The 143,697-nt window shown below is 39.2% G+C and overlaps 3 protein-coding genes and 1 non-coding gene across 9 annotated transcripts; 3 read left to right on the top strand and 1 right to left on the bottom strand.

The window, feature by feature from the left end:
* The first annotated feature begins 206 nt into the window (after positions 1-206).
* SMG1 (SMG1 nonsense mediated mRNA decay associated PI3K related kinase) lies at positions 207-99,391 on the top strand. Of its 4 annotated transcripts, XM_044935754.1 has the most exons (64): positions 271-591; positions 23,830-23,888; positions 27,233-27,396; positions 27,904-28,059; positions 30,302-30,438; positions 31,531-31,589; positions 32,800-33,013; positions 35,211-35,336; positions 35,733-35,805; positions 36,870-36,967; positions 38,222-38,395; positions 40,150-40,374; positions 43,665-43,766; positions 44,372-44,641; positions 46,464-46,594; positions 46,776-46,937; positions 47,363-47,481; positions 47,961-48,048; positions 48,143-48,244; positions 48,706-48,846; positions 49,406-49,605; positions 51,212-51,408; positions 51,579-51,740; positions 52,758-52,912; positions 54,327-54,469; positions 54,624-54,825; positions 57,278-57,387; positions 58,117-58,264; positions 58,644-58,803; positions 59,533-59,653; positions 62,475-62,723; positions 63,011-63,295; positions 64,621-64,765; positions 64,884-65,022; positions 65,903-66,133; positions 66,243-66,420; positions 67,083-67,244; positions 67,823-68,040; positions 68,343-68,497; positions 69,987-70,209; positions 73,437-73,683; positions 74,079-74,308; positions 75,165-75,413; positions 75,898-76,036; positions 76,119-76,228; positions 76,352-76,570; positions 77,275-77,465; positions 78,160-78,332; positions 78,468-78,747; positions 79,480-79,752; positions 79,985-80,219; positions 80,382-80,608; positions 83,052-83,202; positions 83,306-83,495; positions 83,675-84,144; positions 86,512-86,649; positions 87,925-88,077; positions 88,799-88,978; positions 89,755-89,982; positions 90,755-90,966; positions 91,126-91,232; positions 92,388-92,567; positions 92,655-92,761; positions 94,800-99,391. In XM_044935754.1, exons 2-64 carry the CDS (start codon positions 23,839-23,841, stop codon positions 94,875-94,877), a joined length of 10,941 nt encoding a protein of 3,646 aa, XP_044791689.1. In that variant the 5' UTR covers positions 271-591; positions 23,830-23,838; the 3' UTR covers positions 94,878-99,391. The 4 variants fall into 4 exon arrangements, with proteins under 4 accessions (XP_006047067.1, XP_044791689.1, XP_044791690.1 ...); XM_006047005.3 differs by lacking the exon at positions 23,830-23,888 and having other exon boundaries at positions 207-591; XM_044935755.1 differs by lacking the exons at positions 271-591; positions 23,830-23,888; positions 27,233-27,396; ... (5 more) ...; positions 35,733-35,805; positions 36,870-36,967 and having other exon boundaries at positions 38,265-38,395; positions 40,254-40,374.
* Positions 34,748-34,858, bottom strand: LOC112581918. The gene has a single exon (XR_003106591.1). It is a non-coding gene; the product is annotated as a U6 spliceosomal RNA (small nuclear RNA).
* Positions 99,392-101,722: 2,331 nt separating the features above from the next.
* ARL6IP1 (ADP ribosylation factor like GTPase 6 interacting protein 1) lies at positions 101,723-110,354 on the top strand. Of its 2 annotated transcripts, XM_006047003.3 has the most exons (6): positions 101,723-101,879; positions 104,694-104,827; positions 105,283-105,402; positions 107,645-107,762; positions 108,339-108,423; positions 108,846-110,354. In XM_006047003.3, exons 1-6 carry the CDS (start codon positions 101,844-101,846, stop codon positions 108,962-108,964), a joined length of 612 nt encoding a protein of 203 aa, XP_006047065.2. In that variant the 5' UTR covers positions 101,723-101,843; the 3' UTR covers positions 108,965-110,354. The 2 variants fall into 2 exon arrangements, with proteins under 2 accessions (XP_006047065.2, XP_006047066.1); XM_006047004.3 differs by lacking the exon at positions 105,283-105,402.
* A 4,808-nt stretch (positions 110,355-115,162) lies between these two features.
* Positions 115,163-120,841, top strand: RPS15A (ribosomal protein S15a). Of its 2 annotated transcripts, XM_006047001.4 has the most exons (5): positions 115,216-115,369; positions 116,378-116,515; positions 116,980-117,059; positions 119,493-119,578; positions 120,696-120,841. In XM_006047001.4, the coding sequence occupies exons 2-5, from the start codon at positions 116,383-116,385 to the stop codon at positions 120,787-120,789; spliced, it is 393 nt and encodes a 130-aa protein (XP_006047063.1). In that variant the 5' UTR covers positions 115,216-115,369; positions 116,378-116,382; the 3' UTR covers positions 120,790-120,841. The 2 variants fall into 2 exon arrangements, with proteins under 2 accessions (XP_045020176.1, XP_006047063.1); XM_045164241.1 differs by lacking the exons at positions 116,378-116,515; positions 116,980-117,059 and having other exon boundaries at positions 115,163-115,369.
* Positions 120,842-143,697: the final 22,856 nt, after the last annotated feature.

Raw genomic sequence — 143,697 nt, forward strand, 5'->3', positions numbered from 1 at the left:
CCCGCCGGCCCCGCCGGCCCCGCCCCAGGCCCCGCCCTTCTGATCTGACCCCGCCCCTCTGCCCTGGCCCGGCGGGCGCCGGCACCGCCCCTCTCTCCCAGCATGCCGTGCGGCAGCGGCGGCGCGGCGGGCGGAGCCGGGAGGCGGGGAAGCAGTGGCTGGGTGAACGTGGGGCGCCGTCGCCACCGCCTCCTCTTCGCTGTCCTCCTCCTCCTCCTGGGCCCGGGCGTCGCGGGCCGCAGACGGCCCTGGAAGAGAAGTCGCCTCCCCTTCCTCCGCCTCCCTCGCGCCGCGGCACTCCCGCCTCCTCGTCCTGCGCTGCGGGCTCAGGCGGAACCCGGAACGGCCGTCCGCCTCCCCCGCCCTCCGCCGCCTCCTCCTCCTGCTGGTGCTCGGCTTCCTCCTCAGCCCCGGGCCGGAGCGGAGTGTCGGCGGCGGCCGGTTCGGGCGGCGACTCGCGCTTCTTCGGGCGGCGGCGCTTGGCCATGTCGTGTCGGGGAAGGTAATGAGCCGCAGAGCCCCGGGGTCTCGGCTGAGCAGCGGCGGCGGCGGCACCAAGTACCCGCGGAGCTGGAATGACTGGCAACCCAGGTAGGTGAGCCGGAGCCCAGCCCGCCGCCGCGACCCCGGGCCCCGCCTCGGGCGGGCCGAGGCCTAGGACCGCCGGGGTGGGAGGCGCGGCCTAGGCTCTCCACACCCCCCCCGCCCCCCCACTGAAAACCGGGCGCGGCTTCCTGGGTCCCCTCCCGCCCCGGCCGGGGGAGGAAGGCCGCTGGGAGGCGAGGCCTAAATGCCTCCCCTTTCCCTGCGCTTGAGTTCGGGGGCAGGAGTCGAGAACCCGGTGCTCTGGGAGAAGGCACTGGCCTAGGAATTGGGTTCAGGAGGGTGAAGGAAGGGGGACCAGGTTGTGGGGGTGGGTTGACTTACCACCTTCCCCTCAAGATGGGCGTTGAGTTTGAGGGATCTTGAGAGCATTGGACCCTGTTTATCCATTAACTTCCCTGATCCCTCACCCTCTCAGCCCCCACGTGAAAGATTTTTCCTTAACAGCGATCTCTATTGTGACCCCCCCACGTGTTAATCTTAAAAAAAAAAACAAAAACAGAAACAAAAAAAACACCCACCACTCCCGAGTCTTTACTCTGACAGCAGGGTTAGTTGTGGGGCGTGAGACGAGATTGTGACTGTGTTAATGGGGACCGACCGACCCTGGTGCTGAAGAGTGAAGTGCAGGGGCAGTTACTTGGGCGGAGAGCAGTTCCTACCTGGACACTTGAGCGGACACTCGTTTAGAGGAGTAGAGAATTTGTTTTGATTTTAGAAAGGTTTGGGGCCTAGTTGGAAGTGGGTATTTGGAAAACCGACTGTTTTTTTGTTTTTTTTCCCTGTTTCTTTTTGGCCTCCCCACGCTGGTTGCAGGATCTCAGCTGCCCTACTAGGCATCGAACCTGGGCCTGGGTAGTGAAAGCCGGGAATCCTCACCACTAGGCCACCAGGGAACTCCTTAAGGAACATTGACTTTAAAAAAAATTAATTTTCAAGTCTTTCTGATTAATCATGGGGCAGTTGTACCTTATTTAGGACTGATTTATTCTTACCTCTCTTACCGAATAAGTGCCTGTAATAGACTTTTGGAACTTTGCCCAGTGCCTAGAAGAACTCCCTAAACGTATGTAATATTTTAGGGTTAGTTGATTCATTGTGCTCTCATACTTTGACGCACACATGTATTATGATTACCTAGGAACTCGGCAGATAAATGTTAGACACACGCGTTGTTGGGATGACTTTTGCTTCTTAATGGTATGTGTAATTCCAGCAGTGTTTGGAAATTAGTGAGATGTTAGAATGTAACACTTAAGACTTGATAGAAAAATAAAAATAATCTTTTGGCTAATGAGTGGTACACATCTTATTCTGTTTAATATGCCTTTCCAAATACAGTGTCTGTTGAGAACAGGTGACTTTAAAAGTTAATACTTGAGCCTAGAATTGAGATGTTAAGTAGTTTAAGTTTGGAAAGCATAGTTTTACTCTTCCTTTGCCACTTAGGGTTTGTGCATGCTTCACATAAAATCAGTTAACTAGTTTGGTATTTAAAAAAAAAATCTGTAATTGACATTCTTAGTTGTTTTATATGCTTGTTGTAATGTGTAAATTTAATTTTTTTTTCACCTATTGACTACATGATAAATGAGTATGATTTGACATTTGAGAGGTCTTTGACAGATCTTCCATTATTTTTCAGTACTGTGGTCAGCATATGTAAAAGAATGTACATGGTATCCCTTTAGAGAGGACTAAAGTGCCCTTCACAAATAGTCCTAGAGTTTCTGGAAAAGAATAAATTGTAGATTGTGGCTCTGAATAAATGCAGTAGCATAGTTGCAGCTATGGGTTGAGATCACCTGGCTTCATTCGACTGATACGAAGCAGAGTGGCTTATATAGTTATGAAATATATACATGAGTTATTAATTTTATTCCTATTTTCTTCTTTTAAATACTTTATTTCTTGGCTGTATGTCAGGTAGGCTGTGTATTCTTTGAAGCTGTGCTCTGTTACAAAGTCTCAGAACTTACTTCCTAGGTTACAGTTGATTCTTCTTTAGTCCCCACTCTTTTGCGACCCCAGGGACTGTGTCCATGCCAGGCTATTCTGTCTGTTGGATTTCCCAGGCAAGAATACTAGGGTGGGTTGCCATTTCCTTCTCCAAGGGATCTTCCTGACCCAGGGAACAAACCCCTGTCTCCTGTTTTGGTGGGTGGATTTTTTTTTTTTTTTTTACCACTGAGACACCTTGACAGCCCATGAGTTGATTAGGATGTTGGAAATACTTTTTCAGAGGAGAGAACAGAAAAGTACTGACAATATACCTTAGCAAAACTTGATTTCTTTGCATGGTTGCCTAGTTGTTTTGTTAAATAGCCAATAAAAAAAACTCAGGTGTTTGCCAAGTCATAAATTTTCATGAGTTAAATTTGAGGTTGCTGTTATTCTGTTCCCTCTTCACTTTAGAAAGGTGACAGACTCCAGTTAACTGAGAGAATGGAGGTCAATTTTCCCCCTTGTTTAAATGGGGGTTCATTTCTCTCAGCACCTTCAAATGCAAGCAGATTCCTTATGGTTCATCAGAATCATTTTGGTTTTAAAAAATGATTTGCCTTTCTGTGCCAGTCCTCTTATTATTTTGGTTCTCTTTCCCTTAATTTAGACTTTTTAAAAAGCAGGATTTTAAAAAGGTGACTTTTGGTTGGTTTCTTTTCAGTGTTTGTCAGTCTGGAAATTGTTCAGTTAGTGATGGCCACACATGATACTTCATACATGTTGACAGGAAGTGTTCCAGGTGGCTGAGTAGACTTGTGTCATGTGGCAACAGAGCAAGCCCACCTTTGCTAAAAGCATATATCTTAGCAGAAAGCATTTTTATAGCTGTGTCTTATAGGGTTCATTTACTGTACTGTTCTTTAACAGTTAAGAATGATTAGGCAAATGGGTGGTCTTATTGCCACTGACCAGTCTCTCCTTTTCTTGACTTTATTTTGGAAAGTAATCTTCTAAGTACACCAGTCAAGATAGAGATCAGAATGATTTGTTTAAAAATTAAGTGTATATAGGACTTTTCTTGCGGTTCAGTGGTTAAGACTCTGGGCTTCCACTGCAGGGAGCATGGGTTCCATCTCTGGTCAGGGAACTAAGATCCTGCATATCTTGCGGTACAGCCAAGAAAAAAAAATTCAATGTATAATTACATTGTTCATTTTAATACTCCAGATGAAAAGATTAATTTGACATTGGAGTGAAATACAGAGTAGTTCAACAAACAAGAGGAAGCGTTCAGGTTAACCCAAAACACATAATTTTACTTCCACACTCAGGAGTCTTAAGACTTTATTTAACAGATATATATTGGTCTCTTACTGTGCTCAAACTTAAGATCTTTCTACAGTTCTAAAAAGATGAAGCTGTATATTAAAAACAGCTTCCACTTTTGGTAAAATGTAGACAGATTGAAGTTCTCACAGTACAAATACCTTCATTCTCTATTGTCACAGACCAGAAGATAGGGAAGAGGCCTGTGAAAATGGAAAAGCCAGAAACTAGTATGTCTGGCATTGTGAGAAGCTGGATTTTTGAAACTAGAGTTGTCTGTTTCAGCCTTTTATGAACCTGTACTGTCGGATATCCATAGATGCATGATAGACTGAAGTACATTTTACAACTATAAATAGAGCTTTAGTTGGACAGAATTTAAAGATTGCCAGTTCAGTACCACATTTTTTTCAAGGACATTAAGGAGCTTCAGAGATTATGTATGGGTGTTTAATTTAGGGGAAAAGTTTATTTTTTAATTATAGAATAAAATAATATTCCTTATGAAATAATTGTGTCTTTAAACTGAACCCTTCTCCCTCTTCTTTTTTGGTCCTTTTTTAAGATTGGAGTATAATTGAAGGGTTTTTTTTAAATATTAAGAGACAGAGACTGAAATATTCTAATTCAATGAAAATATTCTGCTTCAGAAAATAGAGATGCTGTAGGGATTTTTATAACTAATAGAGCCACTGTCGTTAAGGAGGTTGTTGGTTGGTATGGGAGATAAGAAAGGGCTTTGTAAAAGGTAGAGCATTATATGGATATTAATTGTGATACAATTCTTGATATAATTCTTTTTACATGTGATTTACAGTTTAAAACCTGGAGAGTCAGAGGAGGGAAAGCTATACATACAGTTGAGTGGGGGATGGCGGGGCCATGAAATTCATCTGTTCTATTTTGACAGTAAATTTGGAGGGGATCTCAAAAATAGAAGGAGGTAGATAATGGCAAAATACAGGCTGTCTTTGGTAGGAAAAAAAAAAAAAAAGATTCCCATATTGGTTAGAAGGATGGGGTATTTTTGAAATGTGATACAAATAAGAAGTGAAGCTTAAGAGCTGGAGTGGGGCTGTATTGTGGCTCTTGAATCATATTGGAAATGTGTTTGGAAAGACTTTAGGGAGCCATTGAAGTTTTACCAGCATGGAAGTGGCATAATTGAGGATTGTTGGGGGGGAGGGGGTGTGTGTATGTAAGTGTAACCCCAGTAGGAGGCAGTTGAACACTAGACAGAGACTGTTAAGGACCTGAATACTGTTTATAATTCATGGTTTAAATTCAGACAAAGGTATTCAGCTCAATATATGGAAATTTCAAAAGCAAAAGCCCCTCATTTGTTATTTGGTGTTGATTGAGGGTGATCACTAGAGTGATCCTTAAACCTGCTCACAATTCAGTTCAGGTTAGGGCAGTTACATTATATGGAATGATCATATACATAAAATGGAGTGTTGTTGATGTTTTTTGTCAACATTGAGTTCTCACAACTTTTAGGCTTTCCCACCTTCATTGCTTGGTACTCACTTATTTGCATTTCTTTGCCAATCCTAATAATGAAACCTAAAATAAATCCCTGAGACAGTTTTCAGTGGACCTCTCTTTATGGATTCACACAAGCTGTCATTTGTTTGGTGTCTTTTCATATTGTTTTTTTGGTTACCTGTCTTTGGTTGTCTTAAAGTTTTCTTAAAATCCATTTTATGTTGGGGACTACAAAGTAAAACATATTCTCTCTTGTATAGAGGTCTAACAGTGAAGATTGCAGACATTTTGTGATTTAACTCCTGTATGAAATACTCCAGCTTGTTAATTTTTTTAATGTCGAGTATAACCTCTTAAATTTTTATGGAGATATTTGTGTTTTTCTTGGTTTTTAAAAAATTGAGGTATGATTGACGTACAGCATATTAGTTTCAGGTGTGTGTACGTTTAAAAAATATATTTATTTATTTGGCTGCCTTGGGTCTTAGTTGTGGCATGCAGGATCTTCCTTGCATCATGTGTAATCTTTCATCGTGGCATGTGGATTGTCTACTTGTAGCTCATGGGCTCAGTATTTGCAGGGTATGGGGTCTCTAGTTGTGGCGTGTTGGCTTGGTTACTCTGTGGCACCTGGGGTCTTAGTCACCTGTATTGTAAGGCAGAGTCTTAACCACTGGACCATGTATGTTTTTATTATGGGAAGTCCCATGTATGTTTTTATTATGTTATTTCTGCTCCATCTTGTATTAGTTGATTGTACTTTTCCTCTCTTAGTTGAATTTTTTTTTGAGCTTCTTACTCTTTTGAGAAAAAATCCGTGTGTAGATTCGGTGAATTTCACAAATGCATGCACCTGTGTAACCATGACCCTGATCAAGATACAGATACACAATGACTTTGCAGCTGGATAACTTCCCTTCCCACTGCACCTTGTCCCACCCTCACCACCAGACCAAACCAAAACAGAACCGTGGCAGACTGTACACGTGGATCTTGCCTTAAAGTTATTATAGAAAGGAAATCTTTGAATATTATCTTGTAATTTATTACCAACTTATGGTTTCTTCAGATTTATAACCTTATCATCTTCAATATATTTCTGTTATTCCTCTTTTGCTATAAACAAACTTGGGATCTCTGAAGAGCTTTGTGAAAGTAGTTTCAGATGGATCTACTGTTAACCTTTTCAGGCATTTGAGTCCTGGACACATAGGAGCTCTTCTGAGTTTGTTGGCTAAACTTAATTCCTGTGAGGTACAGGTTCACAGACCTCTCTGTGGCCTCTTGCACCTACTGTTTCTCGTGCTGTCTCTAATGTAAGCATTGTGCGTTCATTAAGATCCTTACCCTGCCTCTGCCCTCTGTACTCCTTCTTTCCAAATCTTGCTACAGATCTACAGTGAAAGCTGACTGTGCTAGGCACTTCAGTCTTTTTTTTTTTTTTTGTTCCCCCAACTAGTTAAATCCCCGAGGGCTGAGTGTGAGTTATTTTCTCTGCTGCTTCTGTGTACTTGCCCCAAAGCACTCCCCAGACTAATTTCTGCCTTATTTAGGGCCTTTGAATATCCTGTTCTTGCGTGTAGCTACCGCATAGATTGCTGTTCTCAGAGTGCCTGACCTGGGTGTTTTCATGCTGTTACAGCCTAATTGCCACCCCCTAAGTGAGAAGCAGCAGCCTTCTCTAATAACTTCTCTAATAATACTCACTGTGTGAGTTTTTTGTGTATCTTCTCCATTATGGTTTTCCCTCTGTATCCCTCCTTCCCTACTAATGCATCAATAAATAGTAAACGCTCTAAATCTGAGTGTTCTTTCTCATCTAAATATGTGAAAATGGAATTCTGCAAGTTTATTTTTGTGTTCAGAGTTTTACTTCAGGGCTTAGAACACTGTTACTGTAGGAGACATTTTGAGGGAAACTGTTCCTTATACAGTGGCGTGGTTAGCCTGAGGCAGCAACTTCATTAAGTTGATTGAACAAGTTCAAAGGGACAGTGTTTTAGTGGGCTCAGGTGGCCAGATCAGACTAGGGCCATGGAGTTCTATCCATCTTGAAGAAATAATTTGCTCACATATTTATTTATTAAAAAAATATGTTTATTCAGTCGGTTGTCCTGGATCTTAGTTGTTGCATGTGGAATCTAGTACCCCAATCGGGTTGAACACGGGGCTTCTGCATTGGGAGTGTATAGCCATAGCCACTGGACCGCCAGGGAAGTCTCTGCTCACGTATTTCAAGTTAGTTTACACACTGACAGTTAGTTTACACAGTGACAGGTTATCCCATATCTGTTTATACATTATTTTAAGTAGTCGAATCACGAAAAAGTTAAGCACTGGATTGAGCCTCTTTTGGCCTTCCATTAGAATGCCTGAGAAAACAAACCTCTTGCCAGTTGTATGCCTACTGATTGGGGAATGACTGAAACCCCAAATTCCAAGATCAACAAGTTTCTTTCATAGTAATCTTCACACCTTTTGAAAAAAGGAGATTGTATCCCTATTAGAAATCATTCCTTTGGAAGTTAATGTTGCTATTCATAGTATGTCTGGAATCTCCTGTTTATTATGTAAAAACCTTTTACAGACTTTCTGTGTTTATTAAAATCTTTTTCAAAAGAGGAGTTTCCAGGAAATTTCCTGGCGGTTCAGCAGTTAGGGCTCAGCTCTTTCACAGTTGGGGCTTGGGTTTGATCACTGGTAGGGGAACTAAGATCCCACAAGCCTGGAGGGCCCCCCCCCCCCCCCCCCAAAAAAGGAGTTAATGACTTTTGGTATGGAGTTTCCTAAATTATGCTGTATCTTTTTTTTTTTTAATTAGGAAAGGCATTATTTTTTTTTCCTTTACCTTTTTTAATCAATAAAGAACCTTGACAGTGCTCTTATAGGTCCACGAGAAAGTTATTGTAGGCTCTGCAGTGGCTGAATTATAGGTATATTTATAAAGATTAAAAAAAATGTTAAGCTTAGTATTTAGTATATATTTATTTTGGGTAGTATCTATATTAATACCTTCCTGCAGATTAGTCAAGAGGCTTCAATAGTAAGCATGTCTTGGTCTATATCGTGATATATTTTAGTTTTTCCTCCATATTTGACAGCAGTGACAACAATTTTATTTTTTTACTGCTGAAGTTCTTTGAATTAAAAAACTTCCCTCTTATTTAAATTTAATTGAAAATTTTTCTTTTTAGTATTTTAATCTGATTTTAAAAGATGTGTGTATATGGTGTGTGTGTGATTGGAATTTTAATTTTCAACTTGTAATATTTAGTTCTTTGGAACAGCTCATGAGTCTTGCTATTTCTGTTTCTTGAAGGTCTTCGTAGTTTATATTCCTGATAACATTAGACCTGGAATCCTTGTCTGAATTATATCACTTTATTTCTAGTCTCTTTGCTTTGATTCTAATGCTGAAAATTCAGACTCATTGCTCTAATGACAGAGTGTATGTTGACTTCTTGGGATTTGTCAGAAATTAAGCAGAAAAATCTATTAATTTGAGGAAAGATGTCAGACTTTTTTCTGTCCTCTGTATAATGGGACTCTCTTCTGATTAGATGACTAAAAAGATTCAAAGATGATTACCAGTATCACACAGTATAGTAAAGATGAATTAATACATATTTAATCGGAAAGAAAACACATCCTGGATTTTCTAAAAAGATTGATTTTCTTGCTGTCCTTCTATTCTTTTGGTAAATGTAAAGAAAAATGAAAATGATTTCCCAAAAGTAAGGTAATGAAACTTGGGATTTAGTGTCTGGTTTATAGAGAAATCTACCTTGAGGCACCGTTTGTATTGTTTTTGTAGGACTTGAGTTAGACTTTTGACTGTTAGAAATGATTAATTGTCCTTATTTGAAATACTGAGATCATTTTAATATATGGTATCTTGTTTTTTGAAAATACTGGAATTAAAGATAAATTTGTGCTTAATAAAGATTGTGTCCTTTTATTTAAAGTGGCCTATCTTGCATAGCTTCTATAATGCTAGTGTTCCCTGTGTTTTTATTGTAATCTTATTGAAGATATAAAACTTATACTACAGTGCTCTTCTCCCCCCTCTTTTAGTCTATTTAAAAATCCACTTGTTGTCTTAGTACAGTTACACTGGAGGAGTTAAAAATAGAACGAGAGTGTTTTAGATTCTTCTCTAAGATATATTTGCTTTTAAGAATGTGTGCATTTTTAGTTTTTTTTCTTTACAAATATTTGTCTTGAGAGGCTGGTGTCATGAAAACAGCAGTGTACTAAGCGTGAGAAGATAGAGGTCTTTTGTACTGACGTTACCATCTGTCCCTCAGGAGGTAATTCTTGCTTTTCCTAAGATAATGGGGTTGTGTGGGTTAAAGATAAAGTTTGGGAAATTACTTACAAAACTATCAAGTGCTGTACAAATGATACTTATGTTGCCACATCTGAATCAAATTAGGAATTTTAAAGAAAGTCCCTCTTTTATCTCTTCCTCAAAGAGTTTTAGAATTGACTACGCACATATACCTAGACTCAAGTTCAAATTTAATTTTTCTCTTCTAAGACTCTAAGTACCACAATGTGTATATATGTGTGTAGTTACTTATAAAAATTTCATAAAGGACATTTATGTCAAGTCTCACAGAGGATATATGACTGGAAGCTCATATAATTGTTAAATTTGTTGTTTTTCTCTATATCTTATAAGTCACACTCTTAGAATTTGATACCAGTTGAAATTGTGGGCCAGCAAAAATAATCTAATCTTGATGACCGCATTTATTGTAGAGAAGGTGCAGTGGAATTAAATACAGATGGGGTGGGTTAGAAGGTAGTTTGTACCTTGCTTAACTTTCATTATACAGTTGGAATTTAAGAACTAATTCTTACAGGAACATCAGTTGAATGCTGCATTGTGTTTCTCCCCTATTCTAGTATGCATGTATCTTTGATTTAAAGGGATTGGGGGATCAGGATGGGGAACACATGTATACCTGTGGCGGATTCATTTTGATATTTGGCAAAACTAATACAGTTATGTAAAGTTTAAAAAAAAAAAAATCTAAAAAAAAAAAGGGATTGGGGGAATCCTGAAAAGGGCCAGTGTAATAGTTTGAAGTATGTAAAAAAAAAAAAAGGACCATATATATCATCTAAACAGATATGAATTAATGAAATTGTATATCATTATATAATGTATATACTGTATTAAGCTATCATGAAATTTTGGTACTGTTTTAAATTATGGCACTATGAATTTCTCAGAATGGGTCAATGCTCTCTCCTAAGGAACTTCATATCTAAAAACTGATTTTTTTCTATCATTGTAAGGTTTTTATTTTATACCACTTAAATCAATCTGATACCTGTGTGTTTAGTGTAAAATGTACTAGAAGAAAAAGATAGGGTTTGTATAGGCTTTTTGAGTTTGTATAGGCCTTTTGAGTTTAAAGTGGCTTAAGTGATGATTTTGAACTATTTCATAGCTTTCTCAAACTTATGGCTACTTTAAATACCTCAGTGTATTTCTGGCTCCTGCTGAGCACAGTGGGAGCAGTGTTTCCTGGCTCTTGATTGCTGCTTACTAGTATGTTTCAGTAACTACCCCAAACTGACTTCATTTAATAAATATTTCTACAGTTGAAAGAATAATGTGGTTTTTGTGAAAAGTATCTTCATTTTCCAGTTATTTGATTTAGGAGTCCATGTTTTTTGAGATATATCTATGAGACCTTATTTGTTTATGTTTAAGTAGAGGAGGATACTTAAACATAAACTTAACATTCCAGCATTCAAAAAACTATGTAGGGAGGATACTTAAACATAAACTTAAAACTCAGCATTCAAAACACTTAAGATTATGGCATCCAGTCCCATCACTTCATGGCAAATAGATGGGGAAACAGTGGAAACAGTGGCAGACTTAATTTTCTTGGGCTCCAGAATCACTGCAGATGGTGATTGCAGCCATGAAATTAAAAGACACTAGCTCTTTGGACGGAGAAGGCAATGGCAACCAACTCCAGTGTTCTTGCCTGGAGCATCCCAGGGATGGGGGAGCCTGGTGGGCTGCCGTCTATGGGGTCGCACAGAGTCGGACATGACTGAAGCGACTTAGCAGCAGCAGTAGCAGCTCCTTGGAAGAAAAGCTAGACAGCTTGGAAGACAAACCTAGATAGCATATTACAAAGCAGAGACTTTACTGGACAAAGGTCCGTCTAGTCAGAGCTGTGGTTTTTCCATTAGTCACGTGTGGGTGTGAGAGTTGGACCATAAAGAGGGCTGAGCGCTGAAGAATTGATGCTTTAAAACTGTGGTGTTGGAGAAGACTCTTGAGAGTCCCCTGGACTGCAAGGAGATCAAACCAATCAATCCTAAAGGAAATCAGTCCTGAATATTCATTGGAAGGACTGATACTGAAGCTCTAATACTTTGGCCACCTGATTGGAAGAGCTGACTCATTGGAAAAGACCCTGATGTTGGAAAGACTGAAGGCAGGAGAAAGGGATGACAGAGGACGAGATGGTTGGATGGCATCACTGACTCAATGGACATGAGTTTGAGTAAGCTCTGGGGGATGGTTGAAGGACGGGGAAGCCTGGCATGCTGCAGTCCATGGGGTCACAAAGAGTCAGACACGACTGAGCGACTGAACAACAAATGAGAGGATGTGGCTGTTTCAGGAACACTCTGAAAAAGAAGTTCCAGTGTTTAGGTAGGAGGGTTTACTATACATATTTTATCACTGATTACAGGTAGTATGTTTCTTCACCAATTTGGTGTTAATAGTGTATTTCCTACCCCAGGATACCTAAGACGATAGGTCCTAGAGGAGTTACTGGAGATGTTGAAAGGAATCAGGGTCCATTTAAAAATCCAGTTGCTGTCTTAGTATAGTTGTGTTGGTAAAGTTAAAAGTAAAACCAAGAAGTTTAGGTTTCTCTTAGGTGTATTTATTTTTTAAGAGGGTTGGAGTGGGGGGTCACGTGTTTAATTTGAGAATGCGCTAAAGATATTTCTGGTAATATCTCTGTTGAAAACCATGTGTGGAATATGAAATTCAGTGTCTTTTCCATGCTTGCCACTATATTTGAGATATGTGATGCATGTTAAGAGGTGCATGTTAGAATATTGCTCTCTTGTTGCCCAAATCCTTGACTATGTCCGGGACTTGTAGGGTATACCATACCATTATGGCAATAGAGCCTAACTCGATAATTGTTTTCTTTAAAAATATCTTTGTCGAATTGCATAATATTTATGTTTTCTTAAAAGCAGAGACATTACTTTGCCAGCAAAAGTCCGTCTAGTCAAGGCTATGGTTTTTCCAGTAGTCGTATATGGATGTGAGAGTTGGACTGTGAAGAAAGCTGAGCACCAAAGAATTGATGCTTTTGAACTGTGGTGTTGGAGAAGACTCTTGAGAGTCCCTTGGACTGCCAGGAGATCCAACCAGTCCATCCTAAAGGAGATCAGTCCTGAATATTCATTGGAAGGACTGATGTTGAAGCTGAAACTCCAATACTTTGGCCACCTCATGCGAAGTACTGACTCATTAGAAAAGACCCTGGTGCTGGGAAAGATTGAAGGCAGGAGGAGAAGGGGACAACAGAGGATGAGGTGGTTGGATGGCATCACTGACTCAATGGACAGGAGTTTGAGTAAACTCTGGGAGTTGGTGATGGGCAGGGAAGCCTGGTGTGCTGCAGTCCATGGGGTTGCAAAGAGTTGGATACAACTGAGCAACTGAACTATGTTTTCTTAATGTGTTATGAGTGATTTTTGGCAACCACATCATTTTTCTTGACCTATTAAAAAAAAAAAAAGTGATGATTTGTTTATGCTTTGCTCACCCCTCCCCCAGTGTCAGTTTTCAGGACTTTTTAAAGATGGTTTCACACATTTCTTATAAAACACTCTGCCTTTTCATGGATTAGAGTCCCAATCTGGTTTCAAGACTTTTCCTTTTAGGATTCCTTTAGTGTTTATCTCTTGGTGGTGGTGGTGTCGCTTAGTCATGTCCAACTCTTGCAACCCCATGGACTGTGCCAGGCTCCTCTGTCCATAGGAATTCTCCAGGCAAGAATACTGGAGTGGGCTGCCATTTCCTTCTCCTTAATCTTCTCTATCCTCAGGGGTAGAGGATGAGATGGCTGGATGGCATCACTGACTCGATGGACATGAGTCTGAGTGAACTCCGGAAGTTGGTGATGGACAGGGAGGCCTGGCATGCTGCGATTCATGGGGTCGCAAAGAGTCGGACACGACTGAGCGACTGATCTCTGATCTCTATGTTTGGCATTTAGTTGAAGATTTTGGGTGGATATGAGGGGTGGGACATGCTTCTTTGTAGACTTTCAGTCTTTTTGTCCTATTCTACTAGGGAGGTCATAGAGTAAGAGATTTCCTTTCAATCTTGGCAATTTCCCAGGCTGAATGGGATGTTTCTAAAGTACTTCCAGGACTTGCTGACAAAAGAGGAAGATAAGCAATGCAAAAATGGTAGCTGAGGCAGGGTTTTATTTAAGGCTGTAAACCAACTTGTGTTAAATATAAACTTGAGAGTAAGTCAAATTAATGTGGTGCTTTAGATTCGGGAGCCTTCAGATGAACAATTATTTAGCATTAACAAAATTTTTTTGTTAAATACTGAGAATTGAATTCATATTTGTATCAAAGATTAAAAGCATACCAGATTTTATAGCTATCAGTATTCTTAATGCTTAGTAAGATATGAATTTATGCCAGATGAAGTACATAATATTTAACGTATATAAAATGGATCAGAAGTGGATTGCCTGCCTCTCTGTCAGGCAGTGCTTTTTCTGATTTTGCTTGCCATAGTGCTTTGACGCTTGTGTCAAAAATCGATGCTTTTGAACTGTGGTATTGAGAAGACTCTTGAGTCTCTTGGACTGCAAGGAGATCAAACCAGTCAATCCTAAAGGAAATCAGTCCTGAGTATTCATTGGAAGGACTGATGGTGAAGCTGAAACTCCAGTACTTTGGCCACCTGATGAGAACTGACTCATTGGAAAAGACCCTGGTGCTGGGAAAGATTGAAGGCAGGAGGCGAAGGGAACGTCAGAGGATGAGATGGTTGGATGGCATCTTCGACTTGATGGAGATAAATTTGAGCAAGCTCTGGGAGTTGGTGATGGACAGGGAAGCCTGGCATGCTGCAGGCATGCTGCAGTCCCTGGGGTCACGAAGAGTTGGACTTGACTGAGCGACTGAACTGAGTGCTTTGACTCTTTAAAATTTTTTGAAAATGAGTAGACAATATGAGTAGGTTTCTTTCTGTACTCTGCCTAGGTTAATCCTTCCCAAGCTTAAAGTTTAGACACTAAGAGAAGTTTAGTTAGTGCTAAGTACTATCTGCATTCCTCAAAACTCAAAAGAACTCTAGGGCATGTAAATTATATCTCAGTAAGTCAAACATAAAGGAAATAGTGTATTTCTTTACAGTAAAGGTATAAAAATAAGTAAAAGACCATCGGGCTTCCCAGGTGACACAGTGGTAAAGAATCTGGTAAATTCTTTACTGTTTGGTAAATTTAGACACTAACAGTCTTTGATTTCACTGGAGAGTATTCAGTGTTACATTTTTGCTTTTCCATAGAAAATGAGTGCTAAATTTGGTAGGCAATGTAAAACATGAAATATCAAATTATTAAAAATCAATGGCCTTTTGTGTGCTCAGTTGCGTCTGACTTTGTGTGACCCCATGGACTGGAGCCTACCAGGCTCCTCTGTCCATGGAATTTTCCAGTCAAGGATACTAGAGTGGGTTACCGTTTCCTCCTCCAGGGGATCTTCCTAACCCAGGGATGAAACCCACGTCTCTTTTCATCTCCTGCATTGGCATGTGGATTCTTTACCACTGTGCCACCTGGGAAGCCTGATGGTCTTTTACTTATTTTTATATCTTTACTGTAAAGAAATAATGTAAAGAAAATACTGTAAAGAAAAAAAAAATGACCACCACAATCAAGCTATCAATAGTTCCATCATCCCCTTCACTGCACACCCCCAAGTTTCCTTGTTCCCTTTTGTAGTCAACTTCTCCTAGTCCTTGATAACGACTGGTCTCCCCCCCCCCCCATAATTTTGTCTTTTCAAGAATGTTATAAATAAGTTTTGAAAAAATTATGGTAAAATACACATAAAATTTGCCATTTTACAATTCATTGGTATTAAATACATTCACAGTGTGTGCAGCCGTGACCAACATCTAGTTCCAGAGCCTCTTGTCATCCCAGATTGAAACCCAGTACCAATTAAGCAATCACTCCCAATTTTCCTCTCTTCCCAGCCCCTTGCAACCACAGATCTACTTTATTTTTGGATTTGTCTATTCTGGATATGTCATATAAATGGAATCATGTAATATGTAGCCTTTTATGTCAGACCTCTTTGACTTATATAACATTTTCAAGGGTCATCCATGTTGTAGTAGGTATGGCTGAGTAATCTTCCATTGTATAGATTTACACATTTTGTTTATCCATTCATTGTTTGATATGCATTTGAGTTTCTGCCTTTTTCTACTGTAAATAGTGTTGTGGTGGACATTGATGTGTAAGTTTTTGTTTGAACATTTTTCAGTTCTTTGGGGCATATACTTGGGAGTCAATTGGAGTCGATTTGCTGAATCATGTGGTATTTCTCCGTTTAACTTTTTGAGGAAATGCCAAACTGTTTCTGAAGTGGTTTCTAGCATTTTACATTCTCATAAGTAATGTATGAGGGCTCCAAATTTTCCACCTTTCACAACATTAGTTATTTACCATTAACAAATTTTTTGACTCTTCTGATGGGTGCTTTCTCTCTGTGGTTTTGATTTTCATTTTCCTCCAGGTGGCGCTAGTGTTAAAAGAACCCACTTGTTAATGCAGGAGACATAAGAGGCTTGGTTTCAGCCCTGAATCAGGAAGATCCCCTGGAGAAGGAAATGGCAACCCACTCCAGTGTTCTTGCCTGGGAAATCTCAAGGACAGAGAAACCTGGTGGTCTACCGTCCGTAGGGTCGCAGAGTCGGACACAATTGAAGTGATTTAGCACGCATTTGCCAGTGAAGTTGAGCAACTTTTCATGTGTTAATTGGCCGTATGTATATCTTTGGAGACATGTATCTATTCAGGTCTTTTGCCCATTTTTAAATTTGATTGTTTTCTTGCTTAGTTATAGGAGTTCTTTATATACTAGATTCTTAAGACATACATGATTTGCAAGTATTTTCTCTGGTTTTGTGAGTGGTCTTTTCACTTGATAGTATGCTTTGCACAAAAATGAGACTTGTAATATGCATTTAAGTAGATTTTAAAAATTCAGAATTCATTTAAATGTACTACTGAATCCATCCCTTTCTATTACTGAATTCTTTTTTGTATTACAAGACACAAAGTTTTTACTTAAATAATCATAATGGATTTTGATCCAAGGTCATCATCTAGTTTCCCTCCACTCTCCTTGCAGCATCATGCTGTTCTCCTTTCCCTATGAAAGGTGTGTGGTGTTAGATAATATAGTACATCTGCCTTCAATGTTGACATCTCAAACTAGCGAACAAATTGAAGCTAGTATAGAACTACTAAAGTGCAAACTAGTGTGGTACTCTGAGTGCTGTAAGAGTTTAAAGAAGGTATTGAATCATAGGATTTTTTTTTCCTCAAATCACAGTATATTTTATATTCCTAATTGGAATTGATAACTAACAGTTCTTTTCTTTCTAGATTGTAAATTAGTTCATCTTTTGGAGTTATTACTCTTAATTAGTGCTCTTGTAGAAAATAACCAAGAAAACATTGTTGATTTTTAATAGAACATATGGGAGAGGGAGTATGGGTTCTGGGTTGAATCTGGAAGAAAAATTAGTGTTGGGTTAAGTTAGGGGACTGCACTCTAAAGAGAAAGACCTTGATTGTGAGAAGAGGCAGTCATAGGAAATAATTTTTTGCTCTCTAGGCAATGGGAATACAGTGATAAGCAACACTGACAGGCTCCTGCCCTTCTGGACTTTATAGTCTCCTGGCAGAACACAGTTAAATAAGCTTCTCCAATGGGGTAAGAGTTAAGGAACTGTTAGGTTTCGGGTAGTACTTACGTAACAGGGATTCCTAGTCAGTCTCAGGGGAATCAGAAACTTTGCAAAGGAAAGCTAAAGCTTAAAGGACATTGAGAGATTAATGAGGGCCAAGGAGAAGGCTGTTCCATGCAGACAGGCTTTAGCAAGGTGACTGGGGCACTGAAAGAATGGAATGAATGGGGCACAGAATGTAAAAGGATTACAAGAGTGTGGAGAGTTAGCTGAAAAGGGAAGTAAGGTCCATAAGATGAAAATGGCAGTGGGAGGACAAAACATTTGTGTTTTATTAGAATTGTTTTTGTTGTAGTATGGGGAGAAATGGAATAGAGGTGAGAACTAGAGGTGGAAAACATACTATTAGGTAGGTGTAAATGTAATTACAGTTACAGACTGTGAATTTTAAGTCATTATAACTAGGCTCAAACACATCTTTACTTACCAAAATAGGAACCATTGCAATCAACACATTTTTGCCAATGAGACATAAATTTGTTTATTCCTGTGGTGTAAAAATTTGGGATTTGATGAACTCTTGGAAAGCATTTTCTGCTTCCTGCTGGTTGTGGAAACATTTTCCCTGCAAAAAGTTGTTGAGATGCTTGAAGAAAGTGGTAGTTGGTTGGTGAGAGGCTAGGTGAAGATGGCGGATGAGGCAAAACTTCGTAGCTTAATTCATTCAACTTTTGAAGCATTGGTTGTGCAACATGCGGTCAGATGTTGTGGAGAAGAAGTGGATCCTTTCTCTTGACCGATGCTGGCTGCAGGCATCGCAGTATTTGGTGCATCTCATCAATTTGCTGAGCATACTCTCAGATATAATCATTTTGCTGGGATTCAGAAAACTGTAGTGGATCATCCTGGCAGCAGACCACCAGGCAGTGACCATGACATTTTTTGGTGCATGTTTGGCTTTGGAAAGTGCTTTGGAGCTGTCTCTAGGTTCAGCCACTAAGCTGGTCATTGCTGGTTGTCATATAAAATTCACTTTGCATCACACGTCACAGTCCGATTGAGAAATGGTTCATTGTTGCATAGAATAAAAGATGACACTTCAAAATGACAGTTTTTTTAAATTTTTGGTCAGCTCATGCGACACCCACTTATTGAGCTTTTTCACCTTTCCAATTTGCTTCAAATGCTAAATGACCGTAGAATGGTTGATGTTGAGTTCTTTGGCAACTTCTTGTGTAGTTCTAAGAGGATCAGCTTTGATGATCTTCTCAGTGGGTCTTTGTCAACTTCTGGTGGCACTCCTCATCTTCAAGGCTCTGGTCTCCTTTGCAAAACTTTCTGAACCACTGCTGCACTGCATGTTCATTAGCAGTTCCTGAGCCAGATGTGTTGTTGATGTTGGGATGCCTCCGCTGCTCTATGGCACATTTTGAACTCGAATAAGAAAGTCACTTGGATTTGCTTTTTGTCTAACATAATTTCGCTAGTCTAAAATAAATATAAACAGCTAGTTTGTGTCTACTTTGGCCACCTGATGAAAGTATAAACTTTGGCCACCTGATGCGAAGTACTGACTCATTGGAAAAGACCCTGATGCTGGGAAAGATTGAAGGCAGGAGGAGAAGGGGACGACAGAGGATGAGATGATTGGATGGCATCACGGACTAGATGGACATGAGTTTGAGCAAGCTCCGGGAGTTGTTGATGGATTGGGAAGCCGGGTGTGCTGCAGTCCATGGGGTAGCAAAGACTCAGAAACGACTGAACAACTAAACTGAGCTGAAACAGCTAATAATAAGTAATTAGAAAAAAATCATAAAGCGGGAAATGTGCTTTAAAATGATGTATAACATAATCACATTTAAAAATGTGTTCCAATATCAAATGGCCAATTTCAACAGTGTGAAACTGCAGTTTCTTTTGTACCAACGTAATATGTCTGTCTGACCAAATAGTGCCATTTGTTGGAAAATGCCCACGTTTATTAAAGTGGGAGTTCTGGAAAGAAACGAGCCAGTTGTTGTGTTTGAGGCATTAGAACATTAAAAGTGCTTTTTTGTTTTGTTTTGTTAAACACTTGGGTATATAGATCTGGATCTCAGAGTGCACGTCTTTGATGGAGGCCTAGATTTGGGAATCGATGTCATGCAGGTGATAAGTATTGCCATCAGCATAGTTTCCAGAAGAGATGAATAGAAGGCCTGTGGTCAAGCTTTAAGAAACTCCAAGGCTTAGTGGTTTAGTAGTAGAGGCTGAGTAAGCCTTCAGAGGTGCCTGAAAAAGCAGAAGTGGAGAGATAGGAAGAACTACAGAGTATAACATTCTATAAGCCAAAGGAAGGAAAGAATCTAGTTACTTTGAATTATCAGGATCTGAGCCCGGGTTATTGTTAAGGATTTTAAAAAGAAGTTTTCATTCAGCCCACTTCATTCCTCTGTAAGGCACCTTTGTGCAGGCCATAGCCCGATCAGCCCTGTTCAGCAGCCTTGTGAAAGCCTGCTTTGAGAGGATGAGTAAAGAGCAACCTGAAATATATCTTGCTTTTAGCAACCTGGAGGTCTTAGTTGGTTTTGCCAAAAGTGATAGAACAGAAGTTGGATTGGTGTAGACAGAGGAGCTAATAGAGGTCAAGAAACAATATGGGGAGGAGAGACAATTCTGTTCGACTGCAAAGAGCAAAGGTAGATTGGTTGGTTGGAGGGATGTGGGATTGATGGAGTTTTTGTGTGTGTGTGTGTGTGTGTGTTTAATTTGTTTTTATATTTTTAAGTGGGAAATATTGGAAAATTTTACATGTTTAAGAAGATTCAGTTTGGTGGAAAAGGTAGAGTCCACAGGAGAAAGATTATTTGAAAAGTTACGAGAAGGTAGAAATAGATGGGATCCCATAAAGTTCTAGAGTTGGGTGCGTGTGTGTTATCGTATCTTTATTTTTCCTCTTGGTCAAATAAAGAGAATGTTAGAGAAGGAAGGAGAGAAGGGAGTAGGGAATTCGGGAGAGTGTTTGGAATCTGAAGAGAATGGGGAACAGGTAGTGCGTGTGGAAGATGAACTTTGAAAGAACCTGGCAATGTGGTACTTACTGATGGATGATGGGTAATTGATAATTGGATTTATGCAGGATTAGGATTTTGCCAGGTTGCTGCTAAGTCACTTCAGTCATGTCCGACTCTGTGTGACCCCACAGACGGCAGCCCACTAGGCACCGCCGGCGCCCCCCCCCTCCCCGCACCCCGGTCCCCGGGATTCTCCAGGCAAGAACACTGGAGTGGGTTGCCATTCCCTTCTCCAATGCATGAAAGTGAAAAGTGAAAGTGAAGTCGCTCAGTCGTGTCTGACCCTCAGCAACCCCATGGACTGCAGCCTTCCATGTGCCTCCGTCCATGGGATTTTCGAGGCAAGAGTACTGGGGTGGGGTGCCATTGCCTTCTCCTTTGCCAGGTTGGTGTGAGGAAAATATTAAGGGAAGTTAAAGGAAGAGTTACTGAAATGAAAGACCATGAAATCTAAACTGATTAAAGAAGGAAGTTCAAAAGAAGGTACTTGGATTGGGAAAAGTAGAGAAAGTCACAGGAATTAAAGTTATTAAAAACTTTTATAGTGGTACAGAGAAAATGTGAATAGAAAGTTGTCAAAAGCAGTGCAAGTCATTGGGGGTATTGAGCAAGATGAACTGAAAAACTTATGGGATTTGAAAGACAAGTAACCACCAGTGGCAGTTGCTACTTTGGCAGGAACCATTTCTGTGGAGCCCTTTGGAGCATTCAGGGTGTGACTCTGGGTTTCAGCAAGTTGAAAAGTAAGTGAAGGCAAGGATGATGATTTTTTACCCAGAGGTTTGGCTGTGAAAAGTCTTATCTATACAATTAGCTTTAGAAGGAGAAAGAGAGCTGAGGGTGGGTTTTTTTTTTTTTTTTTTTTTTTTTTTTGTTGATGATGTGATGAGCAGTAGGAAAGTTGGAGATGCAAGGCATAGCTCAGAAGATAGGGGAATGTATGGATCCAGAGGGTTCTGTAGATAGGAGGTTTACTTGTTCCATTGTGTGAGTGTGATGGGAAGAAAGGCTCTGTGTGAGACCCAGGTAAACTTGTGGATTGTTGGAAGGAGGTTGGCAGGCAGTGGTGGAGTGTTGAAGAACTTGGACTGAGTTTGCATTCTTACTCTGCCTTTAATTAGCTAATTAGCTGTGCTGCTTTAGGTCACTCATGGAATCTTTATCAGTGGTAGTACTGGGGGAAAGAGAAAGGTGCAGAAAGTTTGACAGCTATTTTGGAAAAGCAGAACCCCAGCCAGGGAGTCATGGGCCGCATTGAAGACTCAGTTGCAGGCAGAGGGCTACATAGGAGTGGCGTATTCAGCAACGTTTACGCTGAAGACAGTATAGATGCACATGAAGCAAAGGCTGAACTCTGATGGAGTACCTACGTGGTTACTTACTTTGTCCTTTTTGGTTAATATGGTTTAGAGGTCTGTCACATAGATGGAGTTTCAGATTCCTTGGAAGGGATATAAACTATATTGAAGTTGAAAACTATGTTTTGCTAAAGATATTACATAAAAACAAAATTTACAACCTTTTAAATTTTGTATTAGAGTATATTCAGTGATTTTAAGTATATATGCAGAGTTAGAAGGAACATGTCCATAAGACCACCCTTACTTCTGATAGCAGTTGCAAGTTTGGGGGTCCTCTAGACCACTTTTGGGTTGGATGGTTCACTAGAAGGGCTTAAAGTCTCATTGAAAGCTGTTGTACTCAAGGTTGCAGTTTATTGCGGCTAAAGGATACAGGTTAAAATCAACAAGGGTAAAGGTACATAGGCCAGAGTCTCAGTTACTTCCAAACTCACAGCTTCTCCCTGTTTCCTAGTATTGATTTGTGATAATACGTATGGAATGCTACCAAACATGGAAGCCCAGCCCAACCTTGGTGTCCAGAGTTCTCATTGGGGTCCATGATCAGTTGCTCACATGCATGAACTTAGGTTTTCAGCCCTACTAAAGGTTGAGTTGATCCATGTGATTCAAAGGCCTCACCATAAATCCCATAGTTTTACTTCCTGGTGTGACCCAGTTTCCAGGTGGACAGGGACACTCTTATTAGGCATTATATTCCAAGTGTTTAGACTTCTTCCAGCAGTTGAGGGGTAAGCTCAGGCCTGTCTTTGGGCAAGGTGAAATTCTTTACACTTTTACGGCAGTAAATATATTTTTGTATTTTGAGACTGCAAAAACTAATTAAGGTTTGATTGATATTAAAAGTTGATTACTAAAGAACCCATAAATAGGTAATTAAAATTTGGTATTTAATACTTAATTCTTATTAAGTACCTAAGGAAGTTTCATCAAGAAATATTAACTGTTAATATTTCATTATAGTAAAACTGAGGTAAACTCATTTATAATTTTTAATTTTGGCATGGTGGTTCAATTCTGTTTTATTAAATTTGAACTTAATATTTTCTCCTGTGGCATTTCATATAATGAAGTCCCTGAGCCTGCGAACTTAATTTTTTAGCCACAGATTCATATTTCAGAGCATTGTCTCTCATGTGAAAGTGTGATGTACTCAAGTCTCAGAGTTATGCATAGTTTCATATTTTCTCTTAAAAGTATGTCTGAATCCAGGTGAGTAAGAGACATCACAGGGATAACCTTGAATTTATTTTTAAAAGGTAAATTTTTAGTGGTATGAACTGTTAGTATGAAAAACAGCATATTCTGCAACTTCTTTGTGATAGTGATGCTCTCTGTCTTTGAGTGCCACTGTTTCAGAGAATTAACGCATTCCCACCTCATTGGCTTTAGTGCAGATCTCATTTCCTACTTAATCCTCACTACAATCCCTTAATAAGCCTGGTTAAAAACGACCTGAAGCAGATCATGCTCTTCCTGGAGGCACCACTAGGTGTGGTGTTTGCATCAAGTCATTTTGGGGTGCTTTATGGAGACATTTCTGATAGAGAATTCCTTGACTTCACCTTTCCAGGCTGATGCCCCCCCACCTTAGTTGCTTTTCATAATGCTTACAAGAACTGGACTATAAAACCACATTTAGGGGTGACACTATCCCTAACACTCGGTAGGTTGTTGATGTGAGATCTCAGGGCTGGGGTCAGTGAAAATGAATAATCTCTCTGATTTATTACATTTTCTGTATATTGATAATAGGTAACTAAAATGAGTGGTAACTGTATTTGCATGTGATTTGTATGTTATAGTTAACATTTAAATTCTCTTTGGTTCTAAAAATTTTTTTGCTGTCACCTCAAGCCTCTGTCCTCTAAGGCAGAGAGTGGCATTCCATCTCAGTTTTTGCTTCAGCATATGAACCCTAGAAGGCCGCAGTGCAACTAAAAGCACCTAACCCATGAATGATCTTTGCTTCATGTTTGGAAAACAAATGTTTTAACCCAGTGTCCTCACTAATATTGTAACTACTGTCTTACAGATTGACTTGATGCAAAAACATCACAAAGGCTCCATATTATACAGTATGCGATTTTTGAGGTATGAGCTTTAGAAACTTACCTCTCATGTGGCATGTACATCAGGCTTTAACTTCAGTTTAATCATTTTGGGGAATCTATGCATTTCTTTTTTTTTCCCTCTCTCTCCATAATATTTTTAGAGTATTAAAGGGGCTGTGGAGGTATTTTTGGGTCCTAGCTAGGATACTTAGTCTTAAAAATACATTTTCTTTTATCACTAAATTGAGATACTAATTCTGGCAGATGATAGTTTTTTCAGCCCTTACAACTAGCTTAACATTTATGCCTGCCTCTTTGAGATCAATCTGCATTTTCTTTTTAGCTCCCTTTGATTGCCTCATTTTAAGTGCTTATTTCCATTCTTAACAGTTTTCTATTTATTGGACTGGGATGATCCTGTTGATGCTAACTGCCTGATATTGACTTTTTGAGAACTAAGCTGTCTAGATCTTACAAAAAGAAAGATTTCATATAAATGCTGAACCATTTTGTGTCTTTGGGTTCAGAATATCTATAACTTGCATTCTGGTTAGAAGTAGTTTGATCGGTTTATATTTAAAGAACCTGGAAACCAGGGAGTTTTTAGACATTTCTGAGACAGTAGTTCTACTCTAGTGAATTTTTCATTATATTTCTGAAAACTCAAATTCTGGGGAGAAAAGTCTCTGTGTTTATTTATGTATATACTCTGTGTATATACTAATGAGATTTTATTTCTAACAAATTGGGAGATCTGTTCTGTTTTTTTGTTTGTTTAGTTTTGTATGATTCCTAAATAGAAATGGATTTCTTTTCTTGGTAGCAGTAGATTGCTTAATTTTTTCAATGAAGAAGTTAAAATCAGTTTATTGTATACTGAGTATAAAAACTTGTTTTGATTGTATTCATATGTTTATTAATGATTTATATTTATCTGTTAGACTGGAAACCTTGAGTATATTTAGTATTATGGACCTACTGCCTTTGAGTGTACCTTGTAAGCTAAGTATTTAAGAACTTGTTATCTTTCATAAGCCTTATAAAAACATCACATAATCTATAGGTATTATCCCCATTTTATGCAGCAGACATCAGAGGCTTGGAAGTTAACTTCCTTGTGCAAAGTCACATGTACCTTTCCAGTGCTGGAGCTGAGATTTGAGCCTCGATCTTTTTTTAACCCATATTCTCTATTGCTTTGTGTTTACTGCTGTGTCACCAGAAAGAGATACAAATATTTAACTCTTCATAGTAAGAGTAGTATATGTAATCTATATTAAGCATAATGGACACTAGAAATCCAGAGTATTTTAATATTTATTTAAATATTGATAAGACTTTAATTATCTTGATGTTTCAGAATTGTTTTATTCATTTGCAAGTTTCCTTTTCCAGGTTGTGTTAGGTGCCATACATACAGACAAGTTTAAAGTCTGCCCAAATCATTAAAGCTTATAGATTCTCTTATTTTTCAATTCCCTTTTAGAAATGGTATGTTATAGTTTATTATAGGTGCTCATTCAGTATGCTACTTTTAGATACATGGGGCAGGTCATTATGTAAGTTTTAAGGAGTTCTTATGCTTCATTTAGTGGTAAAGGCATTTAAATGCTTGTAGACTTACTATACTTAGAAAATATTCTCATACATTTTTTAAAAATTCCATAGATTTGATTTTTTCATATGTTGGAAGTTCTAAGCTTTGTTGAGTGAACTCTGAATGTTTGAAGAATATACTGCATTATGGAACCTTAGTTATATGTTTAGTTAGTATGCTAGTGTTATGAATTTTTATCAAGTTTCAGATTCAGAGCCTCCAGTGTTCTTGCCTGGAGAATCCCAGGGACGGAAGAGCCTGGCGGGCTGCTGTCTATGGGGTCGCACAGAGTCGGACACGACTGATGCGACTTAGCAGCAGCAGCAGGAATAATTTAGACTTGTGTGCCATGGAGGTGTCCAATCTTAATTGAACCTATTTGTCTGCAGTCTATAGTGACAATGGTTGCAGTAGGTTCAGATCAGGATGTATGAGCCTATGCAACTTTTTCATATTTAGCATTCTTGTGGGTGGGGACAAGGAAAGGATGATAAACTCTAGATAAAATACACAGACACTGGGTCCTTTTTTATACATGGGGAGGGGAATGGGGTTGAGAAACAGCTAAGTTTCTGCTCTTGCCAGTGCCCTTAATGTCCTCAGATAATGTCACCAAAAAATTATAGTGCAGAAGGTGTTTTAGTAAGTACCATAAGAATAATTTATTTTTTCCCCAAGAAGGTTGTTCCTCTCCAAAGAAATATCAGTATTAGAGGAGCATTTTTCTTCATGTTTTTCATGTGTTGCCATGATACCTTATTTCTTGATAGTTGATTGAAGAAAGAATAAGGTTCATGAGAAATTACAGAGTTTAGCTTCCTATTTTACTGATAGGGCCATTGTGGCATAGAGATGATCCTTAGATAAGCATACTGATTTTACCTTGGGACTGTGCCACTTGTTTATTAATATCCAGATACCTGGGATTATTCTAGGTAGCATTTGAATTTTAAATAGATTATGGACTGCAACCTTCAACTTTATTGGATTCCTTGGATACCTTGCTTTTATTTTCCTCACTTTTTATAATTTTAATAGATATTTTTTTAATTGACTCAGTCTTTATTATTAATAGATATTGCTTATATAAAGAATATCTATTAATAATGAAGTCCTCAGTATTACCATACATTAAAATAATCTTATTTTTCAGCTGTGTTCTTTCCTAATACCCTACTGAGCATGCTTTCAGATTTCGTGCTGTAATCTATTTTGCCGCCAAATAATCAAGTTACTAATTTAGGTGAGAGAGACAGAGTGCCGCATTGCCATTAGGCAGTGGTTTAAAAATAATTTGGTAACACTTTGCTCCTGCCTGATATGTTGCCAGTGTTTTTTATTTTTATGACTGAGAAGACTAACTTTCCACTGGTTAACCTTCTTATGAGAGAAGGCGATTTAGAAACAACTATTCCTTTTATCAAGTTATGTGAAAAGAACGCTGGACCACCATGGTGACCAGCTACCTCAGTTTTCCTGAGACTAAGGGGGTTCACAGGACATGGAACTCTCAGTGCTAAAACCAGTTTAGGTGTTGAGTTGGCCACCCTATTCCTGCAAGTTATTCGTATTTCTGAATGAATCTTTAGATAGTAGAAGGGACTGAAAAGCTGGTGTTTCACCCATTTTTCCATCTCTTCCTGGTTGAAAGACTTCTTATTAGATGTTGGAGTGCTTTTGTATAGTAGCAATGAGAAGATAGAGGCTTGTATAGAAGAAAGATTTACGATTTGCGTTATCAAAATGTTTTTTTAAAGTTGTAACTTTATACCCTTCTCTCTTTGCAGAACTGATAGTGCATCAGCCGACCCAGATAATTTAAAATACTCTTCATCCAGAGATAGGGGTGGGTCTTCCTCTTATGGACTGCAGCCTTCAAATTCAGCTGTGGTGTCTCGGCAAAGGCATGATGATACCAGAATCCATGCTGACATACAGAATGACGAAAAGGGTATATATTATGTATTTCCTTATTGCCAGAGGCATGCTTTTGTGTGTGTGTGTTTTAACGTACCTACTTCTCCTTTTCTTCCTCCTTCCCTTTCTTTCCCTCTCTCCCCTTCTTTTCTTCTAATATGTTTATAATTACTAAATACAGTGCTGTTCTTGAAACATTTTTTTTGAAAGTTTACCCCTTAATTATAAATTTAAATATACTTTTTACACATGCAGTAAAATACATAAGTGCAATTTTCTTGCCCCCAAAATACAGTATTATCACTGAGGCTAAAGTCTTTCCTGACTACTGTCTCTCCTCTGGACTTCTAAAAAGTTTTCAAGTGCAAAATCTGATCTTCCACTGAAGATAACAAAATGAAATCAAGGCATGCATCACAGAGAAAGAGTAGAAGCAAAGGCTGGTTGAGCTGCAGATTGAGTCAGAAGGACCTGAACTATCAGGAATTGATGGAGTGAAACAAAGAGCCCATTGAAATAATGTAAATGTTGCTATTTTTAGGTGGCTACAGTGTCAATGGAGGATCTGGGGAAAATACTTATGGTCGGAAGTCGTTGGGGCAAGAGCTGAGGGTTAACAATGTGACCAGCCCTGAGTTTACCAGTATTCAGCATGGCAGTCGTGCGTTAGCCATCAAAGACATGAGGAAATCACAGGGTAAGACTGGGTGACCTGGGACCATCGCACATGCCTCCACTGAGACATCTCCTAAATGCCTCGTTTCCTGCCAGTGCCTTGCGCATCTGTGACTTGGTCAGCTTACTGAGTTGAGAAACATGTGTTGGTGATAATTGTTTGCATTCTTTTTCCTCTCAACTGTTCCCTAACATAAATTCCTACCAGAAAGGTTTTTAATACTTTTAAAAATAATTATCTTAAAATTAGGAGACTGGATAAGATTTTTAAGAAAGGATTTTCCTGGTTACAGTAGATATTGGACATATAGTGTATAATAGACTCTTCTGCTGCAAGTCCTTCAACTCTAGGGTGAGGGTAGGCCCCTAGAGTTCTATTTGACTCTAATAAAGGGACTGGGCCCTTTTCTAAAGTTAAACACACAGTTACTGCTTCTTGCTTTACAACACAAGCCTCATTGAATGGGTAAAGTGTCTTGAACGTTCATAGGATTAGAGGTAATGGTCTTTTTTCTGAAAGAGAAATTTATTTTATTGGTAAAGCTGATTAAGAAGTCAAGATTTCTGATTTATACTCTTTGTTGGATATAATTACTGTTTGGACCATTTTTTCCCAGTGAGGGGGGTGTGTGTGTGTGTTGTGTATCTTGGTGAACATTTTTGTATAGAGCTTTTTTTATTTTGCATGCCGCTTTAAAAAAAAGTGATTTCTTTTAGATAAAATTTTCTAAAGTGGAATGACTAAGTCATAGGCTGAAATTATCTCTTAAAAGTATTTGAAGTCTTTTTTTTCCATTGTTCAAATTTTTAAAAATTTAAATTTATTTTAATTGGAGGCTAATTACAATTCATTGTTCAAATATTTTTAAAATTTAAATTTATTTATTTTAATTGAAGGCTAATTACTTTACAGTGGTATTTGAAGTCTTAAGAGTTAGGTAAGGTAGAGTTAAGAAGTGACTCTAAAGTTAATTTAGTCTAGCTCCCCCTCGCAGGCTCAGAGTTGTACAGTTTGCTAGTGGCAGCATTGTAAATACAGCCTAGATTTCTTGACTAGTAACCTAAAGACATTTTAGCAGTCATCCTTGCTGACTCTATAGGCTAAGGCTTTTTAAAAAATCTTCCTTCTCTCAGATGTTACAATTTCTTTATTATCACTTTTCCTTTCATTCCTTAGAAATGGAACTGTCAGACCGTTTAATGTGGTTTGTGTTAATGTACATTCATTAATTATGATGAATTGCACAGTTGAAAATTTAAAAAGAAAAATTTAACACTTTATTTAAAGCCATCTTGGTTAGTAGTATTCAACATTGTTTGAGCATTCCTGCTTGTTCTTGTCATTAAAAAAGGGAAGAGAAGTTTTGATTTGCCACTTTCCTTGTGGCGGCATGCCTTGCACATGATAGGTAGTAATTTTTGTTGAACTGAATGTGTGATTGAAGTTCACCAAACCTTTGTCCTAGGAAACTGATGATGTAACAAGAGGCTCCCTTCCAATGGGAGACCTAGGTGAGAAAGAGAAGCATGTAATCTCTTTCTGGCTGATAGTGACTTTATCTCTAAACCTGTTGAAGTTTCTTACCTGTGCTCTTTACCTGGATGTTGAAAACGGTTTGGAACAGATCTGAAGAGAATAATTTCTAAGCCTTTCTTTTTTCTCTGTCAGTTAGTTCTCTGGAATGAGGTGTCTGTGTAGGTTTATCTTTTTGGGGGGTCTGCTGTGTGCCTGGCAGTCTACTGGGGCTGGGTTTACAGTGATGAACAGAAATGTTACGGCTGGGCTTCCCTGGTGGCTCAGTGGTAAAGAATCCACCTGCCAGTGCAGGAGACATGGATTTGATCCTTGGTCTGGGAAGATTGCACGTGCTGTGGAGCAACTAAGCCCTTGTGCCACAACTGCTGAGCCTGTGCTCTAGAGCCTGGGAGCCGCAAGTACTGAGCCCATGTGGAGCCCACATGCCACAGTGACTGAAACTTGTGCCCCTAGAGCCCAAGCTCTACACCGAGAGGCCACTGTAACGAGAAGCCCACACACCACAGCTCGAGAGTCGCCTCTGCTCTCCGAAACCAGAGAAAAAGCCCCTGTGGCAGCAAAGACCCAGCACAGCCAAAAATAAATAGTTATAAAAAAAATGTTATAGGACTTAACATTCCTTGAGCTTTGTTTTAATTGTCTGGTTTACTGTGATTATTAATATACTTTAAAATATTTGGGATACTAAGTTTCTGTGCTGATTCATCCTCAATGTTGATGTTCACAGAGCGATCGATGTCTTATTCTGATGAGTCTCGACTGTCGAATCTTCTTCGGAGGATCACCCGGGAAGATGACAGAGACCGAAGACTGGCTACTGTTAAGCAGTTGAAAGAATTTATTCAGCAACCAGAAAATAAGCTGGTCAGTATAGTATGTTTGGAAATATTGATCAGTTTTACATATCCTTAGTACACTAGATAACGTTATCTGAAGTAGTTTAAGAAGGGAAAAGGTTTGCTTCTAAGGAAAAATAATAGGGAATTCCAGATTATTTGGCCTATATTATGATCATCTTGAACTTAATACCCTTAATGTGTAACTTAGCCACAAATGTTGGATCCGTGTTGGTTCCTTCTGTGATAAAGTATTTTTGACCTTTTACATATTTATTCTGTTGTCCTTGGAACTTTTTTATCCTGTGTTCTGGGACAGAATATCTCTCTGTTTTCATAAGTGAAACTGGAGTAGGAGGTACATAATTTGCTCATGGGTAAGTTTGGCCAGGGCTAAATAAATGGAAAAACTCTTTAAAGTACAGGAGGGAGTTCCCTGGTGGCTTAATGGTTAGGATTCTGGGCTTTCATTGCCTTGACCTGAGTTTAGTCCCTGGTTAGGGAACTGAGATTCTGCAAGCTACTTGGCCTGGCCAGAAAAAAAGAATAAAGTACAGGAGCAGTTACAAATTTCTTTGCCCTACAACTAAGTCTACTACTGTTAAAAACATGATACAGAACAGGAGGCAGTTTAATGAAAATGGTGTAGTGAGTCAAATGACATTTGGTTCAAAGCAGGTTTCCTCCAGGCCCCCCTGCCTGATTTTATTATGAAAAATTTCAAATACACAGTAAATTGAAAGAATTTTACAGTGAATATCATAGCATCTAAATTCTGTCATTAACACTTTAACACTTTATGACTTTATCATGTATGTCTCTACCTCTTCTTCTATCCATCAGTTCACCTTTTGTTCTAAAAATGCATTTCAGAGTAAATAAAAGAGTTGTTGGTTTTTTCCCCCATTGATGATCATGGCTGTATATTTCCTATGGGCAAATTTCTTTCAGAATCTGAAAGGAAACTTATGACCCTCCTGATATAATTGGGACCTGGGAATAATAAGAAAAGTAAGGTGTGGTCCAGTTACAATTTGGAGGGAACCAGAAGTAAGAAAAAGTACATAACGTTATTCTTAAAAGTATAGAAATCTGAAGTTTTTATTAAATTTTTTTTAAGGTGCTAGTTAAGCAGTTGGATAATATCTTGGCTGCTGTACATGATGTGCTTAATGAAAGGTAAGTAAGAGAAATTTAAAAAGTATACAGGAAGATAAACTTATTGACTTCATTTATAACATATTGAATGTTTCACTGGGTTCTCTTGGCATCTTTTTTTGTGTTAAAGTATTTAAACCTTAATTACCACTGAAATAGAATCCAGGTAGGTTACAGTCTGTGGGGGTGCAGAGAGTCAGACAGGACTTAGCAAATGAGCACACACACACACAAATGGAACCCACTTGAAAGGGAGAGCCATTCTTTTTTTTTAATTTGTCAACATGACTAAATAATTGAGCACTGACTTGTAGAATGACATAAACTCTGAATGCAAGCGTGAATGCATCCAATTAACTTCTGTAAACTAGAGCATTTTGAAACTGCTTAGAGAGTAGAGGTGAAAGGGTGTGTCCTTTGGGCAACAGTGGATTAAAGCCATCTAGTCTCCAGGGCTGCTGGGGTTCCCCAGAGGTGTGCAGTCATTTCTTCATATGGTGATTCCCAAAGACTTGCAGTGTTAGAAAGCATCCAAAACTCATCTCAGTACGTCATGAATCTTATTGCTTTTGGATGGTTTTATTTTGTATAGTTACTCATTAATATAATACTTAAATCAGTGTTAATCTTCTAAGTTTATTATATTTAACTATTACTGTTCCCTATTTTATAGTCCTCAGATACTGAATATTAGGGCTTCCCTGGTGGCTCAGAGGTTAAAGCCTCTGCCTGCAATGCAGTAGACCTGGGTTCGATCCCTGGATTGGGAAGATCCCCCGGAGTAGGAAATGGCAACCCACTCCAGTATTCTTGCCTGGAAAATCCCATGGACGGAGGAGCCTGGTAGGCTACCGTCCATGGGGTCGCAAAGAGTTGGACACTACTGAGCGACTTCATTTTGATCATTTGTTGCTGCCTTTTTCTATGAATCAGTTAGTATAGTTTGAGATGGAATTCAAAGTGTGAATTTTAGTTTATTTAAACCTTTCTTTACTATTTGTAAATAATCGATTCTAAAATAAAAGAAAATTTAAAGTTTTAACAAAGTTACCATAGGAGAGAGAAGATAAAATACTTAGAATGGATAAAACTTAAACCTTTTGTGTAGTCTGAATAAAAATTAAATCATTTAACGCATTCTGTTGTAAGATAGGTTATTCTTGTCATCTTTGAAAGCTTAAGCCTCTTGTGTATTTTGTTTGTTTTGTTTTGTTTGCATTAAAATAAACAGTAGCAAATTGCTTCAGGAGTTGAGACAGGAGGGAGCTTGTTGTCTTGGCCTTCTTTGTGCATCTCTGAGCTATGAGGCTGAGAAGATCTTCAAATGGATTTTTAGCAAATTTAGCTCATCTGCAAAAGATGAAGTTAAACTCCTCTACTTATGTGCCACCTACAAAGCACTAGAGACTGTAGGAGAAAAGAAAGCCTTTTCATCTGTAATGCAGGTAAGAATATGGAAGATGGGGAGTGATGATGTGCTTGGGAAGAACGGTGTCTTTAACACATCTTTTGGTGGAGTGCTTGAAGAAAGGAATCTTAGGGTAGGGGTTATCTACTGATAGTACATGTAATGTAAATAAAATGCCTCTTTCTGAATGTGAGTAAAGAATATAAAGAATACACTTTATAGGTAGATTTAAAATAAGTTACTTAAAATTTTATGTCTTTACTTTTTAGAAGCTTTCTTTTGAATTTGCCTAGTACTAGAATCATTTACAGATTTAGACATTGGAGCTGCATGAGGAAAGCCAGGTCAAAGGGGGCTTCACATTTTTTGAGGGAGATAAAAATTAAACATCACAACTTACTTTGGGTTTTTTTTAGGTTTGATAATATGTTAAAAATTATTATTCCAAGTTATATAAAATAATAGTGTATCTGAATTATTAAAAGATAATTCCCAATTTAATTTAGAGCCAAGTTATAAATAATTCAGTTTTTGTTGTTTAAAAATTTAGAATTTGATGGTTTTGGAATATTTGATATCTTTATTTTTACTTTTCCTAAAAAGTTGATTTTGTGTTTTATTTTGGCCAATTAGTTAAAAAAAAAAATGAGAAATCTATTCTGTCTTAAAATTTTTATTTTCCCTTAATTGTAGAGGTTATGAAAAGAATTTGGGAAAAGATTTAGAAAATTATTTGTAACTAACCAGCATAACACCTAATTTGACTTATTCTGCATACAGTTTATATAGTGGATGCTTCCCTGGTTATTTATTTTGAAAAATTTTCAATCCACAGGTAAACAGATTGGCTAGTACAGTAAACACCCATATATCTTTTACCTAGATTTGTCACTTATTAATATTTTGCTCCAGTTTTTACACACATGCACACACAGACATGATTTTATATTAAAGCATTTGAAAATAAATTACATCATGATGGTTTACCCTGTGATACTTGAGCATACATATACATCTCCAGAGATTAAGGCTAATCTTCTACATAACAACAATATTATAATCATAGCTAAGAAAATTAGTTCTGTTGCATAATAAAATCCATGTTCAAATCGTGCTGTTGCCACTGAGATGTCTTTTGTCTTACTCAGGATTCGATCAAGATTCATGTTTTTGATGAATCTTTAATCTCTTGAAGATGGTGGTGTGCCTCTTTAATCTTTCTTAAGCGTAACAATTTGCTGCACTTTTTTTGTCCCCCTTTTGTAGAATGTTCTACATCTTGGGCTTGTCTGATTATTCCTTGCTGGTTAGATTCAGTTCAAACAGTTTAGTCATGAATACTTCATGGGTTCATACTTAGCTTTGTGTCACGCTAGCAGGTACATAACTTGAGATTCACATACCTCATAGATGAAGAGTTTCATTGCTTAGTTAAGGTGAAGACCAACCAGATTTTTCCTTTGTGAAGGTTTGTTTTTCTCCCTTTGTAAGTAGTCAGTAATCTGTACATAATACCATGAGACCTTCTGAATATCCTGTTTTTCATAATATTTTACTTGATTTTAGCATTCATTCATATGCTGTGCATTGTATAGATTATAGTACTAGCTATTGCAAAATGGTGGTTTTCTCATTCTAGCATTTTTTCTATATTTATAACTTAATTCTTTTATAGAGAAGAGCCTTCGTTTGGAGGAAAGAATGGGTTTTAACAAAAAATTCAGCTGCAAAATACTCTATAAGTAGTATGCCATATGTTTATTTAATATATATATGCACATGTATAGTGGTAACATAATATGTCATTCTTGTGTTGGAGCCATGCTAATCTTCTCTAAATCATTCCAGTTTGAAGCAAGTGTTTATATCTTAAAGTATAAACTGTACAACATTTGCTCTATCTTTTGAATTTTAAAATCATATATCTTAGTTTTTGTTCTTGAAATTTTAATCACACCCATAATATTGAAGAAAGCACTTAGGAACAGAGTAAACATGTTACTTAGAAATATGTTAACAGACGTTAAAGACGGGAAAAACAGTATTTGTTTTCAGCCTTTAATATCTTAGTAGATTGAAATGCTTTCAAATTTTTTGGAAACTAAAACTACAGAGTTTATTTTCTCTGGTGTCATAGTCAGTTTTGGCTATGTCACTATTAAATAATGAAGCTAATTTGCTTGTTTTATACCTATTTTATTAAATGTTCATGGTTTGTAATTTTTATTTTTCAGCTTGTAATGACCAGCCTGCAGTCCATTCTTGAAAATGTGGATACACCAGAATTACTTTGCAAGTGTGTTAAGTGCATTCTTTTGGTAGCTCGATGTTACCCTCATATTTTCAGCACAAATTTTAGGGTGAGTTCCCCGACTCCCTCTTTTCATATGATGGGGTGAGGGATTGGCTGCGTATATGAGGAATTGAGAAATTAGATAGAAAACAAAGTTTCTGCTCCTTTGAGTATAGTCAGTTTTAAGGGCCAGGATTGAATGATACAGTAATGCAGTTTTATAAAAAATACCATCTGTACTTGCCAACACTAGTGCCTTAAGATACTTAAATATTTCATCAATGTCACTAACAAAGGTCCATTATTCTCCTGCCCTGTCCCTCTCACCCCCCTCTTAAGTTAGTATGATCTCAAGTAGGTAGGACATAAGATGTTCTAGAATCGCTTACTCTTATATGGTCCACAGGTGGAATAGCAATAAGACCTTAAAATGATTAGTCCCCTTTTCTTTGTCTCCATCCAGGATACAGTTGATATATTAGTTGGATGGCATATAGATCATACTCAGAAACCTTCACTTACACAACAGGTGTCTGGTGAGTCACTCAGGATATACCAGTTATTTAAATATTGTGGGAAGGAGTGTTGGTTCCTCAAAGACCAGCTGTTAATACTAGTTCTTTTGATAATAGAAGAAAAATAATTACTTCAGAGAATATTTTGATGAAGATTACTTGTTAGCTACCTTTATCTTTTCAAAGGAAAAGTGTGTACTTTTGTAGTAAGTAGGGAGAGTAAATGCAGATTGTAGTGTTGCACCTATGACTTGTCTCAAGTCATTTGTTGCATGTGTTGGTTGGAAGAGAACCATAGTGGCAGTACTCTGAAGGGTAGAATGGAAGGAACATCCTGGATATTTATGATTTTTTTTGTTTTTCTAGTGATTAAACAGTCAAACAAATGGATTAATTTGGATGATTGTCATAAATTGTGGGAAAAAGCCACCTTTTTTTTCAAGTTAAATGAATGACTAGTAGGACTCACTTGAACTTGTTCCAGGTGCTGTAGTTTTTCATAGCTTGTTTGGTACAATAAAGTTCTGAAGTTAAGATACACAGGTAAGAATAGTTCTCTCAGTTCCACTGGCGAGTGGTCCCATTTCTCCCCCGGAGATGAAGGTATACTTTCAGTGGCCAGGTGTGGCCCTGGAGGAGAAAACCAGTGTGGTCTTAGATTGGGGCAGTATAGTCTCAGCCATGTGTGTAGTGACAGTATGGATATTAAATCTACTTAAAAAAAAAAAAAAAGGACAGATTTTAATTTCTGTAGCATTTTTATTTCTGCAGCATTAAAAGAGGTAGCTGTTAATCATTAGTATATTTAATAGTTCATGGGGATTTCCCTGGTGTCCAGTGGTTAGAACTCTGCACTTCCACAGGGCAAAGAGGAATGGGAGAGTGGTTTGATCCTTGGTGTGGGAACTAAGATCCCATAAGCCATGCGGCACAGCAAAAAAACAAACAAAAAACAGCTTATAGTACTAATTTTATGATATAGGGCTTGTTTCAAGAGTGAGCAACTTGAAAGTCTTTTAAAAGTCTCTTTTATTTGGACCTAGATATTTTTCCTACTCTTTCAAAATTTTTTATGTGCTTCCTAGGGTGGTTGCAGAGTTTGGAGCCATTCTGGGTAGCTGACCTTGCATTTTCTACCACTCTTCTTGGTCAGTTTTTAGAGGACATGGAGGCATATGCTGAGGTGAGTATATAAAAAACTAAGTTATTTCCTAAAATTTCAGTTAAGAAAAAAAAACAAAAACAAAAATCTAAAGCAATGCTAGATTTTATTTTAAAATAATTCTGATCACCTGACATTTAAGCAAAAATTATGAGACCATTGCTTCAGATACTTTTAGGTTGCCAGCAGAATTACTGGAAAGATTGCAGGCCTAATTTCCCAAAGCTTGAAATAATTTTGGTGGCTGGTAATTTTCCAAAACCATTTTCTTCAGTTGTAGTTTACTCTTATTTTTTGTTATGAAAAAGCTGAATTGATATTGTGAATTGATGATGAAAAAGGCTTTCCTCTTACTTGTATTGGCAATCTTGGCTTGTGCTTCAGAGGACAAGGCTTGGTTTCAGTCACCTTTTGAGTATGACACTTTTAAGTCAAGTGTCCATTACTGGTTCTCGGATTTCCTGGCCACTGTCATGATTTAAACCTGCCGTCTTTGAATTTGTTTCTTATTGTTTCTTTCCTGCTTAGTTGGTAATTACCATGATTCTTATTTGGTGGTCAAGGCTTCCATAAAGATTTAATTTCATTTTTTCTTTGTACCTTTGCTCTTTCTGGCAAACGGTTAATTCACTACTTGTAACTGTACCAATATGTTTTCTCCCTTTCAGAGAAAAATGAGAGAATATTTTGCTTCCGTATGTTTCTTTACCCCCACAGCTAGGATGTCTTGCTTCCTAGCACAGCTTTAAAGCTGATCTGCTTCTCATAAGCCACCCATTCTTTTTTGTAGAGACTTGCCTTTTGCTATCCCTAGAGATCTAGTTTTCTTCAGTTATTTTGGTGCTTAATTATATGTGGGTATAATGGTTTTCATATTCCATTTTTTGCTAATCTTTTCCTTTGAGTATATCTTATTTCCTCAACTGACTTTAAATCTGTAGATTAGGTATTACAAGTTCTTATAATTTTTTGAACCAGCCTCCTCTAAACTCCCCCATCCCCCTTCCTCTTCATGTGCATGATATTGGCTCATCTTACTGTTGGAGTTGCTCAAAGAATCTATTGAGGTTAATATTTGCTTTTTAAATAATTGGAGAAGTAAAGTCTACTTTTATATTTAAGATTCGTGTTTCCTTTTCTGTCATAGGCCAAAATTCCTCTTCATTTGTACAGATCTGTTATAAAGTTAACTGATTTAAAAATTGGGAGTTGCTTTTTGTTTGTTTTTAAAAACAATGTCCTTCTTAAATAAGAATGCTGTGAATTCACATCCAGGACCTCAGCCATGTAGCCTCTGGGGAGTCAGTGGATGAAGACGTTCCTCCTCCATCAGTGTCCTTACCAAAGCTGGCAGCACTTCTCCGGGTATTCAGTACTGTGGTGAGAAGCATTGGGGAACGTTTCAGCCCAATTCGGGGTCCTCCAATTACTGAGGCATATGTAACAGATGTAAGTTTTAGTAGTCTTAGGTATCATTCAATAATAATTGCTTTTTATTTTAAATGGTTCTCGTTACCTAGTGAAATATGTTATTAATCTCTCATTTGTTTAGCATGTATCTATGTGTCTGACTACTTGCTTAAACAGCCAGAAAGGTAGGGAATTCTATATTCCATTCCCCCTCACCCCATTCTACTGTGTATTTTTAAATGCTGTGAACTTTTAGGAGATTCTCTGTAGGTCCATTTATTCTTGTTTTTCATATGTAACTTTAAAAACATTCTGTAGTTTTTTAATAATTTAAAGTTTTGATTTAAAATTATTGTGTCTCCTTTTAGTTTTTCAACATACTAAGAAGTTTTTCAGCGTACTTCTCACTTATAAATAAGGCTTTGAAAAATAATTTTTGCTAAGCATGACGGGATGAAACAATTTGATAGCTTGACATCAAAGGATATAAAGACATAGAATCTAAAATATGTAATAGCCTGAGACCAATTAAAAAAGGTAGCTAGATTGCTACATTTTAGCCCCAGACATCAGCTGCGTTGTGTTACAGTCCAGTGAGTGGTTCAGTGTAATGGATGTGAGAAGTGAATCCCTATCATTATACTCTGCTTGAACAAGAAGGGAGAAACTTGTGTGATAAAGTCTTAAAAGACCTAACCTAAATGATTAAACTTTACTGTTAGTATGAATTTCTGGCTTTCATTAGCATTTACTTTTGTTGAACACATTGCTAGATAAAATAGGACATTAATTACATATTTAATTCTTAGTAAGTTAATTGTGTATTTGAGCAGACATGTCAGCTCCTGAAGATAATTACAACCAGTATGTTAATATTTTAAAACTGAGCAAAGTAGTTTAATTTTTTTTAATTGTCTAAAAGGGTGGTTGATGACTTTGTGAGTGTTGAAATAAAAGCAGTTAACTCAGATATAAAACAAAGGACAAGCACATATCATTTTCCAGGATAGTTCTATATTAATGTAGTCTTTAATGAGAGTCTTTTAGGTCTTTGCCAAAAATGGTATTTTAGGCCTTTTAAATCTATTGTTGGTTTAAAAAAAAAACCCTGTATGTAGTAGTTGTTGAATATTACATAAAAATTTGAGAAGTATTATTCTGTATCAATTTTCTCTGTATCTGTTTTTTCCTAAGTTATTTTTATTAAAAATTTAGTACATTAATATTGACTACTATAGTTTAGTGGAGTTTTTTGTTTGGAAATGATATGATTTTCATAATACTTAAAATAGGTATTATATGTTATGAATGAGAATATCTTTACAAAGAGGCCGCCAATACATGAACTTTCATAAGCTAAACTATCTTGGATATTTAGTTCTATAAAAAAGTCCAAGTGCTAGATTATGGAAAGTTATTCTCATGGTAGGTTATTTCCATGTTGTTAATACTGTTATTAAGTTCTGATGTGTTTTATGATTATTAAAAAGATTTTGAACTTTAGCTATTTAGTGACTTTGGTTGGGGAGTAGGAATTGGGTATAAGGGAAATAGAGGATGACAAATTCATTTCCTGTCACAGTAGTACTTTAGATACTTAGGCAAGATCCTTTCTGTGTATTGTACCAGAGATACTCTTATTATTATTCAGCCATTGAGAACTGGAATATTGAGACTATTGACAAGGCAGGCAGTTAATTTTCCATTGAAACTGCATTAGAAAGAAAATATTTTCTTGTTCTGTGGAAGAATATGAATTTTTTTAAAAAGCTGCTTGTTTTCCCCATTTGCAGGTTCTGTACAGAGTAATGAGATGTGTGACGGCTGCAAACCAAGTGTTTTTTTCTGAGGCTGTGTTGACAGCTGCTAATGAGTGTGTTGGTGTTTTGCTCGGCAGCTTGGATCCTAGCATGACTATACATTGTGACATGATTATTACATATGGATTAGATCAACTGGAGAACTGCCAGACTTGTGGTACAGATTATATCATCTCAGTCTTGAATTTACTCACATTGGTATGTGAATTCTTTTTTGTTGCCTTTTAATATGTTTATTCAGGTTGTTAAGTGTAAATTGATGTGGAAGAAATTAAGCCTTTGTTTGCCTGTGGGGCTTTTAAAAATTTTTTTGTATTAGTCTTTTAAAATCTAGTTTGCTTTTGCTCTTGTATCTGTTTACTTTTAGTGTTTGAGATCTTATCTTAGTGTAGCTTCACTCTTTTTTCTTGTTTTTGATGAAATAGCATGCTTCATATGAGACTTATCTAGCACTCCTGATAAATTTTGTGTAGAGGAGGTACTTGATACTTATTTTGAAAGACCCTGTTATGTTTTGCTTCTGAAACATGTGAAAGCTTCTTTGATAGTTTTTCTTTTCTTAATCATAAATATTCCCTCTTTCTTCACCTTTTATTATGGAATTTTGAAGCATATTTTTTAAAAAGTAGAATAGTATAATGAATCTCTGCATACTTAATACTTGGTTTCTGTAATTAGAAACACATGGCCCATCTGGTTTCATCTAGGCCTCCTACTCTCTGCCTCCTCCTTGCCATCCCTCCATCCCCAACTGGATTATTTCAGAACAAATTCTAGATGATATTCTGCTGAACATTGCTGCCATAGTTGTACTTCCCTTTGCCAATGTAAAAATTTACCCTTAAGTGTAAATACATGTATCCTATTTAGATAGCTAAACATTTAATGTCACAATGTTAAGGCCTAAAAATATAGCTTAGATATATTACCTTTTTCTTTCATAGGTTACTTTTCAGAGCAGTTTTTAGGTTAACAGAAAAGCAGAATGTACAGAGTTCTCCTACAGCCTCTTTCCCCAGTAGTTCCCTCTTGTTATTATTAATACCTTCTTTTAGTGTGCTACTTTTATTACAACTGATGAGCCAGACCGACACATTATGATTAACTAAAATCCATAGAGTTCAGTCTCTGTATTGTCCATTCTGTGGTTTTTGACAAATGTGTAATGCCATGTGTTCACCATTGTAGTATCATACGGGAGAGTTTTACTGCCCTGAAAATCCCTCCTGTTCCACCTATTTTCTCCCCTCTACTACCTGGCAACCACTGATCCTTTTTCTGTCTCCATCAGATCACATCAGTCGCTCAGTCATGTCCGACTCTTTGCGACCCCATGAATTGCAGCACGCCAGGCCTCCCTGTCCATCACCAACTCCCGGAGTTCACTGAGACTCAACGTCCATTGAGTCAGTGATGCCATCCAGCCATCTCATCCTCTGTCGTCCCCTTCTCCTCTTGCCCCCAATCCCTCCCAACATCAGAGTCTTTTCCAGTGAGTCAACTCTTCGCATGAGGTGGCCAAAGTACTGGAGTTTCAGCTTTAGCATCAGTCCTTCCAAAGAAATCCCAGGGCTGATCTCCTTTAGAATGGACTGGTTGGATCTCCTTGCAGTCCAAGGGACTCTCAAGAGTCTTCTCCAACACCACAGTTCAAAAGCATCAATTCTTCGGCGCTCAGCCTTCTTCACAGTCCAACTCTCACATCCATACATGACCACAGGAAAAACCATAGCCTTGACTAGACGAACCTTTGTTGGCAAAGTAATGTCTCTGCTTTTGAATATGCTATCTAGGTTGGTCATAACCTTCCTTCCAAGGAGTAAGCATCTTTTAATTTCATGGCTGCAGTCACCATCTGTAGTGATTTCGGAGCCCAGAAAAATAAAGTCTGACACTGTTTCCACTGTTTCCCCATCTATTTCCCATGAAGTGATGGGACCGGATGCCATGATCTTCGTTTTCTGAAGGTTGAGCTTTAAGCCAACTTTTTCACTCTCCACTTTCACTTTCATCAAGAGGCTTTTGAGTTCCTCTTCACTTTCTGCCATAAGGGTGGTGTCATCTGCATATCTGAGGTTATTGATATTTCTCCCAGCAATCTTGATTCCAGTTTGTGTTTCTTCCAGTCCAGCGTTTCTCATGATGTATTCTGCATATAAGTTAAATAAACAGGGTGACAATATACAGCCTTGACGAACTCCTTTTCCTATTTGGAACCAGTCTGTTGTTCCATGTCCAGCTCTAACTGTTGCTTCCTGACCTGCATACAGATTTCTCAAGAGGCAGATCAGGTGGTCTGGTATTCCCATCTCTTTCAGAATTTTCCACAGTTGATTGTGATCCACACAGTCAAAGGCTTTGGCATAGTCAATAAAGCAGAAATAGATGCTTTTCTGGAACTCTCTTGCTTTTTCCATGATCCAGCGGATGTTGGCAATTTGATCTCTGGTTCCTCTGCCTTTTCTAAAATCAGCTTGAACATCAGGAAGTTCACGGTTCACATATTGCTGAAGCCTGGCTTGGAGAATTTTGAGCATTAATTTACTAGCGTGTGAGATGAGTGCAATTGTGCGGTAGTTTGACCATTCTTTGGCATTGCCTTTGTTTGGAATTGGAATGAAAACTGACCTTTTCCAGTCCTGTGGCCACTGCTGAGTTTTCCAAATTTGCTGGCATATTGAGTGCAGCACTTTCACAGCATCATCTTGCAGGATTTGAAATAGCTCCACTGGAATTCCATCATCTCCACTAGCTTTGTTCGTAGTGATGCTTTCTAAGACCCACTTGACTTCACGTTCCAGGATGTCTGGCTCTAGGTCAGTGATCACACCATCGTGATTATCTGGGTCGTGAAGATCTTTTTTGTACAGTTCTTCTGTGTATTCTTGCCACCTCTTCTTAATATCTTCTGCTTCTGTTAGGTCCATACCATTTCTGTCCTTTATCGAGCCCATCTTTGCATGAAGTGTTCCTTTGGTATCTCTGATTTTCTTGAAGAGATCCCTAGTCTTTCCCACTCTGTTGTTTTCCTCTATTTCTTTGCATTGATTGCTGAAGAAGGCTTTCTTATCTCTCCTTGCTATTCTTTGGAACTCTGCAATCAGATGTTTATATCTTTCCTTTTCTCCTTTGCTTTTCGCTTCTCTCCTTTTCACAGCTATTTGTAAGGCCTCCCCAGACAGCAATTTTGCTTTTTTGCATTTCTTTTCCATGGGGATGGTCTTGATCCCTGTCTCCTGTACAATGTCACGAACCTCAGTCCATAGTTCATCAGGCACTCGATCAGATCTAGGCCCTTAAATCTATTTCTCACTTCCACTGTATAATCATAAGGGATTTGATTTAGGTAGTTTTGCCTTTTCCAGAGTGTCAGAATTATATAATATATAGCCTTTTCATATTGGTTTTTCTCCCTTAGGACTATGTATTTAAGGTTCCTCTATGTTCTTTTGTGAATTGATAACTCATTTCTTACTTTATTCTTTTAGATTGTTGAACAGATAAATACAAAACTGCCATCATCATTTGTAGAAAAACTGTTTATACCATCATCTAAACTACTATTTTTGCGTTATCATAAAGAAAAAGAGGTAAGTGATTGACTGATCAGGCTTTTGCTAACTTAGGTCATTAAAAAGTTTGACTCACGTTCATTACTTAGTAGGTACATAAATGAAATATTAAAATGATAAATATTTGATTTAGAATATTAGAAATTATAATTCACTTAATATTTGTTGAGTTTCATACTGTATACCTTGATGAATGATAGTTTTCTCAGGTTTCCATTAAATTTGTTTTATTAAAATTTCATATATATGTCAAATAAAAGTTTGTTAGCTTCCTAACTGACTCCCAAGTCAAAGCCAATATAGACTTTCTAAGTAGATGTAGGAAAACCTGTCTCTATAAATTGCTGCTTGTATTTGTTCTGATACTGGCTTAAAAAACAGAAGGCCTTTTAAGAAATTCCACATTGTCATTTTTAGAGAATACTTTTTTGATAATAAAGCTTTATAGATTTTTAAATAGCTTACTGATACTGTGTAGGTTTCCTATATTTTTTTTTGAAAAATTAAAGTCTTTGGTGTTCTAGACAGTGAATTTATCAATCTTAAACTGATTTGTATCATCATTTTGCAGATAGTAATATGCTTTCCATTTAATTATTACTTTCCTGAATTCTCTTTTTAAGGTTGTTGCTGTAGCCCATGCTGTTTATCAAGCAGTGCTCAGTCTGAAGAATATTCCTGTTTTAGAGACTGCCTATAAATTAATTTTGGGAGAAATGACTTGTGCCCTAAACAATCTGCTACATAGTCTACAACTTCCTGATGCCTGTTCTGAAATAAAACATGAGGCTTTTAAGAATCATGTTTTCAATGTAGACAATGCAAAATTTGTAGTTATATTTGACCTTAGTGCTCTGACTACAATTGGAAATGCTAAAAACTCATTAATTGGGGTGAGTATTTGCTTGTAATGGCTTTGTTTTATCCACATTTGAGCCTCTCCTCATTGCATGTTAACATGTTTCATTAACTATCAAGGTGGTGTGTCTGCAGCATCACACAGAACAAACGGCCATATTTTGGACATGCTTGGATAATTAAAATTGACAGGAATATTTTCATGCTATTATGTTTAGCTCTTGCCTTCCTTAATAAGTTTTTTATATCCTTTTTATTTTTTGAACTTGTATTTTAATGCTCTCTCCCATTTACTCTAGCATGCTTTTAGTAAACTTGTCAACATTTTCCACAGGACAAGTTTGTGTAGTTCTAAAATGCAACCCTTTGTGATTCCCCTGGTACTCTTTTCCTTTTCCCACTAGAGTTAGTACTTCCATATGTCCCTTAGTTTTTGACTACCCACTTTACTTTGGGAACATTCACATATTATTTTGGAAGAAGAAGAAAGATTTCATTCCTTTTAAGAAGTCTGAAGTGACTGCTTTTGATTTATAATAATTGCTGTGCGTGAGTGAAGTGAAAGTCACTCAGTGGTGTCTGACTCTTTGCAAGCCCATGGACTATACAGTCCATAGAGTTCTTCAGGCCAGAATACTGGGGTGGGTAGCCTTTCCCTTCTCCAGGATATCTTCCCAACCCAGGGATCGAATCCAGGTCTCCCGCATTGCAGGCGGATTCTTTACCAGCTGAGCCACAAGGGAAGACCAAGAATACTGGAGTGGGTAGCCTATCCCTTCTCCAGCGGCTATTCCCGACCCAGGAATCGAACCAGGGTCTCCTGCATTGCAGGTGGATTCTTTACCAACTGAGCTATCAGGGTATATTTCTCCCTCCTGTGGTACTTAGCAAAATTGAAAAGCATTGTTTACAATGAAAAGTAATGGAATATAATTAAGGGGTTAGTGTTTCTAAGAGAGAAGGGAGGGAAAACTCAAGATTTGATACTTGTATTTGCATGCTGTCCATATTAGATCAGGTGCCCTGTGTCCGCCGCAGTGACTGTTCTTTCCCTCACTGCTGGGCTGCAGCTGACTCCTCTTTCGCATTCTAAAATTTGATTGTTGAGAAATTCACATTGTGTTCAGATTTGAGGTTTATATTCTACACTCTGAAAGTGAGAGGAAGTGGGGACAGAGTGGTCAGGTGAAAGGAGTATCTTAGCAATGGAAAGAAAGGGAAGAATGGTAAAGGCTTAGAGTGGCAGGATTTGCCCTTTTTTCATACTGGAGAGGGCAACTTGCCATTTATGGTATATGGAAAACTGAGGTAATCTACACTGAAGAGTGCAGGGGCTTTTGTTTAGACCAGGGATCAGCAAATTACAGTTCATGGACCAAATCTAGCTGCCCACTGCTTTTTTTTTTCTTTCTTTTTTTTATTTTAATTATTGAGATATATAATTCACATAGTGTACAGTACCCATTTAAAGTGTACAATTCAGTGATTTTTAATATGTTCACAGAATTGTGCAACCATCACCAAACATCACCTCTTTTTGTAAAGACTTTTTATTGGAACATAGCCACTTTGATTCCTATTTTTTGTCTGTAACTTTTCTCACTGCAGTGGCAAAGTTGAGGAGTTGGACATTGTAACAGAGGTGTCACATAACCTGCAGAGGCTGAGGTATTTACTCTCTTATCTTCTCAAGAAGTATTTGCTGATCCCAGGTTTAGTGTACTAGCTTATTTCCAAATTTAAATCTGTCATTTTAATTTTTAAAAATGTGCAGACATATTCTGAAAGATAAACATTTTGTATGGTCATGTATGTCCTGGAAGAGCCAAACATTTACTTTCTTTGGTCCATCATCAGATGTGGGCCCTGTCTCCAACTGTGTTTGCACTTCTGAGTAAGAATCTGATGATTGTGCATGGCGACCTGGCTGTTCATTTCCCTGCCATTCAGTATGCAGTGCTCTACACATTGTATTCTCATTGTACCAGGTAATGTATTTACATATACTTCTTAAGAATTGTCTTTTAAAAAAAAAAGAAAGTTTGTTTTTTAAAGGGAAGATTGACCCTTTATACAGTGTAAAAAAAAATGTGTTGATTTGACTTTGGAGTTGCTTTTTTTTTTTTTTTTAATGAGATATGACAAGATGATCCAAATTTTGTCTTCCAGGCATGACCACTTTATATCTAGTAGTCTTAGTTCATCATCCCCGTCCTTGTTTGATGGTGCCGTTATTAGTACTGTAACTACAGCTACAAAGAAACATTTCTCAATTATCTTAAATCTCCTGGGAATATTGCTTAAGAAAGATAATCTTAACCAGGACACAAGGTAACTAATATTTTATAATGTTTCTAACTTTTGGTTAATTTGAGAAAAAGAAATGAAGACTATCATTAGGGATAGAGCAGCTTCTTCATTATGAAACACTTTAAATTTTGTTTCATTATTTAGTCTAGCATTTCTTGTTTCCTGAAAGAATTACGTGAAACCTTTCCTTCCTGCAATATTTTATAGATTAATGTATTTGTAGAGATTTTAGAATTTTTTTTGCTACAATTTATGCTACTTTGGGGAGATTTTCTTAAAAGACAGTTTTGTCAGAGGAATTTCTATAGTTTTAATATATGTTTCTTATTTCTTGCAGTATTAAAAAAACCAAAAGAAAATTAATGTTAAAAGAATAGATTTTTCAAGTTGCTTTTCTATTTTTAGTTTTTATTAATGTGAAATCAACTGTGTATTTTATGTTTCAGGAAACTGTTAATGACCTGGGCTTTGGAAGTGGCTGTTTTAATGAAGAAGTCTGAAACATATGCACCTTTATTCTCTCTTCCATCTTTCCATAAATTTTGCAAAGGCCTTTTAGCCAACAGTAAGATTCTGTGATTATTTAATTTTTGTTAATCAGTGCTTAAAAGAGATCTTTGATAATGAGAGAAAGATAGTCACTTGAGTGCCTTTCATGAGTGGAAATGTCTCATCCCCATTTTAATGACAAAGGTATAATCTGTCTTAATTTTTTTGCCAGTCTTAATATGTGAAAAAAAGTTGTTTTAAAGTGATTGTTAACACTTTTAAGCTTATATGATTGTTTATACATTCCATGTACTTTTAAAATTTCCTTCAGAGAAAAGGTTTGGGTGAAGACTAGTCACCTTAAGTAGATTTTTGTTGAGTGTTAGCATTTTCCCAAATGTTACTACTGCCAGTGAGAGAGGGTTCTAGGCAGGAACAACCCCTCATCCATAGTAGTCACTCACTGTTTATTGAAGTGAATGTGTTCAGAAATTTATGATGTACTGGCATAGAATTTCTTCTGGCAAGCTGAAAGTGTCTTTAAATTTTTAACAGCTCTTGTCGAAGATGTGAATATCTGTTTGCAAGCATGCAGCAGTCTACATGCACTGTCCTCTTCCTTACCAGATGATCTTTTACAGAGGTATGGATTAAATTAGATCCACTCTTTTGACCCTGGCCCTAATAACTTAGAAATATTGCCACACTTGTATTATCTATTTCATTTTTTTTTGTAGGTGTGTTGATGTTTGCCGTGTTCAGCTAGTGCATAGTGGAACTCGTATTCGACAAGCATTTGGAAAGCTATTGAAGTCAATCCCTTTAGATGTTGTCTTGAGGTATAACAATTGTATCAATACAAAGACATCCCGCAATGTTTAGTTTAGGAAAAGACAAATTGTCTCTTAGTGAATTAATATCACATCTTTTGTGGTACTTCTTAACAAAGAGATGGCAAAGGATCAAATCATGCAGGTCTAGAAGAAAATAACAAAAATTTGTAATTTTTATAAAGCTTATGATGATTGCTACAGAATAATACTTAAAGTGCCAAAATGTGTTTCTCAGTAGTTATTATTTGTAAAACTAAATTGCATTCTTTTATAGTTTTTAATTGGGTTAATTTTGGTGATTTAAGAACTTTAAATTTCAAAGTTGTAGTAACGTTTATTTTTAATGTCTTAATTTTATCTGTTTTTACTGTCAGATTTAGTTAACAAGGAAGTATTTCATTTACAGCAGGAGGTAACCTTTTAACTAAAGGATTTTGTATAACAGTGACTTTATTTTCTGTCTACAGCAATAACAATCACACAGAAATTCAAGAAATTTCTTTAGCATTAAGAAGTCACATGAGTAAAGCACCAAGTAACACATTCCACCCACAAGATTTCTCTGATGTTATTAGTTTTATTTTGTATGGAAACTCTCATAGAATAGGGTAAGACCTTTCTTTGACTCTTTCATCTGGGAAAAGTACTTTAAATATATTTGAATATCTTAACTCTGTGCCCAGTTTAGAGGAGAAAATACATCAGGGGTGGCAGAATAGAAAGTTGTTTTAAGTTTTCAATAGTAGGAGGAATTGCTTTGAAGATGGCACCTGAAGAGATAAAAATGAGCTTTACACTTGATAGTAAAGGTGAAGTGTGGTTGACATGTAACTGATGTGTCCTAGTCATCAGTGCTTTCTCGGGGGGCCTGAGGGTGTAGACATTCTGGAGACTTTTACTTGCACTGAATATTTTATCCTGATGGCCAAACTGTCATGAGCCTTTTACCCTAATAACCTGTCCACACTGTACCCTACTCTATTTCAGCCGTAAAAGACCTTAAAATGAGAGGTGGGGATATAATTAATGCTTCCCAGTTTTATAGGTTTGCCTTTTTGAAGTAGGGGAAAAGTCCCATATTCCCATTTCCCTTGCAATTTGCTTTTTGTTAATGTCTGTTTTTTCTTCAAATGAAGTTGTCATTAAATATGAAACTTCTTTTTCCAGGAAGGACAATTGGTTAGAAAGATTGTTCTATAGCTGCCAGAGACTGGATAAACGTGACCAATCAACGATTCCCCGCAATCTTCTAAAGACAGATGCTGTCCTCTGGCAGTGGGCTATTTGGGAAGCAGCACAGTTCACTGTCCTTTCTAAGCTGAGGACCCCACTCGGCAGAGCTCAGGATACCTTCCAAACAATTGAAGGTAATTGACTCTGCACTGTTTCAGACTTTGCAATGTAAATACTTTCAAGCTTGCTTTAAGAAATAATGGATTTTTTATCTTCATTAAAACAGAACTTTGAGAGTACACAATTTTTTCCTTTAATACTTTATCAGTTAATCTAGATATGTTCGTTAGAATAAGCTTTTATTAAATAATTGTGTCATGTGTGTTTATTCACAAAGTTGCTAGCAAATTTGGAAAACTCAGCAGTGGCCACAGGACTGGAAAAGGTCAGTTTTTATTCCCATTCCAAAGAAAGGCAATACCAGAGAATGCTCAGACTACCGCACACTTGCACTTGTGTCACATGCTAGCAAAGTGATGCTCAAAATTCGGCAAGCCAGGCTTCACCAGTACATGAACTGTGAACTTCCAGATGTCCAAACTGGATTTAGAAAAGGCAGAGGAACCAGAGATCAAATTGCCAATGTCCGTTGGATCATTGAAAAAGCAAGAGAGTTTCAGAAAAACATATACTTTTGCTTCATTGACTATGCCAAAGCCTTTGACTGTGTGGATCACAACAAACTGTGGAAAATTCTTAGAGAGATGGAAATACCAGACCTGCCCTGCCTCCTGAGAAATCTGTATGCAGGTCAAGAAGCAACAGTTAGAACTGGACATGGAACAACAGACTGGTTCCAAATCGGGAAAGGAGTACGTCAAGGCTGTATATTGTCACCCTGCTTATTTAACTTATATGCAGAGTACATCCTGAGAAATGCTGGACTCGATGAAGCACAAGCTGGAATCAAGATTGCCACGAAAAATATCAGTAACCTCAGATGTGCAGATGACACCACTGTAATGGCAGAAAGTGAAGAACTAAAGAGCCTCTTGATGAAAGTGAAAGAGGAGAGTGAAAAAGTTGGCTTAAAGCTCAACATTCAGAAAACGAAGATCATGGCATCTGGTCCCATCACTTCGTGGCAGATAGATCGGGAAACAGTGGAAGCAGTGACAGACTTTATTTTGGGGGCTCCAGAATCACTGCAGATGGTGACTGCAGCCATGAAATTAAAAGACGCTTGCTCTTGGACAGCAAGGAGGTCCAACCAGTCTATCCTAAAGGAAATCAGTCCTGAGTATTCATTGGAGACTGATGTTGAAGCTGAAACTCTAATATGTTGGTTAACTGATGCAAAGAAACGACTTATTTGAAAAGACCCTGATGCTGGGAAAATTGAAGGTGGGAGAAGGGGGTGACAGAGGATGAGATGGTTGGATGGTATCACTGCCTCAATGGATATGAGTTTGATTAAACTCCTAGAGTTGGTATGGACAGGGAGGCCTGGTGTGCTGCAGTCCATGGGTTCACAAAGAGTCGGACACAACCGAGCGACTGAACTGAACTGAAATAATTGTGTCGTATGTGTTTGTTCACAAACTTAGGGGATTTGTGTGGAGAAGACATTTTTTCCTTCTAAAAATGAAAAGATCTTCTAAATATGAAAAGATCACTTTGTTTTTAAGTGACGGATATGCAGAGGATACTTGCTAAATGTGAATTTGTGAAATTATCTCCAAGAACTTCTAGAATCTTTGAAGACTCCTTTTAAATGTGGAATGTTGTCTTTGGTTGTAGGTATCATTAGAAGTCTTGCAGCTCACACATTAAACCCCGATCAAGATGTTAGTCAGTGGACAACTGCAGACAATGACGAAGGCCACAGTAGCAACCAGCTTAGACTTGTTCTTCTTCTGCAGTATCTGGAAAACCTGGAGAAGTTAATGTATAATGCATATGAAGGATGTGCCAATGCATTAACATCGCCTCCCAAGGTTGGTTTCAGTGGGTTGGATGTTGATTTACAGCAGTTTCGTGGTCAAACCTGGCAGCGTGAGCAGAGCTGAAATCACAGTAGACTTGTATATATGCTTTATGTGTATTTCAGACGTTTCTGCCTGTAATTTGTCAGAACCAGTCCTGAGCTCTTCTTTCTCTTCTAAAGGTCATTAGGACTTTTTTCTATACCAATCGCCAAACTTGTCAAGACTGGCTGACTCGGATCCGACTCTCCATCATGAGGGTTGGATTGTTGGCAGGCCAGCCTGCTGTGACAGTGAGACACGGCTTCGATTTGCTTACAGAAATGAAGACAAATCCATCTCAGGTAAAGTGGTGTATGTGGAGTTAGTTAAATCTGTTAATTAGAAAAACTTGGGGGTAATTCCTTTGCTATGATCTAATCTATGGATAGGGGCTTCCCAGGTGGTACTGGTGGTAAAGAATCTGCCTGCCAGTGCAGGAGATGCAAAAGACTGGGGTTCGATCCCTGGGTTGGGAAGATCCCCTGGAGTAGGAAATGGCAACCCACTCCAGTATTCTTGCGTGGGAAATCCCATGGACAGAGGATTCTGGGGCTCCAGTCCATGGGGCTGCAAAGAGTCAGATGCAACTGAGCACACAGTCTGTGGATAAAATAAAGGTTCTATTGATATTCAAAGCTTTTCATCCAATATTTTTATACAAGCAGTAACTTCCTAAGTTGCCTATTTATATTTTTCACTTAGAGTATGTGAAAATATTCATTACTTATGCTTAAAGATTGGAACTTCTAAGAAATTCATGTATATAAGAAAACTTTTATAATCACTTGTAATGATTATATAGTATATAGGAAAGTATAATTTATAATATATGTAAAAAATATAATATTGATAACATTATAATATGTGGGGAAAGTGCTGACTTGTAGGTGGGGTTACTAAATAAATAGAATCCAAAAATTGCAAATGTCTACTAGTTAATATCAATAGGCAATATGCAAAAACATAAAATTAGGCATTCTTTGATTCATGGTTATTTAAATTTTTGCTTTGTATTTACTTCATGTATTACTCCTAAAGATGCCACAGCTGAAATGGTAAAGTTTTTTTTTATTTTGTAAAGATTAACACCCAAGTGCTGTTTATTACAGTCCATCAGCACCCCCTCCCCCTCATATCTACAGTATACATAACGTTTTAGGAAATTCTAATAATGTAATTTCATCATTGTAAAAGCAATTGTTAAATAAATTTGACTTTAAATAGGCTTTAGATTGTGATCAGTAGTTGTAAATTTAGTAGAGATTTGAATTTTGAGGGTACTGACGTCTTTGATTTTTTTTTTGAATGGCCTCTTTCAGGGAAATGAATTGGAAGTAACTATCATGATGGTGGTAGAAGCATTGTGTGAACTTCATTGTCCTGAAGCTATACAGGGAATTGCTGTCTGGTCATCTTCGGTTGTTGGAAAAAATCTTCTCTGGATTAATTCAGTGGCCCAACAGGCTGAAGGGAGGTTAGTTAGAAGGAAGGAAATGGGTGACAGGAGTTCTTTATGTTAAGTTTTTTTTGTGTTACTGACTGACTCTGTAATTAAATGTTAATTACATTTAATGTTGATTCTTAATTGATAACTTTTCATGTCAGAATCTGATACAAATTCCCCTTGATGGCCAGAGTTCTCACTTATTAGCTCTAAACTTACTCGATTCCTGTAGGCAAACTCTTTGCATACCTTGGATTCCTCTGTGTATGTTCAAGTGAGTTTTATCAAATATGGAAAATGTAGGGAAAATAAAAGAAGGATCATAATTCCATCTCTTAGTGGTAACTTGTTTTGTGGTACATGCCTTTCTATTTCTTTTTCTTTTATATCCAGTTTTCTATCCTCTTTTCACAGAAATAGCAGTGTTTCTGCTGGTCACATGATTTTGCTTTTTCTACTCAGCAGTATTTAAAAAAAATATTTTGCCCTGTTAAATTTTCTACAGTGTGATTTTTAACAATACCTATTTTTTTTTGAGTGCACCATAATTTAACATTCCTTATTGTTGGACAGCAAAATTATTTGGGATTTTCTTTTTACTAATCTTAATGCACCACGGCATTTAATTCTTTGCTCATGTTTATGATTGTTTTCTTTGAATGCATTCCTGAAGGTTGATTTACTGTTAATAGAAGAAAGGCTACAGACCATTAGGCTTATGATACATACTATTGCTAATTTACCCTACATAAAAGATGGTTCCAACTTGTATCCCTAACAATGAAAATAACCTTTTCCCTTCTCCTTTGTGTATATAGAGGGCCACTGAGAAACAAGAACTCTGCCATCATATTAATGAAAATGCTTGTTTTAATATAAATTTCTTTATTACTAATTAATAGTAGAGGTTTCCCCATATGTTACTGACCATTTGTGATTATTGAAAACACAGATGATGTCTTTATGGCCTCTTGGTTTTTTGGTTACTGATCTGTGAGATTTTATTGTACACCAGGATTATTGATGCTGTCTATCTTCTTGATCGGTAATTTGTTTTTAATATTCATTTTGGGGTTTTTTTGTTCTTGTTTTTTTTTTTTTTTTTGATGCCCAAAGTTTCAAATTATGGTGTCATTAGATCTGTTAACTTTCGTGTGTTTTAGTGTTTATTTTTCTATTGAGTCTCTGCATACATTGAGATCAGATACTTACTGATATTTTCTGTTAGTTTATACCTTCTCTTTTCTTAAACATTTAATGATCTTTGGATTTATTTTCCTTTTTTTGTGAGTAAGAAGTCTAATTTTGTGCCTGCTCAGGCCCACACAAAATAATCAACTTATTGTCTCCACTGAATTTATTGAATAACTCATTCTTTGCAGTGTTTTTAGAAATGAAATATGTGGATAATTAAAAAATAAGACTGTTTGAACTTGTGTTGAAGGTTTGAAAAGGCCTCTGTGGAGTACCAGGAGCACCTGTGTGCCATGACAGGTGTCGATTGCTGCATCTCCAGCTTCGACAAATCCGTTCTCACATTGGCTAATACTGGGCGCAATAGTGCCAGCCCCAAGCATTCTTTGAATGGTGAGCATTCCAAGTTTAAACAAACAGTTGTAGTCAAATAATTTGTACTCGTGATCTTACTATACATTTTTAGATATCTCTGCTCTTTGAAATATTTATAACTGCTTTGGATCTCTCTTGCTGTCTCTTTATTTTATGAAATGTTTTCATTTAGGTGAATCCAGAAAAACTGTGCTGTCCAAACCAACTGATTCTTCTCCTGAGGTTATAAATTATTTGGGAAATAAAGCATGTGAGTGCTACATTTCAATAGCTGATTGGACTGCTGTACAGGAGTGGCAGAATGCTATCCATGACTTGAAAAAGAGTACCAGTAGTACTTCTCTCAACCTAAAGGCTGATTTCAACTACATAAAGTAAGGATTTCTTTTCAGTTATGAATTATACTTAACCCCATTAAAAATTTTTTCAGTAACTTTATTTAAAGTCTTATTTTATGGCAGAAGAATATTAAAATCATTTATTATGATAAGATGCTTGTAGTTCTAATAATACTGCCATTCTTAAAATGACTACAATGAGAAACCAACATTAGAGGTGAGGAGGATATTCACGCAGTGGGAAAACATATTTGTATGTTGAAACAGTCATTTGGGATTGAATCTCAGAACCTGTTCTAAAATCTTAATGAAATAAAGAAATTGGTCACTGCTTTAGAAAGGATAATACTTGATGGCATTATTTCTAAATTAAAAGTGAAAGTGAAGTCACTCAGTCGTGTCTGACTCTTTGCGGCCCCATGGACTGTAGCCTGTCAGGCTCCTCCATCGATGGGATTTTCCAGGCAAGAGTGCTGGAGTGGATTGCCATTTCCTTCTCCAGGGGATCTTCCCGACCCAGGAATCGAACCTGGGTCTCCCGCATTGCAGGCAGATGCTTTAGCGTCTGAGCCACCAGGGAAGCCCCATTTCTAAATTAGGTGTGACTATATCAAAAACATTTTTTTAAAGAGGACAGAGTTTATGACATTTGTAAATTAAACTCCCTTTCTTATTTTCTCTTCTTCCTTTTATTCCTTTGAGCATTTATTAATATCTTAATTTGAAATTTGAGTACAAGCTATGTCCCAGACCCTTGGCTGGGATGATAAGGGTCGTTAGTCTTGCCATCAGGGAGCTCTCTAGTGAGTAAATGAGTTAGTGGGTAATTTCTCCATTGAACATGTACTGAGTGCCGGCCAGTGGGGTGCAACACTGTGTACAACAGACACACATTCTCACCCTTGAGGAGCTGACCTTCTAGTGAGGAGAAGACACAGGCAGACTAGCTTGGGAAAAACCATCAGCATGTCATTTGAGCACAGGCTTGAGGAAGCAGATCTCTTGCAAAGATGATAGACTTGGAGTGTTCTGGAAATGCCTGGGAGGCCACTCTGGTCGGTGCTGAGTGAATAATAGGCCATAAGGGTAGAGAAGTAAGATTTTGACTCCCAGTAAGATAGAAAATCTTATGTGGGATTTGAAGAAGTATCTGACCTACTGGCTTTCTCTGCTAGGTTGTCAGCAGGCTGGAGGTGAGGGGCTAGGGTGGGAACATTTGGCCATTGAACTGTGGGGTGAAGGTACGGAGAGAAAAAAGATGCTATTAATTGAAATAAGAACACACGGAAGACAATGAAATTTTTTCTGAGGTGTCAGTTATTAGCTGAAAGTACAAGGCATAGTGGGGACGCAGCAAACCTGCCTTTGGAGAGGACTTAGACTCTGTGGTGGCAGAAATAATAAGTGTGTTGGTCAGCACATCAAGACAGTTCATTAATGCCAGGTGATCGCAGCTCACCTGAGAAGCTGGGATTTGTTAAGGTAGAAGCAGGCACAGTCATTTCTAGTGCTGTATTCCGGCTGGGTTGTGACGGAAGTGACATGGTGAGAGGGATAGGAAAAGAAGAGAGAGAAGAGGAGAAGAGGGAATTGAGAAACTGTAACCCTGAAGCTGGGAGGGATTTGGGGGCAGGAGGAGAAGGGGACAGCAGAGGATGAGATGGCTGGATGGCATCAGCGACTCGATGGACGTGAGTCTGAGTGAACTCGGGGAGTTGGTGATGGACAGGGAGGCCTGGCGTGCTGCGATTCACGGGGTCGCAAAGAGTCGGAGATGACTGAGCGACTGATCTGAACTGAACTGAAGTCCTCTAGTTGGTTAGATAGCAGCTGTAATAGGAATGGGAATGGAGTGAAAATAGATCTGAAAGTGGCAGTGGATTGCTAGGATGATAAGGCCCTCATCCTGGCCTTGAAGCTGCAGATAGACTATTGGAAAGAGTTCAGGGGTATACCATGTTCAGGTCAGGTGAGGAGAAGGGAAGGAAAAATTCTTCGAAAGAAGAGGAACAGGTTCTGTAAAACAGTGGAAAAGTGAGCAAAGGAGGGAGGCCAGCAAAGAAGGTAGAACTAGGATATCAGATTGAGGCAGTAGGACAGGAGGCCTACTGGGGCTTATGCTTTAGATGAGCAGTGAGCTGAGGCAGGGGATTTAGTGGTAGCTTGGGAAGAACTGGACGTTGAAGTTGCCCCTGCAAAGCTCTGCTGTTAGTGTTTTGGTCGGGCCCTCAAAGATAACATGCTGCAAAAAGAGGAAGGAAATGTGGAGTGTTGGGTATGCTAAACTGAGTATCTGTAGCTGTGAGTTTGTGGTTTGCACTCTAATTAAGATGGTAGTTGCATCTTCAATGGTGGCCTATGTGGAAGGAACTTCATCACAGGAATTCTGTGTAACTGCTCCCTTTTCCTATAATTTGTTCTATTTTTTTGAATGGCTCCACAGCCTGGAGAGAGTATAATACAAGCTAACCCAGTATTTTAATTACAGATCACTAAGCAGTTTTGAATCTGGAGAATTTATTGAATGCACTGAACAATTAGAATTGTTACCAGGAGAAAATATCAGTCTACTTGCTGGAGGATCAAAAGAAAAAATAGGTATTAGATAATTTTAAAATTAAGGATTTTAATGAACAAATTGTTTAAAATGTCTGGCTTAGTATACTTTAGTGGAAAATCTGAAAGTTTTTGTACATTTATTGGGGCAGAGTGTGAAGCAATCAATTAGGTCTGTTCTCTTTACGTCTGGCAAATATAAAACAGTTTAATTCAAATTAAGCAAACTAAAAAAGACTATTGTAATACTTAGAGATCTATCTAGCCATTTTCTTTGAAAAAGTGCAAGTAGTGTTTAAATATTTTTCTTGCTTCACATCTTAATATGGTCGATTAATTAAATTCTTTATTATAACTAGAACATTTTAAAAACTGTAGTACTGAAGTTAAATATTGTGAATATTTTATGTGTTAACATTGATCTGCTGCATTCATTGTTTGCCCCATTAAATAGTAGGTTGACTTACTGATTTTTGAGTCTTTGAAAATGAACTCATTTTGGGAGGTCTGAGGTATTATTTCATGTGAAGTATTTTTATACTTTTTAAAATACTTTTTTTTATGCTGTTTTTATGCTTCACATAAAGTAATACCTCAGACCTCCCAAAATGCTATCAGAAATGCTTGATCATAGTGTCTGAACTTAAATATGAACTTAAACATGAAAGGAGGTATTCATTGGTGATTGTTTTTTTAATACTATCAAGATATCTTGTCATTCTTACACATTAAAAATGAATTAACTGAGTGGAACCTGTTTGATTTCTGTAGATATGAAAAAACTGCTTCCTAACATGTTAAGTCCAGATCCAAGAGAACTTCAGAAATCCATTGAAGTTCAGTTGTTAAGAAGTTCTGTTTGTTTGGCAACTGCTTTAAACCACATAGAACAAGATCAGAAGTGGCAGTCTATCACTGAGTAAGTTTAATCCTAAGGAGGTAAATATGTATTACGTGTACCGTATGGTAAATGTGTGTAGTTTGGTGGGGGTGAGGCAGTCACTGGATCACTGCAGTGGTAATCATCATAGCTTCATTTTAGTTGTAGGAGTTGTAGGTTGTGTAAATGCCGCTTGCAAATATACAGAGGTTGAAACTAAAGAACGTCAAAAATTTCATATCCCCAAACACAAATACCTTGACTTGCTTATGTCGTTTTACTTAAAAGCAAGCAGTTCCTTTTTCTTTCCCTACTTTGGATGCCAGTGTGGTAGCATCTTATCACACTGCTTTATCCCTTTCGCGGTTACAACTTGGAAAATCTTTTTTGTTAATCAGCAGCAAATATTTTGTTTCAGAAATGTGGTGAAGTACCTGAAGCAAACCTCCCGCATAGCTGTTGGACCCCTGAGACTTTCTACTCTAACGGTTTCCCAGTCTCTGCCAGTCCTAAGTACTTTACAGCTGTATTGCTCTTCTGCTTTGGAGAACACAGTTTCCAACAGACTTTCCACAGAGGTGTGTATGTATACATTTTTAACCAGGATATTCTTTTGACCATTAATAAGGCATTAGTGTGGACAAGAGCTGTTTTTCAAGTTTTTTAAAAAAGTTTTTAAAATAACATTTGTAGCATTTTTGGACAAGCTATTAATATTAAATCCAGAAATCTAAAATGCCATTTTCAGGCAGATTTTCACTGGAGAACTATGTGAGGAAGATGGAACATAAGAATGGCTAGTTGCTTAATTTTTTTTCTTCCTTCCTTTCCTCCTTCCCTCCTTCCTTTTTTTGCACGAGGAGTTGATTATGAAAATATATACCAGATTGTATAAATTTCAGATTTGACTGAAAAGAAGACCCAGTGCCTCCTCCTTCAAACACGATAAAGTTTAACCAAAAGTGAACCCTTCCCAAGGGAAATAATCCTTGAGAATCTTTTTATGAAGCGGTTGTTTTATGTTTTTCTGTAACTTAGCTTTTGCTTTATAGAAAATAACCCTTTTTTTTATTAAAATATGACCACTTTATTGTAAATGCATTGATAAATTGGACTTAATATTTTGAAAAAAATACTTTCGCTTTTGGAAAAACAAAGGTTTTTGTCTTTTTCCCTTGTGATTAGAAGATACAGTGAAGGTAGAGGAAAGTTTAATAGATAAATATAGAATAGATCTGAAGTAGCTGACCTGTGGGGTCATATAAGGATTCTTTTTACATTAAGTGGTTTTGATTTTTCTCTGGCAGGACTGTCTTATTCCACTCTTTAGTGAAGCTTTGCGTTCATGTAAACAGCATGATGTCAGGCCATGGATGCAGGCATTAAGATACACGATGTACCAGAGTCAGTTGTTGGAGAAAATAAAAGGTAACTAGTTGTTGTTTTCTTTTAATAGCTTTTTGAGCTGTAGTCACACATTTTGAATGTATAGTTCATCAGTTTTGACATTGCTTCACGTGTGTAGCCACCAGTACAATCAAGATGCAGAACATTTATGTCACCTGCAAAGGTTTCCTTATGTTTCTTCCCAGGTATTTCTCCTGTCTGTCCCGTCTTGGGCAACTGCTTATTTGTTTCCCATCACTGTAGATTAGACTTGTCTTTACTAAATTTTTTTATAAATTGTACAGTGTGTTCTGTGTCTGGCTTCTCTTGCTCAGCATTTTATTTTTTAAGGTTCCCTGTGTTGTATGTGTCAGTATTGCCATCCTTCCAACAGTTGAGTATATCCATTGTATGAATTCACCATAGTTTATCTGTTGATCCTTTAACAGATACTTGAGTTGTTTTCAAATTCAGGCTATTATGTATAAAGTTGCTATGCTATTCACGTACAGGTCTTTGGTTGGGTATACATTTGCCTTTCTCTTAAATAAATACCTAGGATTGGAGTTGTTGGGTCATATGGTTTAACTTTTGAAATAGTTCACCAGTTTCTTATAAAGTGGTTGTATATTTTAGATTACTTCTGACATCTATGCACTTGCAATAGTGGGTCTTTAGTTTTAGTCACTGGAGTGAATCTACAATAGTATCTCATTGTGGTTTTATTTGCATTTTCCAGATGATTAATGATATTGAGCATCTTTTCATTTGTATAGTGGCCATGAATAAGTATTCAACTCTTGCCTATTTTTAATGAAGACTTATATGTTCTGGATATTCAAATTCTTTGTCTGCTGTACTATACTGTGAATGCTTTAAATAATTCAAATGAATACAGAATTAGCATTTGTATAAATATTTATTTCTCATTTTTAAGAAAGAAACGTCATGTTGAATGAATATTAGAAATTTCCTTTTGCTGTAAAACAGAGAAGTTGCCAGAATTCTGTACAATTTGTCAAAAATGTAGTCATCAGAGTTACTGAGTAAATTTGCTATTAAATTTTAAGTCAGCTAATGCTGGGATATGGACTTGTACTGCAAGGTGATTACTGGCAACTCAGATTCACCAGGACCCTCAGTGCCAGATAGACCTAGTTTTGGATCATTTGCCCAAACACTTGCGAATCGAGGAACCTCATGGCAAGTCATAAACTTCTGAATCACTTTGCTTATCAGTTATGGGGATTGCCCTGCTCAGATTCTTGAAAGGATTGACAAGGTATATAAAAGCCTTAGCACAGAGAGTGACATATAGTAGGACTATAAGTATCATCTCCTTTCTCATCCTTCCTATACTGAATAAGTTTTAAAATTGAGAAGGAAATGTCAGTAGCCTAACACAGAACTTCACTCTTCCTCACATTTTTTTTTTTTTATTTAGCAAACCCTTATCAAAATAATGTGCTTTGTGCCAGGTACTATGCTGTAAGTTGGGATGTATGTAATGGTGAACAAGAGAAGCCTGTTTTCTGCATTCCTAGGACCAAAGGGATTCTGAAGTCTAGCAGGGAAAATTGTCATCAAGCTAGGAACAGCAACATGCTGTGTGGACTGGAGGTGCACGTACATGGTGCTTAAAATAACGCAACAGGGCCACTGATTTAATCCTAGGAATCAGAAAAGGACTTGGGGAGGAAGTAACATTTAAGCTGAGAAAGAAGGCAGACTGATTTAGAGAAAACACCATGTGTGAAGGCCACCAGCAGTAATAAAAGATTCTTAGAGGACTCAGTTCTCATCTAAGGGAGAATGGGAAGAGATGAAGCTGGATGAGACTGAGATTAGAGTGGAATGCAAGCATCAGTGCCTTACAAGCCAAATTTAGGAGTTAGGGAAGGGATGAAAGGGAAATTAAGTATTCAGATTTACCTTTGTATAAGATCAGTTCAGTTGCAGGTTGAAAAATAAATTAGAGCCTAAGGCAGAGCAGCAGAAGTCCCTGTGAAAGGTAACCAAAATAGTGACAGTAGGGATAGAAAAAAGCTGATGTGACGTGAGGGTTGACAGTAAAGTCTTAAGATTTAAGATGACTGCCAGATTCCTTCTCAGGTAGCCAGGTTGATCATGTGCCTTTACCCAAGAACGAAAACAGAGAAGAAAGTAAGAGATTTGTTGGAGGGTGGTGGGAAATGAATTCCATGTGACACAGGTTAAAGTGCCTTTGAAATACCCGAGTGTAGGTGACTAGACTGGTAGGCAGGTGGGACTCAGATGTCAGGTCTGCTCTAGAGATAAGATGCAAGCATCATCAGCATTTGTATGGTAATTGAAGCCCCAGGAGCAGATGATATTGTCCAGGGAGAGTATGCAGAGTGAGAAGAGTAGAGAGCCTAGGCTTGACCCCAGGAGCCCCAGTTATAGTGGATGGGTAGTGGACGAGAAGGAGACTGAGAAGCTGATTCTTCAGAAAGGTAGGAGTAAACCAGAAGGAAATGGCATGGTAGAAGGGCAGAGGGTACTTACTCAAGAAGTGGGGATGGTCTAGCCTTATCCTCATCCCCTGCCCATTGACCTAGGCTCTTCACTAGGTGCAGAAACTTAAAAAGTTAATTTCTTAGACTGGACGATTTTTACTTTCATCTACTCCATTGTATACATTCATTTTAACAAACATTTATTGTTCATTGTGTGCCAGGAACTATGCTAACTCCTAGGGATTTGAAGATGATGAAAAATGAATTATCTTTATTTAGGGAGGCAGTGGTAAAGAGAATAATTGGGGAAGGAATTTTTGGCCATGTTTTTGTGCCCTCTGGGATTAGACCAATCTGGGACTAATAAAACATTTTCTTCTCTGCAGAACAAACAGTTCCAATTAGAAGCCATCTCATGGAATTAGGTCTAACAGCAGCAAAATTTGCTAGAAAACGGGGGAATGTGTCACTTGCAACGAGATTGCTGGCACAGTGTAGCGAGGTTCAGCTGGGAAAGACTACCACTGCACAGGATTTAGTCCAGCACTTTAAAAAACTATCAACTCAAGGTCAAGTGGATGAAAAATGGGGGCCTGAACTTGACATTGAAAAAACGAAACTGCTATATACAGCAGGTTAGTAAAATAATACGTGACTATATACTAAAAATCATGTGTATGAATGTTACTGTGTATGGTAATAGAAAAGTTGATTTTTTTTCAACTTTTGCAGAACATTTGCATCCTGAATAAGTTTTGTGTAATTGAGTTATCTGTATAGCTTGGTGCTTTTGATTTTGTTATTATTATAGTAAGAAATGTTTCCAGAAATCATTGATTATCACTGAATTTACAATATTACTTTACCCTGAAAGAATATCATTTGTTTACTGTTAAGAGCTGGTGTTTTGATCTTTTTATAGGCCAGTCAACACATGCAATGGAGATGTTGAGTTCCTGCGCCATCTCTTTCTGCAAGTCTGCCAAAGCTGAGCATGCTGTTGCCAAGTCAATTTTGACATTGGCTAAATGGATCCAGGCAGAATGGAAAGAAATCTCAGGGCAGCTGAAACAGGTTTACAGAGCTCAGCAGCAGCAGAACTTCACGGGTCTTTCTACTTTGTCTAAAAACATACTCACTCTAATTGAACTACCATCTGTTAATACGATGGAGGAAGAGTATCCTCGGATAGAGAGTGAATCTACAGGTAGAATTTGTTTTAATAGCTTTAAAATGTTAATTTTAGAGGTTATTTTCCCTGTTTTAAAGTTTACAATGTTGTGTGCGTGCTCAGTTGCGTCTTGACCCTTTGTGACCCCATGAACTGTAACCCCCCTGGCGTCTCTGTCCATGGGATTTCTCACGCACGAATTCTGGAGTGGGTTGCCATTTCTTACTCCAGGGGATCTTCCCAAACTAGGGATTGAACCTGCGTCTCTTGTATGTCCTGCATTGGCAAATGGGTTATAGGCTGACTGTAATTTGCCACAAAAACGGTCTCTGTGGAAATTTAGTATATTATATTGCCCAGGAGTGACTCAAGCACATTTCTTTAGTATCTGACACCAACCACGTGGAAGTCACTGAACTCAAGCCTCCCAGGCCATACTTCCCAACTCCCCAGTTCATGGTGCTTTTATGGACTTAGATGTTTTTGCTGGCAGAAAGGTCCTACCTGTGATATTTAAAATTCTTCCTCATACTGGGAAGAACTTAACATAGATATAGAATAGTGGCCTCTGATCCTATTGACTGGTGAAGCACAAAAACTACAGAAAGGTTCAAGTTTCACGTCCTGGTACTAATGTATGTTCCTTACAGAAAGGTACTTGACAGATAGACTAGTTAATTCATTCAGTGTTTGGGTGCCTGTTGTGGTAGGCACCATTGTCCAGGTTTTACAGATTGAGAGATAACTAAACGTTTTGCTAAAACATTAGAATTTTGTTCATGTTGTTCATTTTGATGTTGTGAATCCTAGAACTGTAGTTACTTAGATTAGTCTAAGTAATTCTAATCTATGTACTATAGGTGTCTTTATTTGTAAGGCATATGGCTTGTTATCATTATAAATCTTCATATTGGCAAGTGGCACTATAGGAGGAGATTTCTTCATTTCTAAATTGGAGATAAAGATATTACTTCATGAATCTCTCATTGAATTGAAATTGTCTACTTAACACATATTATTTTTGCCAGAATTTTTAAGCTGAATCTAATTGTGAGGAAATAGCCAATCATATCCAAAATACAAGACACTCTACTACACGTCTGACACCTGAACTGTTTGTAAAGTTCAGTATCATGAAAAACATTGATGTGTTTTACAGGCTTACTTGAGAAGCTGAGTGATTGATTTTAACATATTAGCCTTTCAGAAAAGCATAATACAAATGTGTGCTTTATCAAATTATGTACCATTATAATGTTATAGGACTTACTGGCCGATAGCAAATTCCTAAAATGTAAATGAAAATGCTGTTAGAAATTTATGAATGTGACATTGTTATTTTTTTTTTTCCATCATGGCAGTACATATTGGAGTTGGGGAACCTGACTTCATCTTGGGACAGCTGTATCATCTATCTTCAGTACAGGCACCTGAAGTAGCCAAATCTTGGGCCGCATTGGCTAGTTGGGCTTACAGGTGGGGCAGAAAGGTGGTTGACAATGCCAGGTATGTATGTTAAAATGTGTTATTTATTTAATGCATTGTAAAATAGAGATCTAAAATGTCTACTGACATGGCAAAGCTTTGGTAGCTGAAATACTGATGATTTGTTTTATTTTTATAGTCAGGGAGAAGGTGTTCGTCTGTTGCCTAGAGAAAAATCTGAAGTTCAAAATCTGCTCCCAGACACCATAACCGAAGAAGAAAAAGAGAGAATATATGGTATTCTTGGTCAGGCTGTGTGTCGCCCAGCGGGGATTCAGGCAAGAAAAACCTGATACAGTATTTTGGGGGAAATAGTGTTCTAAATAGCATATACCTGATTAAATATTTCAGATGAAACTTTGATAAGATGAAAGTGAGTTAAAATGTTTTTCTAAGAAGAATGTGATTTGAGAAATCAAGTCATTTCCTTAGGGTTCTGTTAAAAAAGGTGAAGTTCTTTTTATGTAAAATAGATTTCTCTTTTCACTGCTCTTATTAGATATTAGCTTCTTATCACTAGCTTAGAAGCTTTTTAAAATATGCTCATGTCTAAGCACTACCCCACATATTCTGAATGGAATGTTTGTGTATGTGTTGGGCATAGGAGGGTTTATGTAAGTTTACTAGGTGATATTTATACAGCCTTAGCTGAAAACCAGCCGACTAGATAGTCTGTATGATTTATTCCCTTCTGTCTCAAAATTCTATTAGTTCTAGAATGTTATAAGCCTAATTTAGTTGTAGACTTTAGACATGTGAATTTATTTGCTGAGCTAAAACTGTTGACTTCTTGTTCTAGACTTTGGCATATATCAGTGTCTGCCAAAGCTGGTCTTAGGTACGTGTGCAGTACTGTAGAGAGGGTCAGGTAATTCTCTGCAGGAAGAATATTATATTGTAACTGAAGCATTTAAATTCCCCAAATCAAAATCTTTAATCTTTGCTAAATGCCTATATCCTTCTTCATTAGCTACATTGGTAAATATATCTTAAAGAGAAGCATGGTAGCATTTATTTAGCATGTATAGCACTAAATGTGGAATATTTTGATCTTTCATAAATGAGAAAATGCTTGCATATATTAGGAAAATCATGTACCTTTCTCCTTTTTAAAATTTGTGTCCCCAAATAGCATTTTTTTGCCCTGTTTTTCTTTAGGATGAAGATATAACGCTTCAGATCACAGAAAGTGAAGAGAATGAGGAAGATGACATGGTTGATGTTATCTGGCGTCAGTTAATATCAAGTTGCCCATGGCTTTCAGAACTTGATGAAAGTGCAACAGAAGGAGTCATTAAAGTGTGGAGGAAAGTTGTGGACAGAATCTTCAGCCTGTATAAACTGTCCTGCAGCGCATATTTTACTTTCCTTAAACTCAATGCTGGGCAGGTAGGTAGCACAGTATTCTTTTATGAAAGTTTATTTGAAATTTCTTTTCTAGTAGATGAAAACAGTATTTGGAATTGTTTAATTTTATCCTCTTGTCTCTCATCCTTAGATTCCTTTAGATGAAGATGACCCTCGGCTCCATTTAAGCCACAGAGTGGAGCAGAGCACGGATGACATGATTGTGATGGCCACGCTGCGCTTGCTCAGGTTGCTCGTGAAGCACGCTGGGGAGCTTCGGCAGTATCTGGAACATGGCTTGGAAACAACACCTACTGCGCCTTGGAGAGGTGATGGTCTAAATAAAATGTTTCAGGGAAAAGTACTTCTGGGTAGAAGATAGTAAGACAGTTGAAACATAATAGTTCCTTGGATTTCCCTGGCAGTCCAGTGGTTGAGACTATACTTTCTCTGCAGGGGGTGTGGGTTCGATTCCTGGTTGGGGAACTGAGATCCTCCGTGCTTCATGGTGTGGCCAAAAAAAAAGTTCCTGTATGTTTACTGTTTGAATGTGTTATGAAGTAGCTAAATTAGTTCAGACGATACTGTGGACTGCTTGTTATACCACTTCACTCCCACCTTTCAGAGAAGTGGAAGGCTGAGAGGCAAAAAGCTTTTAATATAGAAAAAGAATTTTGGAGAGAGTGATAAGAATGTTTCAAAAAATCTCATATCCCTTTGAAAAAATTGTCTATATCTGCCTTCTTTTACAGGCATTCACAGACAATATATTTCTGTATAACGTTTGAATCAGGATTTTGATTACAGCTCTGTACCCTTACTAAACCTGCAAATCAAGAGCTATTGTGTATATAGTTCTTTGTTATCCCAGGGAGAAATTTGAGGCTCCTAGAACTAATGGCTGACATATATCAGGTTTTATCCTTTTGCCTCCACCATGTTGACTGTTTTTCTTTAATAACTTTAAAGTATTTTTCTTCTTATCCTAAAGGAATTATTCCGCAGCTTTTCTCACGCTTAAACCACCCTGAAGTGTATGTGCGCCAGAGTATTTGTAACCTCCTCTGCCGCGTGGCTCAGGATTCCCCGCATCTCATACTATATCCTGCAATAGTGGGCACCATATCGCTTAGTAGTGAGTCACAGGCTTCAGGTAAGGAACGTTAAAATACTGCTACTTTAAATTAGTTTGCAAACACTGTTTATTAGGTAAAATTTTTTGAGCTTTATGTTCCATAGTTGATAAGAGTTTGTGACTTTTTTTTCCCCAACAATAATAATAATAGTAGTACCAATAGTAATACCACTTACTGAGTGAGTAGCTGCCATGTCTGGCAGTAGGATGTGTGCTTTACACTGTATCTTCAGTCTCAAAATAACTCGCCAGGGCTTGGAGAAACTGAGTCACCCTCAGTTCACTGAGCTGAATTATCTGGCAGATAAGGATTGAAACCAAGTTCTGAACTCTGGCTAGGCAAACACTTTATTTGTTGAGACTCATCTACTATCATTTCCCCCACTTATCTTTTATTAGCTTACAATATTAATAAGTATGGAAGCTCAACTTGTAAAAAGGCATAATATCCATGTTCCTTGGTCAACTTAGTGCACATGTGCAAGATGAGTTAAATGAGTGCTCTGGATTCAAATACATTATAGATGTTTTCCCTAACTCAATGTATGCACATGAGAGAAACAGCCAATGTATACTTTTCTCCCATTTCATTATAGGAAATAAATTTTCCTCTGCAATTCCAACTTTACTTGGCAATATTCAAGGAGAAGAACTGCTGGTTTCTGAATGTGAGGGAGGAAGTCCTCCTGCTTCTCAAGATAGCAATAAGGATGAACCTAAAAGTGGACTGAATGAAGACCAAGCCATGATGCAGGACTGCTACAGCAAAATTGTAGATAAACTGTCCTCGGCAAACCCAACTATGGTGTTACAGGTATAGAACAGTTCACATGTTTTAAAATAAATTTTTATTACAACCACTCCCCTCTCCTCCCAAAAAAAGCCACCTAAAAACAAAACCCCTAAAGTTGTTATGGAAATTATAGTTAAGGAGCACAGCCTTTAAAATAATCAAAATTGGTTTTATAAATCTGTTCTGATAGAAGCACTAATTGAGGTTCTGTAATTGGATAATGAACAAAAGATGTGCCCATTTCACTTGAAGTTTGCAGTGTTGGCAGAACTGTGCTGTGTGTAGACTTAGAGATGAGCATGTTGGATGTGCCCTGTGTGCAGGTTCAGATGCTTGTGGCTGAGCTGCGCAGGGTCACTGTTCTCTGGGATGAGCTCTGGTTGGGAGTTCTGTTACAGCAGCACATGTATGTCCTGAGACGAATTCAACAGTTGGAAGACGAGGTGAAGAGAGTCCAGAACAACAACACCTTACGCAAGTATGTTTTTATCAACTTAAACGTCAAAAACATAGCTGCCCCTTTTTATTAATGTAAAATACATATAAAGTTTGCCATTTTAACCAGTTTTAAGTGTACAATTCAGTTGCAGCAAGTACATTTACAGTGTTGTGTCCAGCTCCAGAACTTATCCATCCTCCTGAACAGCAGCTCTGTACCCATTTAATAGTACTTCCCCATCCTCCACCTCAGCCCCTGCTCACCACTTGTCTACTTTCTGCCTGTATGAATTTGACTATTCTGAGTACCTTGTGTGACTAGAAACATACAGTATTTGTCATTTTGTATCTGGTTTGTTTGACTTACCATGTTTTGAAGGTTCATTCCATGTTGTAGCATGTGTCAGAATTTCCTTCCTTTTTATTGCTGAATCACATTTCATTGTATGGATGTGGGTGTGTGTGCGCGTGCGCTAAGTCGTTTCAGTCCTGATCAACTCTTTGCTACCCTGTGGACTGTAGCCCATCAGGCTCTTCTGTCCATGGGATTCTTCAGGCAAAAATACTGGAATGGGTTGCCATGCTCTCTTCCAGGGGATCTTAATGACCCAAGGATCAAACCTGCGTCTCTTATGTCTTCTGCGTTGGCGGGGGGCTTCTTTATCACATTTTATTCATGCACTCTTCTGTCAGTGGACACTTGAGTTGCTCCTGTCTTTTAGCTCTTGTAACCAGTGCTTCTATCAGCATTGGTTTACAAGTATCTGAGTCCCTGCTTTTAATTATTTTGTGTGTGAGCCAGTGAATTTGCTGTGTCTTATGGTAATTCTGTGTTTAACTTGTAGAGAGGAACTGGTAAACAGTGCCCCAGGATTTCAGTTTCTCCATATCCTCACCAACATTTATTGTTTTCTGTCTTACTGATAGTGACATCCTAATGGGTGTGGAATGGTATCTTTTCATGTGCTTATTGACCATTTGTATATCTCCGTTGTCTGTTTGAATCTTTTGCCCATTTTTGAATTGGGTTGTTTTATTGTTGGAAATTTAGGAGCTCTCTAAATATTCTGGATTTTAATCCCTTTATCAGATACATTGATTTGCAAATATTTTTTCCTATTTTGTGTATTTTTCAGTCTTGAATGAAGATCTCTTTTGATGCACAAAAGTTTTTAGTTTTATGTAGCCCAGTTTATCTGTTTTTTCTTTTGTTTTCTTCTAAGAGGTTTAAATGAAGTCTTGGCTTTTATGTTTAGGTCTTTGATCCATTTAACTTTTTTTTTGCATGTTAGTATCAGGTAACACTCCAGCTTCATTCTTTTGTAAGCAGGTATCCAGCTTTCCTAGCACCATTTGTTAAAAGGAGAAGCTGCGTCTTTTATATGCTGGATTTTTTACAGTGCTGTTGTGGTCAGTTACTTTGCAAACATTTTAGTAATTTATTTTGATTATTCTTTTATGCTGTTTACTTACACTTGACAATTTAAATTCTTCCTTGTTTGTATTGAACTCTATGTCTTTCTGGTCAGAGAAGAGAAAATCGCAATCATGCGGGAGAAGCACACAGCTTTGATGAAGCCCATCGTGTTTGCTTTGGAGCACGTTAGGAGCATCACAGCGGCCCCTGCAGAAACACCTCATGAAAAGTGGTTTCAGGATAACTATGGTGATGCAATTGAAAATGCTCTAGAAAAGCTGAAAACACCGTCAAACCCTGCAAAGCCTGGAAGCAGTTGGATTCCATTTAAAGAGGTACAGAAAAATCTCAAGAATGCTACTGAAATGGGAAATTCCGTGAGATAAACTTAAGTAAGGGGTCTCTTTTTACTTAGAACACAGAGAGAAGACTTTCTAAACCCAAGGAATACAGCCAGTGTTCAGTTGCTATAAAGAATATAGAGAAAGGTGTTTTCTTCATTTTTGAGAATTTGAGGTTAAGTGGTCCTAGGGTGGCAAACTGCATCTACTGAGGGTTCCCACCAAGGAAGAATATTCTGTAAGGTGTTAGACAGGGAAGGGGCTTGACTGCCTGCTGTATTCTTCTCATAAAAGATGAACAAATTTAATCTTGTACCTATGTAGTTTTTCTTAGTGGAGGGGTATTCAGTATTTCTAACAAACAAAATATTCACATATAACAGCATCAATTTTTATAAGTAATTTTTTTGACAGCAGTTCTATAGGCTGTTTGAAGAATGATTAGTATGTTTAAATATTTTAGAATCCTTATCTTTCATGATTTGATCCACTTAATTCTGTATTTGGTTTGCATCTGTTTTAGCAATAGCACCATTAGTTGGGGGATCCTATTTATTACTTTGTATCTTTTTCTTATCCCTTCTTTCTCTGTCCCATTCCTATAATTGATCTTAACTGATTTCCTTACTTCAGTAATGAAAAAACTGTTAAAAGCTAGACAGTGTAGAGACAAAGTACACCTGACTTTAAGGAGAAAATGTGAACAAGAGGAAATGCTACATTCAGAGGAAATGCCTTAGGAGCTCAAGACAGGAGCACTAACATGAAGGATGAAGTTTATTTGTGTGACCTAGCCAAAACTTATTTTCCTCATGCTCCAGCAGTAATTTCTTGCTTTGCGTTCTTCTCAGTAAATCAACCAGGAAACCCAGAGGAGATAGGAAGGATACTTTTTTTTATTTGGCCACAGTGCTTGGCTTATGGGATCTCAGTTCCCCAATCAGGGGTCCTGCGTGTGCCCCCTGCAGTGGAGTCTTAACCTTTGGACCTCCCAGGAAGTCCCACTTTTAAAAAATTGATATATAGTTGATTTACAATGTTGTATTAACTTCAATTGTATAGCAAAGTGACTTTTTTAATATATATTTATTTTTAATATTCTTTTCTATTGTGGTTTATCATAGGTTATTGAGTATAATTCCCTGTACTGTACAGTAGTCCCTTGTTTATCCATCCTGTACATGCTAGTTTGCATCTGCTGATCCTGATCCTTCCCTCTCCTGCACTCCTCCCATAGGGAATATGTTTTTAAAAAACCCTCTGTGTGTGTGTGTGTGTGTGTGTGTGTGTGTGTGTGTGTAATAAGTCATAAAGAAAAATTTTTGAAGTACTGTGTCCCTCCATAATTATATCTTCCTCTCCACAACCACTGCTCTGAATTTTGAATTAATCCTTATTTACTTAAAGAAAATAGTTTTTATTGATACATTTCTAAATGGTATAGTTTAGCCTCTCCTGTTTTTGAATTTCATATAAATGAGATTATATTTTATGTGTATTGTATGTGTTTTACCACTTCCATAAATGATTCATCAGCATTAGGTTTTTGCTTTTGTTTTTTTAAAATAATTCATCCATATTTTGTGTACAGCTGAACATGAATAGATTATTGAACAGTACCACAGTTTATCTTTTGTCCTGTCAGTGAATACTTGAGGTGTTTCCAGTTACCTTTTTCCTCTTATGGAGAAGTGTTGCTAAGGATTGATTAAAATGTTTCATGTGAAAGCAGAGCCCAGAGTTCATTAATTCTGGTGTAGATTATTGAGTTAGCTAAGTAGGGATACAGCTATACATGATCCTCTCTCTGTGAGTTATTAGAAAGATTGTGTGTTTTCTGCATACTTCAAATAGTCTGAACTCTAAATTATTACTAAATTTTCAGATGGCTTTCTTTTTTCTGTGTGTGATTTTTTTTTTTAATTTTTTAACTTTACAATATTGTATTGGTTTTGCCATATATCAACATGAATCTGCCACAGGTATACACATGTTCCCCATCCTGAACCCTCCCTCCTCCTTCCCCGTACCATCCCTCTGAGTTGTCCCAGTGCACCAGCCCCAAGCATCCAGTATTGTGCATCGAACCTGGACTGGTGACTCATTTCATATATGATATTCATGTTTCAATGCCATTCTCCCAAATCATCCCACCCTCTCCCTCTCCCACAGAGTCCACAAGACTGTTGTATACATCAGTGTCTCTTTTGCTGTCTCGTATACATGGTAAATGTTACCATCTTTCTAAATTCCATATATATGCGTTAGTATAGTGTATTGGTGTTTTTCTTTCTGGCTTACTTCACTCTGTATAATAGGCTCCAGTTTCATCCACCTCATTAGAACTGATTCAAAGGTATTCTTTTTAATGGCTGAGTAATACTCCATTGTGTATATGTACCACAGCTTTCTTATCCATTCATCTCATGATGGACATCTAGGTTGCTTCCATGTCCTGGCTATTATAAACAGTGCTGCGATGAACATTGGGGTACACGTGTCTCTTTCAATTCTGGTTTCCTCAGTGTGTATGCCCAGCAGTGGGATTGCTGGATCATAAGGCAGTTCTATTTCCAGCTTTTTAAGGAATCGCCACACTGTTCTTCATAGTGGCTGTACTAGTTTGCATTCTCACCAACAGTGTAAGAGGGTTCCCTTTTCTCCACACCCTCTCCAGCATTTATTGCTTGTAGACTTTTGGATCACAGCCATCCTGACTGGCGTGAAATGGTACCTCATAGTGGTTTTGATTTGCATTTCTCTGATAATGAGTGATGTTGGAACATCTTTTCATGTGTTTGTTAGCCCAGATGGCTTTCTTAAAGGTGTGTGCCACCTTTAAGTTACCTGCCAGTAACTCGCTATATCTTTTGTTCTTTTGCTAGGATTGAATTGATCTGTTTGGGTGTTGATTGGACATAGCTTAACACTGGGGAATTAGTTCGCTACAAGCCTTGAATTTTGTGATCACAGCAGTGATTGTTTTTCCATCTGCTGTGATTTCATTGCTTATTTGGGAGAGGTCTGAACAAAGTAGAAATCACCGAGAGCATATCAGCACATCAGTGTTTCCCTTCCCAGAAAGGCCCAAATATGTAACTGCAAATTAAATGAACTAGACAAGAGGTGTTTGTATTTTAAATTTATCTTTAAGCCAGATTAAATGTAGAAGAAAGTAAGTGTGGTAATGATTATGTAAACATTTCCTACCTTAAATATAGATAATGCTGAGTTTACAACAGAGAGCACAGAAACGTGCAAGTTACATCTTGCGTCTTGAAGAAATCAGCCCGTGGCTGGCTGCCATGACTAACACTGAAATTGCTCTTCCCGGAGAAGTCTCAGCCAGAGATACCGTCACAATCCACAGTGTTGGTGGAACCATCACAATCTTACCTACTAAAACCAAGCCAAAGAAACTTCTCTTTCTAGGATCAGATGGGAAGAGCTATCCTTATCTTTTCAAAGGTGGGATTTAAAAGAGCATTAATCTGATTATTAATGTTTTAATGCTGTGTGTGTGTGTGTGTTGTTTAGGTGAATTTCTGTATGTCATGAATAGCCTGGAGTATCATGTATTTTGATGGAAGTTGTTGGAAGCTGTGTAGTGTGATTTTCTGTTGTTTCCTCTGTTCTTGCTTATTTATACAAGCTGGACAACTGAGATACAGCTAATAATGCTGTATCTAATACCTTGTGACTGAATAGAATGTTCTTTAATACTTCATTATGCCCTTTTGACTGTCAGTTCTTGACTGCTATTGCTAATTGAGAGGGACACGAAAAAGTGGTATGTTTCCAGTCCCATTCCATTGTACTTCACCCTATTTGGTTATCTGTCCTAACTAATTTTGTTTCCACAGGATTGGAGGATTTACATCTGGATGAGAGAATAATGCAATTTCTGTCTATTGTAAATACCATGTTTGCAACAATCAATCGCCAGGAAACACCTCGTTTCCATGCTCGCCACTATTCTGTAACACCGCTGGGAACTCGCTCAGGCCTAATCCAGTGGGTGGATGGAGCCACGCCCTTATTTGGTCTTTACAAACGATGGCAACAACGGGAAGCCGCCTTGCAAGCGCAAAAGGTTGATTCAAATTAAAATACATACTTTTATTTGAATGTTGATAAACAAGTATATGTATTAGTTTGTTCTCTGTTACATGTGAAATATGTCTAGGCTTACTGCCCTTGAGCATTTTTTCAACATTATGAGAGTTAAAGAAGGAATAAACATAACTTTAAATTCGGAGTTAATCACTATGGCATCCTGTTTTGTACCTGTGAAATTTATACTTTGATTTAGAACAGTTTTTTAGAATTCATTTTAGCTGAGTATCTGAGTGCTTAGTATGTGAAAGAAATAGTACTGAGTACTTCATATAAAAAAGGTAAATTTTTAAACAGTCACAACTTTTAAGTTCCAACATCTAGACAAATAAAATGATTCTAAGTAGGATAGGTATGGGAAGGAGCAAGAGTTTGAACAAAGGAGACTGTAGAACAATTACTGAAGGGTAGATCTCTGGAATTAGGAAAAGGACATCTAAATTTTTGTCTAACATGTTCCTGAATATGTGTTGTTAATTTTGTATTATGATTAAATCATATTGGTGAAGAATGAAATATGTGCATAAATGAATGATAAATTTTTTAAACAGAATTATATGTTATAAAGAAAAGTGGAACTTGGATGTTGAGCTTGAATTGAACCTCAAGAAAATATAACAGTAAACCAAGTTTTCAATTAAGTGATAATACCTAACTAAGAAAAAGATAACGTAGATTGCAGTCCAGAAGAATTGGCTATTTGATGTGTGAGATGTACCTAGCTAGGTGGAGAATGCTGCTGAAAAACCAGTTTTTAAAATACTACTTTATGTTCAAGGTAATGTTTATCCTTATTTAAGCAAAGTTAATCTTGTCCTAAAATTTTTTCAAAGGCCCAAGATTCCTACCAAACTCCTCAGAATCCTGGAATCGTACCCCGTCCTAGTGAACTTTATTATAGTAAAATTGGTCCTGCTTTGAAAGCAGTTGGGCTTAGCCTGGATGTGTCCCGCCGGGATTGGCCTCTTCATGTGATGAAGGCAGTGTTAGAAGAGTTAATGGAGGCCACGCCCCCAAATCTCCTTGCTAAAGAACTTTGGTCATCATGTACCACCCCTGATGAGTGGTGGAGAGTCACACAGGTATGTGTTTTGTTTTGGGCTGTCATCAGTATTATTCTTTGCCTGCGTCCTGTCTTGTCTTGTTCACCCTTTTCCTGCTGCCCCTCTAGAATTGGTAGTTTGAGACCTGCATTTGAATCTTATATTACATTTATTTTTATGAGGCATGGCCATGACTGTATGGAGGCAGAATTAAGGGGATTATGGATGAAATGAAAAGTGGAATAAAAACTTTAGAAAGGAAAAACGAGAGAGACTGAAGAATAGTTGTTTTTTTAAGTCCTGCATTCTGTTGATTAAGTAGAACAACAAGAACCTCAGTGTTGTATGCTGCTGCTCACTGCAGTCTGTGATCACATGCAGCATCCCTGAAGAGTGCCAGCTATTTATTCAGAAATAAGGGAGTAGGACTGTGGAGGCTTGTAAATTTTAGAGGATAAAGACCATGTTGGAAGGAAATTTGCTAATAATGCCTAACTTACTTCCCCCACCCCCTCTTCTTTAGTCTTATGCCAGATCTACTGCAGTCATGTCTATGGTCGGATACATAATTGGCCTTGGAGATAGACATCTGGATAATGTTCTCATAGATATGACGACTGGAGAGGTTGTTCACATAGATTACAATGTTTGCTTTGAAAAAGGTAAAATTAAAGTGGACTTTTTATATAAGGGTTGAATATATTTTGGTGAAAGGACAAAAATATAATGATTTGTCTTTTCAAGGTAAAAGCCTTAGAGTTCCTGAGAAAGTACCTTTTCGAATGACACAGAACATTGAAACAGCACTGGGTGTAACTGGAGTAGAAGGTGTTTTTAGGCTTTCATGTGAGCAGGTATGTGGTTTTCTCTTACACCTCTTAGTGTACCTGTTACATTAACAAGTCTTTTGGAATGAAAAACTACATTTTAATGAGGAAGCTTGTGGCAAAACTTAATTAAAAGTTTTCTGAAAACAGGTTCTACACATTATGCGGCGTGGCAGGGAGACTCTGCTGACGCTGCTGGAGGCCTTTGTATATGACCCCCTGGTGGACTGGACAGCTGGGGGCGAGGCTGGGTTTGCTGGTGCTGTCTATGGTGGAGGGGGCCAGCAGGCTGAGAGCAAGCAGAGCAAGAGAGAGATGGAACGAGAGATCACTCGCAGCCTTTTTTCTTCGAGAGTAGCTGAAATTAAGGTGAGGCCAGTAATAATAAGTCATTGTCCCTTTTTTGTTAATAGTTAACAAGACCAGGGAATTCCTTGATGGTCCAGTGGTTAGGACCTGGTGCTTTCACTGCCAGGGCCTGGGTTCCAGCCCTCCTCAGGGAGCTAAGATCCTGCAAGCTGTGTAATGCCACCAAAAAAAGAAAAAGGTTAACAGGTCCATAAAAAAAAGACTGTCATGTATAATACTGAAATGGCCACGAAATATGGCAGTTTGCTGTGATCGTTTGCTAAGAAATGCTCACATGAAAAGACACAGTCACACTCCCACGTGGGAGGTGGGTTAATGATTTGAAAAATATTATACCTTTTTTAGTAGACTCAATGTGTTTGCCAGCGACTATTTTAAGTGTTCTTTAACTGGATTGTCTCCTTGATTTGATTGGATAGTCTTCTCCTCCTCCATGGTAGCCAGTGGTGCTGATCTTGCTTTGTGTGGCATGGTGGTAACTGCATGTTATTGTGTATTGTGGAATTGAGTCTTCATTTATGGCCATGTGAATTGATTGCATTAGTTATCTTTATAAAAAAAGCCAGGGTGATCCACACTGGCTTTGTTGAGATTTAAGTATAATAGCATGTGCAGAACATCCTTCTAACATGATCCTTTTGGCATACATCCTCATACCTCACAGTCGGCCTTATAAGAATCTTCCTAATTACGTCTTTTTACAGGTGAACTGGTTTAAAAACAGAGATGAGATGCTGGTTGTACTTCCCAAGCTGGACAGCAGCTTAGATGAATACCTGAGCTTGCAAGAGCAACTAACAGATGTGGAGAAACTGCAGGGCAAACTGCTAGAAGAAATTGAGTTTCTAGAAGGAGCTGAAGGAGTGGATCATCCTTCTCATACTCTGCAACACAGGTTTAAAACAAGTGTTGAACTCTTAATTTATCTTTATTCCATTAAGGAGAACTTTTGTATTTGTGTGAACATTATCAACTTGAATTAGAATTGTTGCAGCAACTCACATGAATAATCAAAGCTCTCACAAGAACTGCAGTTTTGAAGTATTAATAGAATTCACTTAAATTTTCAGCTTCATTGTATTTAGACATTTGAGTTACTGAGATGGTGGACATAGTGGTTAGAACTGTGAACTTGGATTCAGAAAACCTGGGATTTTGGTTTTTTCCTCTGCAGTTTATGTCTGAATCCTTATTCATTTGTATGGTGGATTTTGTCCACATGGCCAAGTTTTTCTGAGCTTTGATCTAAGTGAGTGAACCTCACATAGAGTGGATGCCTGGCTCAGTGAAGGGTGGTTAAATGTGCAAGTGCCAGACACTGCAGGAGATGCTGAGATTACAGAGATCTTCTGATCTCAGTCTTCCACACTTCAAATAACTCTGGTAAATGTGGTAGAATTTTGTTTAAAATGTTGCGAGTATAGTTAGGGGACTATAGCATCAGGAAAAAAACCAGAGGAGAAAAAGACATTTGAGTGGTGTCCTCAAGATTAAAAAGGAGCTTACCAGGCAGTCCAAGTATGAGCAAAATGTACTTTTAGAGTGATGAAAATTCCCAGCAGTCAATTAAAATTTTTTCCTTCCATTAGGTATTCTGAACACACTCAACTACAGACTCAGCAGAGAGCTGTTCAGGAAGCAATCCAGGTGAAGCTGAATGAATTTGAACAGTGGATAACACACTATCAGGCTGCGTTCAGTAATTTGGAAGCGACACAGCTGGCCAGTTTGCTTCAGGAGATAAGCACACAGATGGACCTTGGTATGTTAGATGTACATGTGAGCATGTGAGTTTTGTTGTTATGTGTTTTTGTGTGGAGTTCTGGTCTGCACTCCTTTCAATGACTGCTGATTTGAAACAGCTTCACTGTAATGGATAATTATCTTTTACCAAAAGGTCCTCCCAGCTACGTGCCGGCAACAGCCTTTCTGCAGAATGCTGGCCAGGCCCACTTGATTAGCCAGTGTGAGCAGCTAGAAGGGGAGGTTGGTGCCCTCCTGCAGCAGAGGCGCTCGGTGCTGCGAGGCTGTCTGGAGCAGCTGCATCACTATGCAACTGTTGCTCTGCAGTATCCAAAGGCCATATTTCAGAAACATCGAATTGAGCAGTGGAAGACCTGGATGGAAGAGCTCATCTGTAATACCACAGTAGAACGCTGTCAGGAACTTTACAGGAAGTAAGTTGATCACTCTCGATTTTCTTTACTTCTCATTGGGACTGGAAGCAAAGTTGTGTTCACATTTTCAATTGCATAGTATTTCATTTTCTGAAAGAAATGATTGATAGATGGAATTTGAATGGAGTCACTTTCTTGTGGTTTTAAGAGGGTTTAAACTCTTGTTTTGGAGAAGGCAATGGCACCCCACTCCAGTACTCTTGCCTGGAAAATCCCATGGACGGAGGAGGCTGGTAGGCTGCAGTCCATGGGGTCGCTAAGAGACACGACTGGAGCGACTTCACTTTCACTTTTCCCTTTCCTGCATTGGAGAAGGAAATGGCAACCCACTCCAGTGTTCTTGCCTGGAGAATCCCAGGGACGGGGGAGCCTGGTGGGCTGCCGTCTATGGGGTCGCACAGAGTCGGACACGACTGAAGCGATTTCGCAGCAGCAGCAACAAACTCTTTGTTTTCCTTTATAAGACAGTGTTTTCTGTAATTAGTTAAAATGTATCTCACTCTTAGATAAAATGTAACTAAGAGTGGTGGGATCAGGTAAGGAGAGCTGAATTCACACTGATTCTGTTACTCAAATCATTTTTAGAAGTTACTTTTGCTCTTGAGACCTTCTCTGTAAAATGGAAATAATGATTTCTGCTCTGTATCAAATACAGTAGTCCATCTCTTGTCTTTTTTAGTATTTTGTAAGGTGTGAACTTTCTTTTCAAGCACCTCTTTCTCTTTTTTAAAGATATGAAATGCAGTATGCGCCCCAGCCACCCCCAACAGTGTGTCAGTTCATCACGGCCACTGAGATGACCCTGCAGCGGTATGCAGCCGACATCAACAGCCGACTTATCAGACAGGTGGAACGCTTGAAACAGGAAGCTGTCACTGTACCGGTTTGTGAAGATCAGTTGAAAGAAATTGAACGTTGTATCAAAGTTTTCCTTCACGAGAATGGAGAGGAAGGATCTTTGAGTCTAGCAAGTGTTATTATTTCTGCCCTTTGTACTCTCACAAGGTGAGTCAGCTGACATATCATTGAGACTGTTTCATTGTCCTGCAAACATTGGTGCTTATTGAGAGTTTGTGTGTTTTTTGTTTAATCCCAAAATTAAGGTATCCTTGTACTTTCTGTTAGTCTTGCCCAGTGTAAGACTGCTTTATTTTTTTTTTCTCCCAGAGTTTGAGGTATCCTATTTGTGTGGGTTCCACTAAGTCAGTTTCACTGTACAAATATTTATCTCATTCAGGCGTAACCTAATGATGGAAGGTGCAGCATCGAGTGCTGGAGAGCAGCTGGTTGATCTAACTTCTCGGGATGGAGCCTGGTTCTTGGAGGAACTCTGCAGTATGAGCGGAAATGTCACATGTCTGGTTCAGTTACTGAAGCAGTGTCATTTAGTGCCACAAGACTTAGACATTCCTAACCCCATGGAAGCATCTGAGGCTGTTCATTTGGCTAATGGTGTATACATCTCACTTCAGGTGAGCACTTCTAAATTAGCTTAAATTTTGTAAGTTTGTTTTAAATGTTGAGCGTTGTATTTTTCATCTCTGGTTCTGAAAAGCAGTTTGACTTCCTCAACCTTTAATGTTGCTTTATCTAAACTCAGGAAGCATTAAAATAGGTTTCTTACATATTTACAGGAATTAAATTCAAATTTCCGGCAAATCATATTTCCAGAAGCACTGAGATGTTTAATGAAAGGAGAATACACATTAGAAAATATGCTTCATGAGCTGGACAGTCTTATTGAGCAGACAACTGATGGTGTTCCTCTGCAGACTCTAGTTGAATCTCTTCAAGCCTATTTAAGAAATGCAGCTATGGGACTTGAGGAAGAAACACATGCTCATTACATCGATGTTGCCAGGCAAGTGAATGCTAAGCTGTGCTGTTTTCTTGTGAAAGAGTTGGGAAGCCAGATACATTTTAAGTTTTATCTATCCTGGGCCATGCTGGGTCTTCCCTGCTGCTCAGGCTTTCTCTAGTTGTGGGAGCAGGGGCTGTTGTGTAGTTGCAGTGGCCCCAGCTTTTCATTGTGGTGGCTTCCCTTGTGGTGCTTGGGCTCTAGGGCACATGGGCTTCTGTAGTCGTGGCTTGTAGGCTCAGCAGTTGCAGTTCCTGGGCTCTGGAGCACAGGCTCAATAGTTGTGGTGCACGGGCGTAGTTGCTCCAAGGCATGTGGAATCTTCGCAGATCAGGCATGCAACCTGTATCTCCTTTATTAGCAGGTGGATTCCTTATCACTGAGCCACTAGGGAAGCCTCAGAAATATCTTTTTAAAAAAACTTTCATTTGGGGGAATTCCTTGGTGATGCAGTGGTTAGGATTCTGCACTTGAAAAGGGTGCAGTTTCAGTCAGTAGTAGATTCTGCAAGCCATATGACATGGCTGAAACAAACAAAATCAAAACATTTCCCATCCCTGCCCCCCCCCCCAAAAGCAAAACAACCCCTTTTATTTGGAAATAATTACAGATTTATAGGAAGTTGTATTTAAAAAAAAAACACACATTGCTCAGGGATGTCTTGTGTAGCCTTCATCCCTCCTTCAGTGTAGCATCTTGCATACCTGTGGTACAGTAGCAACACCATGAAATTGACTTTGGTACAGTCCACAGAGCTTACTCAGGTTTTACCAGTTACATGTGTACTCGTGTGTGTGTGTGTGTGGTTTTATTACATACACATACGTATTCTTTAAGGGCTGTAGTTTTTACTATACTTCTACTCACACACAAAGTGGAATGTGGTATTTTTTAAGCCAGCACTTGGAATTCAATGGGAGCATCTGAGCCAGTTTACTTTGCTAATGGAGTATACATGTCACTTCAAGTGAACACTTGTTAGCTTAAGTTTTATAAGTTTGTTTTAGGTATTGAACTTTGTATTTCTCAACTCTTAAATCTAGGAAAACGGTTTGACTTTGAAACATGAGAGCTTGAACAGTTTCTTCAGCCATGCAGTGTACCTAAAGCTAAACCCTAAGCCCCTTTGTCCCTTGTGATTCAGGACCCCTTTCTTTGGCATTCTGTCCAGTTACTGTCAGAAAATATAATTGAGAGAGTAGCAATGAATTGACCCAATACTTCCTCCCATGGGAAAATTACAAGATATAAGAAAGCAGAGAGAACAGTATAATGAACTCCCATTTTACCACCTTCAATAATTATCTACACTGTGATTAATCCTGCCCCCCCATCCCCCCCCCTTTTTTTTTTGCTTCTGGTTAATCTTGTTTAAATTGTACTTTCTCTGGTTACTTTGAATCAAATACCTTTTCATTCTTAAACTTCAGGAGAAATGTATATCTAAAATGTAGACTTATTTTCTTAAGAGGCCCTTATTTCATAAGAAAGGGTAACAACTCAATGTTTTCTTTTATCCTGCATTCAAATTTTTCCTATTTTCTCATGTTTCTTTTAGTTTTATCATAAAATTTAAAAAACAACTGTGATTAGTATAGCATAAATATTTGTCAGCTAAAATGAGATTATTTGTGCAGGAGCTTTATCATAACGTTCCTAGCATTATTTTAAAAGTTAGATGCTAAGTCTGTACACTTTTCTTTCTCACAAAAGTTCAGCCCTTACTTTCCCTTGATGTCTAATCTAGATTCCCTTTACTCTCAAATGGAGGAATGTTTACTTCATGTATGCACTGGGTGACAGACTTCATGTTTGATTCTGCTACAGCCTGTTTGTATCTTGTGTTAGAGAAACTTTTTGATAATTTAAATGAAAATTTTATACCATCATATAGCTCTTTTTCCATTATAAATTTCTGTGATAGCCTAAACTTACATAAAATGTTTAACATGATACTTGGATACATAAACACAGTGCAAATCTTAAGTTAATTATAATGTGAGAGCAAATTTCTCAAGACCTACCTTCAAACTATGCATTATTCAAAACTCAGCATGTGAAAAAGGATAGCTGTTTCCATTCACTGTCTGTAGCTGACTCTGTCATGTGACAGTAGCGTGAAGATACTTGACAACTTTTGCTAGGTCCACCAGCTTTAGAATTGTGTGCCTCTTGATTTTTTTTTTTAATATTGGAAGTGTAGATTATTTTACGTTCTGTATATAAAGAGATACTATAATATTTTGTATAGTTCGTTTAAAATTGTCATAACTTCAGTTTGCATAAAATTTAATCACATGAACAATGGCTAATAACACTCCTTCCTTCATAAAAAGACTTTTTCCTAGACTCTGCATACTAGCTGTAAGACTTGTTGATCTTAACGTTTCCCCCCAAATATATTACTGTTTAGGAATGGTTTTAACTCCTTTTTCTTTTGCTCTAGAATGCTTCATGCTCAGTATGGTGAATTAATCCAACCAAGAAATGGTTCAGTTGATGAAACACCAAAAATGTCAGCTGGCCAGATGCTTTTGGTAGCATTTGATGGCATGTTTGCCCAAGTTGAGACTGCTTTTGGCTTATTGGTTGAAAAGGTAAATAATTGACCTGGTTTGATGAATAATACAAGTGTAGTAAAGTAGTTGTTCCGTGTTTGAAGAGTGGAGAAGTGAACTTTCTTCTCTTTCATTTACATAGCTAAATAAGATGGAAATTCCTATAGCTTGGCGAAAGATTGACATAATACGGGAAGCCAGGAGCACTCAGGTCAATTTTTTTGATGATGATAATCACCGACAGGTGCTGGAAGAGATCTTCTTTCTAAAACGACTACAGACAATTAAGGAGTTCTTTCGGCTCTGTGGTACCTTTTCTAAAACTTTGTCAGGTAATATTTCACACTTAAGCCAGATTTAGTTGTACTTTGGAGGGAAATGGGATAGAGGAGGCTTAATTTAACTGTAAATTAAAATCTTAAGTTCATGGAAGTCTTCAAATTCTTAAGTTAGCATTATCACCTTATTTTAGTATTGTATGAAATACTTAAAGAAAAATTTCCTTTTTTAGGATCAAGTTCACTTGAAGATCAGAATACTGTAAATGGGCCTGTACAGATTGTCAACGTGAAAACCCTTTTTAGAAACTCTTGTTTCAGTGAAGACCAGATGGCCAAACCAATAAAGGCATTCACAGCTGACTTTGTGCGGCAGCTCCTAATTGGACTCCCGAACCAAGCCCTGGGCCTCACACTGTGCAGCTTCATCAGCGCTCTAGGGGTAGACATCATTGCGCAGGTGGAGGCGAAGGATTTTGGTGCTGAAAGCAAAGTTTCTGTTGACGATCTGTGTAAGAAGGCGGTGGAGCACAACATCCAGATCGGGAAGTTCTCTCAGCTGGTCATGAACAGGGCGACTGTGCTGGCGAGCTCCTACGACACTGCCTGGAAGAAGCACGACTTGGTGCGCAGGCTGGAGACCAGCATCGCCTCCTGCAAGACAAGCCTGCAGCGTGTCCAGCTGCACATCGCCATGTTTCAGGTAAGTATTTCCCTTCATAAAGGGGTAAGCCGGGAGATTACTGTAGAACAATATAAAGAAGAGAACATTTTAAACTTGCCAAATTGTGCCAACCCGGAACAAACACAGCTTTAACATTGCTGTAACATTTCTTGGTTACGGAGTTGTGATCGTTTTATGTTTATAGTTTGTGTCCTTTTAATTAGTTTCCATCAGTGTTTTATGGTTAGTGTTATCATTAAATACTATTTGTAAATGTAGTTTCTTGTTCTTTTAATTGGAGTATAATTGCTTTACAACGTGGTATTCATTTCTGCTGTACAGCAGAGTGAATTAGCTGTGCATATACATATATCCCCTCCCTATTGAGCCTCCCTGTCCCCCACCCTGTATATGTAATTTCTAACAATTAAATGTATTTGTTAGGTGTATATATTCCTTGTGTACTACCTAACTCAATTATTTCCAAAGTGACATCTGTTTCCCTGAATCTCTAAGCTCTCTGCATACATCCTGTCATCATTTGGGAACTGTTTTTAAGAAGCCTGTTTTTGTCCTTCTTTGTTTCGGGGCAGTACAGGCTTTGGGAGTGAGATAAATTTGGATTTGGGTATATGAACTTACCTTTAACCTTCCTTAAGATCTGATTTCCTTACCTGTAGAATGGGGACAGTACTCTCTTAAAGGTTGATGACTGTGTGGATTAAAAATGATGATCTGGGACTTCCCTGGTGACACAGTGGATAAGTATCCACCTGCTAACGCAGGGAACACGGATTTGATCCCTGGTCTGGGAAGATTCCACATGCCTTGGAGTAACTAACTACTGAGCAACTACCTACTGTGCGCCACAACTACTGAGCCCATGTGCTGCAACTTCTGAAGCTTGCGTGCACTGGAACCTGTGCTCTGCAACAAGGGAAGCCACTGCAGTGAGAAGCCCACGCACTGCAACAAGAGTAGCCCCGCTCTGAGCAGCTAGAGTAAGCCTGCACAGCAGCAAAGACCCAGCACTGCCAAAAACACTTTTTTAAAAAAAGAAAAAAAAATGGTGATCTGTGTAAGATAATAAGCACAGTATAAATTATAGATTTTTTTCTTATTTCTTTACTTCAATATTGTCAGTAGCTTCAGACAGGTGGACTCATGGAGTAGCATTGGGGCTGTAGTATCAGGGGTTCTGGTTTGGCCCAAACGTTGTTTACTTTGTATCATTTATATTGAAGCCACTTCCCAAGAGTGGAGTTGGTGGGGCATGGAACCAGTGTATTTTTCTCTTTGCAATTTTATCAATTAGCTGGTTTCTTAGGTCATAAGTTAAGAAAAGTAATTTATTCAGATTCTGAAGTTGCATTTATTATAGGTTAGCAGTCCATCTAGCACATTGGGTTTTTTTTTTTAATAACATCTGTTTTAAAAAATCTTTTATTTACTGGCTGTTTCGGGTCTTTGTTGGCTGTGCGCTAGTTGTGAAGAGCAGGGACTGCTCTCCATTTGTGGTGCACAGGCTTCTCATTGTGGTGGCTTCCCTTGTTGCAGAGTACAGGCTCTAGGCACACAGGCTTCAGGAACTGTGGTGCACAGGCTTAGTTGCTCCACAGCATGTGGGATCTTCCCAGACCAGTGTCCCTTGCATTGCAAAGTGGATTCTTAACCACTAGACCACCAGGGAAAGCCCCACGTTGGGCTTTTCTTGGCATTTATTTTACTTCAAAAAAATAATGTTGAAAAGGTTTATTTAATACATTTTAGAGTTTATTCATTGAAAAAGTTGACAACTATATGGAAAATGTTATAAAAGTCCTTCCAGTTTTGTTCATGTGAACACATTGTAAGCTAGCACAATATATAACTTTAAAATTTCAGCTCAGATGTCCCTTGGCCTTCTGGGGCCAGCGTACAGCATGCACGCCTAAGACGGCTTGATCCCCTGTCAGCAGTTGCCTGCACCTTTCTGTCATTCTGCCACTTGTAGGTTCGCGGGAGAATTCCTCCTCCTCTGACTGCTGCCATTGTCTCTCTCAGTTACTTGCTTAGCTCCCATGCTGGGCAACTCTTCTACCTACTGTGCTTGTTCCAGCCTCTGAACTGGAGATTATTTTCGGGGGATTGTGTAGGAAACTTTTACTTTTACTAGGAAATGCCTTCAGAATTGCTGTTTAAATACTGCATATCCGTGATCCAAGAAGTTTATCAGCCATTCTCTACCTCAGGAAATTTTCCATCTGGTTAATTCTTTTATTGTGTTTCTGTTACTCTTCCCTGCCCACCCTGCCCTGCTGCACCTGGACTTTTTACCACCTCCCCAAGTCCTTCCCCTAATGTCAGTTCCCCTGTCTTGGTTTTTTTCCCCTGCTTACTTTATTACATTTCTTTTTCTTTGAACAGTGGCAGCATGAAGATCTCCTTATCAATAGACCACAAGCCATGTCTGTCACACCTCCCCCTCGTTCTGCCATATTAACCAGCATGAAAAAGAAACTCCATACTCTGAGCCAGATTGAAACTTCAATTGCAACAGTTCAGGTACGTTTTGTCATTTCTTCCTTCTGGCACATCTTACTTTTAGAAATGATCTCCACTGTGGTGAAGTGCTCTGTTCAGTCTGTCCTTGGCTTTTAAGTCACAGGAACTTTAATACCTTTTTCACTTTTATTTTTAATTTCTGTCTTTTTTTTTCTTATCTTCCAAAGTAACTGAATCTTAGCAGTATATTTTGAACCAAGAATACAGACATACTAAATATTTCAAATTTTTAATGAACTATTTAAGAATTTTTAATGGCTATTACTGTGCCATTACACATTAACGTTGGTAATGGTAAAAACTTGAATACCAAATTTATTTTCTGAAAGTTTGGCATATTATTAATATCCATGAAGCTTAGGTCTATCTTCCTTCTATTGTGTAGTTAATGGAATTTTGTGATATCAAAAGCAGCAGAACATTTTTCTAAACCATCATTTTTTACTATTTTTGGGTCACATCAGCAAAATATTTAATCTCACCTTTTTTTAAACAAGAGAAACTGGTCTTGATGATGGTTTTATATACATCTCTGGTATTCTTATATCATATATTCAGTAGTAACTGACATTTTTCTGTTTTTATAGTTTAATATTAGTATAATTACAATCACTGTAATAATATTTTTTAAATTTTTAATAGAACTTTTCTTGAGCTCACTTCTTTGAAGATTGAAATACCTTTTCTCTACAGCATATTAGTCCTAGTTTTCACTTTAGAGATTGAACTCCTGCCCTTTCTGATTCTAGAGGTGTCTGTGTGTGAGCGGGTGGGGGGCAAAAAGTATGATTGGAAACTCCGCCACTTGAAATGTTGAGTACCTAATGAAGCAACTTTGTTATGTAAAACCTTTGTATTGTGATAATCTGGCTGGATTTTTTTTACCATTATTCATAAATGTTTCCATTTGTGGGAATCTGATTTTCATCTTTTACAATCAAAGATATAAATGGACTTTCTCATAGATAGCATATATAGTGCAGTGGGAATTTGGTACGACAGGGTTTTGTTTTTTTTTTTAAAGACTATTTAGAAATGAAAATGAAACTTCTTTCTGCAAAATAAACTGAAAGCCAGTCCTTGCCTTCTCAGATATGTTTAGTCTTAAATACTCTATATGAAGTCAAGATTAATTCCAAAAGGTGACAGTTTGTTAAAGATGTTTTCTAAGTTACTTATGCCATCCTATTTCTTTTGAATCTCTCTTATTCATATAAAATGCTCAACAGATAGGAAGTGGAGTCCTATTCACTGAGATTCTGCTGGCTTTTATAGGAGAAACTGGCAGCACTTGAAGCAAGTATTGAACAGCGACTCAAATGGGCAGGTGGTGCCAACCCTGCACTGGCACCTGTACTACAGGATTTTGAAGCAACAATAGCTGAAAGAAGAAATCTTGTCCTTAAGGAGAGCCAAAGAGCAAGTCAGGTATGGGCACCTGTGTGTGCCATTGTGTTTTCAGTTACAGGATAATATAACTCATTATATAATCAGGCACAACATTGAACTAATATGATTCCCATATCCCATATATCCATTACCAGAATTTAATAATTGTCAACTTAAGTCCTACTTTATTTTCTGTATACTCCCTACCCTAAATTTAATGGTAATCTCAAATATTATATCATTTTATCTGTAAATATTTCAGTATGTATATATAAGATGAGAACTAGTTAGTAACATAATCACAATACTATTACTGTACCTTGAAAGATGTCCTTAATATTGTCAAATAAGCAATTAGTGTTTTCTGATCTAAATGGTAAAATTATGTAGGAGTAGAAGCAGAAGGGGGGAGCATTTCAGATTGGAATTTGGATATAGCACAAACAAATTTAAGCTGAATACGATAAAGGTTTTTTTATGGAGTAAAATTTCTGTGTTAAAAAAGAATCATGCAGAAGATGTGTTTACCTAACTTAGGTGCTTTTTGGGCCTTCTCAGACTTGACAGCATCAACCTAAAAGTATTAATTTATTTACAGCTTTTATAAGAAGTGGGTCTGTTTCCCATGAGAGTCATACATTCATACATTTTCAGGACCTGGTCCTAAATTCTGGAAATGAATAGGTAGTATTATTTTTCTTTCATTAATTGCAATTTTTTTTCATCATTGTGATGGTTCCACTCTTTTTCCTCTTCACAGGTCACTTTCCTCTGCAGCAATATCATTCATTTTGAAAGTTTACGAACTAGAACTGCCGAAGCCTTAAACCTGGATGCTGCATTATTTGAACTAATCAAACGGTGTCAGCAAATGTGTTCATTTGCATCACAGTTTAACAGTTCTGTCTCTGAGTTAGAGCTTCGTTTATTACAGAGGGTGGTAAGTCTGGATTCTTGGGAGTGAAGAGATTCGGTAATTTAAATAAGACCAACTATATGCTCTCAAAATCAATATATTCACTAGTCTACATTTATTGAGCATGTACTGTATATGAGATGTTGTGAAGAATTCAAGGATGACTAAATCTTTCTTTTATCCCCAAAGGAACTTATTTATACAAATAATACAGTGAACGAAATGAAAAAGTGAAAAGAACTCTCTGAGCTATAAGTAGAACTATAAGTAGAATCACTGTAGGGCTTCCTAGGGAAGGAGAGAGAGAATGTGTAGCAAATGACTCAGATGCACTTTGGAAAGTAGGATAGCAGACAGAGGGCTAGTGGAGGACGAATGCTGGAATATCAAGTTAATAAATTCAGCATTTCTACTTTGTGGGAAGGCTTTAGACTATATATTAGGATGCCCTGGTTTTATTTTAAAGAGTTATTTACAGTGCCTGGGGTCCTAGCTGTGTGTCATGTTTGTTACTCCAAATATATTTTCTTAGGTTTTAAACTTTAAGCATTTGTTCCCTGTATAATTATGCAGAAAAGTAAAAATCTTAGTTTGTATTTCATAGATTGTTTAAATTATCAAGTATTTCTAAAAATTTATTTTAATTAATTAAATTAATTCTAGTGAATTAATTCGACTCAGCAACTGAGGTTCTTTGTATCAACTTGAATTATGAGTATCTTTTGATGTGATGTTGAGGAAAAGAATCTTATGTTTTTCTGGCTGATTCTTAAAATCAAACAAACCCTTATTCTGTTTAGGACACGACTCTTGAACATCCTATTGGCAGCTCTGAGTGGCTTTTGTCAGCACACAAACAACTGACCCAGGATATGTCTACTCAGAGAGCAATTCAGACAGACAAAGAGCAACAAATAGAAACAGTCTGTGAAACAATTCAGAATCTGGTTGATAATATAAAGACTGTGCTCACTGGCCATAACCGGCAGCTTGGAGATGTCAAACATCTCCTGAAAGCAATGGCCAAGGTAAGATTAATAGCATTGACACATAGTTACTCTTCCCCCTTTTATAAAATACAAAAGAGTTTTATTCATGAGAAAAAAAAACCTAATTTCTCCAAGGTCATATTTCCGGTTTGTCACTGAGTTTATTTGTGTTTTCATCAGCTGTCAACTGTTTTTTTTTTTAAGCAGGTAGTAAATAGTATTCTGATTCTGTACACAGAGAAACTGGGGCTTAGAGAAACTGATTTATACAAAGTCACATAACTTATAGAAGAGCTGAAACTTGAACTTAGTCTCACAGAGTATTTAGATTTCTAACTTCTCTTCTGGCTCCCAACTCAAATCATATAGTTTGCTTCCAAAATAAATGAAATATTGCCTCTTCTCTCCAGTATTGTATAGAATCTAGAGAGTAAGGAAACAGTCCTCAGAAAGGCTTTATTATCACAAAACAGTAGATCATTTACTTTTTGAGTTTTTTTGTTTTTGGTTGCATCATGTGGCTTGTGGGACCTCAACCAGGGATCAAACCCATGCCCCCCCTGCAGTGGAAGCATGGAGTCCTAACCACTGGACTTCCAGGGAAGTCCCTGGATTTCTTTTTAGTTGGAGTTTTTATTTGTGCTGGAAACAAGATTCCTATTGAAAAGAAGTTATTAATAAATTGTAATAAGCAGATTAAATACATTGATAGTAAAAAGCCACTTATTACCTGTTATCCAAAAGGTGACTGTCTGAAGAGTAATACTAAAACAAATACCATTTTTCTTAATTATTAACATATTGATTCTAGGATGAAGAAGCTGCTCTGGCAGACGGTGAAGATGTTCCCTATGAGAACAGTGTTAGGCAGTTCTTGGGTGAATATAAATCATGGCAAGACAACATTCAGACAGTGCTGTTTACATTAGTCCAAGCCATGGGTCAGGTTCGAAGTCAAGAACATGTTGAAATGCTCCAGGAAATAACTCCCACCTTGAAAGAACTGAAAACGCAAAGTCAGAGGTAAGAATGCCTTCAGGCCTGAATTTAAAATGTAAGCAAAACATGTGGTAAAGTAAGTTTTGTTTATTTAATTTAATATTTTTTTCAGTTTTGTTCATACTTACAAATAGCTCTTTGCTGAAGCATTTCATAAATGAGGCATTTTATTTTGTATTTCAGTGTCTATAATAATTTAGTGAGTTTTGCATCACCCTTAGTCACCGATGCAACAAATGAATGTTCGAGTCCAACATCGTCTGCTACTTATCAACCATCCTTTGCTGCAGGTGAGACTCCTGTATTCAGAAAAACGTGTATCTTGACCTATTGATAATCTACGCATACATGCTAAGATGTTAAAGAGTGTTTAATATGTTTATTGGGCTTCCCTGGTGGCTCAGGCAGTAAAGAATCCACCTGCCAGTGCAGGAGAAGCAGGAGACATGGGTTCTATCCCTGGGTCAGGAAGATCCCTTGGAGAAGGGAATGGCAGTGCACTCCAGTATTCTTGCCTGGGAAATCCCACGGACAGAGGCCTCTGACAGGCTTTAGACTGTGGGGTCTCAAAAGAGTCAGACAGGACTTAGAAAATAAACAACAACAAACATGCTTATAGTCATCATCTTTTTAAAGGTTTTCCCTAATAAACCTATTTAGAAAAACAGAAATTATGTCACAGATGTAAATTTATAGTTACCAAGGAGGGGGTAAATTGGGAAATTGGGGTTGACATATACACACTACTATACATAAAATAGATAACAAGAACCTACTGTATAGCACAGGGACCTCTATTCAGTACTGTGTAATGACCTATATGGGAACAGAACCTAAAAAAGAGTGGGTATAACTGATTCACTTTGCTGTACAGCAGAAACTAACACAACATTGTATATCAACTATACTCCCATAAAAAATTAATTATCTAAGTAAATAAAGGGTTTCCCTAATTTCTTGTCATATTTCAAACTGAACAAATTTTTTTTTTTTTTTCCAAACTGAACAAATTTTGCCTTAATTTTAAAAGTATTTATGTTAGAGATTAGAGAATAAAAATACTGTGTGTTCAAATACTGTCTATGATTACAAAATATATGTCTGTTAGGGAAATATGGAAAATTAATTAATAGAAAAATCTGTAGTTCCTTTCCAACTAGAGATAAAACCACTGTGTATTTGTTGACTTCTCTGTGTGCACGCACACATGTATACAAATTGTATCATTCTGTGAATGTAACTTTCCTTGCCTTTTGCCACATCTAGCTGTTTAAACTGTCTTTTTAGGTGAAGAGCTTTTATTTTAAGGGATAAGGACTTGAAGGTTGTAATATCACATCTAGTATCAGGGGTTGTCCATTTGCCGTTGATGATTGAAACAGAACTGCCTTGCTTGCCCGTTTTCTGTTTACGTGTACATTGAGCTACCAACTTTCTCTCTGTAGCAGTCCGAAGCAACACTGGCCAGAAGACTCAGCCTGATGTCATGTCACAGAATGCTAGAAAGCTGATTCAGAAAAATCTAGCTACATCAGCAGATACTCCACCAAGCACCGTTCCGGGAACTGGCAAGAGTGTTGCTTGTAGTCCTAAAAAGGCCGTCAGAGACCCTAAGACTGGAAAAGGTAATTAGTTAAAATAAGGACACCTTAAATATTAAATATGAATACAAAGTGGTGGCTTGACTTATACATGTCTCCATTGCTTCATAGCTGTGCAGGAGAGAAACTCGTATGCGGTGAGTGTGTGGAAGAGAGTGAAAGCCAAGCTAGAGGGCCGAGATGTTGATCCGAATAGGAGGATGTCGGTTGCTGAACAGGTGACCATCTTTTAAACTTGAGCTACATATTTTAATGCTGCTGAAGCAGTACAGGTTTAAAGATTCCCTCATCCCCATCTTTGGTGGCATATCGAGAAATAAGGAATTTAAATCTATTTTCAGGCCTCAGAAGATTTTGAATAACACAGCTCCTAGATTGTCAACTCTAACTCTAGCCTGTTAACACTTTCCTTTCAACCCAGTCCTCTTTTAACCAAAATTTGAGGTGTTGCTTGACCCTTTCTCTTCCAACAGAAGACTGTTAGTTTGCGTGTTAGAGCTATGTGAAGGTTTCTAATGATATGAGGGTGACACTTTCGGTGTCAGTACTATCTATAAATAAGTAATCTGTAAAGTGTTCCTGGGTGTCAGTTGGTCTGAAATTATTACTCTGAAATTTTATCATTATTATTAAAATTGTATATATAAATTCAGGAATGAATTCTTTTGCCCACAGCTGTTTATTTTGAAAAGTTTCAAACTTCAGAAATGTTATAGGAATGCTCGTGTATTATATATTCCTTGCCTAGAATTGGCAAATCAGTTATTAATATTCTTATATTTGCCTAATCTTTCTGTGTAACACTTCTTGCCTAAGTACTTTGTCTCCCAAACAAAACATTGTAATAATATATAGCCATGATATATAGCTACGATACAATTATAAAATTATCAACTTCAGAAAACTTAACACTGGTGTTAACGTTGACTGCTATCCACCATTGAGTCCATATTTAGGTTTCTCCAGTTATCTTCAGATATCCTTTTTTACTTAGCCACCCCCACCCATACAGAATTTAGTCAAAGCTTATCCTGAAGTTTATATACTTGTTCCAGTTTTAATTTCCTTTTAATGTCTAGAACAGTTCCTGAGCCTTTTCTTTTATGACATTTAAATTTTGATGTGTCCAGACCACTTGGTTTGCAGAATGTGCCTCAGTGTATATTTGTCTGTTATTTTCTTTATATCATAGCATTTTTGGCAAGAGTACTTTGCCAGTGATGTGTTCTTAGAATTTTACATCATTGAATGTGTGTCTGTTTGTGCCATCTTTGTTGTTAAGTTAGAGCACTTAGTCAAGGGTAATGTTCTCCTGAATTCTCCATTACACATTTGCCTTTTCTTCTGTGGGGTCAGGTAAAAATCTGAGACTTGTGAATACCCTATTTTCTAATGGCTTGGCATCCACAATTCACATCAGCAATTTTTTTAAAAATGTTAAACACTGTTAGAGCTCTATATTGGATCTGAGCTTAAGCTCTTCTTGGTTAAGAGTCATTCTTTAGAGAGGGTGTGTCAAATTTGTCAAAAACCCTGGACAGTGTTCTGGGTCTAGGGGTATCTTTGCTTCAGAAATTTTCTGATAGGTTAATGGGTTGTGTGCTTTCATGACTGCATCTTAGGTCTCTGTCCATTTTTTTTTTTTTGAAGGATGCTTAGCTATTGTGCTTTTTATTCTTATAGTTAAGTTTTATATAAAAAAGTGTTAAGTGGCTCACAGGAGTAGGGAAGGTATAGAGTTCTTTGCACACAAAGAGCTGTTGTAAGTTATAATTCAGCAGCCATAGAGTGAGCATTTACTATATAATTGGACCCTGATGGATGCTCTGGATAGAGAAATGATCATATCTCTTACTATAAAAGAATATTTAGCTGAGTCAGAATCAGCAGATGTTTGCTGAGTATGAAACTGTGTTCCAGAATCTTCTGGGCACTTTTCAATTCACCTAAGCATTTGGCCCAGTGAATTCACAATGTTTAATCCCAAGAACACCTGTGAGGTCAGTGGCACTCTGTCTCCATCTAAGGATTTGTAAGGCTCAAAGGGGATTGTGACTTGCCCAAGACACACATTTGTAAGTTACAGAATTAGGAGGGAAGCTCAGATTATTTAACTTCTTCCCACCATGAAAACTGCACATCTTTGGGTAATTAATTTGGGTGATTAGAAACTTAAACAGTTCATGTAACTCAGATATGAATCATGCTGTTTCAAGTTTTAAATGGCTTTAAATTCTATCCTGCCCATTTTTACAGGTTGACTATGTCATTAAGGAAGCAACTAATCTAGATAACTTGGCTCAGCTGTATGAAGGTTGGACAGCCTGGGTATGAATGGCAAGACAGTAGATGAGTCTGGTTAAGCGAGGTCAGACATCCACCAGAATCAACTCAGCCTCAGGCATCCAAAGCCACACCACAGTCGGTGGTGATGCAACTGGGGGCTTACTCTGAGGAAACCTAGGAAATCTCGGTGCGCTAGGGAAGTGAATCCTGCAGGACAGCTGCACTCAGGGATACGCCCAACACCATGGCCTGCAACCCCAGGGTCAAGGGTGAAAGAAAGCAAGCAAGCTCACCGCCTGAACACGGAGATTGTCTTTCTGCCACAGAACAGCTGCAGACGTGTCAGGAGGTTAGCTGCAGAAAGAGATCGGGATGCCGCGGAGCACAGTGATTTGGAACTCCATTCCACCTGACCCCGTGTGTACAATCCAGGAAAAAAACCCAGCTCAGAAACAAGAGGAAACTGGGGCCGCGAAGAAATCACAGCCAAGGAAGATTTGATGCATTCAGATTCTTGCATAACACTTGTTGCTTAGCAACAGTACTGGTCGGGTTGACCAGTAAGTACAAAAAAAGGCTATGAGATATGAATTTCAGAAATGGACCGAAGAAGGAGAGCTATGTTACAGATACACTACATTGGAAGAACTTACTTCTGAAATGAAGGGAAAAAAACCCACCCCATCGTCGTCCTCCCCATCCCCCTCCATCTGCCCATTTCCCCCTTTACCTGATCTAGTAGATTAGCCATCTTTCGCAGTCACTTTTATTTCAATCCTTATATTTCATACACTTCATCTCGATGCTGTTAACTTATATTTGGAGTGATAAACAGAAAATTTTCCAAAACCACTGATAACACGGAAAATGCAAGGATTGTTTAAAGGTCTGATGATCACATACAAAATGTAATTCTGGTTATTTAAGTCATTTTTGTGATTCTATCATGTACAGTTTCCAGGATTGTCACTGTGCATTCAAAAGTAATGAATCTAACAGACATTTGATTTAATGTACACTCCCCTTTGCTTATAGTGTACATTTTTGGGAGGTCATTCAAATTTCCCTCTTCTGTGATTGCTGTAGTTTCTTCATAGAAAGTAGCTAATCCAATGTAATCTTTTACCTTTTTAAAAACCAGGATAGAGTACCTATTAAGAGTTTTACATTGTTGATGGCAGATTAACAATAAAGTGATGTTCTGGTGGAGGTAGAGTGAAATGTTTTTTTTAATTCAGTTTTCTCATTTGATACTTTTAATTTACAATTTACAAGGTGTAAATTAAAAGTGCTTTAGTTTACCTGGCCTTTTAGGACATATACATGAAACATCAGCAAAAAGTAAGAACCAACATCTTTTATTAAGTTCCATTATTAGTGTGTGAAGTACTTTAATTTTTGCACAGTTTTAATAGTTCAGTAGTGAATTCATGATCAAGGTTTCCTTAAATTTAGCATTGCATTTCAGTACTGACTGTGTAAGCTCAACTGTTGATCCAAAATAAAAATCCAGACTAGAATAGGATTCCTAAAATCACGTATCAACACAGAGTAGAAGAGGATCAAAATCTTGATCGAGTACATTTTCCCTGCAATTTAGAGATTAGGGCTGTGATCACTCTCTAGTTGCCAGTCTTCACAGACAAACGTGAAAGGAATTAAGGAAAAATTTCACATAGTTCTGGCCTTTGCTGTATTCTGATTGCCACATTAATCTGTAATCCTTAACTAACTCATGGGAGAATGCATTTCAGTATCAGTGCTCTTTTAATACTTTGACAGGTATTATAAGAAAGGTGATATTTTTGAGTACCCATGTGTCTAATGGCAAGTTAAGGAAACTAGTGCATCAAATTTTACTTTCTTCATTCATTTTGAACCTTATTTTCACAATCAAAACAACCTATCTGAATAATAATGCCATACTGTGTTTTGCACACTGCTTTATTTCCTAGAGGCTGTTGCACTCATCACTTGATTACCTCTACTGTTTCAAGATTAGTCTTTCAACAACATTCTTTGTCACAAGGAAAAACTTTTATTACAATGATAAAACCAGTTCACACTATTTTGTCCTTATAGACAGTAATCAGAAAATGCCTTTTTGTTGGTAAAGAAGAAAAATGAAATAGGTGAATTTTATTGCCTGTGAATTTCAGGCTTCAGAGGTACCTGGCACCTTATCCTAGCAAAAACAAAACAGCTTTACATAAAAAACATGTGCCTCTGCTAAATTATCCATCACTTTTATTTTAAAATGATCCCTCAGAGAATAGTGTGATATATACATGTTTGGTTGTAGGGCAGATATGAGTGATGACTTCAAAGCTTGCTCTTTGCTGCATTCTGGACAATAAGACCTCAGTCTGTACTCTGGCTGCTTTTGGGGAAGTCATTTGACAAGTAGCCTTGTCATTTTGAACTGTTTACAAGAGAACTCAACAGTTAAGAGATTTAATCAGGAGTCTTTAAAAGGCTTTGGTCATTGAGAAGACAGGTCTGTATTTTGGTGATTATCTTTTAAAATGTGAAGTTCAGAGTACTATGGTTATGAAGTCATGCATTTTTGATAATACAGAAATACCTGTGGCAAACCAGGGGTCTGCTCCACCCTCCCTCCTCCTGTCCCCCATCCCCTCTCCCACCTTCCTCCTCCCTCTTCCTCCCCACCCGACTTCTGCACTCTCACACTCTCGTGCTCCCCCCACCCTTCTTAAGATTCAGGGGGTACAGAATAACTTAGAACTTCTACAATTTGAAGTACCCTTGGAAATGGAAGTTTATCATAAGTGTTTTGCTGTCTTTAATTTTCTAGAATTGCCTGAATTTTAGTTGATTTCTCTATAAAGCTGTGGAGGCTTAGTAGTCTATGGAGCTGTCTGTATTTCTCTTTTACTCTTGTTTCTTTGGTGTGTCTTGCAGTATCTCATTATTTCTGGTCATGAGTTCTTCACCTAGTTTGCTAGATGATTATTCTTCTGTGCCTGACACTTGTGAGTTGTTTGAGATATGTGACGTTTCTGTGTGAGAACTGATAATCAAGCTCTTGATCTGCTCCCCTAAATTGCTCTTTTAGAGCCCAAACCCTAGGTTCAGGGTTGAGGGTTTGTAATACAAAGAAAAACTTCCATCACTTCTGCCCTTAACACTTGCCTCTATTATCTGTCGTATGTAGTGTTCTTAATGTCCAATGTTTGGTGTTATCTGCATTGTTTTTGTTTTTAATTGTGGTTGTTCTGATGTGTGAAATTTAAGGAAAGAGCCATTAAAAAATTCCAAGCAGGGCAATGCAAGTACAGCCAAATATTAGAGTTGATGTGCAATCTTAGGTCCTTTTAAATCTGTTGTGATATAGGCAGTACTTTGAATTGAAAAGTCTTCCTGGCCTATTTTCCTCTACATATTTGTAATTACTCTGGGGGCTTACTTGTTTTGGCAGTACTAAAATCAAAGGAGCTGGTTCTTCTTTTCTCCCAGTTCTTTTCATATTAAAGAAGGCACCTACAATTAGCTTGTTAGCTTTTGTTCATATACATAAAAAAATCAATGAATGTTTTTCTGTTAGCACATTGAAGGTACCTTTGTTTTACATAAAACCAGATATATATGAAAACCAGAGCCCTTCCATTCTGTATCTTGAGCTTGTAAAATGCCGCAATTTAGAGCTAGGACTTCTCCCCTCTTAACTCTAGGAGGTAGACTATGTTAATAAAAGGATCGCTTAAAGAAGGCAGATTTTTTTCACTATTTGGGTTGTATTAGAAAGATTCCTCCTATGGGGAAAAACTAGCATTATAAATTTTCCAAACACTGAGGAAGGAAATCCACTGTATTATGAACCCAGAAGGGTTTGTTGCACTTTTCCTGCTTTTTTTAAGGCCTGGGTAACAATATCACCATCTCTTTTTTACAAAAGGGCAAATGAACTGCAATTGAGAGAAGCTTTATAGGTTCAGTGGTTGTACAACATGAACCATTTAGCCTCTTGCTTTCCATGGGAATTTGGGCTTACTAGGGAAAAATCGGTTTGTTGTGCTATTGTAAAAATGTCATAAAATTAGCTTGACTTTGGAAGATGATAAACTTAACTGAATGTTCTGAAATGCAGACTTGCAGAATGTATGTCTTTCAAAACAGGCTTTTTTTTTTTCCTTGACAGTCCAAGTTTCAGCTCCTGTTAAAGTTCTTTTATTTTCTGGTTTAAATTTTCCTTGTATTTCCACCTGTAATGTCAATGGCAACATCATACTTCACTTGTTAATTTACTTTACCCTTATTATATAAGAGCAAATTGAGTTGAACTGAATCTTCCTTGTTCTAGTAACACTGTATAAATAAAGTGGCTTCTCTGTACAAAAGGTTGTAATGCCTCCTGATGGATATAATTTTGTGATTGTATTTAAGATTAAAAGTTGAATAAATCACACCAGCTTCCTGAAAATGCTCATAATGCATCTTTTGGAAAACAAAAGTACATGGCCTACTTTGTGCATATTTGCATTAACATGGCAAAGATTGTATGAAATATCTGTTTTTCAGAAAATAAAGTCTTAAAAGACGTAGCATTTAAGCTCTGTATTTGTTGAAGTAGTTTCCAGAAAACTTAATTTTGAAGTATGGATAGCTTTTTTAAAGCATTAATACCTCCAAAAGTTTAAAAAGTTGATTCTAAAAAATTTATTTTACATGTTCTAATATTTTTGAATAGAAGTGGAAATTTTACTTCAGAGTTCTTAGTATTAAGGCACAATTTATTAAGCTTCATTTTGTATATCTTTAAAAACTTCTGTAGATTATTACTGACATATATTTCCTGGTGTGTGGTGTGTAAAAGCTCTGAAGGAAAACAATATCCAACTTGTTTGAATATCTGGAAATCAGATTGCATTTGTTGCTGTCAGATTCTGTAGGAGGATCTGTTCAGTCATCTGATATATTTCAAAAGTTCACATCCTGCCTTTGTAGTACCAAAAAAAAAAAAAAAAAAACCATACAACCAACCCAAAACTCCAAAGGAAGCTACACCAAGGGCGGGCTGGGATTTTTAATAATTAGGGCAATTGGAAATTTAGTTAAGGACCTTATTTCAGTGCCTTAGGCTGTTGTAAATAAATCTGGGAACATGTTCCTTGAGTAACAAGGGACTGTGGAGAACTGTGCTATTTTAAATCAGTTTCTTTAGTTTTTTTCACCCACTTCAATTTCACTTGAAGTCTTTCTTCTGAAGTTGTACTTAGAACTTGGGTAAAAACCAGGTACATTCTGTAATAAAAACTGATTTCCCAAAGTACAAAGGGCAGGTTTTAAAGTCTAATAACCCCACACTTCTCCTTCGGAAGAGGATATTACTGTGCCTGTAGCAAGATTTTGCACGCAGCGCTCTATATATTCACTAATTATGTGGCTGCTGATTGGGACCTTTTTTCTTTTGACTAGGTAGAGGAGAGCCTGCTCCTCACAGTTCATAACTTATATAAAGTCTCCCCAAATGGGGTATATCTTGGCTGCATTTTCCCTACATAAACTTCTTTCCCCAGCATTCCCCAAAGCGGCACTTGATTGAAAAGTCTCCTTCCCTTACAAAGCCCCCAACTCTGCCCTGCCCCACAGGGTTTATACCTGATCAGATGCTTAATTTTTTTCAAAGTTCAATGGCAAATTTCATGCCTTTTTATGATACTCACAATGCTTCTGCCCCCCTAGTTTGCTTAGGGGCAGCATGTGGTCTGTAGCTGTGTTGGTTCACGTTTCTTTATGCCTTCCCTGAACTTTTTATGAACCTGGTAGTTATTTAAGGAACGTTTTTAAAATAAACTTGATGGCATAATATAGATGAATGCAAAAGGATAAAAGACTGGAAGTCGAAAGCTATGGCATGTTTTTCTGAAAGAGACATCTGACCAGGTCAACATTTGGCATTATTTTGTGTTAAGTAATGAAAACGTTAATGCATTTTGAAATCCTGGAGAGAAAATGTGTCTCACATTGATGATCTAGTTCTTAAATTGCAATGAATTCCACTCAAGATGGTTTACATCTTTCCTTACATGAAAGGATCTGTCAAAACCAGCCCCTTTTTGAGGGGGAGCCATGCGGTTTCAAGTGAGGTGTTCTATCAATAACTTCCCCAAAGAACCCATGAAAATAAACCAGTTTTATAAAGTGGTGCATTTTTCACAAGCTCTCAAACTATGCCCAGATGTCCACACCCTCTCTGCCCCCCCCCCCCCCCCCGCCTCCTCCATGTAAGGCCTTATTCCTAATGAGTAGGGGAAGAAAAATTGCGGAAAACCTACAATTTATGCCCTTTTCCCTTGTCCACAAAGCTCATGAGATGGGCACGAGTCTCCAAGTCACATATCTAGGCTAAACTGCTCAGTAACCTGACGAGGGCTGCCAAAGCAGGGATTAGAAGAAATGCGGGTCCAACTCGGGGCACAGCCAGGCCCAGGGCCACCCGCTGGATCTGGTAGAAGATCCCAGCCCGCCCCCTTAAGGAGGTTACTGTCACATGCCCATTTCTGCCCTCCGCCTGATACTGCGTGGCATATTTACTTAAGGACTCAATTCGAGAGAATTGTGCTTAGCTGCTTTGAAGTCCACTGGAAGATCGTCCGAGAGCCACCTGGCGGCCCGCCTCGGGAATACTGAAGCCAGGGCTGGCCCCAGGCAGCGGCAGTTGAACCGCTTAGGCGAGGCCTGGGCGGGGCGTCGCCCACCTACTGGGCGCTGATTGGCCATCCTATGGCCCCGCCCCCGGGGCCCCGGCGAGGTCTCACTTTCCTTTGACCTCGGTTTCAAGTCATGCGCTGGGCAGCGGTTGGTCCGGCCTGCTCAAGCTTGATCTCGATTTGCCCAATGAGGAACGAGCTTCGCAGGGTTTGTCGGGAAAGGCCGCCGGCCTATATAAGCGGGCTGCGGGGCGTATCCTCGCGCTAGGGGTGCGGCGAGGGAGTCTGCGGAGGGTTTGATTTGGTGGCGTCCTGTGCTCGCTGATAAGGCACGTCGAGAACTATGGCGGAAGGAGATAATCGCAGCACCAATCTGCTGGTGAGTCCCAGCGCCTAGTCGCCAGAGGACAGAGCGGAGCCTCCGGACTTCGGTGTGCTCCGTGGGACTGAGCTGCGGCCTTGTTCTTAGCACCCGCGGCGGGCCCGGCCCTCCTCTCCCTTCCCGGGTGTAGGCGATGACGCTTGCCCTTTTGGCTTCTTGGTTAGCCTCTGCTTGGTAGTGATTAGTCGTGGGGACTCCTAACACCCCCTTGGGGAAGGTGCGCGATGGAGCGAAGAGGGCGCTTGATCATTCACTGCGAATAGAGGTTGAGGAGGAAGCTGGAGAAGGGGGCTGTGACCAGTCTGGGTTGCAGTCAGTGGCAGAGGGCCGCGAGGGGCCTGTCGAGCGCTTTTGGGGCCCAGTCTCCAGCCGTATCTGTGTCTCTCCCTTCTTGATCTTAACCAGAATGTCCCTTCGCCCTTTACCCTAATGCTTGGGCAGGAGTGGAGGGTCAAAGGGCTCTTCCCGAGCGTTTCTGTTAGAGCCTGGCACGGCTTAAAACGGCAAGGAGGCTTCGAGCTCACGGCTGGAAAATGGAGGTGGGATCCAGCTGGAAGGACAATGGGAGGTTCCTGGCGTTTGTCTGGAACTTTTAAATCTGGGAGGGGGTGTCACAGGACGATTTTAGAGTAAGCAGGGGTCGAAGGGAACTGCAGTGAGCTTGTATCAAAGGCAGACAGTTATAACCTCAGCCCGAATCTCACCTCAGGATCTAGGCAGAAAGCGAGACAAATCTGTCCATCTTCTCCGTGGCCTTTTCCCAGGAAAAGACAAGCCACACACCATCACCACAGTGAATAGAGAAACAGAATAATTTAATTTTGGCGTTTGATTTTCCAAGAGCCCAGGTTCTAACGAATCGTTATTTTGTTGGGCAGTTTTGATTGTGGTGATTTTCATTTTGTGTTGACTTTTAAATATGCATGACCTTTGCCCCTTTTCTATGGTTAGCCTAGTTAGCCCCAACACACAAACACCCCCCCATCCCCACCCACCCACCCAAGATCGAATAGCTATTGAAATAACTGGTCTTGGCCTCGAGCTGGTCTGCTTTTTGCACAGACACACGCACGCACACCCACCCAAGATCGAACAGCTATTGAAACAACTGATCTTGGCCTTGAGCTGCCGCTGCTAAGTCGCTTCAGTCGTGTCCGACTCTGTGCGACACCATAGACGGCAGCCCACCAGGCTCCCCAGTCCCTGGGATTCTCCAGGCAAGAACGCTGGAGTGGGTTGTCATTTCCTTCTCCAGTGCATGAAAGTGAAAAGTGAAAGTGAAGTCGCTGAATCGTGTCCAACTCTTCGCAGTGTGATTTAATTTAATGAGAACAAGACCTTTGGCCTTGGCTTTGCTGCATTCAGATCTGTAAACCTCTGTGTGTCTCAATTTTCTCATCTGTAGAATGAGAATAGTAAGGACACCTTCCTTTCAGCTTGTTGGGAGGTGTAAGTATATAAAATATTTATGTATATAAGTAAGTATATAAAATATATATACTTACACCTTAAAGTATAAGTATATAAAATATTTAACAGAGTTTCTGTCACATGGTACTCTTTTAAGGAAATATGGGTTTTTCTAGTTTTTTTTTTTTTTTTCTTTCTCGACTCTTCCAAAACTTAGCTTGCTGCTGAGTCACTTGAGTCATGCCCGACTCTGCGACCCCACGGACTGCAGCCTACCAGGCTCCCCCATCCCTGGGATTCTCCAGGCAAGAACACTGGAGTGGGTTGCCATTTCCTTCTCCAATGCATGAGAGTGAAACGTGAAAGTGAAGTCGCTCAGTCACGTCGGACTCTTTGCAACCCCATGGACTGCAGCCTAGCAGGCTCTTCCGTCCATGGGAGTTTCCAGGCAAGAGTACTACTGGAGTGGGGTGCCATTGCCCTCTCCGAAACTTAGCTTACATGCAAGGAAAAAACCAACCAGACAACAACAAAATCAACTTAAAGGTTTTTTGCCACAGTAGCTCATCTGAGAAGTCTACTTGCAGCTGATTGTCAGATTTGCAGAGAAATTTGACATCTAACCAAAGCATCCTGATAAGTGTAAGGAGCGTTTTATTGAGATATATTGGGCATAATATTAATAAGTCATTTATAATTCGGTGAAAGCACAGTAGTTTTCCTTAGTTGTGCAAGTGATGCCACTATATAGATGATTCCAGTACACAAAGAGCTACTTTGGAAATTGAATGCTGTTCAGGGAGAGGCTTTCCTCATGTATTCAGGAGTAGGGGGTTAAATCAATGAAATGATAAAAGAACAGATCGATTGTAACAACCTGAAATGAGCAAACTTCAGGTGATCTTATTTTATACTTGGGGCAGTGCCACTTAGCAGTGCCTAGTGAAGGGAAGTCGCTCAGTCGTGTCCAACTCTTTGCGACCCCATGGACGGAGTAGCCTGCACCAGGCTACTCCATCCATGGGATTTTCTAGGCAAGAGTACTGGAGTGGGTTGCCATTTCCTTCTCCAGGGAATCTTCCCGACCCAGGGATCGAACCCAGGTCTCCGGCATTGTAGACAGATGATTTACTGTCTGAGCCACCAGGGAAGCCTACAGCTAGCAGTGCATGGCTTTGGGAAAATAACCATTCTGAACTCACTTTAATTGTAAATGGGTCTGATTATCCCTATCTTAAGGAGTCTTATAAGGATTATGTTACATAACCCCAGTGCTTGGGCTTGGAAAGTGACCGTTACATGATAATTTTCCCCCCATTGATTTCTGACTTTGGTATCTCTAGGAGTCACAGAAATGTTGAGATTAGTAAAATGATTGCTTTAAATGTTGCTCATATGTAGGCTGCAGAGACTGCAAGTCTGGAAGAGCAGCTGCAAGGATGGGGAGAAGTGATGCTGATGGCAGATAAAGTCCTCCGATGGGAAAGAGCCTGGTTTCCACCTGCCATCATGGGTGTGGTTTCTTTGGTGTTTCTGTAAGTGAGCTATTAAATTACAATAGATTTATGCTTGTTGTTAATAATGGTTCAGGTTTCATTTATGGAAGTGCCTGAAGTCTTGTAATTTTAAAATCTGTAAAAAATGCCTTTCCTTAGAGCCGTCTGCCTGGTTTTCAGAATCCATAGTACTATGTAAACTCAGTAACCGGTGCAGTGAAATAAATCTGTGGTTCAAACTTAGAACTGTTTATACTCCTAGAAGGTGCTGAGGACCCCGAAGGGCTTTTGCCTCTTGATGTTTACATTAACCGTTATGGCTGGGATGTCATCATGTCACAAAACTTCCTGGAAAACCACTTGTGAGAAAATGAGAATAGGAAGGGCAGATAACATCTTTCAAGAACCAGAGGACTGACTGAATAAACATCTTCAGCTAGCACTAATAAAGACCATATTTTTCTAACTTTTGTTACTTTTTTTTTTTTAAACAGGACTATCTACTATCTAGATCCATCTGTTCTATCTGGTGTTTCCTGTTTTGTTATGTTTTTGTGCTTGGCTGACTACCTTGTTCCCATTCTAGCACCTAGAATTTTTGGCTCCAGTAAATGGTAGGTGGCATAATGATGTGGCATTCAAATTTCTGAGAACCTGATAACTGTGACTAGGGTGCTGTAATTACACCCAGAGAACTGCCTTAATTAACAGATAGCTAGGGATTAGACTTATTGTTTGATGTAAAGAATTTCTTAGCTGATTCACATATAAATCATGAATTTCCAGTACTTATATCTCCATAGTTCTTTTAGACTCTAGCATTTATTTTGACTCTTTTCTTTCTACACCTTTGTATTGAAGTGAGGCTTTTTTTGGTAATGATTTTTCAGCAATTGAACTCATAATGAGCTTTCCATAAAAGTAGTATGTCTGCTTTACATTTTTTACCATTGATATTTAAGATAATACTAATTTCATAAATAACATGAATAATTGAAAACAGTAAACATAGTTTTTTTTTTTTTTTGGCCTGTTCATTTGGCAGCTGTTTATTGAATGTCTACTTTTATGTTAGGTGTACTCTTCTGGGTGCTGTGAAGTATTTTGATTTTTAAGATTGATCTTGTGTTTCAGGCTGAGACATTGAGGGAGTGCAGTATGGTTAGTAAAAGTGCTTAAGAATAGATTCAAGCTTATACAGAAGTGGGTTGTTTATTTCATTTATACCATTCTTTGTACGAGTTACTTATGGGTTCCCAAGATAAGGTTAAGTGGCTTCGGATCCTATTAAAGTAATTGCTTAACTTTCCTCTGGAATGTTGGATTTCTCACTTTTGATCCAAATAGTGAATAAAACTAGATAGAGGAATGGGATTGTTTTTCTCCTGGATGTTTTTCTCCCTTGGTTGTTTATTTTAATTTGATTAGTAGTCTACTTGTGCCTATAGTTTTTTGTTCTCCTGATAATAACAAATGATAAAAGTAATTCTGTAAAAATAATTTTAAATGTGGGAATTGCTTAAATTATGGGATAAGTAAGCATGTTTGTTTGTATAAACATGTTTCTATCATATCAGAACGGTTAGTGTTAGGAAATGCCCTCTGAATTGTTTTTCATGTGCAGTAATAAATTATGCTGCTGTTTGGGAGCCAAATTCTTTTTTTTTTTTAATGTTTAAACTTTATTTTTAATTTATTTGGCTGTGCCCACTCTTTGTTGTGGCATGTGGGATCTAGTTTGCTGACCAAGGATCAAACCTGGGCCCCCTGTATTTGGGAGCTCAGAGTCTTAACCACTGGACCACCGAGGAAGTCCCTGGGGGCAAGTTTGTGACTATGCGGTGTAACAATTTAACAGACTCAACCTCATACCCTGATTTTATTAGCCAGATAACATTCTAATCTGCTAATCCTTAAGTCCTGGAGAAAAAATTTCAGAAGTAAACACACCAAGTTTCTTGGTAGTTGGTACGTTATCACTGGTGCAGTTTTGTTTTTTGACCTTTATGAGGAAGGAAGAACACTGTAGCCTAGCCACAGTGCAGCCTTGACTGTGGGCAGCATATGAATGTCTGCTTACAAGAAGTTCCAGGGCTCCGCAGAAGGCCTTCCACTGTACCTGTCGCTGCAGATTTACAAGGACAAGGACTAGCGGAGAGAAAGCAACACACCCCAGCATAGGTCTTGCTTTTTATATCAGCCATTATGTCTGTGTAGCAAAGACAGTACAAAGACAAAATTATAAAAAAAAAAAAAAAAAAAATCAGAACCTAAAATACATTATAAATGAAAATGGACTTTTTTGGAGTATCTTTTTGTATTTATTCTTATTGCTGTTTTGTTTGTGATTTGTGATTGGATCTGAACTGTTTGTGGCTGCCTTGGCATCAAATGTATGAAGTCCAGTTGAGGTGCTTTGAATGCCAGTAGTTACTGTTTGGTAGAAATGTCACATCCTCCTCAAAATAGTGGGACTCTGGTGGCCACAACTCAGGATTCACTGGGATCTTCCAAATGATATAGGAAGTTTGGGGGTTTTTTTTGTTCCTGTCTTTTGTCTGCTTTTTGGCCATGCTGCACAGCTGTGGGATTTTAGTTCCCTGACCAGGGATTGCACCTGGGCCCTCAGAAGTTAGAGCTTGGAATCCTAAACCACTGGACCAAAAAGGAATTCCCAAAAGAGTCTTAATGGTTCAAGAGCTCTTTTTTTTTTTTTTTTTTTTTTTTAAATAAGATAATGGTGCATTATTTTCTTTAGATTTTCTTTGGAAAGTAGCTTTTGAAATTTGAGAGGATGGTATACTTCTGTTTAATATTTAGATTTGTCTATAGTAAAGAGGAAGATTCTTTTTCTAGGACCACCGAGCAACAGCAAAGATTCCATGAAATTTGCAGCAATCTAGTAAAAACTCGACGCAGAGCTGTGGGCTGGTGGAAACGCCTCTTTACACTAAAGGAAGAAAAGCCTAAAATGGTACTTTTTTGGTTTTGACTTATTTAAGTAGAGCAACATTTTAAGATTGATTTTACTTCATCATAGTCTAAAGCCTTTCTTTTTTACTCTAGTTGTAGTTGGATGTTTATCATTGTGTGTTGGTTTAACTCCTCTGAGTACATGCATAAATATTTATCTGTATCAGTTATACTGAAAGTTAGATTTACATTTTGCATTTAATTTTTCATTGTAGAATGAATTTTTTCTGGTTCTTTTTACTTACTGAAATAAATATAAAAGATACATCTCTTTTCTCTTAGTTTCACTTGAGGTTACTATGTGAAGTTATCAATTGCGAAAGTAGTGTAATTTAAATTATAAACTACTTAATTTACATATAGAATTAGTTATTCTAGGGGAGAATATATCTAAATTCTGTAAAGTAGACCTAGGGAGTTTTCTGTAGGTTTTATATAATATATAGATGATAAATATTTTAAAAGAAAAATGAGAGTAAAAACTGAGTTATTTTCAAACCTTTGAAACAACCTCCTAAAGTTTCAGTTCTTAGTCTGTTCCGAGGAGTTAATAAGTTCTTGTTATTTTCATTATTAGTACTTCATGACCATGATCATTTCTCTTGCTGCGGTTGCTTGGGTGGGACAGCAAGTCCACAACCTCCTTCTCACCTACCTGATAGGTAAGTCTCTGGGGAAGGACTTCAGGCATGTCCTAGCCAGTTTAACTGGAATTTGGTAAACAGTATGTTCCTGCTCACTGAGTTCGAGGCAGTGATTAAGGAACTGTGTGAACATAGAAAGATGACTAAAAGCTGGGTCCTTGTTTTCAATGAGTTTGTGGTCTTATCAGAAGTAAGACAAAGAACCGATAACCAAGGTAGAAAGTATTGTGCACAAGGTAAAAATAGGCAGTGTGTGTTACCTGAGGTTGGGAGGTGTGAGAGCAGACGCTTCTAAGGATAATTGTCATCGGGAATAATGGGTATCATGTTGCTTCTTCTCATTAGAATGTGTCTTAGTCTGAGGAACTAGCTTCTGTAAAATGTTGTAGTCTTTAGAAAGTTAATTGTTGCCTCTGTAACTTTTTTTTTTTTCCTTTAAGTGACTTTCTTACTCTTGCTTCCTGGACTGAACCAACATGGGATCATTTCGAAGTACATTGGAATGGCCAAAAGAGAGATAAACAAGCTTCTCAAACAAAAAGAAAAGAAAAATGAATAAAGCATTTGCTTTATTCAGTGTGATTAATGGAGTATACATTGTCCTTGGGAACAGTGTCTGTTATGCTGTTTGGATACTAAAATGTTACAGAAGTAGCTCTCTGCTGTCCCTCACTCTGCCCTTAGTACAAATTCTGACTTGCTAAGCAAGGCTTTATGCCCAGTGTCTTCATGGGTGTGTTCTTAGCAGCTGGCCTTATATGGACAACTCTTTCTTCAGTTCCTCATCTTGGTTTTTGTCACCCAGGGTTAACTGAACTCTTACTTTTAAAATAACATAGTGGTGAACTTCACCCTTTAGTACAGTTAACAGTGACTCGGGATAACTGTTCAAGTTGATCTTTTTTTTAGCTGGATACAGGATCGTGGTCTGTGACTTCAGGAAGCTTATTCTATCGTCTGCTTCCATTGTCTGCTTAAAAAACTGGCTTTATGAGTATAGACCAAGTTTACCACTTCTGATGAAGAGACCAATTAAGATTCATTCCTCATTCTGTTTCGATAGTGTGGGAGCAGAAGCCTCATGGAATAAGATGAAGCTAATTCTATGCCTTAGCGTGTGTTTTCTCCCTTGTGCAGAATTTAGCAGTTTGTAGGAAACTCAATGTTTCCTTCCTCCCAAATGGGGAATCTGGCAGGAACTTTTAGAACTCTTGTTCCCTTGCACTTAAACTTGAAGTTAGTATGTCCTTAAAGGCTTTTTAGTAGCAGGCTTACACAAGTTGGTAGTTAGGACTTTTAAATTTCAGATTTTCAGTTAATTGGAACTAAAGTCCATAATAGGTTAAGAGTCATGTCCATGATCTTCACTCCAAGACCAGCCAATAAGGACAAAAGTCTTCCTGTGTTGAGTCAAGATTCATTTCAGTAGAAAATACCCTTATCCTACCAATTTTTCAAGACCAGAATAAGCCTTTAAAGATAAGTCTCAAGAGTCTCCTTTTATGGTAACACTGGCTGCTTTTGGTCCCCATAGATGGAGTAGTTGAAATCTGTAGGAATGGACCTCTGAGGGCTGGAAATGTGATATACTTGGGAACAATTCTTAAACTGATTAACTAGCTGTAATATAGTTTTGTGAATTTATTGCACTGATGCTGTGAAACCTGGACCTTGTGGTATATCAGCCCCTAAATTAGTGTTATTTTCTCCCCTTCAATATTGCTGTAAACAGTGGCACCGTGTAGCATGTTTGACTTTTTAAATGTTTCATATACAACCTACAAACTACCATAATTTACGTGTGTTTCCTCATTGTATATAAGCTCGTCTTCCTATCCAGATTTTTTGTGTGAATGTGTATTCTACCAATTAACTACTTTTGCAGTTTTAATTCTGTATTATTTCTTCTACTTTGTTAAAAGGGGAATAAATAAAAAAGCTGGAATCCCTCCTTGTGTCCTTTCTTTATAGCTTAACCAATGCAGTGTTTCCATGATTGGATTTACATACCCAGTTAATGAACTACCCTGGGTGATAATTCCACTGCTGTAGGGGGTTCTTTGGATTTCCCAGGAGGCGCAGTGGTAAAGAACCTGCAAATGCAGGAGATGCTGGAGAAGCCATCCCTGCGTTGGGAAGGTCCCTTAAGAACAGAATGAACTAAAAGGTTTAAATTCTTTCATTAAACATCGAGGCACCACCCTAGATGGAAAAGGAGGTAAAATGAATAAATGATGGCCAAAGGTGGTATGTGAGGGTGTGGCTGGGAGGTCAGGCAGCAGAAGGATACAGGAGAGAGGGCCACGCACCTCTACCCTAGGACCTAGCTCAGAATTTTGTACCTGACGTGCCCAGTAACATTTGTTTGTACTTAGAATTTTTTTAAAATAGAGCCCCACCAGTCAGAATGGCTGCGATCCAAAAGTCTACAAGTAATAAATGCTGGAGAGGGTGTGGAGAAAAGGGAACCCTCTTACACTGTTGGTGGGAATGCAAACTAGTACAGCCACTATGGAGAACAGTGTGGAGATTCCTTAAAAAGCTGGAAATAGAACTGCCTTATGATCCAGCAATCCCACTGCTGGGCATACACACTGAGGAAACCAGAAGGGAAAGAGACACGTGTACCCCAATGTTCATCGCAGCACTGTTTATAATAGCCAGGACATGGAAGCAACCTAGATGTCCATCAGCAGATGAATGGATAAGAAAGCTGTGGTACATACACACAATGGAGTATTACTCAGCCATTAAAAAGAATACATTTGAATCAGTTCTGATGAGGTGGATGAAACGAGCCTATTATACAGAGTGAAGTAAGCCAGAAAGAAAAACACCAATATAGTATACTAATGCATATATATGGAATTTAGAAAGATGGTAACAATAACCCTGTGTACGGGACAGCAAAAGAGACACTGATGTATAGAACAGTCTTGTGGACTCTGTGGGAGAGGGAGAGGGTGGGAGGATTTGGGAGAATGGCATTGAAACATGTAAAATATCATATACTAAACGAGTTGCCAGTCCAGGTTTGATGCACAATATTGGATGCTTGGGGCTAGTGCACTGGGACGGCCCAGAGGGATGGTATGGGGAGGGAGGAGGGAGGAGGGTTCAGGGTGGGGAACACATGTATAGCTGTGGCGGATTCATTTTGATGTTTGGCAAAACTAATACAATTATGTGAAGTTTAAAATAAAATTAATTAAAAAAAAATAGAGCCCAAATTGGGTATTTTATCATTGGGTCTCACTATCTATTCTTTGTGGGTACTGGGAACAGATTCAGTGTCAAACCTCTTGCTTTCCCTACCTGCCAAATGTATGGATCCTTCCTTGAAGCCTCCTGGAGGCTTGATGTCCAGAAAAGGGAAGTTTCTACCTAGTCACCATAGGTCTCTTGGTCACCCAGTGCTCTGGAATGCAGCCACGCGCAGCTGTGATGAGTCTCCAGGCCAGCTTGGATACTACTGTGCCAGCTCTGGCCACAGCACAAGTCGCCTTTCGAGTTTCTTTGCACCACTTCTAGCAGAGTTACTCCAGAATTCACAGAATGTCAAGAGGCGATTTATACACAGTCTTCTGCTCCATTTCCACTCCTCTCCCCTTCCACTAGTCCCAACCATTCCAAGATTTCTGGATATCTTTATATGCCTTATATGCCCTCCTAGCTCTTCAAAGTGAAAGTGAAAGTCGCTCAGCTGTGTCCGACTCTGTGATCCCATGGACTATACAGTCCGTGGAATTCTCCAGGCCAGAATACTGGAGTGGGTAGCCGTTCCCTTCTCCAAAGGATCTTCCCAACCCAGGGATCAAACCCAGGTCTTCCGCGTTGCAGGCGGATTCTTTACCAACTGAGCTATGAGGGAAGCCCCTAGCTCTTAGAGCCACTCAAAAACCCATAGGCCACACACCCTTCCTAACGTTTGGGAATAAAACCCCACAAGTAATTTATATATGACCACTTTCTTTGACTTTTTAACTTACGGCAAAATTTTAAGACTGAGTTAAGACTGAATTTAGTTTGCTTCCTCATTTGTGAGGTAGAGATAATACAGATCTCAAAGGGGCATTATGTAACTCCATGTGTTTTGAGGATTCAGAGTTAATCTACAGGAAGCGCTTAGTGGCAGTCAGGAATTAGCTGTTAGAAGCCTTCAGACACAGATCAAATGGCACTTCCTCCTGGCAAAGCTTTAGCAACTTCACAGGCCACCTCTCCGTTCCCACAGTGCTTCATATTGGCATGGAAACAGCACACTGCCTGATACTGTTATTTAGAGATTTGTCTGCTGGGATCTGCACCTCTTGAGGTCCGGAACTGATGTTTGTCGTGCTACAACTGGCATATGATAGGCACTCATTAGATGTTTGCTGAATGAAGGGATGAAAGAATGAATGAAGTATATAAACAGAGGTTGAGTGGTGCTAGTTTTCTATTGATGGAGGCTCTTGAAGGAAAGTGGGTTTATTAACTCCCCACTGTTGCTAAGTCGCTCAAGTTGAGTACCACAGTTTTAGTCAACATCTTGAATTCAGGCAACCAGTTCTTAAAGGAAATATTTCTTAGAAAAGCCAATGCCTATGTTGGGAGCTTGGCACTCCTCAGGGTTCACTTAGGATTTGAGAAGTGGTGACGGTGGGTGAGGTGGGCTGTGATGCTAATAACAAATGCTGGTCTTTTATCTGGATTATTTCATTTATCTTAACAGCAACTTCGAGTAGTTAGTATATCATTCCCTTTTACAGACGGGGGGGGAAACTGATTTGCCCATTCATTTATTCATTACACATGTATCAGGGACCTACCATGTGGAGTTAACTTATCTAGAAGCTGTGGGTACAGTGGTGAACAAAGCCAACCATATCCCTGCCTGCTTAACGGAGACAGTAAATACACTTCCAATATCTCAAGCGGTAAACCCTATGGAGAAAAGTTAAACAGGGCAATGAGATTGGGGGGCAGGGAGGATGAGGAGGAGGCTGTGTGATTGAACAGAGACCTGACAAACTGAGGGAGGAAAAGTCAAGTTAAAGGGAAAAGCAAATGCAAAGGCCCTGAGGCAGAGTGTGCTTGGAGTATCTGAAGAAAAGCCAGCCAGGGAGATCACTGGGGGATGGTGTTCCTATGCAAGGAGGCAGACATTACAAGGAGGATCTTTTAGGTTTTTGTAAAGAATCTGGATTTTACTGACAGGAATCCTTGGACACAGTCCGAGGTCTGAAAAGTTTTAAAATGATCATTCTGGCAGCCTTGTGGGAAACACAGGGAAGGGGGTGGAAAATACAGGGAAGGGTAAGAAGGGAGGGTAAGGGTGAAAGCCGTGAGGAAGTTAAGTCCTGAGCAGAAGCTTAGCCTAAGGTCACTCAGCTCCAGAGAGGGCGGGGCCAGAATTCCCTGCCTCCCAGGCAGCCGGACCTCAAGCAGTAACTGCTGAGCATTTATTTAATGCGCGCCAGAGATTTTGTTACCATTATGTCATCTGACCCTTGCAACAGCCTTTAAGAGGCCGAGCTTTTATTTCGAAAGATTTGTGCCTTTCTTTGCAACTGTGTCTGTATTTCAGAACTTAAAAGTCTGGAACTCCAGTAAATAACTTCTAATACTTGAGTTCAGTCGCTCAGTCGTGTCCGACTCTTTGCGACCCCATGAATTGCAGCACCCGCCAGGCCTCCCTGTCCATCACCAACTCCCGGAGTTCACTCAAACTCAAGTCCATCGAGTCGGTGATGCCATCCAGCCATCTCATCCTCTGTCGTCCCCTTCTCCTCCTGCCCCCAATCCCTCCCAGCATCAGAGTCTTTTCCAATGAGTCAACTGTTCGCATGAGGTGGCCAAAGTACTGGAGTTTCAGCTTTAGCATCAGTCCTTCCAAAGAAATCCCAGGGCTGATCTCCTTCAGAATGGACTGGTTGGATCTCCTTGCAGTCCAAGGGACTCTCAAGAGTCTTCTCCAACACCACAGTTCAAAAGCATCAATTCTTCGGCGCTCAGCTTTCTTCACAGTCCAACTCACATCCATACATGACCACTGGAAAAACCATAGCCTTGACTAGACGGACCTTTGTTGGTAAAGTAATGTCTCTGCTTTTTAATATGCTATCTAGGTTGGTCATAACTTTCCTTCCAAGGAGTAAGCGTCTTTTAATTTCATGGCTGCAATCACCATCTGCAGTGATTTTGGAGCCCAAAAAAACAGCGTCAAAAAAGAAGCATCGATTAAGAAAAATATTTTTTACTGTTTTGAAAAAGTATAAACAAATTTCAAAAAACAGAAATTGTACAGGGAGAAAGCTCTACCCTGGTGGCTCAGTAGTAAAGAATTCGCCAACACAGGAAACACATGTTCGATTCCCGGATGGGAAAGATCCCCTGGAGAAGGAAATGGCAACTCACCCATCTTTGCCTGAGAAATCCCATGACCAAAGGAGCCTTGCCGGCTACAGTCCATAGAGTCACAAAGAGTCCGATAAGACTTAGCGACTAAGCAACAAAAATAGGGAGAAAAGCATGACTCCCATCCCAGTTTCTAACGCCCTTCTCAGAGGCAATTGCCGATTAAGAAATCGGGGTGGGTCCTTCCAGAGATACTGTAAATACGCACGTATCAAAATTCTTTCTAAATAGTTAACAGTTACTGCAATAAAAATCAGTAAATATCTAGGCCCTCGTCAGCTTTTCGTTTTTACCGATTAGCTGCTAGAAAGGAGTTCAAAACTACGCAAATACCCCACCTCTTGCCAGCTGACTGCCCTATGCCGCGCCGGGGATGTTGGATTCCATCGACTCTCTACTACCTACCCCGCGGGAGGCTCCGCCCCTTCACCCGCCTCCTTCCAGTAGGCAATCCTTTTTTATTTGTTTTTGGCGGGGCTTTAAAAGTCTCGCGATAGCCCGACCCGTAACCCATAATTCCGTGCGCTCGCCCCTCCCGTCCTCTTTCCGCCATCTTTCCGTGCCGGTGAGTATCTCTCTGAGCTATCCAATATCATCCGTCGGTTATCGGTGCCATCCTGTGGTGTGGGGTTCGCGCTCCGTGTCCTGCGAGGATGTCGGAGGCCTCTTAGGCCGGAGATGCTAGCCTTGCGAGGGTCTGGGCAGGCAGAGGGGAGAGTCCATGCCCGGCTATCCCATGCTTTGAACCCCGGAGAGCCCGGCCTCTGGGACGCAGGCCGCAGCCCTTGGGAACAGGGAGCTTTGGACCGTTCCGGGGGGGCGCCAGGACCTTCCGTTAGTGGTTGAGGCAGCTCGTTGGCTCTGAGAAGCACCGGGGGGCCATGGAATTGGTGGGCCGTGCAGCTTCCTATTACTTTGGGTGCGCCGGGACCTTGGGAGATGAGGACCGTCGGGAGGGGAAACTGCATCCTGCCTGTGGTGGCCGTTTGCTGGGAACGAGTCTGGTTTCCTCTCAAGACACTGTTGAGCTGGAGGAAGTAGGTTGGCGTCCTGCTGTTGTGGTTTGAGACATGCCTCTGTTCCTAACTTTCAAAACTTTATTAGATGAAGTTTGTGTCCTTTGAGGTAAGAGACCAGTCTGGTGGTACATGTGAAATGTTTCAGTTTATTACTTTGGTACTTGCCGTTGGGCATAGTTTTAGATGGCACAGGGACGGACATTTTATGTTAATGAAGCAGTTCTGAGTAGGTGAAAGTTGAGTAGTATCTTTGGGTTATTGGGAAAAGTCTGACACTGAGTTAGTAGGTTTAAAGGACCATGTTAATAGTACAGATGCTGCCGAATTCCACAAGTTTGAGTGTTAACTGCCATTTCGAATAACACCTACCATGGCTGGTGTTTTTATTTTAGTAGTTGACATCCTTCTGGGGTTACTGGGGAACCAGTCTGCTTAGAAATGGGGAAGCTTCCACATGATTGAGGCAGAAAGGAAAGGATGTGTTTGTAGGGAAATGATAGGGTGCCTGGTAATGGCAGTGCCGGTAAAACGCCTGTTTTGTCTTACCTGAACAGCCAGAATGGTGCGCATGAATGTCCTGGCCGATGCTCTCAAGAGTATCAACAATGCCGAAAAGAGAGGCAAACGCCAGGTCCTTATTAGGCCGTGCTCCAAAGTCATCGTCAGGTTTCTAACAGTGATGATGAAGCATGGTAAGTGTCTTGCTGTTTTATGTTTTGGGATAAACATGCTATGGAATGGGTCCTGTAGAAATTAACTGTGGAGAGAGGCCTGGAAAGGGAAAATGGGGAACAAAGTGGCAGTCAGACATGGTAATTAATGCAGTTGACTTGGGCTGTGGACAGGGTAGTCCTGGAGAAGTGATGCTGTTTAAGAAATGCTGAGTGGCATAGGACTGATGAAAGGAGGAGGTTTGTGACTGTTTAGGTGTTTGGCAGCTAAAATGGCCTTTCTTGATAATAACATCACCCCACAACATGTCATTGAAAGGACCCTGAGCTCTTCATCCTGGACACTAGGTAGCCTTTGGGAGTGGGAAGGTATGAAAAGGCAAGGAGGAAAGTATCCCCCTTTTAAAATTGCAGGGTGGATTGTTTTGAGTATTGCTGTCTTCATTTTAAAATTATTTTTTAATACAGTCAGTTGTGTTCTACAGGTTACATTGGCGAATTTGAAATCATTGATGATCACAGGGCTGGGAAAATTGTTGTGAACCTCACAGGCAGGCTAAATAAGGTAAGAATTGACTATCTTCCACATTTTAGAATCTTGAGAATGGTCTAAGGTGGTATATTGCCTTTGTAAAATCAGATAGTGTTGTGCTTGCTTTACCTAGTTAGGTTAAGAAGAATGAGAATTGATTAAAATCATTAAATTTTATGTAACTTCCTGGTAGAATTGTCAGTTGACCTAGTGTTTGGAGTATAAGGTTATCTGAAGGGAGATGTGGAGGCTTGAGACTGGTGGTACTGGTTTTGAATCCTGGATGGTTCAAGGCCAGTAGTCCTGTTAGTGTAAATAACTTGTGAGGTCTGTTTTTCCTGTCAGTCTGTAGGCATAATCTACTGAATCTGTTTGATTTTTTTTGACTTCGGATTGCATGAATTTGGGGGCTGGGTATTAGTCTGCAAGCCAGTTGGGGGTCTCATCGTGGCTGCTTTGCTTTCTGTGTTCAGATTTGTAGCTTTCAGATTTGCAAGGGAACTGAGATCCTGTAATCCAAAGTGTTAGTCGCTCAGTGGTGTCCAACTCTTTGCAACCCCATAGATGACAGCCCGCCAGGCTCCTCTGTCAATGGGATTCTCCAGGGTATCTTCCCAACCCAGGGATCAAGCCTGGGTCTCCTATATTGTAGGCAGGTTCCTGTAATCCAACACTAGGGCTAGTGGGCCAAGAAAGTGATTAGTGGCAGGGGCCAGACTGATTAATAAGGTCATTCCTTAGTCCAACAGTTTTCTATTTTACAAAGTTGCTTTCTTACATAGTGAATTTGCTTCTAGTGTGGATAGATACTTAATGTCAGATGAAAATTACTGGATATGAAGCCTTTGAAGAGTTTTTGAAAGAAATTTCGGGTCTGTCTTGTTTTATTTTATTGTAACCATTAGATTCCAATCCCAAGGAAGGATTTGAATTCAGTTTTCTCACTCTGATCCTCACAGTGTGTTGAAGTAGAAGAGGGTGTGTTTATTTTCCCCTCTATTTTTAAGAATTAGGAAACTGAGAATTAGGAAATCTGAGTCCTGCTCAGGGACAGTGAAAGACTAATTCTGGTGTATAGCTTATAGCACATTTTAAAGCTGTCCCGCAGAAGATTTGATATTAAAAAAAAAAAAAAAAACAACCAGTTTGAGAAGTGCCCTGTACCAGGTTAGAGTGAACACTCACTGTACATAGTAGCTTAAGAAATAAGTTTGAACAGAGTATTTACCAAATGGAACTCACTTGTGGCATCCTTACTCTGTGATACACTAAGTTATTTGGAAAATCCTGGCTAATAGATAGTTGAAATCCAGGCCCTGCCAAATGCCAGAATTATTTTTTGGTTTCTCTTAACTTCAGTTTTCTTGCTTTGTAAGACATTCTTGCCTCAGTTTCCTTCATGCAAGAGATGGATATACCTTATTGTGGAAATGTAATGGGGCTGGGAAATAAGGTAGTGTTTAAAGATTAGATTAAGAAAATTCTTGCCTTAATCATATCTTAGATTGATGTGGTTTGAGAGCAGATATGCTGGACTTACACTAGCTGAACGGAAGGGATTTTTTTTGCTACTGGAATACGTAAAGCTCGGGTGTGGTAGTGTAGAGGCCTCAGAAAGCTTTGTCTTGACTGTAGCTTGCTTGGGTTTTCCCTTGTCGTATCCCTGTGTTCCTTCTATCCAGTGTGGGATTGCCCTTGATAGTCAAGTGACAGTAGTAGCTCCCAGGATGATGTGATAAAAAGAAGCTGAGTGAGCTTCCTGCCTGGGGGCACTTGGACCTGATGGGTCCATTTTCAGTTTCGATCTGCCTAGGGAAGTGGGAAGTATAACTACTCAGAGCCTTCACCAAGTTCTAATCTTGTAGTCTCATTCAGTTTACTGTTAAGCATTTTGGAGTCTTCCCAGGCTACACTAGTGGTAAAGAATCTGCCTGCCAGTGCAGGAGAGGTAAGAGACGCAGATTCAGTCCTTGGGAGGGGAAGATCCCCTGGAGGAGGGCGTGACAACCCACTTCAGTATTCTTGCCTGGAGAATGGTCTATTAGGGTCGCAAAGACTGGAATATGACTGAAGCGACTGAGCATGCAAGGCATCTTGGTGAGTGTGCTAGTGATTTGTAGAATAGAGATGTGAGCAGGGTTGTCATATTTAGCTCTAAGACTTGCTCTCTCAGCTCTTTAAAATCTGGCCATTTGTGCCAGGACAGCGCCACAGGGCGTAGGGATGCGCACTGCTGGCTACTGTGTGTTGTCTTATGTTCTGCCCCTTCTGTTGATGTTTCCAGTAGTTTGCTTTTCCTCCTAAGTAGCCATAGTCTTGTTTTTCAAATTGAACTTATATAGAATATTGAACAGAATAGTTACCCATGTAATGTTGAGTTGGTTGGCTTCCATGCTCTGTTATAAAAGCTTTTTAGTGTTATTTGTTATTAGTGAAGTGTGAACACTTTTCTGTTTCTGTTTACAGTGTGGAGTGATCAGCCCTAGATTTGATGTGCAACTCAAAGATCTAGAAAAATGGCAGAATAACCTGCTCCCATCTCGTCAGTTTGGGTGAGTTGATTTTCTTCATTTAAAATTGATGCTGTGGATGCCTGTGATGCAGAGCTTTTTATTTATTTTTTTACGTAACAGTAGTAGTAATAGTCTCCATTCCCAAACAGCTTGACTCGTGGGTTAGCGCCTATGTGGCCACACTTCATGTGTTAGGTTTTAGTTTCTGAGAGATGTGTGAGAGCTGAAGCTGGCTGAGAGAGAGCAGAATTGCGTTCCCTTTAGTGTCTGCTCTTTTGGCTTAGTGCAAATAGTTCATACATGTTCTCTATGAATACCCTCCTGTGGCCAGAATGACTTCTGAACCATTGCCCTCTGGGCAAACTCAGTTTGAAAATCTTCATCTGTGGTTAAGAGACTGAGTTCAAATTCTGGATTTTCTTTAAAGCTGTGAGGCTTTGGGTGATTCATGGCCTTGATTTCTTAAAGATGGTAGTTCTCTTATAAGTTACATTATCAACTGATTTACTTCTGGTAAAGCAGTTTAAAACCTGATCTGACACACCAAGCATTTGGTCTGTTTGTGGTTAAGAACTTAAATACCCAGTCACGTTTGGTGTTGTTGAATTTACTCCCACTTCATGGTTACTGTATAACAGGTATAGTGTTATGGGCAAGTCCTTTGTGATTGTAATTAGGATGCTAATTTTAATGCCTCCCGGTTGATACATTTTCTGTGTCTTACCTTGACCCCCATAGTAACCCATGAGATAGGCCAGGTGGGATGCCCTTTGTCCAAGTAACTGTATGATAGCTTGCCTGTGATCATACACACAGTAAGTGGCAGAAACACTTCTGTCAAGTTATATCAGTGCTTTAATGCTTTAAACTGTGTGTCTGCTTAAGAGCAGAAAGTGACATTCTGAAGTTAGAGGAGGTCCAGTTTTTGTTTTTAGGTAGCATTGCCTCATGTTAGCTGAGACCAGGACTGTGTGTGTATCTGGAGTCTGGCTCTAGGAGTCATGCCTGTGCACTGCCAGCCTGTGGAGGCTGCATTATGTCTGGGACCGCATGTTAAACACTGATGAATGTTGGAATTTTTTTTGTACCAGAAGTAGTTCGATGTTGAACAGTTTGTAGGGAAAACTTACCAACTTTTTTTTTTAACTTTCCATAGTTTCATTGTACTGACAACCTCAGCTGGCATCATGGACCATGAAGAAGCAAGACGAAAACATACAGGAGGGAAAATCCTTGGATTCTTTTTCTAGGGATGTAATACATACAAATAAAATGCCTCAGAGGACTCTGATGCTTCCTTAAGTCGTTTTGAATTTTATACAGCAGAGTAACAAGAGTGTCTTCGGAAGTGTACAGCCTTTGTGTTAATTGGTGAATGCTGTTTCCTTGAAGTACAAGAAAGTTTTGGTGTAACTTGCACCATCACCCTGGTGGCTCACCAGAGGAAGGTGTGTCTGGCCCTGCTTGGTTGACTCTGGTTTGGGTCCAGATGGTGAAGCTGCCTCTTCTGGAGTCTTAAATTAACCCTTGAATGAGTGGTGCCTTTCCTATTTTTAGCATAATAGAACACACATTTCATACCCTAAAAATATGATAAGTTACAGTTGATTATGTAAGTACTCATAAGGAAGCAGAAAATTAGAGTGCTACAGCTCACTAAGACTCAAAGTAAATTTGGATGGCATATCAGGGACACGCCAGCAGTATGTTCTTATAAAATGTCATTCTTTTTAAAAAACCAGTACTGTAAACCTATCACCAAATGTATTCAGGAATTGGGCAGAATTAGTAAGAGCAGTGCTGTCCAGTATACATCTAACAAGAGCCACATGTGTATTCAAAACTTCAGGAAGCCACATTAAAACAAGTAAAGAGAAACTTTTTTTTTTATTCTTAAAATAACATTTGTGTTCAAAAGGTAAAATTTCACCGTACAGATGATGTGAAAAATGAATGGGGTTTTGCTGTTTGCAGTGTCTTTGAAATGATGTGTGTGTTTGTGCTAGTGACTTCAGTCTTGTCTGACTTTTTTGACCCTATGGATCCTACGTATCTTGCCACAGGCTCCTCTGTGTTTAAGGATTTTCCAGGCAAGTATACTGGAGTGGGTGCCATGCCCTCTAGTGCTTTTTCCTGACCCAGAGATAGAACTCACTGTCTCTTAACAGTGTCCTGCATTGGCTGGCAAGTTCTTTACCACTGGTGCCATCTTGTTCAGTTGCTCAGTCATGTCTGACTGCTACCCCATGGACTGTAAGATGCCAGGCTTCCCTGTCCTTCACCATCTCCTGAAGCTTGTTAAAACATGTCCATTAGGTTGATGATGCCTTTCATCCAACCATCTCATCCTCTGTCACCCTCTTCTGTCCTCAGTCTTTCCCAGCATCAGGATCTTTTCCAGTGAGTTGGCTCTTCGCATCAGATGGCCAAAGTGTTGGAGCTTCAGCATCAGTCCTTTTGATGAATAGTCAGGATTGATTTCCTTTAGGATTGACTGGTTTCAGCTTGCTATCCAAGGGACTCTGAAGAGTCTTCTCCAACACCACAGTTGAAAAGCATCAATTCTTGGGTGCTCAGCTTTCTTTATGGTCCAACTCAATCCGTACATAACTACTGGAAAAACCATAGCTTTGACTCTATGGACCTTTGTTGGTAAAGTAATGTCTGCTTTTTAATATGCTGTCTAGATTTGCCATAGCTTTTCTTCCTTCCAAGAAACAAGTGTCTTATGGTTGCAGTCACCATGTGCAGTGAGTTCAGAGCCCAAGAAAATAGTCTGTCTCTGCTTCCATTGTTTCCCCATCTATTTGCCATGAAGTGATGAGGCTGGATTCCATTATCTTTGTATTTTGAATGTTAAATGTTGTTTTTCACTTTGATTAAGAGGCTCTTTAGTTCCTCTTCTGCCATAAGGGTGGTGTAATCTGCATATCTGAAGTTGATATTTGTTTCAGCGCTGTCTCGGAAGCCTGAAATAATCAACATGGTACATTTATTCACACTTAAAGCACATCTTAATTGGGACTGGTGTTCCAGGGTAGGAATGCAGAATCATTGCTGACTTGGAGTAAGGTGAACTCTTACAAGTGATAACTCTGAGCTTCCTCCTTGGGTAAAGAGGGGACTTAACCTCATGGGGTTTCTCATTTAGTAACTTCCTGAAAGGGCCTACTGTAAGATGTGGGAAACAGGCCTGGTAACCACATATGGTGTGTGTGCTAAGTTGCGTCAGTCCTGTCTGACTGACTCTGGACTATAGCCCGCCAGGCTCCTGTCCGTGGGATTCTCAAGGTAAGAATACTGGAGTGGGCCGCCACGCCCTCAAGAGGATCCTCCCGACACACTGGTTGAACCTGGGTCTCTTGCATTAGCAGGCGTATTCTTTACCACTAGCACCACTTGGGAAGCCCAACCACATGTGGTAGGCCTCACCAAAAAGCAAGTTGAGAGGCATGTCTAGGTTTGGGGCTTCTGATATTTGAAAGGTTGTGAGTAATTAGCATGAGTTTGGGGGGCTCAACAGATCAGGATTGAGGTCTGCTTTTCTACCTAATAACCTTGATTTCCTTATCTGTACATTGGGGAAAATGGAAAAAATCTACCTTAATTGAGGGAAAGGTGAAAGTGAAGTCAGTCGTGTCTGACTCCTTGCGACCCCATGGACTGTAGCCTACCTGGCTCCTCTGTCCATGGGATTTTCCAGACTAGAGTGGATTGCCATTTCGTTCTCCAGGGGATCTTCCCAACCCAGGGATCGAACCCGGCTCTCCTACATTGTAGACAGATGCTTTACCATCTGAGCCACCAGGGAAGTCTGAAGGAAAGGTGAGGTTACATAAAACAGTACTAAGCACTTGATGTTTTTACAGCTGTTTAGACACAGAAATTTAGTCCAGAGGACTCTAAAGAGCTGTGATTTGTCTTAAATGCCAAGGTTGTAAGCTCTTAAGTAGATGGAGGCCATGTTTTGTTTACTGTTGTCTCTGGTCTGCCTGATAATGGCACATGGGGGATACCTTAGTAATGACCTGTGTGCTAAGTCACTTCAGCTGTGTCGCCTTGTGACCCTATGGACTAGCCCGCCAGGCACCTCTGTCCCTTTGATACTCTGTCCCAGGCAAGAATACTGGAGTGGGTTGCTATTTCCTTCTCCAGGGGGTCTTCCTGACCAAGAGATCAAACCTAAGTCTCTTAACGTCTCTGCATTGGCAGGAGGATTCTGTATCACTAGCGTGGGCTGCTGTCTCGGATCACACAGAGTCGGACACGACTGAAGTGACTTAACAGCAGCAGCGCCACCAGAGAAGCCCCTCAGGAAGTACATGTTGATTGAATATCATACCGGGTGTTGACTTCAAATACTAAAATGAGGACAAGAAAATGGCCCCATTTGCTATTAATAGGGATCCTGTGTCCTTTAAAATGAACAAGGGTGGGAACAATTGGGAAACCTTTTAATGAAATTAACAGCACATGTTCTGTATGCCAGTAAGGAAGCAGATGGCCTTAGTCTGTTTCTGATACCCTCTCAGTAAGAGTTGTATCATGACCTGGGACTATGTACTGGAGTTGAGGTTCTGGAGACTGTTTAGGTTGCTGCTGGCAGGATGACTTCTCTGTGATGTGAACCCAGCCTTCACTCCTAATGTGCTACTGCTGCCAGAACGCAGAGACCGGAGGCTTGGAGTAGGACAACGCCTGGATTATTTGAACCCTCTAGATGCACTTTGAGTCAGTCTTAGGAGGGCGCCCCACACCTTCGCAGGTCCTGGTTAACCTGGAATCTATAGATGTCAGGCAGACAAACTTTGATACCTTTTTTTTTTTTTTTTGAAACACATTCCATACAGCACAGAGCCTTTGATCACAGTCTGAAAGAAATTTGTAATTCAAAAGGTCAAAACCATTGCCAAGGAGACCCTCCACAATTTAGCAGCCCGTCTGTGTCCATGCTAGTGCATGCTGAGTCCTCATTTGGAGGCTGTTTTGCCTTGCTTTGGGGTAACTTGGGAAGATAGAAGAGTACTCAGTTCTCTGGGTGAGTCAGAATTATTAACAGTTTAACTTGGTCAGGTCAACACCTGAGATGACTTTTCCTTTACCCCAGACTAGGAAGTTTGCTTTCCACTTCTGACCCAGAAGAAAGCAAGCTCTGGGAGACCCAAAATCTGATTCTTGGCTTTCCAGTCTGATTCACTACTTCCCAAAATAGCTAATACCCATTGTTTCAGTTTTAATATAGGGACAATCTAATCCTGAGCTCTAAATCTCCCTCAAATGTGTGCCGCCTCTGAGCCCTTGGTTATGGCTCACCCCATCTGGAATACCTTTTCCCCAGAGGTGTTCCCAGAATCCAGCTTAAATGTCACATCATAAAACTTTCTTCCAAAGAAATGTGTTACACTTTTTCTGAAGATTTGTTGTTCAGTTGCTAAGTTGTGTCTAACTCTGCAACCCTGCGGACTGCAGCACGAAAGGCTTCTCTATCCATGGGATTCTCCCGGCAAGAATCCTGGAGTGGGTTGCCATTTCCTACTCCAGGGCATCTTCCCAACACAGGGACTGAATCTGCATCTCTTGCATCTCCTGCATTGGCAGGTGGATTCTTTAGCTTTGCATCACCTGGTAATTAGTAAGGCTAAGAGTAGTTTTTAGTGTTTGTTCAGTTCAATTCAGTCGCTCAGTCGTGTCCGACTCTTTGCGACCTCGTGAATTGCAGCACGCCAGTCCTCCCTGTCCATCACAAGCTCCTGGAGTTCACTCAAACTCATGTCCATCGAGTGGGTGATGCCATCCAGCCATCTTATCCTCTGTTATCCCCTTCTTCTGCCCCCAATCCCTTCCAGCATCAGGGTCTTTTCCAATAAGTCAACTCTTTGCATGAGGTGGCCAAAGTATTGGAGTTTCAGCTTCAGGATCAATCCTTGCAATGAACACCTAGTACTGATCTCCTTTAGGATGGACTGGTTGGATCTCCTTGCAGTCCAAGGGACTCTCAGGAGTCTTCTCCAACACTACAGTTCAAAAGCATCAATTCTTCGGTACTCAGCTTTCTTCACAGTCCAACTCTCACATCCAGACATGACCACTGGAAAAACCATAGCCTCGACTAGACAGACCTTTGCAAAGTAATATCTCTGCTTTTCAATATACTATCTAGGTTGGTCATAACTTTCCTTTCAAGGAGTAAGCATCTTTTAATTTCATGGCTGCAATCATCATCTGCAGTGATTTTGGAGCCTCCCAAAATAAAGTCAGCCACTGTTTTCCCCATCTATTTCCCATGAAGTGATGGGACCAGATGCCATGATCTTAGTTTTCTGAAGGTTGAGCTTTAAGCCAACTTTTTCACTCTCCTCTTTTCACTTTCATCAAGAGGCTTTTTAGTTCCTCTTCACTTTCTTCCATAAGGGTGGTGTCATCTGCATATCTGAGGTTATTGATATTTCTCCTGGCAATCGTGAGTCTAGCTTGTGCTTCCTCCAGCCCAGCGTTTCTCATGATGTACTCTGCATAGAAGTTAAATAAGCAGGATGACAATATACAGCCTTGATGTACTCCTTTTCCTATTTGGAACCAGTCTGTTTTTCCATGTCCAGTTCTAACTGTTGATTCCTGACCTGCATATAGGTTTCTCAGTTTGTTAGTTTACTGTATGCCAGGCATGGAATTAAGAGCTTTACAGTTATCATCTAATTTCATCTTAACTGTTCGGCATTATGGCTACTATTGTTGGGTCCAGTTTTTCAGGTTGAAAAAAAAGTAAAGCACAGAGCTGTGCCATTTTATTCAAGATGCTAGGGAGTGAGTGGCAAAGTCAAGATTTAAATGCTTTGTTGTTGTTATTCAGTCACTCAGTTGTGACTCTTCGTGACCCCATGGACTGCCGCACACTGCAGACCACACAGAAAATAAGCTAAAGGTGGCAGTAAAGACAGATGGTTAATAGAATGCACTTTGAAATGAAATGTTAGTCACTCACATGCCCTGTGATCTTGGGCCAATTGCCATTCCTTGCTGTATCAGTTTCTTTATCTTTACCGTAAGAATGATAGTACTGCCCCCTGTGGTGGTCACAAAGATCAAATACAACGCTTGTTAAGTACTGGGATGGTGATTAGAGCTGTTGGCAAGATGTCCAGGTTCTCCCCCTGCCAGGGTACATATACTTTCTATGTGATTAGTTCTGGCAATGCATGAGCTGTGAGCAGGAGTGATGTGTGTTACTGCCAGGCTGGTGGGAGAACTCCCGTGTGCCCCATTTCTTTCTGCCATGGTGCTGGGTGCTGGGCTCTGTTAGCCCCGTCCTGGGAGTGTGGGTGACAACGCAGAGATCCAGCTTTTCAGCAATGGCAGTGTAGAAGAGCGAGAAATCGCCTGTTGGTTTTGGTTCATTACTAGCCCACTGATACAAATGAATTGTATACAACAAGCATTAGAGCAGTCTCTGAAATTTAGTAAGGGCTTTTTAAGTTACAAAAAGGAAATTGGTGGTAGGCAGAATAAAAAGGATTATCATTCTGCAAGGTTGTTGTTGACCCACGAAAAGACGCCAGGATTCTTGGCTTCTGGAGGAGAAGAATTCAATCCAGGGCCAGAGACGAGGCTTGATTGCTCAGAGCTTTTGTGTAATAAAGTTTTATTAAAGCATAAAGGAGATAGAGAAAGCTTCTGACATAAGCATCAGAAGGGGGCAGAAAGAGTACCCCCCTGCTGGTCTTCAGCTGGATGTTATATAGCCACTAGCAGTCTGTTAATGAAAGAAAGGAATGTCTTAAAACTCATTACATGCCAATTGAGACAAGCAAAAATGTCTCCAGACTTTACTAAATTCTCCTGCAGGACAACATCACTCCAGGTTGAGAAGCTCTGTTCTATGGGATCAGGGCTTCACACTCTTGCTGCAAGCAGCCTGTGCCAGGGCCAGAGTTCCAAAAGAGGCCTGTGTGTCATATGTCTGTGTATTTAAAAGTAATAAGTCAAGCTAACAAGATGTTTAGTAAAGTATATTCTCTTGTATCTTGACAGCTTCATAACAGCAAAACCCTAAATAAATTTGGTTTTATATGATGAAGTTAGCAGAATGTCAAAAACTGAACTATTGCATATATCCTTAGCACGATGATGGGACAGCAATATTTGGGTGAGAAAGACATTCATAATTTATAAATTATTGTATGTTCCATAAAATTTATTGCCCTTCATTTTTCATAAAATCACTAAATAGAGTAAAAGTTTTTATATAATTTATATTCTACAGGCTGTAATGATCCAAAAGACAAAAAAGTGTAATTAGTTTCAAAATATAAGAATTTGAGTATGTTTTCATAGAAAATATAAAGTAAATAAATATAAAAATAAAAAAGTGTTAAAGCTGTAAAGCCTCAATGAAGTTGCTTTTCTAAAGTATTCAAAAGTATTAAAGTTACAGGCAAAATACAAATTATATAAGTATTGAATATCAAAGTTTTAAATCAAAGTTGTTTAAATCCGAGAAATTTTAGTTTACTGTTTCGAAAACAATTTTATAAACAGTTTTACTGGGGACTTCCCAGATGGTCCAGTGGCTGAGACACCACGCTCCCAATGTAGGAGGCCTTGGTTCGATCCCTGGTCAGGAAACTAGATTCCACAAGCTGCAATTGAGAGTTTGAAAGCCCCAACTCAAAAAAACAAAAACAAAAAAACCCCACATGCTGCAACTAAGACTCATTGCGGCCCAAAAGCAAAACCAAACACAAAAGTTTTATTATGTAATATTTCATTATTAAGTAGTATTTCTATTACATGACTTTTTACCTGGTATTTACTGTCAATCTAGTTGCTAATATAAGGAATTGGTATCGCTTTATACTTCTTATGTGAAGAAGAATACAAATTTCTATCCAAACAGAAATTCTGGATCTCATATATACAAATTAGAAAGTGATGCGATCTACTTAGGCTCAGTGGTAAAGAATCCACCTGCCAGTGAAGGAGACGCAGGAGACCCAGGTTTGATCCCTGGGTCAAGAAGATCCCCTGGAGTAGGAAATGGCAACTCCAGTATTCTTGCCTGAAAATTCCCATGGACAGAGGAGCCTGGCGGGCTATAGTCCATGGGGCTGCAAAAAGTTGAACATAACTGATCAACGTGATCTACTTAAACTGCAAAATGTTCCTCATAAACAAGCAGGAACATGAAGAGCAAAAGAAAAATGGATGTTCAGCACTGTGGGAAAGTGGTGCTTGTTATGCAGAATCTATTGCACAGGCACACATGCTACTTGAGAAGGGAGAAGTTAATTAAGAAGTTAATTAATTTGTTCTTTCTCTCACATAAGTGTTTCCAGTGCTCAAGTTCTTTGAATCCTCTGAAGAGGTGTCTGTCTGCAATACCGGCAGAGGCCACTCCCAGCAAACCTTTGTGAGATTCAGATACTGTTGCCTTTTGTTTAGAGATTTTAGGGCAAGAAGTGAGAGCATTCTTGGGGCCTGAACAGTATTATGAAATAGGATATTTAGGATTACAGTTCATGCTGAGCCAGTGCTAAGCATATAATCCTGAGTGACAAGAGCACCCTTGTGTTCCTTAATACATTTATTTTTTTGATGTATTTCTGAGATACAGAGCCAATCTTGCTAGAATCGAAGTGCTTTACTGGCTGCGAGGGAGATGGGAAAAAACAAGATCCTAACCTTGGGGATCTGTAGAGTCACAATATAGGAATTTCCCCAAACACATAAAGAGTGCTTAAAAGGTGCTGGGCAACCAAAATTGTTGGAATAGGGAAATCCAGGGCAACACAGAAAGTGTTAGTTACTCAGTCGTGTCTGACTCTTTGTGACCCCATGGACTGTAGCCACCAGGCTCCTCTGTCCATGGGATTCTTCAGGCAAGAATACTGGAGTGGGTAACCATTCCCTTCAGGGGATCTTCTCAACCCCAGGGATGGAACCTGGGTCTTCTGCATTGCAGGCAGATTCTTTATCATCTGAGCCACCAGGGAAGCCCCAAGGGGATCATCCTATCCTCTAAACAATTAATGATGAAGACTGTCAGAATCAGCTTTTTTTTTTTTTAGTTTTTTTAAAAGAGTTTTTGTCAGCACTTGGTCTTGGTTGCTGTGAGTGGACTTTCTGTAGCTGCAGAGAGCGGGGGCCACTCTTGTTGCGGAACATGGGGTCTAGGCTCGAGGGCCTCAGTAGTTGTGGCTCCAGGGCTGTAGAACACTGGCTCAGAAGTTGTGGTTCACCAGCTTTAGCTGCTCCATGGCATGTGGGATCTTCCTGGACCAGAAATCTGTGTTCCCCCTGCTTTGGCTGGTGGATTGTTAACCACTAGACTACCAGGGAAGCCTCAGAGTCAGCTCTTGGGGGACTCTGAAATCTAGTCAAAAACTTAAAACCACCAAGGGAAAGCTTGGTGAAGAGAGAAACTGCTGCTTTATGGTAAGAGGGTGCAGTGGCATTTCAGTTTGCCCGCCTACCATCCCCCGTGCTCCATGGCCCTGAGGAAGGGGGCCTTAGATTTCTCGTGCTGACTGCAAGTGCCAGAAGAGGAACTTATTCTCAAAAAACTGTGATTGTGGTGTCAGCCTGCAGGAAGGTGGAAAGGCTTCCTATTTCTTTACTCAGGGCATTCCTAGGGCTGGGGTGACCTCTCTGTGGCTTTTGCTGAAAGTGTTTAAAAGCACAGGCAGCTACTGGCCTCAGCAGCCTGGAGCAAGGGACAATACTTGGGACAAGTAATAGAACAAGAAGCCTGGGAAGGGAGAGTCTGGGGAAGAGACATGGGTGGGCATAGAGCTTTTCAAAGCATCTTTGTGTGCTTGGGACTTGAGAAAGCCATGTGCAGGCTTAACGTGAGACACATATTCAGAAAAGGCCTGAGAAGAATCTGGGCTTTCATGTCATGCTGGCCTTCAGGCCCTGTGGAAGCAGGAAGAGAAGTGAAGGCAGAGTTGTAAGCAGCCTACTAGGTGTTCAAGGAGTGCCCTGATCAGATCAGATCAGATCAGTCGCTCAGTCGTGTCTGACTCTTTGTGACCCCATGAATCGCAGCACGCCAGGCCTCCCTGTCCATCACCAACTCCCGGAGTTCACCGAGACTCACGTCCATCGAGTCAGTGATGCCATCCAGCCATCTCATCCTCTGTTGTCTAAAAAAGTTCTTCGTTTCTTTTATTGGCTTCAAATATTTAAGGTAACTCTGCCAAAATAGTAGCTGTCCAGTCAGATAAAGGAACACAGAATTCAGTGGCAAAGACTGACTACAGACCTTACAAAAATTGTTTAGAAAAGTCACTAAACAAGCAAACAACAGCAGCCTATAACAGGCAGAGAAAGGAAAATCTGACTTCCAGAGTTGCCACATATTCAAAATACTCAGTATTCAACAACAATAAAATAACAAGCCATGAGAGTAACAAGAGATTACAGCCATTCACCAGAAAAATTATTTAATAGAAACTGTACTCACTAAACATTAAGTCCTCTCTGGGGGCTGTGAGGATGGGACGTGTTTAGAATAAATGTGTACCTGTGCGGTCCTGCTGAGGAGCCCTGCTTGCTGTGTTCTCTCTTGCTGTTTGGATGGAGTTGCGTGCCTCTGTCCTTTTAGAAAAGTGTGCAGTGTGGCAAGGGAGAACGGGGCAGAGCTCCCCAGGGGGTGGTCTTGTGGGCAGGTGGGTAGGTGTCCGTAGAGAGGCCGTCTATGTCCAGCTGTGTTTCCAGCACCATTGCTCCCAAACCTGCTTCCTGAGGCATCCAAAGGGCAGGCGCTTTGTAGAGTGTAACCCAGATGCTTTGTGAATGGGAATGTAGGGGAGGGTGGGGCCTTGACAATGAATTTGATAGTAGAATGGACTGTGAGGATGTAGCTTAGTCTTCTTACCTTTTGAGCTCCAGTTTTCTCATTTGTGAAAACAGATGATAATGACAACACTGCTTGTACTGTGCATACTCTGTTCCAGACACTTCATGTAAGAACTCATCTAATGTTCATACCGATATTACAAGGTGGTGCGCTTATTATAGGGTTTCCCCAGTGGCTTAGTGGTAAAGAATCCACCTGCAATGCAGGAGACACTGGTTCGACCCCTGGTTTGGGAAGATCCCCTGGAGAAGGCAATGGCAACTCACTCCAGTATTCTTGCCTGGAAGATCTCATAGGCAGAAGAGGCTGGCAGGCTATAGTCCATAGAGTTGCAAAGAGTCGGACACGACTGAAGCGACTAAGCACGCATGCACATACTCACTATATGCATTTTACAGATGAGGAAGCTGAAGTATAGGGAAATTAAGTCACTTGGTTGTACCGCTAGTATTTGGAGAAGACAGATTCAGACCTTAAGCACTGGCCTGGCTTCATGGGCTTATCATGAGATTAAATGGGTGAACACAGTAAGAGCTTAGTCTAGTGTCTGGTACAGGATAAGTGTTCAGAAAATCGTAACAGCTATTGTCATCAGATCAGGATCCAAACATACAATCAGGGGCTTTCTCCAGCTCTCTCATGTCAGATGTGCTTGTGTAAACAGCCACTTTTCAAGGGGCGTGGGGAATATTGTTTTGCAACTATCTGTTGAACTGGTGGATCTTTGCTTAGAACAAATGATAAACACCTTTGTGCTTTAGGGAAGGTAAAATTTGCTCAAGCTTTTCCTCATTTTACTCCAGCTTGGGCCCCTGCGGCTGGGTGAGCTGAGCCCACCATCTGTCCTTCAGCCCCTGGGCTTCTCCCCCACCAGGCACTCACGTTTGTCTTACTTCCTGGTCATGAGCCAGTCTCTCCTATTAGCCCTCAAAGGATCCGAGAGGTCTGCAGGAGAACACTCAGGATGTGGCTGGTTCCGAGGGCTCCTGGTATAGGGCCTGGGAAAATGTGGGCATTTCCCCCTCCCCAGTTCATTCTGTCGCTCTGCTTGTTAGCACAAAATCCAGATGTCAGAGAATTTGATTTTCTTTGTTTCTTCCCATGAAATAGAATGTGGTCTGGTGCGTGAGGAAGAATCTAGTCATTCATATTTTCTGTTTATTTGGCTCCCGGCTGAATGGGAATTTGCATTACTTAATGTGTGACTTTTTTTTGGGAAATCAAAAGAAGTTTCCTATTCAATTATTAAATGAATTTTACAGCCAAATAATCCTCTTATTTTTTTACTCCTCCTTGGTGGAGGATGTCTAGGCTCTCTGAGTGGTCAATCCCTCTCATGTCCTTTGTTTCCATCTGGGCAGGAAGTTCAAGTCCCTCATTCAAGGATTAGGAGCTTCTAAGAGGCAGTTTCTGAATGTTGAGCTTTAAGCCAACTTTTTCACTCTCCTCTTTCACTTTCATCAAGAGGCTTCTTAGTTTTCCTTGACTTCCTGCCATAAAGGTGGTGTCATCTGCATATCTGAGGTTATTGATATTTCTCCTGGCAATCTTGATTCCAGCTTGTGCTTCTTCCAGCCCAGCGTTTCTCATGATGTACTCTGCATTGAAGTTAAATAAGCAGAGTGACAATATACAGCCTTGACAGACTCCTTTTCCTATTTGGAACCAGTCTGTTGTTCCATGTCCAGTTCTAACTGTTGCTTCATGACCTGCATATAGGTTTCTCAAGAGGCAGGTCAGGTGGTCTGGTATTCCCATCTCTTGAAGATTTTTCCACAGTTGATTGTGATCCACACAGTCAAAGGCTTTGGCATAGTCAATACAGCAGAAATCGATGTTTTTCTGGAACACTCTTGCTTTTTCCATGATCCAGGGGATGTTGGCAATTTGATCTCTGGTTCCTCTGCCTTTTCTAAAACCAGCTTGAACATCTGGAAGTTCATGGTTCACGTATTGCTGAAGCCTGGCTTGGAGAATTTTGAGCATTACTTTACTAGCGTATGAGATGAGTGCAATTGTGCGATAGTTTGAGCATTCTTTGGCATTGCCTTTCTTTGGGATTGGAATGAAAACTGACCTTTTCCAGTCCTGTGGCCACTGCTGAGTTTTCCAAATTTGCTGGCATATTGAGTGCAGCACTTTCACAGCATCATCTTTCAGGATTTGAAATAGCTCCACTGGAATTCCATCACCTCCACTAGCTTTGTTTGTAGTGATGCTTTCTAAGGCCCACTTAACTTCACATTCAGAAAACTAAGATCATGGCATCTGGTCCCATCACTTCATGGGAAATAGATGGGAAAACAGTGGAAACAGTGTTAGACTTTATTTTTTGGGGCTCCAAAATCACTGCAGATGTTGATTGCAGCCATGAAATTAAAAGACGCTTACTCCTTGGAAGGAAAGTTATGACCAACCCAGATAGCATATTCAAAAGCAGAGACATTACTTTGCCAACAAAGGTCCATCTAGTCAAGGCTATGGTTTTCCCAGTGGTCATGTACGGATGTGAGAGTTGGACTATGAAGAAGGCTGAGCACCAAAGAATTGATGCTTTTGAACTGTGGTGTTGGAGAAGACTCTTGACAGTCCCTTGGACTTCAAGGAGATCCAACCAGTCCATTTTAAAGGAGATCGGTACTGGGTGTTCTTTGGAAGGAATGATGCTAAAGCTGAAACTCCAGTACTTTGGCCACCTCATGCGAAGAGTTGACTCATTGGAAAAGACTCTGATGCTGGGAGGGATTGGGGGCAGGAGGAGAAGGGGACGACAGAGGATGAGATGGCTGGATGGCATCATCGACTCGATGGACTTGAGTTTGAGTGAACTCCGGGAGTTGGTGATGGACAGGGAGGCCTGGCATGCTGCGATTCATGGGGTCGCAAAGAGTTGGACACAACTGAGCGACTGAACTGAACTGAACTGAACTGAAGAGGCAGTTTGGAAGACTTTGCCAGCTGGGAGTGAATTCTTTTAGCACATTTGAAAAAAGTATTCATTTATTTTTGCTTTGCTGGTCTTCGTTGCTGTGCAGGCTTCTTCTCTAGCTGCGGGGGGCAGGGGCTACTTTCTAGTTGTGGTGCACGGGTTTCTCATTGCGGTGGCTTCTCTTATTGCCAAGCACGGGCTCTAGAGCACAGGCTCAATAGTTGTGGTTCATGGCCTTAGTTGCTCTGGGGCGTGCGGCATCTTCCTGGCCCAGGGATCTACCCCATGTCTCCTGCATTGATTGGTGGATTCTTCACTGCTGACCCACCAGGGAAGTCCAGGAAGCGACGTCTTAATGTTCGCCAGCTGTGGAGTGAGAGTTAGTGCCTCCTCCTTGTTCATCAGTACATCAGCTTCAGATGCCGTCGTCACACAGGCTTGAGCAGGGCTTGGGCCCAGGGTCAGTGGAGACAAAATACAAATGGAAGGGAACTGTGTAGGGTCCAGGGTGCTCTGCCCCAGCTTACCTGGGAAAAAAACCCAAAGACTCTGCTGCCCTTCAGGAGGACCTTAAGCAAGGCTTGCTGTGTGGCCATGTCTGGGATGCCCACAGATTAGGTTCTTCTCAGCTGGTGCCATTTGTCTCATCACACTGTAGACTTCTGGAGGGCAACTCAGTTGCTATTCCTCTCTCCCTTTCTTTCTCCTCCAGTGTCATCATGTGTGCAATACAATAATTTTTTTAAAAATGTAGTGAAGTGTAGTTGATTTACAATGTTGTGTTTAATTTCTGCTGTACAGCAAAGTGACTCAGTTGTACATATGTATATTCTTTTCCATTATGGATTATCACAGGATATTGAATATGGCTCCCTGTGCTATACAGTAGGAGCTTGCTGTTTATCCAGGGTATGTATAATAATTTGTATCTGCTAATTGCAAACTCCCAATCCATTTCGCCCCAACCCGCTGTCCTGCTGCTGGCCTGCAGTCTGTTATATCTGTGAGTTTGTTTTTGTTTCATAGACATGTTCATTTGTGTCATACTTTAGATTCCACATGTAAGTGATATCACAATATCTGTACTGTGTACATATGTATATGTACATAGTATTTGCCTTTCTCTTTATGACTTACTTAGCTTAGTTTGATAATCTTGAGGTCCATCCATGTCGCTGCAAATGGCATTATTTCTGTTTTAATGGCTGAGTAATGTTCCATTGTATGTGTGTGTATGTGTATGTCTATCCACGGGGTTTTTCAAGAAGAATACTGGAGTGGGTTGCCATTTCCTTCTCCAGAGGATCTTCCCAACCCAGGGATCGAACCTGCATCTTCTGTATCTCCTGCATTGTAGGCAGATTCTTTAATCCACTGAGTCATCAGGGAAGTCCTATATATATATATATATATATTTAAATTCCCTGATGATTGATATTGTTAAGCACCTTTTCATGTACCTGTTGGCCGTTTGTATATCTTCTTTGGAAAAATGTGTATTTTACATCCTTTGTCCATTTTTAAAAATTTTATTTATTTTTAATTGGGAATAATTACTTTACAATATTGTACTGGTGTCTGCCATACAACACGAATCAGCCATAGGTACACATACGTCCCCTTCCTCTTGAACCTCCTCCCTGCCCCACATGCCACCTCATCCCACCCCTCTAGTTTGTTAGCACGGTTTGAGCTCCTTGCATCATACAGAAAATTCCCACTGGCTATCTGTTTTACATGGTAATGTACATGTTTCCATGCTACTCTCTCAGTTTGTCCCACCCTCTTCTTCCCTCACTGTCCACAAGTCTGTGCTCTATGTCTGCATCTCCATTGCTGCCCTGAAAATAGGTTCATCAGTACCATCTTTCTAAATTCCATGTGTATGCATTAATATATGATGTTTGTTTTTCTGATTTACTTCACTCTGTGTAATAGGCTCTAGGTTCATCCATCTCATTAGAACGGACTCAAATGCATTCCTTTTTATGGCTGAATAATAATTCCATTTCCCTTTATGGATCATAGCCTTGTTGTGGCAAAGGGACTTGTATAACTCAATGAAGCTGTGAGCCATGCCATGTAGGGCTACCCAAGATGGATAGGTCACAGTAAAGAGTTCTGGCAAGATGTAGTCCACTGGAGGAGAGAATGGCAAACCACTCCAGTACTCTTGCCATGAGAACACCATGAACAGTATGAAAAGGCAAAAAAATGTGACACTGGACAATGAACCACCAGGTTGGAAAGTGTCCATTATGCTACTGGGGAAGAGTGGAGGGCAATTACTAATAGCTCCAAAAAGAATGAAGTGGCTGGGCCAAAGGAGCAATGATGCCCAGTTGTGGATGTGTCTTGTGGTGAAAGTAGAGTCCAATGTTGTAAAGAACAATGTTGCGTGGGAACCTGGAATGTTAGGTCCATGAATCATGGTAAATTGAAAATGATCAAAGAGGAGATGGTAAGAGTGAACATCAATATTCTAGGAATCAGTGAAAATGGATGGGAATGGGTGAATTTAATTCAGATGACCATTATATCTACTACTGTGAGCAAAAACTCCATAGAAGAAATGGAATAGCCCTCATAGTTAACAAAAGAGTCTGAAATGAAGTACTTGGGTGCAATCTCAAAAACGACAGGATGATCTCAGTTCATTTCCAGGGGATACATTCAACATCACAGTAATCCAAGTCTATGCTCCAATGACTCATGATGAAGAAGTGGTTCTATGAAGATCTACAAGACCTCTTAGAACTAACACCAAAGAAAGATGTCCTTTTCATCATAGGGGACTGGAATGTGAAAGTAGGAAGTCAAGAGATACATGAAGTAACAGGCAAGTTTGGCCTTGGAGTACAGAATGAAGCAGGGCAAAGGCTAACAGAGTTTGGTCAAGAGAACGCACTGGTCATAGCAAACACCCTTTCCCAACAACACAAGAGAAGACTCTACACATGGACAAGACCAGATGGTCAATACCAAAATCAAATTGATTATATTCTTTGCAATCCAAGATGGAGAAGCTCTATACAGTCAACAACAACAAGACCTGGAGCTGACTGTGGCTCAGATCATGAGATCCTTATTGCAAAATTCAGACTTAAGTTGAAGAAAGTATGGAAAACCACTAGGCCATTCAAGTATGACCTAAATCAAATTGTTATATTATTATAGATTATATGGTGGAAGTGACATATGGATTCAAGGGATTAGATCTGATAGAGTGCCTGAAGAACTATGGACGGAAGTTGATAACACTGCACAGGAGGCGGTGACCAAAACCATCCCAAAGGAAAAAAAATTGAGGAGGCTTTACAAATAGCTGAGGAAAGAAGAGAAGGGAAAGATATATTCAAAAGAATGCAGAGTTCCAGAGAATAGAAAGGAGAGATAAGTAAGCCTTCTGCCTCATTGATTATGCTAAAGCCTTTGACTGTGTGGATCACAACAAACTGTGACGAATTCTAAAAGAGATGGGATTAACACACCACCTTCCCCATCTCCTGAGAAATCTGTATGTGGGCCAAGAAGCAACAATTAGAACCATACATGGAACAACTGACTGGTTCAAAATTGGGAAAGGAGTAAGACAAGGTTGTGTATTGTTACCTTGTTTATTTAATTTAAATGCAGAGTACATCATGCAAAATGCCAGGCTGGATGAATCACAAGTTGGAATCAAGACTGCTGGGAGAAATATCAACAACCTCAGATATGCAGATAATACCACTCTAATGGCAGAAAGTGAAGAGGAGCTAAAGAGCCTCTTGATGAGGGTGAAAGAGGAGAGTGAAAAAGCTGGCTTGAAACTCAACATTCAGAAAACTAAAATCATGGCATCCGGTCCAATCACTTCATGGCAAATAGAAGGGAAAAAAGTAGAAGCAGTGGCAGATCTTATTTTCTTGGGTTCTGGTATCACTGAGGACAGTGGCTGTAGCCATGAAATTTAAAGATTTTGCTCTTTGGAGGAAAGCTATGAGAAATCTGGACAGCATATTAAAAAATAGAGACATCAGTTTGCCAAAAAAGGTCCATATCCATATAGTCAAAGCTATGGTTAAGATGGTTGGACAGTATCACTGACTCAGTTCAGTTCAGTTCAGTTCAGTTGCTCAGTAGTGTCCGACTCTTTGCGACCCCATGAATCGCAGCACGCCAGGCCTCCCTGTCCATCGCAAACTCCCAGAGTTCACTCAGACTCAAGTCCATCGAGTCAGTGATGCTATCCAGCCATCTCATCCTCTGGCGTCCCCTTCTCCTCCTGCCCCCAATCCCTCCCAGCATCAGAGTCTTTTCCAATGAGTCAACTCTTCGCATGAGGTGGCCAAAGTGCTGGAGTTTCAGCTTCAGCATCATTCCTTCCAAAGAAATCCCAGGGCTGATCTCCTTCAGAATGGACTGGTTGGATCTCCTTGCAGTCCGAGGGACTCTCAAGAGTCTTCTCCAACACCACAGTTCAAAAGCATCAATTCTTCAGCGTTCAGCCTTCTTCACAGTCCAACTCTCATCCATACATGACCACAGGAAAAACCATAGCCTTGACTAGACGAATCTTTGTTGGCCAAGTAATGTCTTGGCTTTTGAATATGCTATCTAGGTTGGTCATAACTTTCCTTCCAAGGAGTAAGCGTCTTTTAATTTCATGGCTGCAGTCACCATCTGCAGTGATTTTGGAGCCCAAAGAAATAAAGTCTGACACTATTTCCACTGTCTCCCCATCTATTTGCCATGAAGTGATGGGACCGGATGCCATGATCTTCGTTTTCTGAAGGTTGAGCTTTAAGCCAACTTTTTCACTCTTCACTTTCACTTTCATCAAGAGGCTTTTTAGTTCCTCTTCACTTTCTGCCATAAGGGTGGTGTCATCTGCATATCTGAGGTTATTGATATTTCTCCCAGCAATCTTGATTCCAGCTTGTGTTTCTTCCAGTCCAGCATTTCTCATGATGTACTCTGCATAGAAGTCAATTTAAGCAAACTCCAGGAGATAGTGAAGGACAGGGAAGTCTGACATGCTGCAGTCCATGGGGTTGCAAAGAGTCAGACATGACTTAGTAACTCAACAACAACAACAACAACAACAACAACAACAACAAATATCCCATTGTATACGTGTACCGCAGCTTCTTTATCCATTTCGTCTGTTGGTGGACATCTAAGTTGCTTCCATGTCCTACCTATTGTAAATAGTACTGCAGTGAACATTGTGTTACATGTGTCTTTTTCAATTATGGTTTTCTCAGGGTCTATGCCCAATAGTGGGATTGCTGGATCATATGGTAGTTTTATCCCTAGTTTTTTAAGGAATCTCTGTACTGTTCTCCATAGTTCTTTGCCAATTTTTAATCTGATTTTTTTTTTTTGCTATTGAGTTGTATGAATTCCATATATGTTTTAGGAATATATCATATAGATGGTTTTCAAAGATTTCCTCCTATTCTGTAGATGTCCTTTTCATTTTGTTAATTGTTTCCTTTGCTGTGCAGAAGATTTTTAGTTTGATGTAGACCCAGGTGTTTCTTCTTGCTTTTGTTGACTGTTTTTTGTTGTCATAAAAAAAAAAAAAATCGTTGTCAAGACTAATGTGAAGGAGTTTTCCACATATGTTTTCTCCTAGGAATTCTACCGTTTCAGGTCTTACATTTAATTATTTATTAAAAAAAATTCATTACCATTTATTCAGAGCAAGAAATAGTATGCAAGAAATAAAATGATATAGAAGATTTAATGACAGAAAAATGCTATTAAAAACAGTAAAGAAGAGGGAATAGGAGAGGTGAAAATTGGGTGACAAAAGTGTATTTATAAATATATCCCACTTCTAAAAGCTCAAAATTTATTAAGAATGTGTGTATGTTAATGAGTCTGTACACACAAATATATGATATTCCATCAGATCTTACATTTACATCTTGAATTTATTTCAAGTTAATTTTTGTGAGTATTGTAAAATAGGGGCCCTATTTTATTCTTCTGTACATGGCTACCCAGTTTTTCCAAAACCATTCACTGAGGAGACTGTCTTTTCCTATTGTATGTTCTTGGTGCTGTTGTCAAAGATTAGTTAATTATATATGTGGACTCTCTATTCTGTGGCATTAGTCTATATGTTTGTTTTTATGCCAGTTCCATACTGTTTTGATTACTATAGCTTTGTAATAGAGTTTGAAATTGAGACATGTGATACCTGAAACTTAGATCATCTGTCTCAAGATTGCTTTGGCTCCTCAGGATCTTTTGTGTTTTGACACAACTTTTGTGATTCTTTTTTGCTATTTCTGTGAAAAATGTCTTTGGAATTTTGATACAGATTATGTTGACTCTGTAGATTACTTTGGGTAGTATGGAGATTTTGACAATGTTAATTTTTCCATTCCATGAACATGGTATACCTTTTCATTTGTTTGTATCTTGTTCAATTTCTTTCATCAATGTTTTCTAGTTTTCAGCAAACCAAACTTTCAAAGGAATTCCCTGGTGGTCCAGTGGTTAGGATTCAATGCTTTCACTGCCAACTGCCCAGGCTCAATTCCTGGTCTGAAAACTAAGATCCCACAAGCCCTGTGGCATGGCCAAAAAAAACAAAAAAAACCAATCACCTCCCTCCCCAGACCCCAAAAAACCAAACCAAAACAAAATCAAACAAAAAACCCAGTCTTTTACATCCTTGGTTAAGTTTATTCCTAGGTATTTTATTGTTTTTGATGGCTCTTGTCAGTGGAATTACTTTCTTAAGTTCTCTTTCAGATAGTTTGTTTTTAGTGTATAGAATGTAACTGATTTTTGCATATGGATGTATCCTGCAACTTAACCTCATTTATTAGTTCTAATGATTTTTTGGTGGAGTCTTAGGGTTTTCTGTATATTATGTTATCTGCAAACAGAGAAAATTTAACTTCTTCCTTCTGATTTGGATGACTTTTTTCCTGTCTAATTACTCTGACTGCAACTTCCAGTACTAAGTGGAATAGGGGTGGTGAGAATAGGCATCCTTTTCTTGTTCATCATCTCAGAGGAAAAGCTGTTAGGTTTCCACCATTGAGTACAATGTTAGCTGTGGACTTGTCATCAGTCAGTTCAGTTCAGTCGCTCAGTCATGTCCAGCTCCTTGCGACCCCATGAATTGCAGCACGCCAGGCCTCCCTGTCCATTACCAACTCCCGGCGTTCACTCAAACTCATGTCTATCGAGTTGGTGATGCCATTCAGCCAACTCATCCTCTGTCGTCCCCTTCTCCTCCTGCCCCCAATCCCTCCCAGCATCAAAGTCTTTTCCAATGAGTCAACTCTTCGCATGAGGTGGCCAAAGTACTGGAGTTTCAGCTTTAGCATCATTCCTTCCAAAGAAATCCCAGGGCTGATCTGCTTTAGAATGGACTGGTTGTATACGGCCTTTATTATGTTGACACATATTTGTTCAACACCAATCTTTTGAGAGTTTTGAATCATGAAAGGTTGTTGAATGTTGTCATATACTTTTCCCCCATCTGTTGAGATGATCACACAATCCTTCATTCTATTACTGTGATATGTCTCATTGAATGGCTTGTGTATGCTGAACCATACTTACAAACTAGGGATAAATCCCACTTGATCATGGCATGTGGTCCTTATAATGTGCTATTAAATTTGGTTTGCTTGTATTTCACTGAGGATTTTTGAATCTATGCTCATCAAGGATATTGCTGTGTAACTTTCTTTTCTTGTAGTGTCCTTTTCTGGCTTTTTTTTTTTTTTTAAATCAGGGTAATGCTGGGCTTGTGAAATGAGTTTGGAAGTGTTCCCTCCTTTTCAATTTTCTGGAAAAGTTTGAGGAGGATTCAAGTGAAAGAATGGAGAAGGCAATGGCACTCCACTCCAGTACTCTTGCCTGGAAAATCCCAAGGGCGGAGGAGGCTGGTAGGCTGCGGTCCATGGGGTCGCTAAGAGTCAGACATGACTGAGCGACTTCACTTTCACTTTTCACTTTCATGCACTGGAGAAGGAAATGGCAACCCACTCCAGTGTTCTTGCCTGGAGAATCCCAGGGATGGAGGAGCCTGGTAGGCTGCAATCCATGGGGTCGCACAGAGTCAGACACGACTGCAGCGACTTAGCAGCAGCAGCAGCAAAGTGAAAGAAAGTGAAAGTCATTCAGTTGTGTCCAACTCATTGCGACCCCATGGATATACAGTCCATGGAATTCTCCAGGCCAGAATACTGGAGTGGGTAACCTTTCCCTTCTCCAGGGGATCTTCCCAACCCAAGGCTTGAACCCAGGTATCCCACATTGCAGGCAGATTCTTTACCAGCTGAGCCACGAGGGAAGCCTAAGAATACTGGAGTGGGTAGCCTATCCCTTCTCCAGTGGATCTTCCCGACCCAGGAATCGAACTGGCGTCTCCTGCATTGCAGGTGGACTCTTTACCAACTGAGCTATCAGAGAAACCCTTGAAGAGGATTGGTGTTAATTATTCTTTAAATGTTTGGTAGAATTCACTATTTTTTAAAATTGAAGAATAGTTGATTTAAAATGTTGCGTTAATTACTGCTGTACAGCCAAGCAATTAAGTTTTATATATAAATAATATATATATGTATGTGTGTGTGCATAATGTACTATATTATATATATATGAATATATATGTACATTCATTTTTTTAAAAAATATTCTTTTCCACTATGGTTTTTTTTTATCATAGGATATTGAATATAGATCTCTGTGCTATAAGGGAGGACCTTGTTGTTTATCTATTATATATATTAAAGTTTACATCAGCTAATCCCAATAGCATCCCTCCCCTAACCCTCTGACACATGGTAACCACCAGTTTGTTTTCTATGTCTATCATTCTCTTTCTGGTTCGTTTGTGTGCTATTTTAGATTCCACATGTAAATGACATCATATGGTATTTGTCTTTCTCTTTCCTAACTTAGTATGATACTCTCTAGTTGCATCCATATTGCTGCATATGGCATTATTTTGTTCTTTTTTATGGCAAAGTAGTATTCCATTGTATATACGAACGATGTCATCTTTATCCATTCTTCTGTAGACGGACATTTAGATTATTTCTGTCTTGGCTATTGTGAATAGTACTGCTATAAACATAGGGGTGCATGTAATCTTTTTGAGTTGTAGTTTTGTCTGGATATATATATGCCCAGGAGTGGGATTGCTGGATCATAGCATAAAATTCACTGCTTACAGGTTGTTCCTTGTCTTTTCCTTCTTGGTATACTTTTGATTACTGATCAGTCTCCTTAGTAGTCGTAGATATGATCAGATTTTCTATTTATTCAGGATTCAGTCTTGGTAGGTTGTATGTTTCTTGGAATTTATCCATTTCTTCTTGGTTGTGCATTTTTTTTGGCACATACGTATTC

The sequence above is a fragment of the Bubalus bubalis genome, chromosome 24 (assembly GCF_019923935.1).
Source record: "Bubalus bubalis isolate 160015118507 breed Murrah chromosome 24, NDDB_SH_1, whole genome shotgun sequence".
Lineage (NCBI taxonomy): Eukaryota > Metazoa > Chordata > Mammalia > Artiodactyla > Bovidae > Bubalus > Bubalus bubalis.

Bases quoted from the DNA above. Each gene is read 5' to 3' on its own strand.
- SMG1 (XM_006047005.3), top strand. From the start codon at position 506: ATGAGCCGCAGAGCCCCGGGGTCTCGGCTGAGCAGCGGCGGCGGCGGC. The intron at 48,847-49,405 runs GTAAGACCTTTC...TTCTTTTTCCAG, and splicing joins GGAAACTCTCATAGAATAGG to GAAGGACAATTGGTTAGAAA. The intron at 88,979-89,754 runs GTAAGTCTGGAT...TATTCTGTTTAG, and splicing joins TTCGTTTATTACAGAGGGTG to GACACGACTCTTGAACATCC.
- ARL6IP1 (XM_006047003.3), top strand. From the start codon at position 101,844: ATGGCGGAAGGAGATAATCGCAGCACCAATCTGCTG. The intron at 105,403-107,644 runs GTAGGTGGCATA...TTCTTTTTCTAG, and splicing joins ATTTTTGGCTCCAGTAAATG to GACCACCGAGCAACAGCAAA. The intron at 107,763-108,338 runs GTACTTTTTTGG...TTTCATTATTAG, and splicing joins AGGAAGAAAAGCCTAAAATG to TACTTCATGACCATGATCAT.
- RPS15A (XM_006047001.4), top strand. From the start codon at position 116,383: ATGGTGCGCATGAATGTCCTGGCCGATGCTCTCAAGAGTATCAACAAT. The intron at 117,060-119,492 runs GTAAGAATTGAC...TTCTGTTTACAG, and splicing joins TCACAGGCAGGCTAAATAAG to TGTGGAGTGATCAGCCCTAG. The intron at 119,579-120,695 runs GTGAGTTGATTT...AACTTTCCATAG, and splicing joins CTCCCATCTCGTCAGTTTGG to TTTCATTGTACTGACAACCT.